Source organism: Eubalaena glacialis, chromosome 17 (genome assembly GCF_028564815.1).
Source record: "Eubalaena glacialis isolate mEubGla1 chromosome 17, mEubGla1.1.hap2.+ XY, whole genome shotgun sequence".
NCBI lineage: Eukaryota > Metazoa > Chordata > Mammalia > Artiodactyla > Balaenidae > Eubalaena > Eubalaena glacialis.
In genome coordinates, this window is record NC_083732.1 from 86,858,443 (window position 1) to 87,000,293 (window position 141,851).

The 141,851-nt window shown below is 56.4% G+C and overlaps 2 protein-coding genes and 1 pseudogene across 5 annotated transcripts; 1 reads left to right on the forward strand and 2 right to left on the reverse strand.

Annotated features, from left to right (window-relative positions):
• Nucleotides 1-11,404: 11,404 nt before the first annotated feature.
• SLC45A4 (solute carrier family 45 member 4) lies at nucleotides 11,405-86,967 on the reverse strand. 4 transcript variants are annotated; one of them, XM_061171774.1, is made up of 9 exons: nucleotides 86,906-86,967; nucleotides 44,319-44,433; nucleotides 43,790-44,015; nucleotides 19,989-20,177; nucleotides 18,461-18,640; nucleotides 15,942-16,975; nucleotides 15,050-15,149; nucleotides 13,720-13,931; nucleotides 11,405-12,346 (listed from the first exon to the last, which is right to left on the reverse strand). In XM_061171774.1, exons 2-9 carry the CDS (start codon nucleotides 44,415-44,417, stop codon nucleotides 11,984-11,986), a joined length of 2,403 nt encoding a protein of 800 aa, XP_061027757.1. In that variant the 5' UTR covers nucleotides 44,418-44,433; nucleotides 86,906-86,967; the 3' UTR covers nucleotides 11,405-11,983. The 4 variants fall into 4 exon arrangements, with proteins under 4 accessions (XP_061027757.1, XP_061027756.1, XP_061027758.1 ...); XM_061171773.1 differs by lacking the exon at nucleotides 86,906-86,967 and adding an exon at nucleotides 86,046-86,109; XM_061171775.1 differs by lacking the exon at nucleotides 86,906-86,967 and adding an exon at nucleotides 63,006-63,056.
• LOC133077120 (small ribosomal subunit protein eS1-like) lies at nucleotides 57,287-58,089 on the forward strand (annotated as a pseudogene).
• A 37,770-nt stretch (nucleotides 86,968-124,737) lies between the features above and the next one.
• On the reverse strand, nucleotides 124,738-125,820 carry GPR20 (G protein-coupled receptor 20). Its single transcript, XM_061171909.1, has one exon. The coding sequence runs from the start codon at nucleotides 125,818-125,820 to the stop codon at nucleotides 124,738-124,740; it is 1,083 nt and encodes a 360-aa protein (XP_061027892.1).
• Nucleotides 125,821-141,851: the final 16,031 nt, after the last annotated feature.

A 141,851-nucleotide genomic window follows, 5' to 3' on the forward strand; every position in this document is an offset into this window, starting at 1 on the left:
ATATCTTATAGCCATCAAAAGGATATCATGAAAAACTTTATGGCAATATACTTGACAGCTTAGATGAAATGTATAAATTTCTTAAAAAACAACTTTATGAAACCAGTGCAAGAAGTAGTTGAAAATCTGAATATTCCTGTATCTATTAAGAAGTTGACTTTAGTCAAAAACCTTCTCACAAAGAAAATTCTAGGCCCAGTTGATTTCATTAGTGAATTCTAACAAACTCTTAAGGATGGAATACTAAAATTCCATAGAAACTTTCAGAAGAATAGAGGAGGGGAGGACACTTTCCAACTCACTTCAGGAGACCAGCATGACCCTGTTCTAAAATCTGACAGTGATCTTACAAGAAAATAAAAGTACAGATCAGTTCTCCTCATGAACATAGATACAAAATTCCTGAACAAAATATTAGCAAATTGAATCCAGTAATATTTTAAAAGGATAATATAGCATGACCAAGTGGTGTTTGTTCCAGGAATACAAGGTTAATTTAACATTTGAAAACCAATCTATATAATTCAACATATTAGCAAAATAAAGGACAAAAGCCATAATGATCATCTCAATAGATGCAGGAAAAAAACTGACAAAATAAAACATTCATGATAAAATACCTTGGCAAACTAAGAATAGAAGGGAACCTCCTCAAACTGATAAAGGGCATCTACAAGAAACCTACAGCAAAAAACATCCTTAATAGTGAAAGTCTAATTGCTTTCCCTCTAAGATTGGAAACAAGGCAAGGATGTTCACTTTCATCCCTCCTATTCAGCATGGCCCTGGAGGTTCCAGTCATGGCAGTAAGGCAAGAAAAATAAAAGAAGGGGAAAAGTACATTTATTCACAGGCAATTATGATTGTTTACATAAATCCTGAAAAGAATCTATTTTTTTAAAATTAGGAAAGTAAGCAAATTTAGCAAGGTCACAGCTCAAGATCAATAGAAAACAAATTCTAACAGCAAACAATTGGAAAATGTAAAAATACTACTTACAATAGCATTAAGAACACATCAAATAGGAATACATTTAAGATGTGTCAGACCTGTACACTGAAAATTCAAAAACATTGCTGAGAGAAATTTTAAAAGACCTAAATAAATGAAAAGATATACCATGTTAATGGACTGGAAGGTTAAATATTGTAAAGATGTTAGTTCTCTCCAAGTCGACCCGACAGATTCCATTTAATCCCAATCCAAGTCCCAACACAACTTTAAAAGAGATATAGTTGTAAATATATATTTATTAAAGTTGTGTTGGGACTTGGATTGGGATTAAATGGAATCTACTGGGTCAACTTGGAGAGAACTAACATCTTGTACAATATCGATATAGATATATGGATATATTTGGAAAGGCAAAGTAGAACAGTCACGATAACCCTTAAAAAGAAGATCAAAGCCAGAGGACTCACACTATGTGATTTAAAGCTTTACTAAAAGATACAGTAATTAAGACTCAGGATAAACACATCAGCGGAACAAAATGTAGGGCCTAGACACATAAGTGTACAGTCAGGTGATATTCAACAAAAATTTCAAGACAATTCACTAAGGAAAGTCTTTTAAAAAAAACAGTGCTGCAATTAGTGGATAAATGTATGGAAAAGAGAAAAAAACTCAACCCTCATCTCACTGTACAACCCTTATCTCACTACACAAAATTTAATTCAAGGTGGTTCACCTAAATGTAAAGCTATAAAGCTCTAGAAGCAAGCATAGGAGAATATCTCTGGAACCTTGGTATAGACAAAGATTTCTTAGAAATGATACGAAAAGTGCTAAATACAAAAGAAAAAATTAATATATTGGATTCATCAAAATACACCATTAATGTGGTGAAAAGAGCAACCACAGATTGGGAGAAAATATTGACAGTGCTACATCCGACAAAGACTTGTATCCAAAATATATAAAGAGTTCCTACAAATCAATAAGAAGACAAACACTCAATTAAAAAATAGGCAGAAGATACTTCACTAATGAAGCTATATGGTTGGCCAGTTTGAAAAGATGCTTAAAGTCATTAGTCATCAGGGGAATACATATTAAACCACAATGAAATACCACTTGGTGCTCGTTAGAATGGCTAATATTAAAGATTCACAATAGCAAATAAAGATGAGGCTATTGAGCAAATGGAACTCTCATACACTGCTGGATAAAAATAGCATAACCACTTTGGGAGCGCTATTTGTCAGTTTCTTTTAGACACATACCTACCCTACAACTCCACAATACCACACTTAGTTTTTTTAACCCAAGAGAAGTGAAAACATATGTCTACAGAGACTCTTATGAGAATGTCCATAGCATCTTCATTTGTAACAGCCCTAAACTGGAAACACCCATCAACTGGAAAATGGATATGATATATCCTCACAATGGAATTCTATACAGCAGTAAAAAGGAACTAACAGCAATGTGTATGACTCTCAAAAGCATGTTGAGCAAAAGTAGACAGACACAAAGGCTACGAACTGTTTCCATTTATAGAAGTTCAAAACAGACAAAAGCAGTCCATGGTGATTGAATTCATAATCAGTGGTTGCCTGTGGTACGGGGTGTGTGGGGGATTGAGCTGGAAGGCATCAAGAGAGAATTCTCTGGAATGAAGGAATTATTCCATGCAGATCGAGTGTTAGTTACTCAGGTGTAGGTACTTGTCAAAACGCTCATGGAATTGCACACTTGCACCTGTGCATGTCACTGTATGTAAATTCACCTCACTTAAAAAACAAACAAGGGGCTTCCCTGGTGGCGCAGTGGTTGAGAATCTGCCTGCCAATGCAGGGGACACGGGTTCGGGCCCTGGTCTGGGAAGATCCCACATGCCGCGGAGCGGCTGGGCCCCTGAGCCACAATTACTGAGACTGCGCGTCTGGAGCCTGTGCTCCGCAACAAGAGAGGCCGCGGCAGTAAGAGGCCCGCGCACCGCGATGAAGAGTGGCCCCCGCTTGCCGCAACTAGAGAAAGCCCTCGCACAGAAACAAAGACCCAACACAGCCAAAAATAAATAAATTAATTAATTAAAAAAAAAAATTCACCAATGAATTCTTCCAAATATATAAGGAATAAATAATACAAATTCTACAATAATTTTTTTCATAAAAACAGAGGAGGAGTTGAATGCTTACTATCTCATTTATGAGACTAACATTACCTGGCTACCAAAACCAGACAAGACATTACAAAGAAAAAAAATACGGACTAATTTCCCTCATAAACATTAAAATCTTTACAAACAGTTTAGAACACCAAATCTAGCAATACATAAAGAGGACATTACCTTATGATCAAGTGGAATTCATCGCAGGAATGCAAAGTTGGTTTAATATTCAAGACCAATTGATGTAATTCACCATCTTAACACGCAAAAAGAGAAAACACAAGTTCATCTCAACAGATTCAGAAAGAGTATTTGACATAATTCAACATCCATTCATGTTAAGAACTCTCAGCGAACTAGGAATAGAAAGAAACTTCTTCAACTGGGTAAAGAGCGGCTACCAAAAAACCCACAGCAAACACTGTACTTACTGGTGAAGACTGAATGTTTTCACTGTGCAATCAGGAACAAGGCAGACTGCTTTCTCTCACAGATTGGGAGAAAATATTTACAAAATATATATCTGATAAAAGACATGTATCCGTAAAACTCAACAAGGAAAACAAACCAACTAAAAAACAGGACAAAAAAACTAGGTTAGACATTTCACTAAAGATATACAAATTGCAAACACAGGAAAAGATGCTTAACATCTAACGAAATGCAGATTAAAATCACAATGGGACACCATTACACCACCCATAGAATGGCTAAAATTTTTTAAACTACGCTGACTAGGATGCTGACAAGGATATGAAGAGACCAGAGCCCTCATTCGTGTGACTGTGGGAACGCAAAATGGTAGAGCCCATTCTCAAACCCATCAGAAAAGACTTTGGCAGTTTTTATAAAGTTAAAAATATACATACTCACCAGCTGGTCGTTTGACTCACCAATCCCTCTCAGGTATTTATCGAAGAGAAATGAAAATGTACATTTCATTACTATACACACAAGTCTCCTACTCAAATGTTCCCAGCAGTTTTATTCATAATAACCAAAAACTAGAAACAATCCAAACGTCCATCAACTGTTGAATGGATAAACAAATTGCAGTACATTCATTTCATGGAATACTACTTAGCAATAAGAGGGAACAAGCTCATGGTGCCTGCAATAATATGGATGCATCTCAAATATTTATGCTAGGGACTTCCCTGGTGGCGCAGTGGTTAAGAATCTGCCTGCCAATGCAGGGGACACGGGTTCGAGCCCTGGTCCGGGAAGATCCCACATGCCGCGGAGCAACTAAGCCTGTGCGCCACAACTACTGAGCCCGAGTGCCACAACTACTGAAGCCCGCGCGCCTAGAGCCCGAGCTCCACAAGAAGAAAAGCCACCACGATGAGAAGCCCCCGCACTGCAACGAAGAGTAGCGCCCGCTCGCCGCAACTAGAGAAAGCCCGTGCACAGCTACGAAGACCCAACACAGCCAAAAATTAAAAATTAAAAAAAAAATTATGCTAAATAAGGGAAACCAATCACAAAATACTGCATACTATTATATTCCATTTATATGAGACTCAAGAAAAGGAAAAAACTATAGTGACCAAAAGCAAACGAGTGATTGTCATGTATAGGAGGTGGGAGAAGGGAACGCCTACAGAGGGGCACAAGGGAACTTCTTGGGGGGACAAAATATGCTGCCGTGAACATGTGTACAGAAGTTTTTATGTGAACATGTGTCTTCTTTCGCCTGGGTATATCCCTCGGAGTGGAATTGCCGGGTTGCATCTTAACCCGACGTGTGTTCGACTTTTTGAAGCACTATATCGTGCTTGCGGTGCTGCTTACACTCTCTACACATTTATCAGAACTTATCATATGGCACACTTAAAATTAGTCAGTTTTGGGCTTCCCTGGTGGCGCAGTGGTTGAGAATCTGCCTGCCAATGCAGGGGACACGGGTTCGAGCCCTGGTCTGGGAAGATCCCACATGCCGCGGAGCAACTGCGCCCGTGAGCCACAATTACTGAGCCTGCGCGTCTGGAGCCTGTGCTCCGCAACAAGAGAGGCCGCGGCAGTAAGAGGCCCGCGCACCGCGATGAAGAGTGGCCCCCGCTTGCCACAACTAGAGAAAGCCCTCACACAGAAACGAAGACCCAACACAGCCATAAATAAATAAATATAAAAATTTTTAAAAAAAAGAGAAAAAGGAGGCAAATCATGCTTAATCCTGAATTATACCCTTTCCTGATGCACAGTGCTCAGATTAACGCGATGACGCCGAAGGTCTACTCACTTTGTGCCGTGCAGACCCAGCCGAGCCCAAAGCCTCCTACGTGCATTGCAGCAGCTGTGCCGGGAACGGTGTCACTCTGGATCTGTCAGCTACCGCCAGGAGGGCATGTGGTGGGTATGCTTGCTAGTTGCCGCCACCCCGCTTGGCAAAAGTCCTCCGCGGTCCTTCAGGCTGGGTCTCCTTCTTCAGGACCCTGCTGCTCTCCACCCTTCCAGGACCTACTCTTGTCTTTGAGAGTGCGCATGTGTGTTGTCTATCATTTCTAAAGGCCTGGAAAAGACACTGTGTGTCCACCTTCTGGTATCTCAGAGCTCAGTTTCCTGATCTAAAAATTATAAGTCTCTCCATTTTGTTGGCAGAATCAAGCACGTAACAGAATGAGGTAATAGAACTGTGCAAATGGGAAGCATATAAAAGCTTTATAATTAAAGCCAATGTGTCCTCTAGACTGAGTTTGAAGCCAAATGTGAGATTTCTAAGAATTCAACTCTCTTCACTAATAAATTTTTCTTCTCCCACTCCCAGGAAAATCCTAAAGCATACTTCCCAGAAACACAAATTAGTGAGTTTTTAGAATGATAGATGAGGTATAGACAGACAGGTTAGATAGACAGAAAATAGATAAGGTAAATACACATAAATACAACTTTTTTTCTGATTTTCCGATAAAAATGAAACAAACACCCCAAACAAAAACCTCTGTTCATACTGTTAAAACAATGTAGTAGACCAATATGTGCTAATAAGGAAAGATGATCAACTATTTTGCGAAACAAAAAAACGTACATTGCAAACTCTACATAGTGTGGTCCAATTTTTGTAAAAAAAAAAAAAAAAAAAAAAGCTTGTTTTTGCTTTAGCACATGTGGGACAGATGTGGAGGCGTGCGGGTTGGACCGGGTCTGGGGCACTGCTTTTCCGTTATCTACCGCCCGTGTGTGTGCGTCCTCCAGCCGGCGGCCTGGAGCGGCCTCCCCTGGCGGGTGACTGCACCTGCGCCAGGTGAGGCGTGGCGGCCCCGCACCTCCGCCCCGGCGCCAGGTCTCGCGGGCTTTGCGCATCCTGGGCAGGGGCTGGACGGACACCAGGGGGCGCTGCGCGCTCGCTTAGCCGGGAAGAGGATGAGGGCGGGGCCCCTGGCTCCAAGGCCCTCCCCACGGGGAGGGCCCGCCTCTCGCTGCCCGCACAGCGGCAGGAGGGGCAACGCGCGGACCCTTCAGTCCCCAAGACAGGGAGGCACGACCCCCTTGGTCCCCACGGCAGGGAGGTGTGGCCAGGTCTGCCCGCAGGGGCGCTCAGGGCACAAGCGCAGGGCCAGGGCCTCCCAGTTTCCATCCTCCTGATGCCCAGGCGCAACCCCGGGACCCCGTGGTGATCTCGCCCCCAACCCCACCCCGCCAAGGGTCCGAGCCGGCCCCTTCGCCCCTCCGCCATCCCCAGGCAGGCCTCCCCAGTGCCCCAACTCAGAGCCAGCCTGCGCCCCACTGCAGGTCAGCAGCCTCGGAACAAATCAACCCATCCTGCGTTCATCTCTCACCGGCTGCGTGACCTTGGGCGAGCCCCTCCCCCTTCCTTTCTTCTGTTGCCAAGTGCAACAGATCACCAGCATGCTGGGTGGTTATCATACCCAGCTGGCTCAGCCTGAAGCCCACCTGAGCCAGGTGAGGTGGGCCGAGCTGAGACCCCCCCACCCACCCACCCAACCCCCCCACCCACCCACCCAACCCCCTCGCCTCTGGCAGGTGCCCTGGTGGGCCTGAGAGTTCTGACACGGGCCCCCAGGTTTGGGGCTGGGAGAGCCTCTGGGGACACTTCAGGAGCCCTTACCTAGTCCACACCCACTGGCAGCCCTTGGTCAGAGCGGGGCGTCTCTGCCCTCCCCACAATGGACACCCACCCAGGTTCCAGGAGGGCAGGGGGCGGGCCTGGGTCCACAGCCCAGCCACAAGAGGGCAGAGGGAGGGGCTCTGGAGAAGTGACACAGACACACCCACGCTGTCACCTGGCAGGGAAAGGTTTATTAAGTTTCAACCACAGAGTGACAGAGCGAAACAGACATAGGGAGAGCCTGGTCTACACCGGAAAGTGAGCGTGTTATACAGACAGGACCTTGCGCACAGGGATGGGGCAGAGCGCGCCAAGCAGCCACATCAACCGGAAAGAAGCCCCAAGACCTAGGGCTCTGCATCAAGACACACAAACACCAGGCCGCTTGTGCCCACCTAATAAGAAAATTAAGTGATGTGCGTTATTACTTTTCTTTATAATCCCTTTTCCTCATAAAACGTTATGTGTTTAACACACACTTATATCACTGCTAAAATCAGCAAGAGCTATTATAGTGCTCCAACTTAATTAAGTTGATAAAAAAAAAAGTTGTCCTGTGGCCAGTTCACAATGGAACTAAATAAGTTTTGTTCCGAGATGCCTGGGGAGTTTCTCTGGCAGCAAGAGGCATTTCCAACAATTGGCTCACTCCACCACCCAGAGAGACCGTCTCGGTCCACAGCACGTGGAGCTGTGCCCCTGGCAGCCCGGGGTAGGGCAAGAGGGCAGGGTGGGCACTCAGCTCGGTGGAGGGCCCAGTGGAGGCGGCCACTCCCGAGGATGGGCTGGCCAAGGGGCCAGGACGGCGATGGGCGGCTCCCCACGAGGAGGTAATGACAACAGCCCCCAAACGTACTGGGTGTCCAAGGGCCGTGCTGAATCGACACCACTCCGCTGACAGCTGTGCCCCAGGAACGCTCAGGGGGTGGACCCTCACGTTAACCCTGTCAGGCAGGCCTGAGGCCCCAGGCCCGGAAGCGGGCAGAAGATGGATGGTGTGTCCTAGAAGCAGCCGCCTGCAGATGGAACACGGAGAGTCGGGCACGTCCGTTTCTGGCAGCAACCTTCCCAGGAGGCCCCTCACAGGGGTGCCTGCGCTCCCAGCTGGGGCGGCCAAAGGTGGACAGAAGCCCGGGTGGAAGCCCAACAGCTCGAAGGTGGCTCACGTCCAGAGAATCTGGTGTCTGACAGCCTTGCTCCGCGCAGCTGTCCCCGTCACTGGCTGCTGCACGCCCTCAGCCGCAGGAGGGATCGGCTGGCACCTCCCGGAGCGTTTTTCAGCCCAGGCTACAGAGGCCTGTGGTGCCCGGAAGGCGAAGGCTGGAGAGAGAGAGGACGGCCCTTCCCCACAAGCTCTACCAGCCACTCCTGCCTCTGCAGCCTCTCAGAGGCTCCACCTTGGGGTTCTGGGGGGGCCAGTGGTCTACGTCTCCACACACTCGTGCCTTTAAGAAAACACACGCGAGGACTATTTGGAGCCAATGACCCAGCCGTCCTGCCTCCCTCTGGGGGACACTGCTGGTCCCCCCTACCTCAGGGGCCCTCCAGCCACCCGGGGAACATCGCAGTGCTGACCCTGCCGACAGAACGGGGACAAGGTCCCGCCTGGCCGACCCCGATGGCCCCTCGAGCCTCCCCACGGGGGCACTCCCGCACGGGGCAGACCCCTGCCGTGTGTTTGGGGCATCGCTTTGAAAGATTCTTCACTCAGCGGACTTTTATAGGGAACCAGGGGTGCAAACCAGACCTATGTTACCCTATTTTGGTAGTAAGTCCATTTATACGACATGGCGACCAACCAAATCCCTGCCAAGCGCTCTGCTCAGGGGCACCGGGCCCTGAGCGGTGCCCGCAGACCCCCGGGGCCCACAAGGCCAACTCCAGGGTCATCTCCAGCATCAGCCACCCGGCCAGCCTACCCAGGGGTTGTCACGGCCTGACCAGTCCCCTTGGCCGGAGCACCAGACAGAGGACCTTTTGAGTTAGCAGGCCACAGAGGACCGCTCTGGGGCAGTCGCCCCACATCGCCCTGAGGCACAGCGATAGGAAGCACACACTCCTGAGCCATGGTCGGCAACTGCCGCGTGCAGGCAGCCCGCCGCCCTGCCTCTCAGCTTTTCTTAAGACACGAGGTGACGACAGAGCTTCAAGTCAGTGCAACCTGGGAATGACCTCACTGCAAGGATGGAGCTGAGGTGAAAGCGCTCACGCCCTGCCTGCTCGCCCCCAGGCGAGGGACCGGGAGGGCAGTGCTGCAGGCCGGCTCCATGACGGCTCCCGATCCAGACCGCAAGGCACCTGCCCTCCCAGACCGACACAGTAAGACGCACTTTGGTCACAAACATCCAAAGGGCTTTGAAATCTGTAACACTCGACGGCAGCACACTCACTTCTGCACGGCCAATCGTGGCCACGCCCTTCCCTTCGCCGGCCTTTATCACAAGCACTTCCCAGCGTGGCTCTTGTCCTAACAGTGACTTCAACAAATGTCCTTTGATGTCTTCGCTGGTTCAGATCACGGTCAAGTTTAAGGCTGAGATCTCCAGGGTCAACACGCTTTTCAGGTGGTGGTCTTGCCACAAGCCCCTCTTGCTCTTATAAATCAAGCCCCAGCTGGGCCCTGGGGGCCCTGGGTCTGGAAGGGAGCGCTGGCTGTGGATAGGGGCGGGCCCACAAGGGGTGGCCCTCTCCCCACCATCCCCACCACCCCCCATATTCTCTGCTCTCCGGCCTCCCCGTTTTCTAGCTGCCAGGAGACCCCTCGAGGAGCAGCTAAACGCAGGCTGTGATCGAATCACAGCAGGAGGACCTATCATCCGAAAGCTATGAAGGCCACTGAATTGCATGTAAGTGACCTGCTGGGGGCACCCGCTTGGTTAGGGGGGGGCGAAGGGGAGGGTGTTGAGAAGCACACACCGGATGGCCGGTGGGTCAGTGGGGGCCTCGGGAACACCGAGAGGGCCTTCAGTGGTGGGAAGGACTTTCCCGTCCAAGCACGCGATTCCCAAGGCCGTGCTCCAGCTATGATGCCATGGAAAACACTCCCGTCTTCCGGTCGGTTCTCTGTGATCCTGGGCTTCTGAGGGAGGACACATGGCCTGTGGACACATCCGACATGGACAGGCACCGCTGCTCCTTGGGCACAAATCACAACCTACAAAGTGCCACCAGCAACGGAGAGACAGGGCAAGACCAGAGGCTGGTCAAATACATTAAACACGGCTATTCCTTTCAACACACAGAAAATTCAAGTAGTTTATTTAAAAACTGCTTCATTTCATCTTGAAATATATGTTTGCTTTAGAATGATCATATTGCAGCATGATTCTCATGCATTTTAAAGTACTTTATTTAAAAAAACATCAACTTGAGGCAGCGAGGTATTACAATCCTCTCACTTTATCCGGGTAATGGGCGGGAGGCCTCCCTCTTTCTCCTGAGATCAGTAAACCTAGACTGACCGTTCCAAAGAAGAAAAGCAGAAACTGCTTAGTTATAAAGAGAGTGTGGTTTGAAAAGCATTTCCAAACAGCTGCAGCATGTGACGACCGTGCTTCCCCGGAGCCCGAGTTTGGTTCTCCGCTGAAACCAGAAACACCGCGCCGAGTTGACCCGTGGACCGGACCGACCATCTTTCTATCCCAAGACCCACTTCTTCACTGCGAGGTGGCTCTGATTCCAGTGGCCAGCGGGGAGAGCAGGCGCAGAGGTCAGAAGGGTGCAGTGTCCGGCGTGTGGGCCTGGTGGCGGGGCGCCAGAGGCAGAGCCACACCGGGAGCTCTGCCCTCGTGATTTCCCCCACAAATGGTTTAAAGACAAAGTGCAACGCGAGAATCACAGCCTCTCCAGGGAACTTCGGACAGGACGACGGGCAGGAGGGCTGAGCACGGGCAGCAAGCAACACACAGGTAGGCCGGCAGGCAGGGGCAGGTCTGCTAGTTCAAGGGCTACCCCGGCGCTGGCGGCCCATCCCAGCCCGCTGGGCGAGGTGTCTGGAATTGGCCCTTGTGAATTGCCCTGGTCACCCCACGAGAACCCGGGGGCCTTGCCTCCTCCTGGCTTTGGTGTCACTACTACTGCTGCCTGCCGCCCACGAACAGGGCTGCCCGGGCACAATGCGGCAGACTCTGAGGAAAACAAGAGATAGATGCTGTTCTTCCAAAAAAACCACAGTTTCGGGAAAAAAAAAAAAAAAGAAGAAGAAGAAGAAGAAGAAAAATTGTTTTGTTTTTTTTTTCTAAAGTAATCATAGAGAAAAATACTCTCCAATAGCTGCAGCACCAACAAAATGTGATGTGATCTGACAGAACGTCCAAATACCTGTAGGCGTCCACAGGGAAAAAAATTTGATAATAATGTTTTAGTCACTGACTACATGACTGCTATCTGAAGAATTCAGATAAGATATAGCAAAATACATCAGATATTTTTTGTTTTCAATTATAACTTTACAAATGCAAAAATCTTATTTTTTTCTAAATCACTTATGGTCTATGTTGTAAATCTGGTTTATACTTTTAAAACATGCAGAATAATATACCTGCAGAGTAAAAGACAAAGTTGAAATTAAAAGATCTTTTTCGATTAAAAAAAAAGATTTCAAATGATTCTTTTTAATTGTGGGAAAAGTAATTAATGTGGTATTTTTGCCTAGTGGCGCAAAGCTACCCTACAACTACCGACCCTCCACTCTGGTTTGCGCTGCCGCTAAGGCCACAGCAGCCAGCCTGCAGGGGCGGTGTCCCCCGCCTCTCCCCGCCTCCCTGCCCGCCCTGGAATGTGTGTGCACGGGCGCGGCTCAGACCATCGACTCGGTCTCCACGAGCCCCTGCGGGCCCTCCTTCCGGGACAGCTTCAGGACCGTGGGCTTCTCGATGCTGCCGCTCCCGCCTTCGCCCAGAGCCTGGGAGGACAGGCCCTTCTGCTCTTCCTTGGCCTCTTCAGACCCCTCTGGGTAGATGACCAGGAAGGTGGCCGTCAGGAAGCCCAGGAAAGAGCCCACAGAGGCCACCATAGGGATGACGCGCACAGTCCCGACCGCATCGACCACGCTGCCCAGGGCGGAGGCCACCAGGATCTGGGAGATATAGACCTGGCAGGAGAGGATGGCACAGTCTATGCCAAAGCCACGCTTGGAGTTCCCGGGGCTGTGGTGAACGTACTGCAAGAGAGGAGGACACAGGCGTGAGGGCCGGGGGTCAAGCCTTCGATCATCCTTCCTGGGGTTTGAACATTAGCTCAGAAGCGTGGACACAAAACCTGCCTTCCCCCTCAGCCTGCTTGTCCCCGTCCCCACCCGACTTCTATCGAACATATAGTATTGGAGGTTCTGGCCATTGCGATAAGGCAAGGAAAATAAATTAAACCTATTAAGAATTGGAGTATACGTATAGCTGACTCACTTTGTTATACAGCAGAAACTAACACACCATTGTAAAGCAATTATACTCCAATAAAGATGTTTTTAAAAAAAAGAATTGGAGGGGCTTCCCTGGTGGCGCAGTGGTTAAGAATCCGCCTGCCAATGCAGAGGACACGGGTTCGAGCCCTGGTCCGGGAAGATCCCACATGCCGCGGAGCAACTAAGCCCATGCGCCACAACTACTGAGCCTGCGCTCTAGAGCCCGTGAGCCGCAACTACTGAGCCTGCGTGCCGCAACTACTGAAGCCCGCGCACCAAAACCCGTGCTCCGCAACAAGAGAAGCCACAGCAATGAGAAGCCCGAGGACTGCAACAAAGAGTAACCCCCTCTCGCCGCAGCTAGAAAAAGCCTGCGTGCAGCAATGAAGACCCAACGCAGCCCAAAATAAATAAATTCATTCATTCATTAAAAAAAAAAATACAAATGAGAAACAGAAGTATTGTCTTTAAAAAGAATTGGAAAGCAAGAAATAAAGCTCATTATCCATGGATGATGTGATTGTGTATGCAGAAAGCCCAGAAGAATCTATAAATATACTATAACAATTAATAGAATATACCATATTTAGGGAATATCATAAAGGCTCAATACTATAAACTTTGAACTCTCTCCAAATTGATATAATCAGTGTGTTTCCAATAAAAAAAAATCCCAGAAGCTGATTCTAACATTTAAATGGTCAAGAATACCCAAGACAATCTTGAAGAACCAAGTTGAAGAACTTATACTACCAGGTTTCAGGTCCTATTATAAAACTACTTAAGACAGTGTAGCATCATCTGTCTAAAGACAGACAGACCCATGGAAGAGAATACAGAGATCCCCCCAGACAGACACCTGACTTATGACGATCACAGCACGGCAGTGCGGGTGGGGACACTGGGTCACATGGCCATCCCCATCCTTTGTGAGGAAGCCATAAAGTTCTGATCTACCTTAGACCACACACACGAAGTCTACCCCAGGTAGGCCACAGGCCGAGGGTAGAAGTGCAAGGGAAGACGTGAGCAGGAATGTCCCATGCAGCAGGGCCGGTGAGAACCCCAGAGCCGCCCACAGCTGGTGACCCTGCCCCAGGACCTCACCCACCAGCCACCCACCGGCCACACACCTCCTTGATGTCGTGGTACTGCCCGAGCAGGGCGTAGGGGCAGTAGGAGATGCTCATGGAGACAATGCCCATGGTGCTGATCATGATCATGGCCACGTAGACGTTGGCGAACATGGCCATCACGGCTGTGCCGACGGAGAAGCCCAGCGTCCCCAGCACGTAGATGACCCTGATGCTCAGGTCGTAGTTGTCCAAGTACTTCTGTAGCAGGGCTGCAGAGAGAGAGGCCACCACAGTGACTGACAGGCGCCGCCCACTCGCTCCCCTCCCTCTACCGCTGCGCCCAGCCTGGCTCAGGAACAGGTGAACGCGCCTCCTCTTTCCCCGCCAGGCCGCCACGTGCTGCTCCCGAACAGCCCACAGCTCACCGTGCCCCACTCGTGCCCCACTCGTGCCCCACTTGGCTGCCAGGGGCTCCGCACCTCAGAAGGACGTCGGCGCTCTTGGTCCCAGACCCCGTGACCTGGTGCTATCCTGCAGCCCGCTGGGGCCTCCCTACCCTGCAAGGTCAGGCCTTCCTGATCCTTCCACCAATCCAGGCCCACTCGGCACCCTCTGGGGCCCTGTGCCTGGTCCTGCCTCGAGGACTGAGTTGTTGCTGGTTTTCCTCGCAAGCACCCACCCCCTCTGGGTCTGGAAGGACAGGCTCCTGCTCACCCTTCCTGACCCAGCCCTCCTGAGAAGTCCTCTGTTAAAGCACCGGCAGCACCGTGACCGTCATGAAGGCTGCCCGCTGCCCCTGGCCGTTATCTTGGTCATCCTCAGGTAAGAGCACAGGCAGGGCGCCCAGCCCAGCCTCAGCCAGGAGACCCCTAACTGCGGCTCTGCCCCGTTTCCAGAAGGTGTGCCAGCATGTCGCTCCCGGGACTGAAGCCTGTCACTCCCACCCCCTATCCTCCAGGACGCAGCTGAGCCCAGGGAAAGGCTGCTTGTCTCCTCCAGACACCCTGACCTCTGGCAGGGCCCGAACACACCGTATGCGCTCAGGCAGGACCCAGGATGCCTGCTTCAACCTCCCCCGGCGTCCTGGCTGAGGGCACAGCTCCTGCAGTGCCGCCACCCCCCCAGCCGTGGTCAGACCCCTCCCCGAGGAGCCTGGGCAGGCGACTGCCCAGAGGACAGCCCGCGGCGGGTCTCAGGACACCGGTTCCCGGTATCAGGCTAAGGTGGCTTATTCCCAAGATGAGGATGAGTGGATTTCAACGCTGCTGTCCCTGAGGGGTGGCCCTGTCTGGTCAAGGCCCGCCGTCCACAGAGCAAGACGCCCGCCGGTCTTTCCAGTCATGAAGCACGTTCAGGCAAATGGCTCACCTGACTGGGGGCCGCTTACCTGAGCAAGTCGCACCGGTGGCCGCGTAGATGACCAGGCCCCAGCAGCCCATCTTCACGCCTGCGTTGTAGGCCTGCCATGCGGTCGAGTTGGATGGAGCCTGTTCCAGAAACGAGACTGGGGTTCAGGGGGTGGGGACAGCGTGCTGTACCTCCAGGCAAAGGAGGTCATTTACGTTGAAATTTACGTCTCGACAGCAGGCAAGCCGTGTACCACAGTGGTAGCACCACACGGAGGGGGAGCAGCCACGGCCCAGGCCGGGACCTGTGGCAGATCGCTTGCAATCCCCCCCGGCCTCGCTCCTGCCCCGAGTCTGGCGGATGCGACTTGCAGCTCCTGCCTCTGCCCTCTTGGAGCCCAGAGGCCGCACGAAGCAGCTCAGACAGTCCAGGATGGTGAGGACCACGTGGGGCGGGAAGGCCTGAGCCTGCGTTGGGACCATCCCGGACCTCCCGACCCGACTCTGGGCGACACGGGCACAGGTGCGAGTCAGCTGATGCCACGGGGACCAGGAGCCACGCCCAGCTGGCCTGGCCACAAGCCAACAACATCGCTGTTTTAACCCTCTGTACACGGCGTCTGTACACGTCTGTACACGGCGTCTGTACACGTCTGTATGCGGCAGGAGCGGGCCTTCCTGCCTCTGGCTCCTCGGCGCTCCGGCACTTGCCAAAGCCTGCCGTTTGCTCGCCGCGGACCCCAGTGCGAATGCCCTCTCGGGCGCACATGACGACTCCCGACCGTGTTAACAGGGGCGCATGCTGGCTGGCTGCCCACCATGCACCCCTGCAGCTTTGGGGGCGGCCTGCTGGGCGCCGGGGCAGCAGGCTGTCACCACAGCCAGGCTCCGCCGCACCCCCCAGTGCCCCGAGTGGGGGCCCCGGGCGCTCACCTTGGGGTCCCCCTCGAAGATGACCTGGCCCATGAAGTCAGTGTAGAACACGGCCTCGGCGATGACGGAGAACCAGGTGAGCAGGTGGCAGAGGCAGAGCCGCACCAGCTCCTGGGGCATCTTCAGCATGGACAGCCAGAGCAGCCGCACAGTGGTCTCGCCCTCGCCCTCCTCGCTCTCTGTGTCCCCGCTGGACGTGGTGGCCCCGCTCTGGTTGCGGCGGCGGCAGCGCTGCCGCTGCCGCTTCTGCAGGTCGTACAGGTCGCTCATGCTGCGTGAGGGCTTGATCAGGACCACGGCGTTGGCGCGCCGGTAGCGGTAGCGGTGGGACCCAGTCTTGCCGTAGTAGGAGAAGGTGCTGGAGGCCTGCCGGCGGAACATATGCCGGCGCCGCCGCCCGGAGCCCGCCGTGGCCGAGGGCTTCACATCCACCCGGCTGCAGCCGCCCAGGCCACCGCGGGGCGGGGAGCCCCCTCCGTTGGGGAGCCCGGCTGTGCTCAGGTGGTTCTCCAGCAGGGTCTCGTCCTCGCCGGCGGGCTCGCAGAGCAGCGGGGGCAGGCGGGGCGGCCGGGCCCGGGCGAGCTCCTGGCTGGTGCTGCAGGGGGTGCCGGGGTAGGAGGCGTCGTGGAAGATGGAGGGCTCGATGTCGTGCAGGAAGAGCAGCTCGGGCTCCAGGCCCAGCGTGGCGTCCGGCACGTGCAGCACCGAGTCGCTCTTGCTCCGCACGATGCCCGCGTCCAGGAAGTCCAGGGCCAGCTCGTGCTCCGACTGCACCTCGTCCGGGAACAGGGCGCCGCCGTCCAGGACGCTGGCGCGGGGGCCGGGGGCCGGTGCGTCGGCCGCGTCCACGCCGCGCTCCTGCTGGGGGCTGTAGTGCTCCTCGTCGATGCTGAACAGGTGCAGGGCCACCGACACCGAGAACACGATGGCCGCGAAGAAGAAGAGCACCTCGTTCTGCGTCCGGAACCAGGCGCCCAAGAAGGTCTGGGTCCAGTCCAGCCCCCCCAGCACGTAGCCGATGGCCCCGCCGAGGCCTGAGGGACGGGGCGGGGCGGGGCAGCAGTGAGCGGCGCAGGCGCCTCGGCCCCCAAGGAGGGAGCCGAGCCGGGGGGAACCCAGACGGGTGTTCAACACCCCCCCCCAACACAGACACACACACACACACACCCCAACACACACACACACCCCCCAACACACATACACCCCCCAACACACACACACACCCCAACACACACACACACACCCCAACACACACACACACACCCCCAACACACACACCCCAACACACACACACACACACCCCAACACACACACACACCCAACACACACACACACCCCAACACACACACACACACACCCCAACACACACCCCAACACACACCCCCCCAACACACACACACACACCCCAACACACACACACACACCCCAACACACACACACCCCCCACAACACACACACACCCCAACACACACACACACATACCCCAACACACACACACACACCCAACACACACACCCCAACACACACACACACACCCCCAACACACACACACCCCAACACACACACACACACCAACACACACCCAACACACACACACACCCCAACACACACACACACCCCAACACACACACACACCCCAACACACCCCAACACACACACACACCCCAACACACACACACACCCCAACACACACACACACCCCAACACACCCCAACACACACACACACCCCAACACACACACACCCCAACACACACACACACACCCCAACACACACACACACCCCAACACACACCCCAACACACACACACCCCAACACACACACACACACACACACACCCCAACACACCCACACACACCCCAACACACACACACACCCCCACACACCCACACACACACCCCAACACACACACACACCCCCACACACACACACACCCCCACACCCCCACACACACACCCCAACACACACACACACACACACCCCAACACACACACACACACACACACACACACACACACACACACACACACTGGGGTCCAGGGCCGCCACTCAGAGAAAACGGGACGAACGAGGCAAGGAGGAACGACACCTGAGCCCGGGTTCGGAATCCGGGCCTGACAGGTTCCTGCTTCATGAATTCGGACAGAAACAGGCGGCTGCCCGGGGAATGCTCTCTGCACTAACCGCCATCCCCTGAGCTCACATTCTCACATTCCCACATTCCCGTCGGATGGGAAAGCTGCCCGACTCAGGGAGCAGCCAGCGCAGGGCCCTGGACTGGGGCCACCCGGCTAGCACGTCCCCCACCCCAGACCACAGTCACTTGGCCCTGCCAGGACCCCAGCTCACTGCCTCGCCCACCGGCGTCTGGGACAGCAGCCTCCGCCCGCCCTGCCGATGGCAGAGGAGCCGGGCAGAGGAGCCGGGCGAGGACCGAGGACGGGGGATGGCGAAGGCGGGGCAGGGGCCTGGGGCCGGGGCCGGGGCCGGGGCGGGGGCAGGGGCGGGGTGCGCTCTCACCGGCAGAGAAGGCGTGGATGTTGAGGGCCATGTCCTGCTCCTCGCTGTCCACCACGTCCAGCAGGTAGGCACGGATGGGCCCCTCGGTGGCGTCAGCGCTGAAGTCCAGGACCACCACCCCCAGCACCGTGAGGACGATGCCAATGGGCTGCCGGGTGGGGACATCGCCGAGGGACAGACCTGACAGGGCACAAAGGAGCAGCCGATCTCAGCCCGGTGGCAGGCAGTGACCTCCCGGGGAGACGGCGGCCTCCCGCCCCAGCCAGAAGGGCACGTGCTCCTCGGCACAGCCTCTCCTGACGGAAGGAGAGTTTTGTCTTTCCTGGCTCTGGGAAGGAGGCTGTGAGCCGTAATCACGCACCTGCCTCAGGTGAGTCTGGCCCTGAACCCAGAGACCAACCTGCTCCCCTGACAGCTGAGCTAAAGCTAGTTTCACTGGATTCACCGCCGTGGGACCGAGGGGCACTCTGTGCACAAAAGTGATGGGGTGCACTGGGCTCATGGTCTGGAACCCAGGACCAGCCCCTGAGCTCTGCAGATGAGGCGGGTCTCAGACACACCCGCCCTGCGTGAGGGCAGGGAACCTGCTGGCTACCTGGACCCTGCAATGCCCGGGAGCAACACAGGCGCAGCAGGACAGAGGGCACCGGGCCGGAGCTCCGAGCCGCTGCGTTTGGGTCACAGTGGGCCGGGCCCACCTGCACACACAGGTCCTCGAGAAAGCCGCAACGTGCCCTCTAAACTGTGCCCGCAGGTGCCAGGAGGACGGCACCCCCAGACTCCTGATCCGGGGGCATCTGGATGGAGGGGAGGTGGGTGGGCGCTCAGCTCAGGGAGGCCTTCCTCGGCCGCCCCCACCAAGCCGGCACTAAGCTCGCCCCAGGCGGCCTCACGCAGCCTCTGAGCGGCTGAGCGAGGCTCTGGCCGCACAGCAAAGTTTTCTGCGCCGCCCTCCCCAGTTCCCGAGCCTCCTAGCATCAGTGACCCCCGCCTGGACTGATGCAGACTTGGGGCAGGCTCGCCTATGTCAGAACACAGATTAAGCCTTCGACTTAGAAAGTCGTTGCCAGAAAACAGAGTTTTGTTTTTCACCAGTGCTGACGGTTGCTCTCAAGCAAAAGCTATTTTCCCACGTGTAGTTGTTTCAGTTGAAAACAAAACAACAACAAAAAGAAGCAAAACAAACCGCGAGTACATGAAACAAACAACAAAAAAAGTATCACACTAGGTCTGGACATTTTCAATACCAAGCCTAAGACAAGGAGAAAAAAAAAAGAGAAAAGATAATTTCTGAAATAATGCTGGAAACAGGACGTGGTGTCAGATACGCATTAAAAACAAACGGATCACAACAGGAAACGCTCCCTGAGAACAGGTTCCCACGGCGTTCCCACGTGGGGCCCGTGGCCTGGCCACCGCCCGGGCGCCCAGGGCTCGGCACAGCTGCCCAGTCCGGGACCAGCCGGTCTGAACTCTTTAAACCTGCACATCTTATCGAGTCCCGGTCAGGGCTCTGCAGGACACTCACCGATGGCAGAGCCGTTAAGGAAAAGTGCCACTCCAAAGAGCACGCCCACGCAGAGCACGAGGATGAAAGGCCGCCGGCGGCCCCAGCTTAGGGTGCACCGGTCACTCGCGGAGCCGATGAGGGGGGTGAAGATGAGGCCAAGGATGGGGCTCAGGAACCAGGTGAGGCTGTAGTACTGCTCCGGAAGGCCTGCAACAGACACGCGGGCCGTTACACACGTGGGCGGGCGCGCTGCAGACCACCTGCCCCAGGCAGCTCGGGCCACGCGCACACACCCCTGCCAGCTAGAGCGCCCCCAGGCAGACGTCCCCACCTGCCAGGCCCGATGTCTGAAATCAGCCAAAGCCTAACGGGGAAGCATCAGGTGGCCCCAGGCCAGAACTGGGCTGTAGAGCCGTGCCCTGGGACCTGCCCAGGGTGCACTCGGCAGGCGGGCACAAAGCGTATGGCGCAGGACACAGGACCCAGCGGGCCCGGGGCCGCCGTGCACATGTGGAGAGGCTCCTGCAGGGGCGGCGGCACGAGGGCAAGACCCTCTCATTCCTCTGGCCCTGACCAGGGCCTGGGGTCTCAGGGGCTGCTCAACGCCACCCTCGGGGACCAGGCACTGAGCCCGTCAGCCAAGAACAAGGCGGGCGGGGGACTGACGCTCCGCTCCCGGGATCCTGGGCCTCACAGCTGAAATGTATCACGAGGGTCCTGCAGAGGGGCCTCGCAGCCACTGACACACTAAATGACCCCAGCAGTGGGCTTCTGAGTGGCTACTGAGGGGCAGCAAGAGGGGAAGCCTCAGTGTGTGTCCAGCTGGAACCAGGGGGTTGTGTCTGGTGCTTAATCCTCCTAACTGCCCAGGTAGGCAGGGATTACTGTATCCATTTCACAGACGGGCAATCTGAAGCTCAGAGAGGTTTAGGTAGGTAATCTGCCCTGGGTCACAGAGCGAAGAAGTAGGAGCCTAGGACTTAAACCCAGGGCTGCCTGATTTCAAAGTCTATGTACCACCCGCCCCACTCTACATGCTTCCTCCCTATAACACAAACCCAACGCCCGTCGCCACTGGAACAATGAGAAATGAGTCTGGCTCATTCATATGCAGGACAACACGGCGGAATCCCGCACATGCTGGGTGCACAAGGGCACACACTGTGGGTTCCATTTACATGATGTCCAACGGGGCTAAAGGAGTGTCTGCTGGCAGAAGCCAGGGTGTTGGTCGCCCCTGGGAGGGGCAGGGGCTTCGGGCTGGTATGTTCTGATCTTGATCTGGATGGGGGTCCCTGGTGACAACTCACCCAGCTGGAGACTCGGATCATGCACCTCTCTGTATGTCATACTTCAATGAAGAGTTTACATAAAAAAAATAAAAGCGTGCCTTGGCACGCCAGCGATTGTTAGCTAATGTTTTACACCACCAAAGGCGCTGAGAAATGGAATATTGTGCTGAACTACTAAGAAAAATAAACTGTGTAGGAGGAGGAAATCGTTTTCAAAGGAGGAGGGAAGCACCTTTCAAAATCGTTGCTAACATGCCCATTAAAATATTTATGCATTCAGCCTAGAATTCAAGGTGTCAGCCTCGACCTTTACACCACACAGAACCTTAGGAAGGGCGAATTCTGCTCCTGATTCAAGTCAGCAGAACGTACTGGTGTTTCAGGAAACGAGAAGCCTGCCGAATGTGCTCCGCTACAAGCGGTGGTCTACGTGGCAGGCCCGGGTCCTCGGCGTTCACTGTCAAAGTCAGGCACCGGGGAAAACGACAGCGGTACCGCCACATCGGCCGCGCTGACACTTCCTACGCTCAAGAACGCACAGTGTCGAAGCATCAGGCTTCTCAGAAACAGCTCCCGCACAAAACCATTTAGCAGGTGCGGTGTAGTCGGTTTCAGAGAGAAAGGAAAGCATTCTTACCCCAATGGACAGACTCTTAACTAGTGCTGGGCTTTTCAAATGTCACAACTTTACTAATGAATTGTGACTAGCTTGGTGACGGGGCTCCGTGCAGAGCTGCAGCACGCACGCACTAGCGCACACGCAGGCATGTGTGCACACACATGTCGACTCCCTGCCGTGCCTGCCGTCTCCCCTGGGGGCCTGGCCCTCCTGCTTCAGGCACAAGGAAGTATTCTGGACTTCTGCACCTGCTGACTCTCACCTCCCTACCTGGTGCCTCTTAGAACTCTGAGGGGGTCACCCACCCAGGAGGCTCCCACTCACCGGGGCTCACCACCGCTGCTGTAATTCCACACCTGCTGAACCACCTGTATGCGTGCCCAAGAGACGGGCATCCCTGAGGGCGGAGACCCACAGAGGTACCAACAACTGTTGAACTGAACCAAACCCGAGGTGCACCTGCAGCGGGGTCAGCCTGAAGACCCCAACCACCGACCTCTGACCCTGCACACTGCTGCTGGCCGGCCCCCAACCCGGGTCTGATCTTCAGCTGTGGTTGGCCACCCCATCCCCCGGTGCCCTCACCTGCCAGGCCTGCCATCTGCCCCAGGCCGCCTTCCCCATCCCCAGCCAGCCCACCACACACATGCCTCCTGGCATCAGTCATCTTGGCTCCCGGTCTTGAACGCACTCAACACTGGTCCAGGAGCAGGGGGACCGGGCACACGACACGCCTGGGACCGGCTGTGCTTGCTATGCAGTGGGGGAGCGGTGGTTCCTGGCCTCGGCAGCTTCCACTCCCAGGGAGACGGGCATTATTAGCAAACTCACCAGGCGACAAGCATCACAGGGTGACCCGTGGCGCTTCAGGGACTGAGCGGGTCGGAATGGCAGCACCCTTGAGTCTGAGGGAGAGAAGCGGATGGGCTACCGGGTAGTGGGGGCAGAGGGGGTGGGTGTTTCTCTGGCCATGGCAGGTGGAGCTCTTTACAGAGCAGAAGACCCTGCGACCCCGGCCGGTCTCACAGGGGACAAGGGACGGGAGGTGCGGGACCCACAGCATCATCCCACGCACCTGCCTGGATGTCGGGGACACGGGAGGCGTCAGCACTGGATCCCTCCTGGCACCTCCGCTGGGCGTGGCCGGAGGGAGGCTGCTGGGCAGGGCGGCCAGCAGGGCCCCACTGTCATCCTGTCGCTGCTCGGAGGAAAGGTGTTCGTTCCAACCCCTCTCCTTCTCAAGGTCAAGGCTCTGGAACACGACTGAGCAACTCTGCGGCCCCTTTTTGTTAAGAACGTTGCTACGTTTTTTAATGGTCGAAAAAGATCAAAGTAAGAACATTTCCTGGGCTTCCCTGGTGGCGCAGTGGTTAAGAATCCGCCTGCCAATGCAGGGGACATGGGTTCGAGCCCTGGTCTGGGAAGATCCCACATGCCGCAGAGCAACTTAAGCCTGTGCGCCACAACTACTGAGTCTGTGCTCTAGAGCCCATGAGCCACAACTACTGAAGCCCACGTGCCACAACTACTGAAGCCTGCGCGCCTAGAGCCCGTGCTCTGCAACAGGAGAAACCACCGCAATGAGAAGCCTGCACACCGCAATACCCCTGCTCGCCGCACCCAGAGAAAGCCTACACACAGCAACAAAGACCCAACGCAGCCAAAAATTAAAAAAAAAAAATTAATTAAAAAAAAAAAAAGAAAGAACATTTCCTGACATGTAAAAAGTGTCTGTAAATAAAGTTTTATCGGAACGAGGCCACACTTGCCCACTGATGAACGGCTGCTTTGAGCTCCATGGCAGAGCTTGGAGCTGCTACAGACACGCGGGCAGAGCGCCAGGAACATTCACTCTGGCCCCAACAGGAACTGCCTGCCAGCCCCTGCTCTAGATGCAGCGCGGTTGTGTGTTGTCCAGGGTTTGTCTGTCTTCTGAGTTGTGCTCAGTCGGCCCTATTACTGCGGAAACAGGGGTGTGAAATTTCCCAACAATGACTGCAAATGACTGTTGGAGTCTGCCTGTCTTTGCTTCACCCGTGTCTCAGGCTCTGTTCATCAGGAGCACACGCGCCTCACTCCTGAGCCCACCCTTCCATCCTGTGAGCTGCCCTCTGTACCCCCGGCAATGCTTCGTCTTTATCTGGGGTTAATACTCCCACCAGCCGACTCAGGCTGCCTGTTCCCACCTTTTCACCGCAACCCCTCTGCGTCAGTCACGGTGTTTTACGAGAAGATGGGTGGGTCTCGCTGTTTCATCCACTCTGGTGTGTCTCCTCGCTGGCGTGTTTCGCCACTTACATTTAGAGTAACTGCTCACGTGGGTGACGTCAGGGCTGCCGTTTTCCGATTTGCTTCCTGTCTGCCCCCTCCTGGGGTCTCCGTTCCTCTTGTTCCTGCCTTCTTTTGGTTAACTGAGTATTTCTCCACATTCCATTTTAATTTACACATTGGCTTTTTAGCATTATTTTGTAGTGGCTGCTCTAGAGACTGTATTACATGTCAACTTTCAGTCTATTAGTGGATATCGTTCACGTCACATAAGAAATTAGTGACTGTCTGTGCCCGTTTACCCCAAGCCCCTTTATGTTGAAGCTGGCACATACGTTTCATCTGCAGCCACGATAAACCCCACGCTGTGCTGTGAGTTTTACTTTAAACAGTCATTCATTTTTAAAGAATTAATAGGAAACTGGTTTTTTATTTTTACCCACCCATCTTACCATTTCCATACCCTTCCTTCCTTCTTCCTCGAGATCCCAGTGTTCGTGTGGTATCACTTCTCTTCAGCCTGAAGAACTGTCTTTAGCTTCTTCAGCATTTCTTACAGAGGTCTGCTGATGACAAATGCTCTTAGAATTTACCTAAATTCTCTTTATTTCACTTTTTGTTCCTAACGGATATTTTTGCTGGATACAGAACTCTGGGTCAACTCCTCTCCCCGCCAGAACTTCAAGACACAATTCCACTGTCTTCCGAGAAGGCTGTGACAGCCCACATGACTACATACATGTCTTTTCTTCCTCTGGTGCCTTGGAGATTTCCCCTTTGTTGCTGCTTTTCAGCAGTTTGACTATGGTGAGCCTAAGCGAGGCTTTCTTTACATTCATCCTGCTTCACGAAGCTGTAGATTTAAGCTTCCACCAAACTTAGGAGGTTTTCAGTTATTTCTTACTTCACATTTTGATGCCCCATTCTCTTTCCTCTCTTCCGGGACTCCAATTACACGTATATTAGACACTGTCCCACTGCTTCCTGAAGCTCTGCTCATTTCTTTTTTCAACGTTTGTTCTCTCTGTTCTTCATATTAAGTCATTTCTACAGACCAATTTCTTAGTGCACTGAATCTTCTCTCATCATAAAGGTTAATTTTTATTTCAGATACTGCATTTTTCAGTTCCAGAATTTCCATTTGGTTCTTTTTTTAAATAGCTTCTATTTCTCTGTTGAGAGTTTCTACTCTCCACCTAGAGCCTGCTTTCCTTTATGTCCCTGAGCAGAGTCAGAACGTGTCTGATGATTCCAACACAAGTCATCACCTTGGGGTCAGGTGCCTTGTGGCCTTTTCTCTGGAGTGAAGGTCATGTTTTCCATTTTCTTTTCTCCCCAAAGGTCTAACAGTATTGAGTTGTAGCACAGACATTGTAAAATGATGTGTTGCAGAGACTATATTCTGTTACATTCCTTCGATGAACAATGATATATTCCCCCCCCCCCAAAGGTCAATAACTGGACTTTGATGAATAATTCTGGTAAAAGCAGTTTTGCACAGATATGCAGGTATAAAACACATATTAAAAAATGAACATAAAGACTCCTTCTCTCCTTAAGTACATCTTAGAACAGCCATGACTAAGTTTAACTTGATATGTATTTCAGAGCTTAAAAACCCAAGATATTAATAACAAATTTTTGCACAGTTTAACTTGAGGCACATGCGTTTATTGTCCTAACACTGGAAATACTTTCTTGACATTTGATTTGATACTCTTATTGGTTAAGCTTTTGCCTTTTAAAAGTTTTTCTAGGAGAAAATACAAGAAAAAAGTATCTATCCAGATTACCCATCACTCTTTGAACATTACTTAGGAATAACATGATCTTAAAATAGGTCAATTTTGAAAAACACTGACAAAATGCTGGACTGTTATTCTTATATTCAGGATCTCTTTTTGAAAAAGAAATGAGTATAAAAAAGTCATTTTGTCCTGACATTGGTGGGATGAGATACATTCGTACTGTTCACAAATCCAACACACAAGAGTGTCTGTTTTAAATGAGATCAACACTAACAGGTAACAAGAAGTAGAGAAGCCAACTTCAGGAGATGCACTCATCCTACCCAGTCCCTCTCGGGTTTTACCAGCGTTGATATTTTTGTTTTAACAAACAATTAACTTGGCTGGACTCGAACTCAAAACTGTCTCCCCTGTTTTTTTAGCTTTAGCTAAAATCTGTCCCATTTCAGGAATTGCCAAGAAATACGAGCAGAGATGACAAATGGGATTTGGGGCTCCCCGGCTCTAACTCTGCCCTTGGGTTTGGATACCCAGCTGTGTTTTAGCCCCTCTGGGCGGCATCATGTGAGGCCAATCTTCAGGGGAAAAGCTATAAAACAATGAGAAGCTCACCGGGTGCCTGGCCCTTCTCCTATTTTGGATGCTCTCTAGTGCTCACAGGCACTAGAGGGGAAACTGCACAGATAAAACTGTTCCTTGAAGATTCGGCCTCTTAGCTGGAGGGGCACAGACAGTGGCCAAGCGCTTGCTTCTGGCCATGGGCTCATTACCACAGTGGTGACCATGCGCTGAGAGGGGCTACAGGGCCTGGTCACAAGAGAACTGCTTGTCCACACTCTCTCTCTCTGGCCTACACAAACATTCTGTGAACGTCTGTGAGCTGCAAGGCTCTGCGTCGGACGGGAGTGACTGAAGACTGACTGCAGAGGACACAGGGAGTGCCTGAGAGACATGCCCCGGCCCCGGCTCGCCCTCGGCTGCTCAGTGCCCACCGCCCACCCCCGACCGACCGGGCCGGCAGATGTGGGACACACAGGGTCTGGCCGATGCAAAGCCTGTGCTCCTCCCAAGTACGTGCTACGACATGGACACGCGTGGAGAGGCTGGCCATGCAAGGCGACAGAGAAAGCCATCTTCACCGAAGGCGCCCCCTGGAAACCCGGGCTTCTCGCCCCTCCCTGGGAGGGAGCACGGCGTGAGCAGTCCGCACTGCCCCGGGACCGCCCCGCGCCCGACAGGAGCCCGAAGGAGCCCTCACGTGGCAGCTCACGCTTCAGCACCCGACAGGCGGACCCAGCGCCAGTTCCCCTCGGGCAGCGGCGTTGACATTGCTGGCGCCCCTGTGCCTGCTGGCCGTCGTGTGTGTACTTTGCCCAAGGAGCTGCTGCGCTGAGGACGCTGCCCTGCCCGGGGGAGAGCGCGGCTCACCCCGCACGCAGCGCTTCTGAGGTTCAAGTGCGCGTCACCAGACTCAGACTCCGTTCCGTATGGCCCTGCTCGGGCTGGAGTGCCCGCTCGCCCCCCGAAAGGCTCCTCTGCATCGAGCTGTGCCCTGTGCTAAGTTTGCTGAAGGTGGCCTTTCGGGGCCGGGCTGTCGGGGGAGCCTGTGCTCTGTGGGCGCATCCCCTTAGACGCAGAGGCGACCTCTGACCTGTGTGACAGTACCAGGGTGAGGTACGAGCTTCACAGACGTGAACTGGCAAGTTCTGTCAACCTTCTCTGAAAACACGCGTGTAACTGAAATTAAAACGGGCATGCAATTTAAAGTGACTCTTAGGAACTCATTAGGAAAGTCATCAAGCTGGGTGCTCGTTAGCAATTCACCCCAAACCCGTGTCCTGCTCGCCCAGAAACACCACCATCACCAGGCTTCGTGCCACCCAGAGCGCTGGCCACCCCAGGAGGGAGCTGGAGGGGCTGCAGGTACGCATGGATTACCTGCTGTGGAGGCTCCCCGGAGCCTGGGCCTCCTTCACCAGCGCACCGACCCTGAGAGACCAATGGCTCGGGGCTGGCAGGGAGTCAGACCCTCAGCCCAGCCGCCCCCTCAGCTTTGCCCTCCGCCCCCGCCAGCTCCAGCCTGTCCGTCCGACAGCTGCCGAGGCGGCCGGGCTGCACCTTCCTCTGGTTACGATGCCATCGTCGCCCCCCAACCCGACCCTGTTCAAGCGACTCCTTCCTCATCTCCCGTTCCCTCCCCCTACTGCAGCCTGGTTTCCCCCAGAGCCCCCCCCAACCCCGAAACTGCCCTCGGAGGTCACCAGGCCACCTACCTGCCAAGCCAGCTGGCCCTTGTTTATTAGACTTGGCCGAAGGCCCCAGGAGGGCAGAGGGCGTTGGCACAAGAGCCAGCTCCTGGCACAGAGCCCAGCGAGCGTGGGCGCCAGAACCACGTGCTTGCTGCATGAAGACGCTGCCGGGCCCTTCCACCCGCACCCCTCCTCCTCCCTGCTCGGCACGGGACCCCCCACACCCAGGGAAGGCCTCCGCGGAGGGGGACCCGGGCAGAGGCCGCAGGACCAGGGGGAGCTGGTCAGGCCGAGGAAGCAGGAGCGCCCAGGAGGGGCCGACTGGACCGTGTCCCCAGTTCTCCTGAAAGTCACCCTGGGCTGCAGAGGGAGTGCGAGCCCACCAGGAGCTGAGCGCTTGCGGTGTGGGGACAGCCGGGGTCACCCCGCGCTGGGCAAGAAAGACAAACACTTCCCCATCACGTCCCCAAAGCAGCCCCGGAGGAGCGAGCCCTGAGAACACAGCCCCGTCCCCGTCCGTCCCTGGCGTGGCTGCCGCTGGGACGCCCCGGACACGGCATTTCCCAGCAAGGCTCTAAACACACGCAGCACCGGTGTGTAGTAAATAATTTTTGTTTTCTTCCCGGCAAAAATGAACAACAATGGTGGGACCAGAAAGGCTCCCCGTTCACAGGAAACGCCGAGGGTGTCACCGCTCGCCGAGGGCTGTGTGAGGTCACGGGCGACAGCGGCCACGCTCAGTCACGCGCGGCCTCCCATTCAGCACAGCGGCTTTTTTGATAAACTGGTCCTTCTGGGGGGAGGGGGCCAGGGGACTGGGAAAGCTGCCTATAAATCTTTAACAAAAGATCTGAAATGGGAATAGGAACTACATTCTTTCTCTCAATAGACAAAGCCTTCCCCATCAAGATATGCTTGTATTCTCAGACAAAACCTTCATGATAACATTAAAGCCATGAGAACTCGCTCTCTGTGGGAACGCTTGGCAGCCTGCAGTAACCCCGGATGAACGTAACCAACCCAGTGGGGAACGTGGCACTAAGCAGCCCCCTTGAGGGCCACAGCCGTGAAAAAGCACAGGTCCGGCAGAGGCGCCGGGGCCCGGATGCAGGCATGGTCCCGAGGAAAGGGCCCCCCCTGAGCAGAGAGGGTCTGCACTGGGCAGGGGGCAACCCCTCGTCCAGTCGGATGGAGGGCCACAGAGCTGAAGAAGCCTTCCAGAATCCCAGGAAGGTAGGAAGAAGGATTAAAAAAAAGAAGCTCAGATGCCTGTTCTGGGGCCTCCCCCTTGGAACAGCAATGAGGGGCCGGGCCCTGTGGGTGTCCGCGGGGGATCCTGTGCGGCCCAAGCCCCTTCCCAGAGTCTAGGCACTTGCCCCGGGCCAGGCCTGGGAGCCCAGAACTGAACACAGATGTCCCTCATCACAGCATTAGAGCAGGGACGGGTGCCTGAAGGTACAGGCCCCAGAACCTGGGCCATGCGGGGGCCAGTCCCAGTGACTCCCAGTGACGTCGGGGACAGCGGCGACATCAGTGCCGTGGGGAGAGCCATGTGACAGAGTTTGTTCGGTTTATGCATTAGGTGCTCCCTGCGGGTGGACTTTGGTGCCGAATGAGCTGTTTCGGATGGAGAGGCAGTAGTCTGGAAATAGCACGATTCACACTTAACCAAAGGCACCATCAGTCAAATTCCGGAAGGTTCCGAACGGCCTTTCTTCCGGTAAAATAAACATGCTCCAGCCCCTCATGTTGGCCCTGAGGCTGGGCTTAGTTTCCAGGGAGTAAACCGCCAGCCCCACTCGGGGGCTGCCCAGCACCTCGGTGGGAGCAGTGGTCCTATGCTGAAATGAGGAGGAGCCTCCAGGGCCCAGCAGGATGCCCTCGGCCAGATGCACGCAGGCACTGAGCCTCTGGAAAACCCGTGGGCGCCCCTCCTGCTCTGCTGGGGCCTGGCTGCGGGGGTCTTTCTTCCCCCAGCTCCCAGGAGCACAGCCCACTGCAGACCTGGAGCACCGGCCCCTCCCCACCACCCATCCCACGCTCTTCAGAACAGATGCCGCACTAAGCAAGCGTGCCCAGGGCACGGGTGGGGGGAACAAGCCCGCCCCGAGCCCCGCGACGGCCACTCGGCACCCCGGCCCAGGCTGGCCCCCGTGCAAGGCCTGGACGCAGTGGCAGCCAAGGTCTCTCCCAACCCTGAGAGTCTGCGACCTGAATTAGGGTCGAGGGGAAAGAACCCAGCCACCACCCTATCTGCTGCGATTCACAGCTCTGGTTTTAATAACAAGTGGGCAGCAACACCCCCAAAGCTCCGGGGGAGCAAGGTTAAGGAGCACGCGCTAGGGCGGGGGGACCCCTCCTGCGGACGCCGGCCAACTTCCCCGGTGTGAGTCAGTGCTCCCTCCGGCCGACCTCACAATACCGAAGCGAGGTCAGTGAACCGGGGGTTCAGAGACCCTTTGCACGGCATCTCCACACGCAGACACGACACACAGAGGTCACCTCCAAGGGCCGGGGACAGTGAAGTGTAGGCGGATAGGTAGTTAGGCACGCGAGTGTGTTACCTTCCTTGTCAACGCAATTCATCTGTAAGCGCGTAATTAATGTTTAAATAATGGGTGTGCTCAGCCAAGGACGGACCCAGAGGATTCCTGGAATTTAGGAGCTGGCTCCAGCACGCCCCTGGGCTGCAGACAGCGGGGCCTTCAGGGTCTGGTCATTATATCCTGCCTCCTGAAAACGCTATTACATGAAAACTAGCAAGTGTTTGGAAACTTAAAAAATTAAATTCTTACTAAACGTTGCTATTACCTTTATCAATAAAGATCTCGAGTATTTTTTAAAAACCTCTAACCCCATATCCCTTTATCACATCTCCGCCAAGCGCAGCTGGCGCAGCTCCTGAGGGGCAGGGGCGCTGAGAGCCGAGTTCAAATCCCAGCTCCACCACTGACCTAACTCTGTGGGCGCCTCCTTCCTCACCTGCAAAAATCTGTAAGATAATGTCATCTGCAGATTTGTATAGGGATTAGGTCACTGGAACAGCTGCTGCTGGCATCGTTACCACGGGGTCCGCACACCTCACTTCTAAGAGCGGGAAGCGGGAACCAACACCGTTAGCCCCGCTCTCCTCTCCTAGTTCGCTGCAGACTCAGGCCTGGCCTGCTCTCAAGAAGAGAAGAGGCTCGAATTCTGATTCTACACTTTCTGGCCATGGACCCCTGGGCAAGCCACCTCCCTTCCTGAGCCGCAGCTCCCTCGATACAGACGGCCTTGTCCAGGACCCTGGGGAGGACTGACAGGCGACAGGCCACATCCCTGGGCCAGCGTGGGAGGCTTATTCACGAGCCCGTTTCGACACTGCCCTTCTGTTAGCACTTCCAGCATCCCTCCACCCCGCCCACCAGAAAAGGGTTCCAGGGGTGGTCAGGGAGTGTGCCAGCTCCACCCCACCCCTGGTCCTAGACAGCTTGCCTCCAGAACTTTCTCCTCTGCACGGCCACGGCCAGGGCCTCGCCATACTGCAGCGCGGCAGGGCCCCAGAGCTGTGACACGGGAAAGCCAGCGGTCGCGGTCTGGCTCCCCGTCCAGGCTCGCCTCTGAGCCTTCCTCCCGGCAGCCCGGCTCTCGGGGCTTCCGTGCCCTGGCCTGCGGTGCTGTCCTGCGTGGTGCCCTCGGAACCCGCTGTGAAAGTGGGTGTCCTCCCCTTAAAGCTGGCCTGCCCTCCCCGAGGACAGGGGCTGTGTTGCCCCCGCACGTGTGGCCTCACCGCCAGGGAAGGTGGAACGCTCGGGCCCAGAAACGCAGACGACCTGCAAGGGCTGGGCCTGGCCCACCCTGCCCCAGGCCACACCACTGATGACCACCCCACGCAGCGCGAGACACCTACCCTGCTCTTCAATTAGGTGATGACTAAAATTCATGAGGCACGTCAGGCCCCATTTATAAGTCATGAGTGTCGGATTACAGGGGGCCGGCTGGTGCCTGGAAAAGCGCTTCAAACCCAGGTGGTGGCTGCGTCTACACAGACTGCATTTCCGGTCTGGCTGTGGTTAAACCCTGCTTTGCTGCCACAGTCTAGCCCGGAGAACGGTGAAGAACGTGAGGACGTATTCGTAGTCTGGAGACTGTGGGGAGGACCCGGGGACCAAAGGCGTTCGGCCAGGCCTGCAATGCAGGGTGGCAGTGAGAGGGGGCAGAGTCAGGCTCCCGGCTGAGGAAGAAGAAGAGGAAGAGGAAGAGCGAGTGGGCCTGCGCGGAGCAGCTGCAGGGCCCAGAAACCTGCCATCAAAGCAGGCAGAGACACCCCCTAATCGTGCTGTGGAATGACAGCAAAATGCAAGGGTGTGTAAGTCTAGAGGGACTTAAAGGACACATAAATAATTTGGTTGAAACTGATGAAGCCTCACACCCTCTCACTAGGCTCGGGGCCCCCGCCCCTCCTGAGCGGAGCCTGTGGCGACCCTTGGCTGTGCTGACCTTCTGCGGGCCCAGGGGCAGGGCTCTTCCAGCCGCGGTCAACAGCCCAGCGCACAGGTGTCCGGCCCTGACCGCCTCAAACTGAGATTCACGCTTTCAGTTTCTGCCCATTTTGCATTGCGTGCTACATACACCTCCACTGCGATTTGCAGATAAAGTACTTCTAACAGTCACTCCCAATTCAACATGATGGGTGGCAGTCCTTCAAGTTTCTTTCTGTGATGTTTCCATCAGTTTACAAGCTGTAAGATACACCCCACTTCCTCTCACCACTTAAACGGGGGACAAACAACCTATACTCACCCAAGACAAACCCCATCCATACACGATTTACACAATTTATTGATATATGTGTATGCGTTTCGTGTAAGATTTAAATAGCTGGTTTTTTAATGACAAAATTACCATCATCTGGGAAATATTTTGCTGGTGGACACATTCTATACGGATTGCTTTTAAGAACAAAAGAGTAGGACTTCCCTGGTGGCGCAGTGGTTAAGAACCCACCTGCCAATGCAGGGGACAGGGGTTCGAGCCCTGGTCCAGGAAGATCCTACATGCCGCGGAGCAACTGAGCCCGTGCGCCACAACTACTGAGCCTGCGCTCTAGAGCCCGCGAGCCACAACTGCTGAACCCCGTGCGCCTAGAGCCCGTGCTCCGCAACAAGAGAAGCCACCGCAATGAGAAGCACGCGCACCGCAACCAAGAGTAGCCCCCGCTCGCTGCAACTAGAGAAAGCGCATGCGCAGGAACGAAGACCCAACGCAGCCAAAAAATAAATAAATAAATAAATAAATGTAAAAAAAGGAAGACTTATAAAAACCATTCTTGCTTTACCACTGCTCGTGTGTGCAATACTGGCAAAGGGCAGAATCGCTTAGGTTTCTCTGTAAATCACCCCCTTGGAGTGGCATAGAAGGCCTCCTAGGATCTGGCCACCAGGGACCAGAGCTCCCTCAAACGACTCTGCACCAAGCTCGTGCCAAGCAGACTTAGTCACAGCTTCCCTAACGTGCCACACTTCCCTCTACGTCTCTCCCTGCCACGCCGCGGCCTGGAATGTGCCAACTCACCTTCGCTCACTGACCCCTACGTACTCTTTGCAACCAGGAGGCCCAGGGCCACGTCCTCCACACACGCTACCCCATCTCCCGCCCCCTCTCTGTGCCCAGGGATTGCCTCCTGTCCTGCTCCTGCTGTCCGCATGCTCCCCTTGGACAGAGCAGGCAGTGACCTGTATTCTGACCGCCCTTCCTACTCTTCCTCCTCCAGACCATGAATCACAGCCTTGACCCCAGGCCCCGTGAGCACCGGGCACAGGGCACAGCCTCGGCGCCAGCGTGCTAGATGACCTCCCTTCAGGTCTTCCCTGACCTGGAGCCCTTCGATCGCTGGCACGAGGGCGCCGGCATCCCCACATGGACCCCCAGGTGCACGCGGCTCCACCTGAAGCAGAAGCCTCAGGCCGCTCCCGCGCGCCCCCCGCACCTGGCACCACGCCCGGCACCTGGCAGGTAGGTGCTCAATAAGCGTTTGATGGAAGAACAACAGGCACAGAGCTCCTTGGGAAAAACGACTGCAGCTGACATTTCATTGTTTCTAAAATACAATGATCTGAAACACAAGGAAATCCAGACTTCCCAACGCAAACAAAACAGCCCTGCACAACAGTTTTTCAATTATCTCAGTCAAAATTCAGGAGACTTTGACAAACTCCTGCCTATTTATGGGCCTGTCCTCCCGGCATGCTGCCTGTGCTTTGGGGGGCACTGCGAGGGTCCCCCGGCCTGGGTGGGTGGTCACGTCAGGGCTCCCAGGCACGGACACACATGTGTGTCTGGAACTCTCGTCCACTGGAGAGAGCGGGCAGTCTGCCACCTCCCAGCCTGGGCCATGTGTCACCCTTCAGGCTTCCTTAGTCTCTCGTCAGCAGGAAATCCAGTTTTCAGTCAGATATTCTGTAAGGCCCATCCAGTTTTTTTTCACATTTAAAAAACGGGGGGTAAAATATACATCATGTAAAAGTTACCACTCTCACCACTTGTAGGTGCTGGGTTCAGTGACATCAGGGACATTCCCACTGCTGCTCAGCCATCCCCACCGTCCCCCCGGGACTGAAACTGTCCCCACTCACTCACTCCGCGTGCCCCTCCCCCAGGGCCCACCTTCTACTCCCGGGGCCCTCGTGGAAGTGGAATCACACAGTCTTTGTCCTTTTGCGTCTGTATTGTTTCACTTAGACTGAAAGTCTTTCAAGGCCCATCCTCCAGCCCCGTGGGCGCACCTGCCCCCTCGCTCGATGGCACTCGGGGGCAGGGGAACGACGAGGACACTGAGCCCAGCGCTCTCTACACAGCGAAGGACCGACTGCCGGACAATCGTCCCCCAAGTCCCAACGGGAGTAGCCTGAGCACCCTCCCCCAACACCAGGGGACCCTGGGGAGCAGAGCACACCTGCCCCTGCCCTCGGGCCTGCAGACGGGCAACCCAATATAAGCCTCAGGCTGAGCCAAGTGCCACGCAGGGCGGGCAGGTCCAGGGGACACCCATCCCCAGAGGGCCTTCTGATAACATTCTCCAGGACTGCACAGCATCAGTTTCCAGCGATGCGAAAAGAGCTGTTGGATAAGAAACACAACGAGAAACCCTCCACCACCTGAAGGAGGATGGCCAAGCCTGGTCCGGTTTTCGCTGAAAATGACAAATGGAAGCATCAATGCAGAATTCAAACTCAAACACTCTGAGCTGTTCTCAGCCCAGGGACCGAATCCCCACACAGGGGAGGTTCCCACGCACTGAACAGCGGTGGCACGGAGGACGGGCCCAGAACCAGACGTCTCAGGACCCCCTGCCCACTGTGACAGCAAGGGTCCTCACACGTCCCAGGCATGGGCCGGCGGCCTGAAAGCCTCTGGCCCCGGGGACTGCAGGGCCTGTGGGCATCACCTCGGCTTGGGCAACGAAAGCAAACACAGTTACAAGCTGGGCGCTGTGTCCTTCCCCTGGGCTCTTGTCCCCAGAGCCACCACTCGCACCTCGACCACTTGCCCATTTCCCGGCCCTTCTGGTACGAGGCCTCCAGACTCCTTGAGCTGTCCCTCTTTCAGGCGACATGGTGGCCTGATTCTCTGAAAATAGCCTGTAAGTGACGCAGCTTCGTGAAATCAAGGAGTGCCAGGTGTGTATATATATAGCTGATTCACTTGGTTATAAAGCAGAAACTAACACACCACTGTAAAGCAATTATACTCCAATAAAGATGTTTAAAAAAAAAAAAAAAAGGAGTGCCAGGTGACCGCATGAACCAGAAAGGTATGCCTCAGGAATTCTTGTGGCACAAAGGAAACTGTTTGAGGGCAGTGAGGTGCTAGATCTGCTTTTACAAAACAGAAAGACCAACCAAGAAGGCCACCTGCAGAAGGCCCCTGGGGCGTCATTAGACACAAAGGGGATTCCTAGGAAGGCGGAGGGCACATCTGAGCTGCAGAAGTGCTGCAGAGTGCAAAGCACACCTGTTGGAAGGTCCACGTTAGATGCGTCATGCAAAAGGCAACTCGCAACAGGTCACCTGTGGGCAACATCGTGCTCACTCAAGGAGGCCACAGGGGACCTGCGTTTTCACTTGGGATACAGCATGAACCTGCATCGCCCAATTCTCACCAGAGACTTGAGTTCCCGGCGCTGCCCTGTGGATTTTGAACACTAGCCTGAGTCAACAGCACAAGAAGGCACTGGGCGGGCGGGGCTGTAACCTCTAACTCAGGGTGGGGCGAGGGGGCCGGGGCCTGGATTACAGAAGGGTGTTGCTGCGGCGGGTGATTCAGTGGGGCTGCCCCCGGGTCACGTTCCCACTCTGCTGCAGCAGCCCTGGCCTCACTGTCAGTTTCCCTCAGCAATCCCGGGAGTGGAGGAAAATGACTAGCACTTAAGGCACTTAAACGTCGAATGTTTTCTTTAAGGCAGGCTTTTAAAGGGTAGGTTTTTCCCACAGGAAGAAAAGGTGAGGTTCAAGTTGGGACAAATCATATCCTAGGAATCCTGATTCACGTTAAGCTAGGACAGAAAGTGGAAAAGTGTTTTAAGAAGAAAAATAGACATATACAAAATGAACAAAGTTTCACCCCTCCTGAATGAGACAGACAAGACTAAAGCTAACCTTCCGCATAAATAACCCTACAAACCATTTGGTCATTCCCAGGTCATCACGGCACCCCCGACCATCATCAAGCAGGAGAGAAATCGGCGTCTCACTGTCAACTGAGAGACCACAGGACATTCCTCTATGACTCTCCTTTTCCCTCCAGGACACTTCCTGAACCAAGAAGGAAACAGCGGGCGGGGGTCTGCTTCCCAAGGGAAAAGGCTGTCTGGGAACAGACTGGGTCAGCCCAGGAGGGCGCCTGCCCCTCAGGGAGGTCTGCTCAGGGCTCTGGGCAGGCTGTTCCCAGACTCTCAGAGGGGACCCCACGTTCCCACTTGATCCCAACTCTGAGGCCAGATTCATCAGCTGCACCTGAGGGCACACACACACATTATACACACGCACACACATGCACACATTACACACATGCGCGTGCACACACACAACACATGCACACATTATACCCATGCACACACGCGCACATATTATACACATGCACACACATGGCGTGCAAATGACGGGCACCTACCTCCAGTGCCAGGCACGCAGCAGGAGTTGGTCTGCAGAAGCTCCTGGGCAGCCCCTCCCTTGCCCTCAGACCACCGGCCCTGCAGGAAGCAGGCACGGATGCTGCTATGCCTGCTGGGGCCTCTGGGCCCACAGCCCCCAGCATGTCACACCTTCACCCTCTTCTTCGCCTCAAGTTTGTGGGTCTTACCAGAACCCCCTCGACACTAACCAGCAGTTTTTATATGTGCCCCTCTGATCTCCTTTATCCGACGCTTTGAGCCTGAAGCCTAAGAACATATTTTTACAGGCCCCTCCAAAAGCTGCAATGTTTGACGAATGGTGGGAATCCAGTGTGTAACAGACGTGGCCTGTCAGGAAGCGGGAGAGATGACGGTGATGCTGAAGGCACCTGTGGCCAGCCCCGAGGTCAGCGGGACGCCTCCTGCGAGGGCGGAGCCAAGGCAGGCCCACCCCCCCCCCCCCCCCCCCCAGGGAGGACACACAGCTTCGGCCTGGAGAGAAAGCCACAGGCTTTCTGCTCTGACCTGGACCTGGGTTCTCTACCTGCCCTGGATGCTCTGCTGCTGCTGGGGTTTGTCGCGTGTGTCACACGTGCGGGAACCTCCTGACGAAGGCGCACGAAACCGGCTGCCTGCAGGGGCAGCACCAGGTGCTGCAGGGCGGGACGGGCAGCAGTCTCACTGCCGTGACCGCTGAACTTGGTGAAAATGCTGTATATTCGAGAAAGCAGAACTGAAGTTTTTAAAGGCACCCTCCCCTGCGAGGGAGGATTTAGAACTACGGTGGCTGCACCGGGCGTGCTCCGTGTTCTTCCTGAGCTCTCAGGGCGGCAGTCATGGGACTGCTGGCCCGCAGTGTCTTCCACGAGAGGTGGGCGTTCCTCCCATGCGGTCTTCTGTCCCCTCTGCGGCCGACCAGAGGTCTCGGCCAATAGGACCAGGGAGGGAGGGCTGTCCTGGTGTCACACCCACCTCCTCCTCTGCTCTTGCATGGGCCTTCCGTCCTCCACAGCCCAGCAACGCGGCATCGCCTTCTAGCACTGAGGGATGGCACTGCTGCCAGTCCAGAGGTTCCGGCACAAGAGGTGCTCACTTGGAATCAGGGGCCCTCAATTCAGGTCCCAAACTGGCCGGACAAAAGCCTTCCTGTGGACGAGGCAAAGAGTGCTGCGGTGTCCTTGGTGGCGGGGCACACACTTCACGCCAGGGGCCAGCAAACACAAACGGTTTACAGTGTTCCGATTTAAACTGCACTTACGGGCCTCCCTGGTGGCGCAGTGGTTAGAATCTGCCTGCCAATGCAGGGGACACGGGTTCAAGCCCTGGTCCGGGAAGCTCCCACATGCCACGGAGCAACTAAGCCCGTGCACCACAACTACTGAGCCTGCGCTCTAGAGCCCGCGTGCCACAACTACTGAAGCCTGCACGCCTAGAGCCTGTGCTCTGCAACAAGAGAAGCCACCGCACTGCACCGTGTCAGGAACCAGGAATAGATATTGGTTCGGCAAAAGAACCATCTCATGAGAATGAAGTTACCTGGTTTGTCACCTGCGGAGCTCCCTGGGTGGCGGGTGCCCCAGGTAATGAGCTGCTCAGCCCAGTTTAGGTTTTCTGACCTGTCATCAGTGGGGTTGCTCCTGCCCTGGCCCCCGGGACTGCTGGAAAGAGGAAAGATCCGGCCTCCTCCGAGGGCGTGTGCAGAGCCCAGGCACGTGGCTGAGGCTGGCTCCCTGGTACCCACCCCACCACCGCGGCCTGAGCTCACAGACGGACCACGGAAATTAACTCTAACCTAAATACAGATCCCAGCTGTCATCCTCAACGCCAGGCGATGCGAACCTGGGAAGAGATGGTGGGGTTTCAAAGCGGCCGCCGTGAGACGGGCTCCTGAAGAACCCACGCCCGCCCGGCAAGGCCGCCGACCTTCGGAAGGAGCTGTTTCGATTCCAGCGACACCCTCAATTATGAAAAGAATTATTCCAACCAAATAGAAAATACAGATTCTAACAAAGCCACTACCCTTCAGTATGCCACAAAACTACCACGTGAATCCCAGATGACTTGAGATGGGCGGCCGCGGGCTGGGACGCCTGCCACTGGGGCGAACCACGCAGGGGGGATGTGGCAGGACCTTCCCAGAGCAGGTGAAGCGCACCCTGGCGCCCCCCTGATGGGGCCCAGCACCCAAAGCTGTCAGGATCTCCGTGGTCTCAGAACCAAGACCACGTGGGGCTCCGTTCCCTCCCGATTAGGGTGTGTGCTTCACCTCCCGGAGGAGGACTCAGAATTCAGTGTCTCCCCCGGGAAATGGAGCCAGCAGGGAGGGGACGAGCTCCCCACCTCGGTGCCCACTGGGGACAACAGAAGCACGTGGAAACCGGTCATGATTCCACCTCCCAGCCTGTGACCCCCCTGGTCCTCAACGCAGCGGACTTGAAATGCAGATGGAGAGAGGGGCCAGGCTGAGGGCTGGGGATTTAAGCTGAAACCACTGGCTTCCCTCAGCTCTGCTCACCGTGCAGCCCACCTGCCACAGCAAGCAGAGAAACGGGCCCTGTTCGCGGATGGCCGTAAGACCACAAACCAGAAAGGTCTGTAACAAACAGTGAAACCTACAGCTTCCACTGCCAGGATGCTGAAGCTGAAACACGGGCCAGACACTTCAAGGTTTAAACACACCCGACTTCCCCCCGTGGGCTCCCCCGAGGCAGGTGGACCAGCCCTCCCAGCCTCTGCTTCCTCACGTGGGATGGTGACTAATGCTGTCTCTATAGTATTTATGTGTGTCCTCATCTGAATGGTTGGGCATCTCTAACGGAGACTGGCCACATCCGCTTAAAGGGCAAGCACACGCAATTGGAACGAGAGGCAATGCATATGGCTTCTTTTGGGGTGGGCACTGACTAGTTCCCTAGTTCCCCACAGGCCTTCTGTGTCCTACACGCCAGCAGGTCCAGAGGCCTCGTGTGCCCGGGTCGGGGCAGGCCGTCCGGGACCGAGGAAACCAGGAGTCCGGGCTTTGACGAGGCCATGTGGACACGTCTGGCATCTAAGGCGCGTCACTCGTTCTTTCCTTCCACACACACACAGTGAGCCTCCCCTGGGCACCAGCCACTAGGTGAGCCGGTCTGAACCTGCCCTGAAAGGGGGCGGGGCAGGGCGGGGACCTGCAGGAACAGGGACAGGACAGCGCTGCGGGCGCTGCTCGGAGCCTCCCCAGGGGCGGAGGACACGCACACGCTGACCACGAGAGCCTGGCCGGGGGACGGGCTGCGCGTCACCACATCTAAACCGCCACTCACCGTAGAAGCAGCGAGCAAGACAGGATCGTCCCTCGGACAGAACTAGACGCCCAAGGGCGTCTCTCTGATAAAGAACTTTTTAATGAAGAACTCTCGCAACTCATTAAGAAGACAAACAACCTGACTGAAATATCGGCAAAAAACGTGAACACACACTTCATCTAAGATACACGAATGCCCACTAAGCACAGGGAAAGCTGCTGAGCGTCAATATTCATTAGGGAAACACAAATGCTGCCAAGGATGTGGAGGCTGGAGGGAACGGTCTTCTCTTATCAAGTAACCCTGGCACTTAGTGTATGGCCAGCCGCCCACTCCGAGGTCTCTACTCATGAGAGATGAAACACAGGTCCGCACAGAGCCTTGCAGGTGATGCTCAGAGCAGCTTTATTTAAAACAGCCCCCAAATGGAAACAACCCAAATGTCCATCAGCTGGTGAATGAATAGAGAAAAGGGGGGGCGGGTCCATTGTGTACTACTAGTCAGTGCGGCAGGGTGGACGGCTCAACCACAACAGCACTGCAGAAACCAGGCCACAGACTGTGTGGTTCTGTTCACACGAGTTTCAGAAAAAGGGCAAAACTATGACAGAGGCAGGCGGGTGGCGACTGGGGGTCAAGGCGGACTGACGTGAGGGGCCACTAGGGAGCCTCCTGGGACGACGAAAATATTCCTGGTCTGAACTGTGGTGTTGGTTCCAACTACAGACATCTGTCTATCAAGGGGATCAAACTGTCCACGCTGAGTGGGAGAATACTGTCTCAGCTTTAATAATTATTAATATACAAAATCCAATAGCAAACACCACACCTCTGGGCGTGACAGACAACTTTAAGAAGCTCTGACTCAAATCAGAAAATTCTGATTACTATGTTGCCCCTAAGAGGATAATGAAAGTACAACCCTGAGAAATACAATGGCCATCTGTCGTCTGTTCGCAATCTAAGCCCATCTAGAAACAACTCTCATTAAGCATCATTCCTTTAACCTACGCAAACAGCCTCCGTCCACAGTCCTGCTCTGCCCATGACCATGACCTATGCAGTGTTTAGGGTCAATGACAAGGGTCACCTTCATCCCCTTTGGGTCAGTTTGTCACGGCCATCTGTGATGACAATCCTCCCTCTTTCCATCATCATTTCTGGATGTTTATATGGAACAGACGTACCTGCGACTTTCAAAAGCTACATTTAATGTCTAGCCTACGTATCATATAGTAAAATACATAATACGTATTACCCTGGAATATCTAAAATAGATACAAGTCTCAGGTAATACACAAAATACTCAAAACCAAACAATGAAATGTAAGTTGTGTGGAAATTGAGACTCACAACCTGTAAAGTGTGAAAGTTCCAAGGAGCTGTGTTGGTTCCAGGGTTTTGAGCCATAATACACATAACTTATCACCAAGGAAATGTGGAAATAAGAGCTCCCAAATCTCTACCTATTGTATCAACTTATTTCTCAGTAATCAGAGGTTCTGAATTCTGTATTTGTCACCATAACCATGGTGAGATGATCTAGAAGTTAAATAACGGTGCCCGACGCTGACCACCTGAGCTTAGCCACATTGCTTTCGTTAAGGCCTCAACCCACGAACCCACGTCCCTGCACATCAAAGGGACAAAATAAATGCTTGGTAAGATTAAGTGGCACCGGATGTGCCCCATCCTGAGGTCTGGCCACAAAGGTGGTCTCCAAGCCTCTCACCACACTGCCGCCCTGGAGCCACCCACCCTGAGAGGCCTCCCCAGCCCGCCCGGGAGGGGGTGCCCCAGACTCTGGGGGCCAGCATCTCACCCCAGCTCTTCTCCTCCCAGCAAAGGCGGGTCACTCCCCCACCTCCAGCACGAGGACTAAGCCGCACGGGGACAGACGTGGCGTCCTGTCCGCCCCCAGTGGCCTGGCACATGTGGGCACCCGAGGAAGGTGAGCAGGGTAAATGAGAGATGATCAACACGCGGATGAAAGAACAAAGAGTGACCCACGTGGTGCACGCTCCACCACCCCCAACTCTCCAGAAAAGGTTCTTCACTCAGCCAGGCCACGGGAAGCCTTCTCAGGCCTCATATTTTTAAAGATGAAAAATAAAACACCCGGGATGCCAAAGGGAAAACATGTTGAAACACAGCAACCTAAACCCTGAGAGTGGCGAGCCTGCTCCTTTATTAACGTGCCTGACAAGACAGGTACGGCACCTGCTGTGCTGTGAAATGCCCAAGTGCACCTGCCTGCAGCACGCCCTGACACCAGCACGGGGGCCCGTTCATAACTGAAGGAGCCGCATGCTTCTCTAACTGATCTGCACCACACTGGGCCTTAGCTTGTGCTCTCTGCACAAGAAACATTTTACCATGTTCAGAGAAACTTGCCTGTAACAGCCAAAATAAATAGATTTTTAAAATATTTTACTAGGCACATGTGGAATTCTAGAATGAAACACGCTTCTAAATAGTTTGGCCCCTTATCCAGTTGGAAAATTACAGATTTTAAAACTTTCTTAGTCAACGGGGAAAATTAAATACCCTGGCCACATTTTTAGGGCCTAAGGCACCCCCGGTGGTAATCTGGAAGGGATGCCAGCGTTTTCATATACCAGGCTTAGTAATGCTAATCTGAGTGTTACCTCTGAGAATCCGAGTATTTCTGGAAATACCCATCATTCAGCCACCTAAAGTCCACAGTAAACACAGATTTAAGTCGATAATAACGACCATATGACAATAGTAAAACAAAACAAACAAACAAACAGCATTCTTTGGTGTTTTCTACAGCCAGGCCTTGTTCTGAGCGCGTGCCTGTCTCCTGCCCAACAACCCAGGCTGGTCTGCGACTGACCTCACTTTACGGAGAAGGAGCAAGGGGCAGCGGGGTTCAAGGGCTTGCCCAGCTGGTGGCCGCGTCTGGAGGCACCTCGGGGGAGGTGGGCACGCGCTGGGTCAGAGCTTAGGGACGCCACACACGCCCAAACGCCCAGCCACCACCTGGCTGGAACCTGACTCCACGTGAACATCCGAGGACCTCCCCCCACCCCGCCAGGGAACACGGGGAAAACCCATCAGAGGAGGCTGAAGGGAGAGGAGACCAGGGACAGCCGTCAGCCAGTGTGCGGTGCTCCGCGTGCCGACACTCACAGGCGTGTGAGGCCCGGTGCTAGGACCCCATGGAAGCCCAGGCGGCACTTACCGATCTGCAGCAGGATCGGCGTGACCAGCGCTGTCTCCAAGGCGTAACAGAACTCCCTGCCGAACATCACAGCCCCGTGCATCACCCACAGGCTCACGGGGATGCGGTCTATGGACCCCTCGCTGACCGTCTCGTCGTGCGTCTCCGCCTCCGCGCTCCCCGGCTTCTGCAGGTCCGGCGGGGGCACCGGCAACTCCTGAACTTGCAGAGACTCTGAGTCGGCATTCTGCGGAGCCATTTTCATTACCACCAAAAATATATATATATATATATTTACTCTACCTATATAAATAATTCTACCATATATCTTTAAGGATAAATTAAGACGTCTTCTCTTTCTGCTTCAGTGTGTTCCTCCAGCAAGTAATAATACTTATATTCCTCTTTGTACAAACAGGTATCTGGAAACTTCTCACAATCGGATGAGACACGCAGCAGAACAGAACGATTTTTGGTTGGATTAAACATATGGCTTGCTGGTTTACTGTGAATTAGAGTTAAAAATCCATAAATGCCATTCAGTTAATACCAGTTTCATCATCATTACTGAAGAAGTGCTGAAGCTCCTTTCCTTGCTACAGAGAGGTGGGCAGGTGACACACACAGGTAGGCCGCCGTCGCTCCCCATCGAGGGGCTGGCTGATCTGCAAGAGAGGAAAAGCCCTGCCCCGTCAGACGGGGCCTCACGGCCTCCCACCCCCGGAGCCGCGTGCCCCGCCCGTGGGGCTGGTCCTCTGCCTCTCGGAGGCCGGAGGCCGTGGGCCTCCGTTCCCTGGTGCTTACCCTAGGTCATCTGCGGAGAAAACAAAACCCAATTTTTAGAAGAACAACATTTTCCTGCATGGAATCAATCGTGGGGGGAGGATAGAGATGGGACCACAAAGGGAGAAAGGGAGACAGAAAGAGAGCTCAGCGTTTCTGCTCCTCGGCAGTGACAGCCCGCTGGGTGCGGGCACCCCGCCCAGGGAAGGGGCAGACGGGAGGCTCAGATCCACCCTGAGACGCTGGCTTCCTGTTGAGGGCTGTCTACAGCCGTGGTCCTTGACCTGTTTGTTATGAAGCCTTTTGCTAATGAAATGAAAGAGTGCCTCTCCGGGAAAAAACATACACGCGTGCCAAACACTGAACACCACGTTGAGGGGCTTGAAGACCCCCACCCGCACAGGACATTCCATGGGGCCCTGGCACCCGTCCCTCAATCCTACGTTTCCACCATCCCGGTACCTATGACCCAGCTTTGTGACGCTGTCTCTACCTGGATGAACACACCACTACCAAGTGTCGACTGCCGAGAACCTAACTAGAAATGTCCCCTTAGAAAGGTTTTAGGAAAGCAACCATCTGCCCTGTGCAAGGCCAGAACAAGGATGCAGTAACACCCTTGTTCTTCTGCACACGGCCTTCCGACACGGCTTCCGTTCAACCTGAGGTGAAATCACACAAAATGTGATTTTACATTAAGGTAGATCGGTAGCTGAGGTCTTACCGAAAATTTTCAACAATTGTTTTAAATAAAAATATTTCTGGTTAATAGTCACTTAACCCAAGATGATCTTAACTCCTTCTCCCCTTCTCCCCAGAAAGGACCAGAAATCAAGGGGTGGCCTTCGCCAAGTGCCCTCCTCAGGGAGCCCTGGAAGTGATGGCGGGTCCCTGGCCTGACTGCCGGCACCGCTGAGCTGCTACCCCGGGGGTCCGGAACCCCCATCTCACTATCCCACCAAGCTGGGGCCTCCTCATGCTCTCTTTCCTTCAGCCCAAACTTCCCGGGGAATCACAGGTCCAAGTGATCCTACCTACATATTTGCTTCTTAGGCCCCGAGTTTAACGACAATTCCAAACTGCAGCCTTTACCTGAGATTTCTATCACGTTTATAAATGTCCTCTACTGTATAATCAGTATCTGGATTAAAACCAGTGTTTCCGGGCTTCCCCGGTGGCGCAGTGGTTAAGAATCCACCTGCCGATGCAGGGGACACGGGTTCGAGCCCTGGTCCGGGAAGATCCCACATGCCGCGGAGCAACTAAGCCCGTGCGCCACAACTACTGAGCCTGCGCTCTAGAGCCCGTGAGGCACAACTACTGAGCCCACATGCCACAACTGCTGAAGCCCGCATGCCTAGAGCCCGTGCTCTGCAACAAGAGAAGCCACTGCAATGAGAAGCCCGCACACCGCAATGAGGAGTAGCTCCCGCTTGCCGCAACTAGAGAAAAGCCCGCGCGCAGCAACAAAGACCCAAAGCAGCCAAAAATAAATAAATGAATGAATGAATGAATGAATGAATTTATTTGAGGGGAAAAAAAGTGTTTCCAAACTGGCACCCTGCTACAATCTTTTTACAAAACATTATCATGAAACTCTCTCACATATACAATGTAAACAAAACAGTATTAAAACAAAACACCCAGCATGAACACCTGCCAACACCCTACGGTTCTCATTCCACCCCTGCCCTTAGAGTGATTACCATCCTGAGACAAAAATCTCGGGACCTTCCCTTGAGTCAACCTGTCACTCTTACACCAAAACAGGGTCAATGATTTTAAATGCCTTTTTCCACTAGACAAGATGGGTCATTTTTATGTGAAGACAGAATATCCAGATGTGTCTTTAAAACCTACATTGATTGATCAGCCGAACGACAGTAACTAGTTTTCTCAGAAATCCTAAGGACTTAATTATAATCATCAAACCCTTCAGTTCTGCCCCATCACCCCTTGTACCACTGTGTATCTATCCTGAGACTCAGGCCCGAAATACAGCAAACTCCGCTAAGAGTCATTTCAGCAACGGCTAAAAATTAGGCAATAAAGCTCTGTAATAGTGCACTCAAATTATTTTAAGGCCATGGGTCTCACCCGGGGCCAACCTGCGCCCTTGGGGACCCTACCCTGGGTGAGGCCTGGAGATGTGTTTGGTCATCTCCACCTCCCCTCACGGGTGGAGGTCAGGGATGGGCTCAGCGCCCTGCAGCAGCCAGGATGCCTCCACTGCAGAGCATGATTGTTCCCTAAGGTTATTATTAAACAGGAAAAAGGTTCTCCTAAAAATGCTGAAACCCTTATCACACTCTGAATCAATCAACTAGCCCAGAAGCTGCAAACTCAACTTCACTTTGAGTTGAAGTGAACTCACTTCCCTTTGTTTTCCTAAACCAGCCTCTGCTCAAAGCAGAACAGGAAACGCAGGTGAGCTCAAGGCACTGGCTCCCCGAGGAGGGGTGGCATCTAGGGTCAGGTTTATAAGCAGGAAGAGGTGCAACCTGTTCCCTCCCAGTCGATCACCTAGGCCACAGGTGGTGGCATTTCCTGGTATTATTTGCAAAGAGAAGGTGGGTAAGAGCCAGCGAGGGGCTGCGAAGGAAGCTCAGCCGGCCGCCCGGCCTCCATCGCGTCAGGCTCTGGGCTCCAGCCCCAGGCCGATGGCTGCACTTGCTGAAGAGCCCTGCGGAGTCGGCTAAAGATGGCTAAGCAAGAAGTCTTGATTTCACTGGGAAAGCCAAGGAGGTAGAGACCAAACCCTTGGGGAGCAAAGGGCCCTGCGTCCTTAGGAAAGCCGCATGCCGACAGACCACCAGGTCAGTGCAAGCATGTCCCCTCTACAGTGCAAAGCAAGTCACCACACCCGAGTCCCTCCTCATGTTTGGGGTTCCCACCAAGTTTCTAAGAATGGTCCAACAGTGGCCTCTGGAAAGAACGTGAGGGAGAGGGAGGGAGCCCCTGGGTGGACGCTTCCACTCGCAGGACTTCTCCAGGGCAGGGTGACCGTCTCCCTCACAGACAGGGGCGGGCACAGCTGCCTAACCTGTCAGCGGAGTCTGCTTCACACTCGGCGTCCTGCTGGCCAGTCTGGCGGCCCAGGGGCTGTGCACTTCCAGATGCACCCACGGGTCCCACTTTAACCCCGGCCACGAGCACCGTCTTCTCAAAAGGGGAGCCTGCCCGGGGCTGGGGCGGGGCTGTGACCTGTTGGGGGGGGCTCGTTCACCATCCAGATCCTGCCCTGACACTGTTTCTGGGGGGCTGGGGGGCGGGCAGAGGGAAGAACTCAGCCTTCAGGGCAGGAAGGCCCTCCACCCTCGCTGTGTCCCGTTTTCCCAATGGCCGTGCAGTTGTCTCGACATGATTTATTTACAAGTCCACTCCCAGCACTTGGAGATTTCTCCCTTATCATCTCACACTGACTCCGTCTGCACTGGGTCTATATGTCTCGGTTCGTTCCCTGTTCTCTCCGTCCCGCGAGCGTCTGCCCACACCCAGCAAGGCACTAATGCAAGGACAGAGCCGCCAGTAGGTCCTGAGGTCTGGGGAGCCACTTCCCTCTCGTAGCTTCTCTTCCCAGAGCTCTCCTTTTCACTCCTGCCTGTTTATTTGCAAGAGCTTTATGAGTGTGTGACCTTTAAGAGCTTGACTAGCTCTGGGGGCGGGGGCGGGGAAATGTTGGTATTTTCGGTGAGATTCCACTGATTTTATAAATTAGCCGAGGGAGAACTGCCATCCTTAGGGCCGTCTGTCCATGTATCCAAGTCCACCCCAGTGCCTTTCGGGAGGATGTCAAAATATTCCTTCTACAGTTTTGCACATTTCTTGTTAAGTTTCTTCCTAATTATTTTATCTTTTTTGTGGCCACTGTAGATGGGATTCTCTCTTCCTTCGTATTTTCCAGCTGGTTGGTTTGCATATGTGAAGGAGAGGAGTGCTTGTTCATTTCCTCAGGTATAATTTACACACGGTGAAAAGGTACCATTCAATCAGTTTTGACTAATTTATGTGGAGACACAGAACATTTCCAATGCCCTGGGAAGTCCACGTGAGCCCCTTCCCATCCAATGAATGCTAGCGATTTTTATACTTTAATTTGATAACTTAGTTCTTTAACTGAGTGAAAATGGGGGAAAGGGAGACTACAACCAAATTAACGGCAAATCTAACCATTACCAAGATGCATCTAGTCCCCCGCTCACCTGAGTGGAGAATTGGACTCGGCCCCCCCACCCCAGCCCGCCCAGTCTGAACTAAGCACAGCACCTGCACGGGGCATGGGACAGGGACCCAGGGGGCATGCGTGCACCTTTCCTGGGCTCGGAAAGCCTTCCCCTTTATAGCCTCCCCCCCGACTCTGTCTTGAGGGCCCCTCCCCACCAGTGCTCTGCTCTGCCCAAAAAGGGAAGGAGGGCAGCTTTGAGAAGAAGAGAAGGAAGGCATGAGTGGGGTAGGGACGCCTGCGCTCAGGGTGTCACCACGTCCAGGGGACCGATCAGACACCACAAAACCAGATTCACTGCTTATGACGTGGTGCCGTGAAGCAATTTTACAGCAGGCAAACTGTTTTCTTTAAGGAAGCTATGTCATACAAAGGCTGGTGTTGTTAACTAAAATATCTAAAGCCATGAAAATGCTCTCTTCTGAAGCACCTAATGTAAAATGCCCACGCTAAATGACAACACACTGAAGCAATTTAAGGAGGATTAGCCTGCTCCTTCCCGAAAGCACTGGCAGTTGTGTATTCCTAGGGGCCTCCTCTTGAGCTGTTGAAAAGCGTGCAGAAGTTGACGCTGTGACCTATTCCGGTGTCTGCTCTTCAAAGAAACCAGACAACCTCTGAAGACAGGTTTCGCTCTGGAGCCCGCTGCAGGGCCTGCCGGGCTGTCACTGACAACAATTTGGTTATGATTCGCAGGTGCACTGAGACGAGTGAAACTACAACTGTTCCAATCAACAACTTCCCCTACTGTCCGGTTTCTAATTTAAGGGTAACTGATGCCAAAACACGTGACTTCCTACAATTTGCTGTGTGGAAATGCTGGCTGTGTCACGTCATCAGAAAGTTAACTGCAGAATAATTTTTGACAGGCAACCCCAGCTTCGGTTACAGTGAAGAGGCTACATGACAGTCACAATACTCCATGAGAATGCAGTAACGAAGGTCAGTGACCCACACGTGCTGGAAAATGGACGGAGAGGGGTTAATGCACGTTTGTTCCCTTCACGGGCCCCCACGTGCAGGCGTGCGCGCAGCGTTCCAGGCACGGGAGACGGGCGGCGCGTGCTGCGCGGTGCCTGGTGGTTTTGTGCACGCACCATTTAAAACAGGCATCTCTACCCTCGAAAAATCCACTACAACTGCTAGTATCTTCCTAAGACATCGCCAACTATTAGCCTCAGCTGAGCCCATGTAACTTTCCTAACTTTCCGCAGCACAGAACACTAATCTAGGATGACACAGAAGCCAGGGAAACCGGACAAACAGCTGCATACCACACAGAAGACCAGCTTTTGGACCAAGAGTTAAAAAGGTACAAAATCAAATCAAGCAAGGTCAAAGTATCCTTGATAAGAATGGAAAAAACATTCTGGTAAATTTGTTTATAAAGTTATTTCCTCTCGGGACTTCCTTGGTGGTCCGGTGGTTAAGAATCTGCCTACCAAGGCAGGGGAGGCGGGTTCGATCCCTGGTCAGGGAACTAAGATCCCACATGCCGCGGGGCAACTAAGCCAGTGTGCCACAGCTACTGAGCCTGGGCTCTAGAGCCCACGAGCCACAACTACTGAGCCCACGTGCTACAACTACTGAAGCCCGCGTGCCTAGAGCCTGTGCTCCGCAACAAGAGAAGCCACCACAATGAGAAGCCCACGCACCACAACGAAGAGTAGCCTCCGCTCGCCGCAACTAGAGAAAGCCCGCACGCAGCAACAAAGACCCAACGCAGCCAAAAATAAATAAATAAATTTATATTTAAAAAAAAAAAAAAAAAGATGGGCCAAAGACCTGAACAGACACCTCACCAAAGAGGACACGGAGATGGCAGATAAGCACCTGAAAAGATGCTGCATATCATCTGACATCAGGGAAATGCAAATTAAAACAATGAGATACCACTCTACTCCCATTAAAATGGCCAAAATCCAGAACACTGACATCACCAAATGCAGGTGAGGATGTGGAGCAACAGGAACTCTCGTTCATTGCTGGTGGGAATGCAAAATGGTGCAGCTACTTTGGAAGATAGTTTGGTAGCTTCTTACAAAACTAAACACACTCTTACCATGCGATCCAGCCATCGTGCTCCTTGGTATTTGCCCAAAGGAGCTGAAAACTTAGGTCCACACAAAAACCTGCACATGGATGTTTATAGCAGCTTTATTCATAATGCCCAAAACTTGGAAACAACCAAGATGTCCTGCAGTAGGTGAATCAATAAATACATCAATGAAATAGTATCCAGCACTAAAAAGAAATGAGCCATCAAACCATGAAAAGCCATGGAGAAGCCTTAAGTGCACCTTACTAAGTGAAAGAAGCCAATCTGAGAAAGCTACATGCTATAGGATTCCGACTACATGACATTCTGGAAAAGGCAAAACTATGGAAACAGTAAAAGGATCAGTGGTTGCCACCCCCAGTGTGTGTGGGGTGAGGATGGAAAGAATGAATAAGCAGAGCACAGATTTTTAGGGCAGTGAAACTACCACTATCTAATGGTAGATACACGGCATTACACACGTGCCCACACCCAAGAATGTACACCACCAAGAGCGACCTTAACGTCAACTCTGGTCTCTCGAGGATTAGGACGTGTCAATGTAGGATCAACCATTTACCAAACACACCACGCTGGCGGGGGAAGCTGAGAATCGGGGAGGCTGTGTGTGTCTGAGGATGGGGGTTTACAGGAGGAACTCTGTGCTTTACGCTAAATTTTGCTGTGGACCTAAAACTGTTCTAAAAAATAAAGTTTATTTTTTTTAAATGTTGTGTCCTTACATTAGAAAAACAGAAAACACAGTCAAAAACATCTGACCAGAAAGGCATTAAGAGGTGGCCATGCCATGACTTGGGGACCCTTTCTCACACCTGAAATTATCCAGCTGTGAACTGACCTGCCTCAGGTGTTATGTGTGTCACTTGCAGAAACCCAGGATGGTTTCCTGTGATCACTCACTCAAATGTGCCTCCAGTCTAGTGTATTTGGGCTAAAGAATTATAAAATTAACATAGGCTTAAACTAGCCATGGTTAACACACAGCTCAGCATCCACGTGGGTCAGTGTGTGCTCTGGTCTGAGCGTCTGTGTCCCCCTCAAATACACACGTTGAAACCCTAACCTCCAAGGTGATGGATTAGGAGGTGGGGCCTCCAGGAGGTGATCAGGTTATGAGGGTGGAGCCCTACGAATGAGATCAGTGCTCTTAGGAGACCCCAGAGACATCTATGAACCAGGAAGCAGGCCCCCTAAGACAGACTTCCCCCGCCTATGGTATTCTGTTATGGGAGCCAAGTGGACTGAGGCACTGAATCTGTCTGAAGCAAGTAGATTCCTGGGTTCCACCTGGGCCCACCGAAACAGAACTCTGGGGAAGGGCCCAAGAACCTGCAGGCCAACTCGCTCCAAGTGGAAGCCACTGGCTGCAGGCGCACGGCCGGCCGTGCCCCCTTCACTCTCAAGGGTCCCGGCTGGACAGCGCCCTGCCCCTCTAGACAGAAATGACCAAAAGCTGACCTATGACTTAACTCTTCATAACGCAGCCTTTGAGCGTTCTGTGTCACAAGACCTAGTCAAGGACACTTCAGAAACCAAACAGGACCCACGTCAGACCTGACGCCCCTTTTGATCTGTGCTCCTTTCCATCAGTCCGCTGTGAAGTCGGGGGGAGGGGGGGACGAGGAGGGATGTGACGGGCGTGTGTGTGTGTGTGTGTGTGTGTGTGTGTCAAACATTCGGAGTATTAAGAGACTGAATGGAAGGAAATCTGGAAAGGGGCCCCAGGCGGGAGGGGATGAAACTTGCTACACTGTAACAAGTCAGTCTAATTAAAGCACTTCTCAAGGGATGGGTATCCCGGCAATGAGCAGGAACAGCCCAGACCCAGGCACTCCAGTGTGCTTCTCCCGGGCTTCTCTTCTGTGACTACACAGCCCAGCCCTGCACCCTGGTCCCTCCCCAGACAGTGCCCGGTCTCTTCAACCAGAGGGCACCCCGCAAGGCGGGTGACAGCTCTCGGCACACGCCACACCCACTGTGAGCTCTCAGAGGGGGGGACTCAGCCCCTCTTGTGTGTCTGCAGGACAGACAGTCCCGCTTGTCAAGGTCCTGGCAGCGTGGCATCCTTGGAGGTGGCCTGGGCCCTCGCTTTTCCTTCCGGTGCCGTCAGACCCAGGGGGCACCCAACACCAGAATCCCCACCTGTCTCCCACCCTGGCACCCCGGGGAAGGGAGAAGGCGCTCCCTGCAGGAGTTAAGTGGGCCTGGGCCGCCCATCCACTCGCTGACAACAGGGGCCAACCGAGGAGCAGCTCGGGTCACAATGGGTAGGCACAGGTACCCGGATGCCTTCATAATAATGAATTCGCAAGCACGGAAGGCAGAACACCAGGCTAAGCATGGTTACGCCGTTCAAAAAAGAAAACCAATTTTTAGAAATCCCTCCCCCTTTAGAGAGAAGAACAGGATAATCACAGAGCTCAAGGAAAATCCATTTCTCTTCTGAATAGGAAGCAGAAACCAGCGCGTCAACGCCAATGAATAGTAGAGATCATTTTTTATGCGCCTTTAAACTGGCATACTGCAATTTAAGTAAACTTTCAAAATACACACTCTACTTCAGAACTATTTGTTAAAAGTCACCCCCCAGCCCCCCCACCACGGATAGATCACAGCATCTCACAACGTCATGCCTATGTGGGATTCTTCAGGAATCACTGTCTTTAATGAGACAGGACACAAGAGCAGTGCCTTTCACAGTTGGGGTTTACATGCGGCGCACCCCAAACCATCGCCGTCCTGCCTGTCAGGGGTCCCGGTGCCCTGTGTACAGCCAACACATCTAACACATCTAAGCAGACTCGTGCCCGAGCAGCTGGGAGGCCTGCGCTGGCCCTGCCTCCTCAGGGGTAATTTGTAGGCATCAAAAGGCCTTCCGCCAGCCCTGGGCTTCCTGGTCCCCAGGACGGCAGGAGGACCACCTCTGATTCCCCCACCCCGGCCAACATCTGTGACCCCGAGGGCGGGCAGAGAGCAGGATGGGATGCAGGGGCTCAGATGGACCTAAAGGACAACTGAGGTCACATCTAAACCAGAGGGGAAGAGCCTCGGCCACGGTGCTCCCTGCAGAGGGTCTGGCAGGCACGCCCGAGCCCATCCGTGTGCGCCCAGCACGCTGGGTGAACCTGGGCCAGCTACGCACCCACAGCGGTGAAGCGCATCAGGGGCAGAGCCCTCCTAGAAGGGTACCAAGAGGCTCCCGAGAACAATGACCCTCCAGTTGTGAAGCAACAGGCCAAGGGCAGGGCGCTGATGGAAAGGATGCCAGGCAGCTTGACTCTCTCCACTCCCAGGGCCTTGGGTTTTCTCTGACAGCACACCCAACTCCAGAAGCCCCTTTTTCATCCAAAAAGGGAACATCAGAATTGCCAACAGAGCCACGAACTCCTACCAAGAATTCCTAGGACCTCCAGAGACAGGGCACGGCTGCAGGTCCCTCATGGTCGCAGCCCTGCCCAGACATGGAGGACTGCATCATCTCCTAGACAAGGAACCTACAGCAGGATGAGGGGGTGAGTGGCGTGGAGCTCATGACAAGCACCAGGGAGCCAGCCCCCTTCCTGACTCCAGTCCAGAAGGAGCGAGGAAAGCTCGGCTCCCCTCCACCAGACAACCTCGGGGGAGCCCCAGTCAGCTCTGATGCCAGGTGTGTGGGAGCCCCCTGCCCCCCCACCGCACAGAGAGCGCCATACAGGACTCCGTGCTGCCCCTGCCCTTGTGCCCCGGAGGCAGGGCAGCTGCCGCTCCGGACCATCTAAAAGCACAGTGTCAGGTTAAAATAAGCAGAAAGGCACGTGGAAGCAAACTCAGCAAATTCTACTGACAGCTTACATGACAGAAAACGTGTTTAATATTGGATCCTATCAAAGCACATACTATCCTACTTCCTAAAATTGAGAGGGCACGGCATGAGGACGGAAATCAAGCACGCTCCCAAACAGAATATCCGTCTTCACCTTCTACTAAAGCAAACTGTTACAGACACATGAAGGAAAGCAAGGCCTAGCATCCAACACTCAGAAAGCTCATCTAGGAGGAAATTACACTGAAACAAGGACAAACTGCTTTGTCCCCAAAGAAAATATTCTCTGCAACAGTTACCTTCTTTGAAAAATACAGAAAGACCTGCTCACCTAACTTTTCACCTCTGACCTTTACACGGTTTTCCTTCATTTGCACAATCAGGTGAGTAGGAGGTTTTTTGTTTTCTAATTAAAAAGCTGTGAAAGGTTTTTTTTCTTCCCCTTCTTCTGAATGTTTCTAGCATCAATTTGCTAGTTTAAGCCGCTCGGGTCAGAATGAAGCTTTGGCTACCATGGAAACAGCAGCAAGCTTTTAAACTGGGCGGCTCCTGGAACCCCAGCTAGCCTAGGAAAACTGAGCTTCAGGATCCACCTAAAATGCCAAGTGGGCAGCCACTTCCAACAGTTCTAGGAGAGACTAGTATTTCTCCAAACTTCTCATTACTTCATCTAAGGCGCAGGGCCAGGTACCAATAAACGCGGGCTCTGTCATCCACGATATGGAAGAGACAGGCAAGCTGCCTAAGGAGACTCGTAACAACCAAATGGTACTTTTAAAAAATGAAAAGAAAGATTCCTCACATTACATACATATAATCAAGAACAAGGAATTCCCTGGCGGTCCAGTGGTTAGCACTTAGCACTTTCACGGCCGTGGGCCCGGGTTCAATCCCTGCTCGGGGAACTAAGATCCCGCAAGCCTCAAGGCACGGCCAAAACAAAAAGGAAAAAGAACAGACCTCAAAGACAGGGGTATAATTAAGGGATACCACTAAAGACTGCCGAGATGTAATGAACCCTTCTGATGGTACTTACATGTGATATCAAATCAAAGCACTTTCCAGACTCTCCGTGTACCCTAAGGCAAAAAAGGATGCAGTGCTACAAAAGGAGAACTGGAGACAACTCAACTGTCTAACAATATGGGATTATGTGAATTACGGTCCATGTGTCAGGTAAACACAAAATGTCAATGTTTTTAAAGAGAGGAAGTACGAAATATATTTGAGGAATGTTAAAATCAAAACTAGTTTTTTTTTTAAAAGGTAATATTTTGGTGAATGAAGGGAACATACACAGCTTTAGTCTGGGGTTAAATTCATTCTTACTCTCTGAGACCATAAAAACAAACAACAGGGGCTTCCTTGGTGGTGCAGTGGTTAAGAATCTGCCTGCCAATGCAGGGGACACGGGTTCGAGCCCTGGTCCGGGAAGATCCCACGTGCCGCGGAGCAACTAAGCCCATGCGCCACAACTACCGAGCCTGCGCTCTAGAGCCCGCGTGCCACAACTACTGAAGCCCATGCGCCTAGAGCCCATGCTCCGCAACGAGAAGCCACTGCAGTGAGAAGCCCGCACACCGCAATGAAGAATAGCCCCACCTCGTCGCAACTAGAGAAAGCCCGCACGCAGCAACAAAGACCCAACACAGCCAAAGATAAATAAAAATAAAGTAAATTAAAACACCACCACCACCACCACCCAGCATTCTGCAGTCACCGCCCCGACCCTTGCACACCTGAACGTGGCTGAAGGTCAGGGCTCCACACAGGGGGGATGAGTCATGCCTGCACCATTCACAGGACAGCCTGGCACTGCTGAGCTACCAAGAACGTGGTCTAAAGCCACACTGCAGACCTTGTGAAGTCTCTACACCCTTCAAAAACCCTCCCACCGACTCATGGTCACCTACAGTCGGTTTTACCCGGAGGGAGGCGCGGTCCAAGGACAGTCCCCATCGGGGAGCCCCCGTGCTGGGCCTCAGGCCCACTGCAGGCAGGGGACAGGGGAAGGCAAGGCAGCGGCTTCCTTGGCCCAGCTCAGGGAACCGGCTGGAGCGCACAGGACAGCTCCCACGAAGGGGGAGGGGGCAGGAGGGAGCTTACCGAATGGCGCCAATCGGACTGCAAGCTCATGGAATCTGTCCTCCCCTCTACAGAGAGGGGTAACCCCTTCACCCGGAGGGCCCCCGATGTTCTGTGAGGAAGAAACCCAGTTTGGTACCTGAATCCCCCTGCTGCCTGGAAAGGTCAGCTATTCAGAACCAGAGCTTTCCTGGGATCCCGGAAGCTGAAGTGCTCAAAGTAAGCAGTACTATCACCTGTGCAATTAATCATGACAGTCCTGGCTCCATCAAAAATGACTTCTTAAAAACTGCAGTGCTTTTAGTATGTATAAAAAGCCTTAAGATGTAAACACCCTTTGATCTTGCAATTCTGCTCTTTGGAACTCTTTGGAAAGCAAAGCCCTGTACAGGGATGCTGATTACACCACTGAGAAACCTGCAAGTGTCCAAAAAAGACCTGGTCACATAAAGTAAGGCAGATCCTGACACAAAATCCACATTGTGGGATTACCTGTTGACATGGAAACATGCCTAAAATTAGGTACAAAAAGCAGATTACAGCCCTTTTGGCTCTCTGAGCAGCACCATGGCGGTCGGAAAGAACAAGCGCCTTACGAAAGGCGGTAAAAAGGGAGCCAAGAAGAAAGTGGTTGGCCCATTTTCTAAGAAAGATTAGTATGATGTGAAAGCACCAGCTATGTTCAATGTAAGAAATACTGGGAAAACACGAGTCATGAGAACTTAAGGAACCAAAATCGCATCTGATGGCCTCCAGGGTCATGTGTTTGAAGTGAGCCTTGCTGATCTGCAGAATGATGAAACTGCATTTGGAAAACTCAAGCTAATTACCGAGGATGTTCAGGGCAAAAACTGCCTAATTTCCGTGGCATGGATCTTACCCGTGACAAAACGTGCTCCACGGTCAGAAAATGGCAGACCATGATTGAAGCTCACGTTGATGTCAAGACTACCGATGGTTATTTGCTTCGTCTATTCTGTGTGGGTTTTACTAAAAAACGCAACAATCAGATTCAGAAGACCGCTTATGCCCGGCACCAGCAGGTCCGCCAGATCCGCAAGAAGATGATGGAAATCGTGACCCGAGAGGTGCAGACAAATGACTTGAAAGAGGTGGTCAATAAATTGATTCCAGATAGCACTGGAAAAGACATAGAAAAGGGCTGCCAATCTATTTATCCACTCCATGATGTCTTTGTTAGAAAAGTAAAAATGCTAAAGAAGCCCAAGTTTGAATTGGGAAAACTCATGAAGCTACATGGTGAAGGTAGTAGTTCTGGAAAAGCTACTGGGGATGAGACAGGTGCTAAAGTTGAACAAGCCGATGGATATGAGCCACCAGTCCAAGAATCTGTTTAAAAATCAGACTTTTAATGGTAACAAATAAAAGACCTTATTTGTGTGGGGGGGGGGAGCAGATTATAAATCAAGTACACATTATGGTCCAATTAAGTTTTGTTTTGTTTTTAAAAACAATGATCAGACATTGAGGATTCTTTTTTTAAATAATTAATTAATTAATTAATTTTTGGCTGTGTTGGGTCTTCGTTTCTGTGCGAGGGCTTTCTCTAGTTGTGGCAAGCAGGGGCCACTCTTCATCGCGGTGCGCGGGCCTCTCACTATTGCGGCCTCTCTTGTTGCGGAGCACAGGCTCCAGACGCGCAGGCTCAGTAGTTGTGGCTCACGGGCCTAGTTGCTCCGCAGCCATGTGGGATCTTCCCAGACCAGGGCTCGAACCTGTGTCCCCTGCATTAGCAGGCAGATTCTCAACCACTGCGCCACCAGGGAAGCCCCCCATTAAGTTTTTTTTAAAGGCATGGATGCAGAGAAAAAGGTATTCTGAGTGATTCATCATTTTATCCATCTATCTATCTATCTATACTTATTGCTTCTGTAGAACCCCAAATTATTTTTTAATTTAAAAAAAAGTAATAGATTTTTCTGGTTGCCCTATCCAAACATCACATAAGATCTTGATATGTGGAATGATATTCAGGAGTGTTCTACAACGAAGATGAATCTCAGATGGCCTAGACAGTGCAGAGAGAGGTTTGTAATGCCACGCAGCCTGAGAGGGTTGGATGGGGAGAGGAGGGGCAGGGGTGGCAGGTTTGAAAAGCCACTTGTGGACTCACTGAGCTGCTGGCAGGTCCACGGAAAGCTGGTACAGACTCGAAACTGATCACCAAGAAGCATCTCAGAAGCTTTCCCCAATCTGACATCAGCAATAAAGTGACTCAAGATTGTTCTATAACCGCACCCAGGAACACAGCAGATCCCTCCCAAACATTCTGGTACATGGAGGCTATTCCTCCCTCCTGTGTCCCCGGCGAGGCCCTTCACTCAGTGGCTACTCCAGCTTCCAATCACAACCACGGGGCTTTTCATTCGATAGCACCTATGGCCCCTCTTGGAGCTCAGATTTAGCTCTGCTTTATTTAGCCTTCTCCCCACTGGACTGACGTCAGACACCCACCCCTAGCTGCACCACCGCCTACTTTGTTCATCACAGATTCACCCACAATGCACTGCACTCAGGGGTACTCATGGTCAGCCTTGACTACCAGCAAGGAGTCAGGGTCAACTCTTTTCTCTCCAGGCCAAGAGTGGCTGGCAAGACAGAAAAGCCCTGCAGCAAGGTCTGAAACAGGTCCACTTTGGATTGAGGAGCTCTACTTCTTGTCCAGGGGTTACAAAGCATCTTCCCCTGCCTGCAGCCCAGAGGGCACCAGACTCCCCAGACCCAAGGCTGCAAACACCAACAAGCCCCTTTCTTTCCCATTCATTAGCCGTGGGTGCTGACACCCCAGGACTAAGCACCGTCCTCCGTCTGGGGGCTCCCTCCTGCCAGAGCTGAGAACGCAGCCAACACACAGCAGCGGGGGCTTCCCCGGTGGCGCCGTGGTTAGGAACCCGCCTGCCAATGCAGGGGACACGGGTTCGAGCCCTGGTCCGGAAAGATCCCACATGCTGTGGAGTAACCAAGCCCACGCACCACAGGACTGAGCCTGCGCTCTAGAGCCCTCACGCCACAACTCCTGAGCCCGTGCGCCACAACTACTTTAGCCCGCATGCCTAGAGCCCGTGCTCCACAACAAGAGAAGCCACCCGCAGTGAGAAGCCCGTGCACCGCAACAGAGTAGCCCCCGCTTGCCGCAACTAGAGAAAGCCCGCGCGCAGCAACGAAGACCCAACACAGCCAAAAATAAATAAATGAATAAATAAATTTATTAAAAAACAAAAACAAAAAAAAACCCCACAGCAGCGGGAAATAGAGTCTGAGCCCGAAAGGAGGCCCAGAATTCCCAGGCACCTGCCAGCCAGGTGAGCGCCAGCGCCGGTGGAAGGGCTAGACGGTTCCAAGCACACCTAACACAAGGGCCAGAAGTACACATGCTGCCTTCTGCAAAACGATACCCCACACTACACAGTGCAAATCCACACAGGGGCTGCCAAATGTGGCTGCAAGTGCTTCCTTCTACCGTTCTGGGGGACGAGCAAGCTCCAGCAGGCTCCCCCACCTGGGTGCCTGACGCTGACGCAAGTCCAGTGGTGACTGGGATGGAAATATGGTCAGGAAGCCACAGCTAAGACCACAAATACAAAGAATGACCACCGATGTTGCCCAAAGAGCGATACCTTTCCACTAAGCTGGACAAAAGTTCATGAGAGGGAAACACAGGAGTATTTAAAATCTGGGGAAATAGTTAAAAACAAGCCTCCCTGGGCACAATGGAATCCTCAAATACATAAACATACTGTATCTAGTTTATGTAAACTCCACATGACAGTATGACCTGAACGTGTATTACAGTCACCGCATGTGCATGTAAGATGAGAAGGATCAAAACAGATTAGATTTTACCTCTACTGAAAACGAAAGATAATGCTCTTAAAAGTCACTGCTTTTAAACACAGCACTCACTTCCCATCCACGAATCAGTTACACTGCACCCTGGACTCCCACCCACACACACACCTCCCTCAGGTCAGCCTGGCACAGCGTCCTGATACCAGGACCTGTGGTTCAACCTCTCAAAACAGGCGTTCAATTTAAGAACACACAGCACTAACCACAGGATCTTACTGCTTAGGATGACTTTCCAGATGTATTAAACATAAACGCAAGGCACGTGCTTCCTCATTGTAAATAAGCTTGTCTTCCTATCCGGATTTTTTCTGTGTATATGTGTTCTACCAATTAACTACTATTGCAGTTTTAATCCTACTTTATCTCTTCTACTTTGTTTTGTGTAAAAGGGGAAAAATGAAAAGCTGGAATCCCTCCATAAATAAATAAATAGATAGATAGGTAGATTGATTGATTTAAGGGGTACAGAGTTTCCACTGGGGGAGAAGAAAAAGTTCAGGAGATGTATAGTGGTTGAGAGACACCTAGAAAATGACCTGGAGAGTTATGTGAGCAAGAAATCAGATTCTCCCCTGTAGAAGCTCCGTGCATCCCCCAAACAATTCGGCCAACCACCAGTGTTTTAAACGTGGATGCTGAACCCACAGGGACGCTGGGGCGTGGGCAGGGATGAACCCCTGTGTGACCGCGGGGAGGCAGCAGGAAGACCCAGGACACACACTGCCTCCCAGCCCCCGCTCATGCCACGACAGCTCCGTGTGCAGCTCAGGGGGTGAGTCAGGAGGGAGGGACAGAGGCAGACAGAGAGACAGAGACAAAGGAGGAACAGCGAGTCGGCTGACCCAGGAGGAAGTGCTCGGTGCTGACTGAGACCGCCGTAGGGCAGGGCACCACGGGCGCCCACGCTCGGGCAGGGCAGGGCCACTTGGGCCCATGCGATGAGTGACGGGCGCCACCTCACATGTCCCCACCTCTGGCCCCCAGGGCAGCCCACCTGAGTCCCCTCTGCCCGCACCGGCCCGGCCCCGCACCCTCACCGGGCTCCCAGCCCCCAGTAACTACGTTTTAAACTCGCTTCCGGGCCTCTGTCTCCAGTCTTTGCCCGCCCACCCTCCCACCAGTCACGCTCGAGTCCCCACGTCTGTGCCCAAGCTGCAGGACCCACTTCCGGACTCACCTCTGCCTGCCCGCGCCTGCACCCAACACTCGTTCCTGGACCACCGGGCGGGCACGTGGACATGGGGTCCCCTGACACCGTCCTGTCCCCAGGGAGCACCCCACCTCCAATCTACCCAGTCCAGAGTCGAGCGGGGCTGCCAGGTAGGGGAAACGGGCTCTGGAGAAGACCCAGAAGTGGTTCCTTTTACTGACAAATAACACCCCCAGGAAAGCTCTTTATTTAAGTTCACTCTCAGTGTGCTTTCCTTTAGACCTGAAACCTCGTGACCACTCATAAATAATACCACCTACTGCACATTCTTGTTATTTATATCACTTTTCCTTTCCTGCACGTTGTTAAGTCTTTGAAGACTGCATGGCGAGGCCAGTTTTCCCTCTGGAAGGAGGCACCTCCACTTTTAAAGGGACAATTCATAAAAAGTGAGGGCTCCGAGGACAAAAGTCCGCATTCCTAAAAAGCCTGCCAATCATAAAATGAGTAACACCCGAATGTATTACAAAACCAGCTCCCCGTGCCAGGTCTCCCCTCTCCCAGCGCACGCCAGTAACAAACAAAAAACACAAGGATAAAGACCTCTTTACAAGAAGAGCCAACACGATTCCATCTGTTAACAAAAACTAACTGTTGCGTTAAAGGTTGCAAGTTCAAACACAATCTGGCCATTGTAAGCAGTGCCTCAGTTTATCAATGTAACAATGACTCTCTTTCAAAGATTGATAAAGCTCTCAGCAAATAACTCGCCCTCCAGCATTTTTAAGATACTTCGCAGGATAAATATTAGCTTGGGACTTGCCTACATGAGAAGTGAAAGCTGCCAAAGAAGCAGTTCTACAAAGAAAAAAAGAAGGAACAGCAGCAATCGGAGGGGAGCAAGCCACCCTGCCCCGGGCCCCTGGGCCCCTGCCCACCCTTCCTGGGCCCCTGACAGGTACTCTGTCTGCAAACCACCCCGGCAGACAGAAAGGACCAGAGAATGGAGTTAATTAAAAGGAGAGATTTTAAGATGACTGTTGGGATGAAAGTGAACAAGGAGCGTTACAGCTTAAATTTGATTTAAACTTAACTTCTTGACAGACAGGTAGGTCGCCTGGGTGGCCAAATGCAGGCAGCCAGGGGAGGGTGGGCCAACACGACGCCCAGGGACCCCGGTCGGTCAGCACCCCCATGGCCAAGTCGGGTGGGCGCGCAGCACAGCTGTGCAGCCAATGCCCACGACTGGCTCCAGATGTTACTCACCCTGACTTCCCCCGGGGGGGCTGTTAGCTTAAAACTCAGCAGGAACTGGATGCAAACTCACAACAGCGGCCGCAGCACAGGGGACGAAGGGATCACCAGGGGACGCGAAAGGCTCCCCGGAAGCAGGTGGCTCAGGGAGTGGCTGCAAAAGGGGTGGGACAGAAGACTCAGCCGGGGTCCCACAGACCTGGACCCCTACATCCTGGCTCCTCAGATGCCATGCTCCCTCCGAGACAGAGCAGGGCAGGCTCAAGAGTCTCTCAGCATCCCACGAGCTAGCTCAAAACACTCCGGAAACAAGCTGAGCTTCTGAACTCGACGGCAGGAAATGGTGCAGAGACGTGGATGCCAAGCCGCTGGTAACAGCTGTGACTCGGACACTCTGCCTGCGGATCCCACACCTGGAGGTGGCCGCCACACCAACACACGGTTTGGGGGATGGAATAATGCCACGATGCATCATGCAGAATAATGCAATGATGCGGAATAACACTGCTGCTTCAGGGCCGTGAAGCAGGACAGGCACCTCTGATTACATTCGGAGAAGACTGTGCTGAGAACTCCCTGGCGAATGGAACCCTTTGTTTGCCTCCATTGCAGAAGATGCGTTGTTCAGGTACTTAGTCCTAAAGGACACAAATCACCAAAACAACCGGGAACCGGCTAACTGAGAATTTAAGTTTGAATGGCCCAGAAGAATAAAAAAGTAATCTAATAACGACGACACCGTCAGTTTTCTGAGGATTTTTACCCAGAATGCTCACTAGGTTAAGGGCCCTACTCAATTGTCAGAACCAAGTGCAGCCTCTCTCTGTCAAGGAAGGTCTGGAGCTGCTGACCCACAACCCTGCCTCCTGCACAGTACCTGCCCCACCACTAGGATGACCAGCGAGGAGGTGTGTAAACAGGTGCTGGAGAGTGGGCATGCGGAGAGCAGGGCGGGCAACTGGACGTCTAGGTGAGGGTTTCCCTCTGACCCTCCCACCCCTACTTTCAGGTGCCTTGAGGGGAGGCGCCCTGGCCTAGACCACGCGGTATCCTGTGTCCGCGCTGCCTGGCCCCCAGCAGCCACGGGGCACGGGGCTCCCAGCAAGAGCAGGACGGTTCGCTCCCTCCACCGCGACCCGCCCTACCCCTCCATGGGGACACCCACGTGTGGACGGCACAACCCAGCGGGCAGGCCTGGGAGGGGGTCAGGCGTGCTGTCCAGAGCCCCAAGGCAGACCGAGGGCGCGCAGGGCTGGGAGGGCAAGAGCTCGAATTCACCCAGGTGGGCCATGGGGCTTCAAGGAGCCTGGAGCAAACGTGAGGACGGACACGAAACTCCTCTGGAAGCAGGACAAGAACCCACAATCGTTGGGCTCCAGGTCAGAGACGGTGGTGGCTTGGAGGAGCCGGACATGGTGCTGCCCTTCCCCCACCCTCAAAGGAGAAACAGGGCCAGGAGGCCAGGGGGATCCGACGACAACGACAGAGACACCTGCCCCTCCTGCCCTCCCAGGTGCCCCCATACCGGGGCTTCCTCAAAGTTCTGAAACCTGGCCGTCTGTCCTGAAGGGACCTGGAGGAGGGCTCTGTGAACCCGCAACAGCCCGACGTGCGTGCTCACCTGTCTCGACCAGAAGAATCTACAGGTGTGCCACATCCCACGCAACCTGTGACCAGTGACACAGTTCCCCTTAGCCTGTGGCCCCTCCTCCCTCCCTAGGCTGGGGGCATCACTCACTCCCCCCTCTCCCGCTGACTTTCCAGGCCCCTTGCTCCTCTGTCCCCAGCACAAGGCGTAGCCAGACTGAGGGGCACCTCAGACATCGTCTCGGCTCAGCCCTCCTGGTACCCCGCCCTCACATCTCCCCTCTGCTGTCCCTCTGCTCTTGCCTTCCTTGCCTTCCAGAGGAGCCAACTTCACCCCTCCTCGCCCAAGGCCCGGGCTGCACGCAACAGAAGACCTCCTTCCCTGTGGAGGTGGCTATGCCTTTGAGCCTGAACAGGCGGCCACAGGTCTGGGGCCTGCGCTAGTCTCCTTCCCTCCTAAGGCTCCAGGGTTACTGTTTGGCCGCCTGGAAGTGGCACAAGCTGGATGAGGCCGGAATGAGAGGTGGCAGAACAGGGTCTGCACAAGTTCAGATGGCCTCCGCCCAATCCAGCGGGGCGGGGCCTGGTGCAGGGGGCCCGGGTCCGGCTCCGCGTGGAACCAGCGCCGGGCGGCCAGCAGGCATTTCTGGCCAGGCTGCAGGTACAGGGCATCATCGGTAAACCACCCAACCACCGGAGCTCTGCTACTTTACAGCTTGCTACATCCGAACTCTACAACCTCTCCACCAAACGACCCTGCACATCCTGAGGTGTATGCAGAGCCTTCTGGGGGCGGGGAGGGTGGCGAGCCTAGGCCCCCCAAGGACATCAAGAGCCTCTATGCTGAGAAAAGCTGGGGGCACTTGGCGCTTCTCCCCATGGGGAGCCAGCAGCAGCCCCCTCCGAGCAGGTCGGTGTCTAAGGTCACAGGAGCTGCCCCCGCCCCCAAGTTTTGGGCCTCCCCCCACCCCCCGCTTCCCGTCCAGTGCCCAGGGACACACGGGAGAGGCAGGCAGCACGGAACACAAACGAGGAAGCCTGCAAGATCTCAGCTTCTCCAGAAATCCCAGGTCAACACTGCTCCCAACTCTTCCTACACTTTTAGGGGGACCCCGGGGCCACGGGACAAAGGGCAGCAAAGGGGCTTCAGTCCCCTCAGCACACAGCTATAGGGATTCTTCCATGATGACCGCTCTGTAGCTTAAAGGCACAGAAGAGGGAGGGCAACGCAGACCCGGACTTGCCCCCCAGTCGAGACCCGAGGCAGAGCAGTTCCAACCCCGACGGCAGCACGAAGTCAGGGGGCAGGCGGATGGCGCAAAGGCGACAGTGCCTGGGGGTCCAGCACCACAGTCCGTGCCAGCCACGCGCGTGTCTACGCAAGGCAGAGCCTCCGCTGTACAAGTCACACACGTGCTGCTTGGACCCTGTGCCCGTTACCAAGGTTGAGAAAGTCAGCCGTGGGACGTCTCTGTGTGGTCTTCGCAGCACAGCCTTGCCTTAACAAGGGCTGAGGTCACACTGCCTTCCCCGGCTTTTGACAACAGCTATATAAGCACTTGCTGTACCCTGAGATTCAGTGATGACAGTGAGCTTCTGCAGTTTAATCGTGAAAATGCTGAGGTTTGTGATCTACGAAGATGCCAGGAGAGCTCGCAGTCGCAGGGGGAGCTGAGAGGCACGGAGCGCGGGCCCCAACGAGGCCGGCTGGCCACAACGACAAAAGCGGCAGGTGGTGGCTTTAGAGGCGGGCGGAGGGGCCCGGCAGGCGCCAGCCAGCTCACGGCATACCCCATCATCCCGGGATGGAAAGTTGGCCAGGGCTGGTGAGGACGTCTGGTGTCTATAAAAATATTCCTCCCGGGGGAGCCTCTGGAAACAGAGACTCCGAGATACTTTCATTCTTTTCCTTATTTGCCGCTCTGAAAAATAAGCCGTTCTTCCTATTCTGAAATGGAATACGGGTCAAAACCTTCTACAGTGAATAGTGACCCAAAGAAAAAGGTCACCAGATCCAAAATATTTCTCGTTTGGCCAGTGGCCCAAAGTAACTCTATTCTGTTTATTTGGTTTCTCTCCTGGGGGATAAAAACCTAATCCAATACACCAAATTGGCCCCTGTTCGTCTAAGTTCTGTAAAGAGGCTGAGGTGCAGGAAGCTTCTCGCTCCCTCTGGCGGGTCCTCCTGGACGCTGCCCCCTCCCCAGCCCAGGGACTCTTCTCTGTCCCCACAGGGCCTCACACGGGAGAAAGTAAGTGCCCACTGAGCCGTGTCTCTCCGGGGCGTCCACCCCACACACCGGCCCCCAGCAAGGCTAACTCCGGAGAACGCGTGACTGGAAAGGCCTGAGAAGAACCAGAAACGGAGCTCAGAGTGGGGCTCAGGGTCACCGTGGCTCCCCAGCAGGGTTCCTTCCACCACCCAGGCCGGCTCCCTCCACCACGTCCACTGGCGTCTCACCATCTCCTCACCATCTCCAGCGAGGGAGAAGGAAACTCGAGTCCCTGCCTTCATCCCGGGTCCTCAGCCCCAGGGCTTCTGCAACAGCAACCGCTGGGACCACACCCAACACCCAAAATCTCAACAGGCCTTCCTGGGTCATGACCCCACTTAACACTCCGAGCTGAGGGCCACAGCCTCACGCCACGGCCGGTCGCTGCCTGGGTTGCAATACAGGCAGTTACCCACGTCTGTTCAACCTTCACTTAAAGCATCGCTGAGTGCCCCCTCCAGGGTGACAGGCCCTGTGCTCGGCCCAGACCACAGCGTGTCCCATTTTTCTGCAGAGGGACCCAATTCAGAGGACTGGACACACACTCCCAGGGTGTAAATCCCACCCGAGCAGCTGATCTTTAAACTCCTGTGAGTCTGCATCTCCCACGGTGCACATCTGTGCCCACGTTCACTGAAGGTATTTCCCAAGGACCTGCACACCCCCAGAAACAAGGCCAGCAAGGCGAGGGGGAGAGGGAGAGGGAGGGGGAGAGGGAGAGGGAGAGGGAGGGGGAGGGGGAGAGGGAGAGGGAGAGGCAGGGGCAGGAGGCACGGCTGAAGGCCCATGACAGAGGCTGGTACAAAACGCTCAAGAGGCAGAGGAAGGAGCAACTGAACGCACAGGTTTGTACACACTTCCTGAGGCCTACCCGAGGGAGCCCAGGATGTGTGCAAATGTGAGATTTTAGTCTTCCCCAAACAGTCCCTGAAGATGCTCCATCAGGAGTTTTAGCAACGCTTCTAGAACCAGTGAGGGGGCTTTTCACCCTCTGATGTCAGTCCACAAGTAGGGGGGTCCACAAGACACTGCTTCTCAGGACACATATGAGGGCTGTCAGGCGGAAGGGGCAGTGGGGAGGGAGGGTGTGAGGGGGTCACATGGAGGGAGGGCCGTGGGGGGCACTTGGGGCCCCCCTTCTGGGCACCTCCTGAGCGAGAGCTGCCTCAAAGGCACAAGGAAGACAGGCCTGGCTCCAGCCCTTTGGCAGCCCCTGGGCTGGGGCCCCAACGCCTCCACCTGTGCCCCCTTCCCAGCCCCCGGGGAGGCAGGAGTCTCAGCTCACCGTCCCTCTGCTTCCAGCTCCCTGACAGAAGGATGGGAATTGGGAACAGACAAGGAGGAACGACGGTGGCTTACAGCAGATGCCCCTCTGCACCCCCGGGAAGCTTCCCGGCGGGGAGCCCCGTGCGCTCACTGCAAACAGACCAAGGCAGAGCGAGGTACGAGCATGCAGGGCTGCAGACATACCTTGCTGCATCTGGAAAAACGCCTTTGAAGTACATTCTCTACCTAAGCCATCTTAAATCCTCTCCAGAATAAGGCAAATATAAGCCAAATAAGTTACAGCTGAAAAGCAAGCGTTTCCCCATTGAGGCACAATGAACACAGTAAACTGCATTAACCTGCACCTGACAGGGCTCCTGCCCCCGCCCTGGACGCCTAATCCGCAGGAGCACTGCCCGTGTCTGCAGCCAGCCAGGAGGCAGCCAGCCAGGAGGCTCCCGCGGTCCCTCAGCAGCAGCCCTCCCCTCCACACCGCTGTCTTCCACCTCGTGCACACCTGCCCCCAGCAAAACAGAAGTCACTCCCCTTTGCAAACTGCTCACACCTGCGTGCAGCCAGCCCCGCTGAGGTACCTTCCCCGCCGGCTGCAGGGGGCGGGGTGCTCCTCGTGATGCTGTAGGGCTCCGCCTTCAGTATCCACCACCCTACACTAAGAACGCCAGAACAGCAAAGCGGCAAACCAGGTCCCAAGACCACTGCCGGATCTGAGGAAGCCACTGTCCTCTCCAGGCCGCAAGCACCGTCCCTCCTCTCCCACTTCCACGAGCTCGGATCCCGCTTAAAGCCACACATGGAGAGCACTGTCATCACAGGAGAAAGGCCTGCAGGGCTGGCAGGAAGCCTGCAATAGACAAGCTATAAACTCAGCACACCTCACTCTCCCTTCAAGACTAATTTTAACAGGGAGAAGACATAACCACAGCTACAAACTTTCCCTTGGGGATATAGTTTACAGCATCATGACTCAGCTGCCCTGACGGCCTGACAGGTGAGGTCACCTGGGTGTGTCACGGGCGTTTTCATGAGTGAGCCACCATCAAACAAGGTCAGGAGAGCTGGATGTGCACCTCGCCCAGGACCACCCTGCCTGGCCTCCCTCCTCCAAGGCCCTCCAAGCCCCCTGAGCCCCCCTGACCACCCCGGGGCTGGCCCCCTTGTTAACCCTGCATGGTGCATCTGGATTTCCAAATTCCTCCCAAGGAACGTGGAACATTCCCAAGGCCAGGATGGCCGAGCTGGCTGAACAGCCAATTAAAGGCAGTTAACTACAAACAGGAAAATTATGTATTTGGTTGAAGAGATTTTTTTCTTTGGGGCACCTGATAAGTCTATCAAGAAAAGACTTCAGGCCGTAAAAGGCTCACTGTGCCACCTCCCAGCACACCACCCTCCAAGGGCTGCAGCAGGCGCAGCTGGGCCAATGGCCGCTGGGCTGGGGGCTCAGACGGGCAGCAGCAGACCAGCTCCCTAAGGGTCCCATGGTGGGTGAGCCATGGCCCCAGGGCTCTTGTGCTGCCCCACCCCGTGCAGGCCCAGGCCCCTCCCAGCTCCCAGAATTCCAACTCTCCCAACCGGATCACAACTTGTGCGTACAGGCCGGCCGCTCCCTCGCCCCGACCCCAAGCTAGTCCCCCACCCCCCGGGGCACTGGGGAACCAGCTCCCACCCAAGGAACCAGAAGCTCACTTCTGTTCACAGCCCGCCCTATTCCACGGCCCCTGCCAGGACGCGGAGCCAAGCGTACCGCACAGCCCAGCTGCCGTCCCCCTGCCGTCCTCCTCCAGCACCACCTCCCTCCGCTCCCGCCCAGCTCGGCCCGATGTCCCTGCGCCCAGGAGTGTTGGCTCTGCCACTGCACGAAGGCACGCGCTCCAACACCCAACCCAGGAGTGGATGGCCCCCGGAAGGCCCGATTTCCCATGCGATCTCATCCCTTCCTCTCGGGAGCCGGCAAGTCTCTCCACAGATACTGGGTCTTCAACTGCTTCGTGCGGGTGCAAAACTGTAGCTGAAACTCTGCAAGTACTTCCTAGGCGCCAATTACTCTTGCAGATGTTTTCTATATGTGCACTCACTCCATCCTTACAACAGCTCAACGCGGTGAATACTATTCTTAGCCCCAATTTACGGACGAGAAAACTGAGGCACTAGAGGTCACTTGTCCAGAAGGATGCTAAGTGGTGGGCACACAGGAACAGCAGCCCTGCCAGCGGCGCCACCTCCCAGTGCTGTTATGAGCCAATCAACAGTGTTGCTAGTGGGCTGGGAGAGACAGCAGGAATCAGAGGGGAGAGGCGAGAGCCCCATCCTGGTCTTGCTTTTTCGTGGGAATCCTCCTCCTCCAAACGAAGAGGTCAGGCAGGCAGCTGGACACGGGTGTCTAGAACCGCGGCTCGCTCACGGGGTGGGCCAGGCGGTGAGCGCGCACACACTTTGGAAACGTGGCGTGAAACGGCGCAGAGCGGCTGCTGGGTGGGAGGTGGGGAGCGGGCGAGGGCTGTGCTTGCTCCTTTCAAGGAAGAAATTAAAACCTGGCCTGATCAAAAGTCTTAGTTTAAAACAACCTTTACTTCACCTTTCACACACAATAACAGCCATTAGCGTGAAGCATAAAGTCACAAAGATGTGATTTGACTTGTGGCTTCCCATCAAGATAGGATTCTAATCTTTAGGGCTGCAGATGGTAAGAGATTGCTGAGAATTATCAGAAACTGCTGTGCTTCCTTTTCTGAAGAGTATGCAGAGGTGATTTGATAAGCGGGTGGGACTCTGGGTTCTTCCCCACTTAGAGGAGGTGGGCTGGAAAGGATCACACATCCTGTCTCGAGAAAAACTAAGTGGCCCAGTGGTAGAGACAGGGGTGGGCGGGGTGGGAGGGGGTCCCGGGTGGGTCTGGGCTCTGCAGAGGGGGCCCGGAGGAGGCTGGTGGTGAAGGCCGGAGGAAACCCCAGGCCCTCCTGCTCTGCCAGGCAAACAGGCTCAGGGCAAAGCAGGCCCCTGAACTGGGAGCCAGCCCAGCACCTTCTCTGCGCAGCAGGCCCAGGACACAGGGGCACCAACGGGAGCCTGGCACTGCAGCTTCAGACCTAAGAAACACGCTGTCCCTCACGTTATCAATGAAAAGGAGCTGGTGGGGGACTGGAATCCTAGACATCCCCCCAAAGAACTTGAAATAAAATACACATTCCTGGTGGCACAGTGGTTAAGAATCCGCCTGCCAGTGCAGGGGACACGGGTTCGAGCCCTGGCCCGGGAAGATCCCACATGCCACGGAGCAACTAAGCCCATGCGCCACAACTACTGAGCCTGCGCTCTAGAGCCCGCGAGCCACAACTACTGAGCCCGCACGCCACAACTACTGAAGCCCGTGCACCTAGAGCCCGTGCTCCACAACAAGAGAAGCCACCGCAATGAGAAGCCCGCGCACCACAACGAAGAGTAGCCCCCGCTCGCCGCAACTAGAGAAAGCCCGCGCGCAGCAACAAAGACCCAATGCGGCCAAAAAAAAAAAAAAAAATACACATTACGATATTAGACTCTGCTATACATATTACATACATATAATGTGTATTATGTACAGTACGTTATACTATACAGTTAAATAATGTCATAATAGATAACTTGCTATAACATAATACACACACATATGAGAGAGTATACTGTACTATAACGTTACACCTTATATAAATGAATACATCCGTCTCGCGGTACCCATGAGGGACTGGTTCCAGGACTCCCCACAGGTACTCGAGTCCCTTACACTATAAAACTGCATGGTGTGGTCGGCCCTCCATATCTGTGGATGGGAAACCCGCAGGCGCGGGGCGGCCCGCTCTCCAAGCCACGGCCACATCCACCTCTGGGATTAACCACATAAGGAGCAGCGCAGACAGAGGTCTAACCCAGCACCCCTCTTGAGCACTTCCCGGCACTAACACCAAGGTCCCGCGAGTGGCAGCTGTGAGCCTGACCCTTCCACCTCGGCTTAGCTTGGGCTGGGAATTCCACCCGCCACCCAATGTGACATTGCTCAGTTCTCTTGGACAACCTTGACTCTCGGAGGCTCTTGCTGCTAATTTTAACTACGCTACATTCCCCACAAAGTGAACTGGAGCATCCCAATGTCACTGTCATGACAGCATCCTACAGCCGCTCTAACTGGCGCTCGGACCACGGCTTTCAGACTCTCCAGTGCCACTGACGGACCCCGAGTGCAGTGGGCCATCGTCCCGCATCCAAGTCACAGCAGCCGGGAAACACCTCGAGCCACCGCCCTCGGGGCTGACCTCTGGCACTGCCTCTCGGGGAGCGCCAGCCGCTCCAGGTGACAGACCAGGCAGCCCACCATGCAGGGCCCTCCACCAGGGCCCGGGGGACCATACTCGGGGGTGTCAGGAGACCCATGAATCCTCCCTAACACACACAAAAGACGGTGTCTTTTTGCATTTTTGAGAGAAAGAGGTCCATAGCTTTCAGCAGAGTCTCAAAGGAATCCATGACCCCAACCAGGTGGAGGGAAGGAGGAGGGAAGTAGTCACTCAGCTGCTCAGAGGGATTCTTGCTGCGATATGGCTGTTGCATCATCTTCTCATGATTTTTTAAAGTCAGTCCTTCCTTTTGTAATTTCCTTTAGAATTTAGTTGCGCAATTTAGGTTCAAACAAACAAACAAAAAAGGCAGATAGAAACAAAGAAAAGTAGAAAGATCAATTCTAAATTTAGGAAAACCGACAAGGGCCAGCCCAGATTACTGCGGAGCTGAGAATTTTCTGGAGCGCGCACACACACGCACACGCACACACACACACGCACGCGCACACACACACACGGTGACATCAGAAAGTAAAGATCAAACCACAATTTCTACAATTGATCCTAAAGGAAGACACAAAAATACAAACCACTGTAAGTAAAACGACTGTCATTCTGTCAAATGAAGTAAAGTCAGCCTGGCGAGCCCTGATGTCTGGACTGGAGTCCTGGATAAATGTTATTTACTTGGTTCGCCAGGGCGATAATGAGCTTGTTTTGAACCTTCTGTGTATTGTATTAGCTCATTCATTTTGAAAAGTAACCCAGGACAGGGCAAGCTGGGGAGGCACAAGTGAGAAAAAACAGGTCAGCAAAACACTGGTCTCACATTTCATAACCAAACACGAGCTGTACTCCAGATAATACCTTAATCTGATCTGCACTTAAACGTGGGGTCTGGGCATTGCCCATCTCCCTCAGACCCAGAGAACAGTCCTGCTCTTCCCTTGGTGCCCGGCTCCAGAGCCGTCCACCAGGCGCTGGGACCACGGTTCAGACCGCGATCCAGCCCAGGCTCTCCTCCCTCTTCCAGCCCCTCACTGTACCCCCAGCGCATGTGCATCACGGGGCTCAGGCTGCCCTCAAGATGCTCCAAAGCTGCCCTGCACACAATGGAGCCCATCTGCAGCCCCGGGAAAGGAGAAAGTGGCCTGTGCACAAGGGGCCTGAACCCCCCAAGCCCACTGGGGGGCCTGGGTTTCTCAGCAACACTGCCAAGACCCCAACTTACCATAAAACCCACAGCTGTCAGCTCCCATGCCAGGCAGCAGAAGGCTGGTCCCACATGCAGGCGCACTCTGCCCAGGGGCAGAACAGGAGAGCCGAGGGCACTGGGCTACCAGGCTCCCGCCCTGACAGGTCACCACTGGTTAACCAGGGCCCCCTGTGGAAGGCCACCCCGTCTCCTACAGACCCCTCCCCTCGCATGGCTCTGGTCACTCCTCCTCCTGGTGCCCCTTGGCCCAGGGGTGGCTTCCAGAGGGGCTGCTGTGGTCCCGGAGCCCTGCCCACCCCTTTGTATGGTCCTAACTCTCCTGGCTCTGCCTGTGGAGGCCACCTGCTTCCTGCCACCAGCAGGATGAGAACCATACATCCAGAGTACCCCTCCATGACCCTGACACACATGCGGTCACCCCGGGGCACGGAAGTTGGCAATGGCAAATCCCCGAGACCTCCACACAAGTATGAAGGAGGGACTCTCTGAAGTTCTTGATCAATTTGTTATCAAGACAAAACCCATCAGCCTTGAAACTGACCCTCAGCTGCAAGACAGTAAGTAGGAAGTGCAAGCAGATTCTGAGGCCTGCGTGCCCTAAGGGCCCAAGATACACGTGACTCATCAGAACTGGGTTCACACACGTACGTGCAGCCACTCGGGTCAGTGGCGAGGAAAACAGAACCTAAAGGCAACTCCACATAAACTGGACATGTAGGCCCTATTTAATGCAAATTAGCAATTCACTGTAAAGACGGCAATTTACTTATATCACACCCACAACGTGGAAAAAACGCATGGCGCTCTGCAAAGTACAGGATGGAACCACAAAGGCACCACTGCTGACGGCCACATGTGCTCCCTTCTGACTTCCAGGGGTGGGGAGGCAGTTATGCTAGGAAATGAACACTGTGCTGCAGGCATAAAACAGTCTTGCAATTTAAAAAAATACACGTAAACCTAGACAAGATCTTCCTGAAGTGAAAATCTGCAGAAGAAAAAGTGAGAATGAATGGTTTGCAAAAAGGTTGAGAAATTCTGGTTTGGGGCTTAAGACGAGATTGTGGCAAAAATAAGAACCGTCCAGGCCAGACTCTGACCAGGAAGACCCTGAGCCCGAGGGCCTGGGTCCCAGGTCTGGGGGCCCGTCCCCCGCACCCGGCCACCACCAAGGCGTTCCACCAGGCCAACAGGCACGGCCTGCTTCCACCCTCAAAAACAGGCAGTGGGCAGGTGAGTCGGGGTCGCTGGACGCACGTCTCATGCGCCCACTACAAAGGTAGGGACCTGGGTCGGCCTCTGCCCACCGTCACCTCCCTCGCCAGCCCAAGAGCTCATGGATGCGGACTGAGGAGGCGGCCGGGGAAGAGGACAGACAGCACGGGGAGCGAGGGGAGGCACCTGCCAGCGCCGGTCCCGAGACCCCATCCCAAGGGGCAGCAGAGGGAGGGCAGGACAGGCTGGGCCTGACAGGCAGGTAGGGCACAAGGTCCCTGCTGGTCCAAGGCAGGACCTGCGGAGCCCCGAGGGGCTTCTCCAGCTAAAGCGCTCATCAGCACTGGTCCTCTTAGCGACCAGCCATGACTCTAGGACTCCCACTGTGGGGACAGCCATGCTGTGATGTGACAATCCACACCCCACACAAGGGTTGGAACCCAGCAGGACCCCATGGGGGCCTTCCTGGGGCTGGCCTAGCCCCATATCCTACCCCCATATCCTCTGCTGTAGCTCCTCTCTAACTACCTAGATAACAATATCTGATGCACATTTCCTGAGTTGTTTTACAGATGTGAAAACACCCCACCAAATGGAAGATGTCAACTACTTGATGACCATGAGCACACAGCCCCCAGGCCTCCTAAGAGCCTAAGGACTGGTAATGTTAAACCCTGCGACCCCGCCCTGTTACCTCACCATCAGCCAATCAGAGAACTGTGCACAAGCTGATAACACACCCTGTGACCCCCTCCCTCACCTGGCTTTTAAAAATGCTCTGCTGGGGACTTCCCTGGTGGCGCAGTGGTTAAGAATCCATCTGCCAATGCAGGGGAAATGGGTTCAGGGGAAACGGGTTCGAGCCCTGGTCTGGGAAGATCCCACATGCTGCGGAGCAACTAAGCCCGTGTGCCACAATGACTGAGCCCGCGTTCTAGAACTACTGAAGCCCACGCACGTAGAGCCCGTGCTCTGCAACAAGAGAAGCCACTGCAGTGAGAAGGCCGCGCACCGCAACGAAGAGTAGCCCCCGCTCGCCACAACTAGAGAAAGCCCGCGCGCAGCAATGAAGACACAACACAGCCAAAAAAATAAATAAAAATAAATTTAAAAAAAGAAAAATGCTTTGCTGAATTGGGGAGCTCGGGGTTTTTAAGGCGTGAGCCACCTGTTCTCCTTCAATGGATGGCCCTGCAATAAACCTTTCTCTGCTCCAGACTCCGACGTTTCAGTTTGGTCTCACTGTGCGTAGGGCACCTGGACTTGCGCTAATGTGGGAGCTTGCTGAATGTGAGCTGGCACCAGCCATGACCTCAAGGGACACCACATGGCACACACGAGGTGAACAGGACTGCCCCCAAGGCCCTGGCTTAGAAGAGGACAGGTCAGCCTGGAGAGGAGGGCCACTCCAGGGCCCCATGTGGACCTGCTCCAAAGACTCCGAGGACACCCAGGCATCCGCACGATGCCAGCTACTCCCCGCCCAGGCTGGCCAGCTGTTTGCTGAGCACCTCCCAGGGGCCGGGCCATACCCAGGCCTCCCTGGCTTAATCCTCCAGGGCGCCCCCAGCAGCCCGGTTCACAGGTGAGGAGCATGAGCAGGGTAAGGGGTGGGTAGGGACCCGGGTCACCCCGCAGAGCAGGGCACAGGCCCGCAGGCTCCACGCTGAGGCCTCGCACATGGGCTTCAGGGGGGCCACCAAGCCTAGATGTCTGTCTTCTGCTGGCAAGGGGGCTGGCGTCCCAGGAAGCGAAGCAGGACTGGGCCACCACGCAACAGCCAGGAGAGAAGCCTCTGTCTGTGCCGGGGCCACAGGTCGGAGTGCGAGTGAGCCGCACAAGACAGCGGGGAGACAGCATGACCCAGGAGCAACCAGGGAGCGTGGACTGGCCACAGAGGGCCCTTGGGTGCTCCAGGGCTTACGGACATCCTGAGCCCCATTGGTCCATGACAATTATGCCTGTTTCTGGGCAGGGGCCCTGAGGCTCACAGAGGTTAAGTAGGGCGTCCCGAGTCCCAGAGTCCTAAGGGAGGCTGAGGGGTCCAGTCTCTGCAGGACCTGGTGCCTCACTGCCTCGGGCCTCAGCCTCCTCACTGCAATCAACTGGCAGGTACCACCCAAGGCTGGTGCTCGGCCAGAATTCCCTGAGTCCCAATTTCCAGTTAGGTGAGCTGTGGCCAGTCCCTCGATCCCATTATTAAAGATAAGAATATCTCACTTCCCTGGTGGCACAGTGGTTGAGAATCCGCCTGCCAATGCTGGGGACACGGGTTCGAGCCCCGGTCCGGGAAGATCCCACATGCCGCGGAGCAACTAAGCCTGTGCACCACAACTACTGAGCCTGCGCTCTAGAGCCCCCGAGCCACAACCACTGAGCCCATGTGCCACAACTACCGAAGCCCATGCCCCTAGAACCCGTGCTCTGCAACAAGAGAAGCCACCGCAATGAGAAGCCCGCATACCGCAACAAAGAGTAGGTCCCACTCACAACTAGAGAAAGCTCACGCAGAGCAACGAAGACCCAACACAGCAATCAATCAATCAATCAATCAGTAAATAGAAATGGGGATAACAACTCATCAAGGGCTGTTTTAAGTTTAAATGTTATCAGAAGCTGTGCGTGAAAGCTGCCCAGCACTCAGCAGGTACCAGGTCAGACGGAGCCCCTTCTCGTCCCCCACACCTGCTGCCCTGCGATAGATTCCGTGGCAGAGAAGCTGGTCTGGAGCAGCCACCTTCCCTCGGGGACCTGGGGGGTGTGCAGGCTTCACCAAGCAGCTGCAACTTCAGTCTCATCTCCTGAGCTGCCCAGGAGCCCCGGCCACAGCAAGAACACGGGGACCCTGAGGAGGGGAGACTGGAAACCAGGCCAGGAGAGCAGCTGGGTGGGTGGGGAGGGACACGCACTGACCGGGGCAGGGGGCTTGGTCGATCCATGAGCAAACGCACTTAAGCCACGTCTAATCCATGTGCTTCGATGGGCACGTGCTGATGACTCCTTTCCATCAGCCGAACCGCAGCGGGCAGGGCACAGCGGGGCCCCACAGATGCCACTCGCAGCACAGCGGGGCCCCACAGATGCCACTCGCGGCACAGAGGAAAGGATCTGAGAAGTTCAAGGACTCCGTGTCGGCCAGCAGCACATCTTGCCCCGTCCCCTGGCTCTGGTGCAGAGGCCCTGGCCCTCCCAGCAGTCCAGGCGGTCAGGCTCCGGCAAGGGCAGCACCATCCAAGCTTGGTGGTGCCTCCTCTCCGACCACATCACTGTGGCAACCCAGGCGGGGTCGTCACTTATGAAAATAGATGTAGTTGAAGGGGCATCCCATCTCCACCATCCAAAGCAGCAACTGCGTCCTCAGGCCCTGACAGTCAGGCTTTATTTCTTCCTGAGCCAGCTATAAGAGCCTCCACCTTCCAAGAAGCCCTCCCTGAATAGGCTCACCTGAGGATGATAATAATTACCTGGTGTGTTCGGCCAGCACAGTCATCACTCTTGTTTGTGTATTATTCTTCAGCTGTCACCTCTCTGCTTAGGCTAAAACTGCTTTTGCATCTCCCACTGTCCCTAGCAGATTTTCTAACAGAGGCATTCAATCCCGAGATAGAATTCCAGATGGACTCCTTAAGGCCTCTGGGCCTCAGTTTTCTCATCTATACACCGGGGATACCACCCCTCCCGTGCAGAGTGATCAGCAAATTCAGAAGTTAACTCGGAATCCAGGTGGCACCTCGCACAGAACCCGGCCCACCGTCCATACTCACAGGTGCCTGACAAAGATGCCTGGGGGGATCCTGGGGGCCGTGAGGACCCCATAAACACTCAGAGAGGATGGGTGATGCCCCAGCACACCAGTGCCACCAGGCGACCCGTTCATCAGAGCTAATAACAAGAGCCCCCCAGGCTCAGCTCACATGGTGGCCTCGCTAAGAATGCGGATTCTTCCCTGTACAATCCACGTGGCGATTTAGAAAGTATGACTGCTACAGGTGCCCCCGCCCCTACCTGGGTCAAGTGCACCCAGGACCCCCACCAAAAGCGAACGGGTCGGCAGAGGGGCAGGAACGTTCCTGCAGCCCTCACGGGAGCCCGCCTGGCAGTGGGGCAGGTGGTGCTGTGCGGGGGGCGGGCCTGGAACCCCAGGCCACGTCCGCAGGGCTCCAAGCCCAGGTCCAGCTGTGTGGACAGGAATAAATCCCCGGATGGACAGGTTCTGAGGGGGCCTCCTTAATATGGAGGAAGTCCATATTAAACTTGTTAAAACTCTCCCCAAACCATATGGTAGCCAGGCAGACGGTACGGCCTGCACTCACTGGGCTTCCAGGCTCTCCCAGCCCCTCGAGACTGAATCAAAGGCCTATCTGAACTTCACAACCACAAACTGCCACCTTCCACGGGGCTCTCAGCCACAGGGCTCTTCTTATCGGCGCACAGCCTCTGCAGAAGTTGCTCAAACGGTCAGGAACTAACCAAGGACTGATAGCTAGCCGGTGACACTGCCCGTCCCTGAGCCCTGGCCGGCGGTGCCCCATCTACCTGCACCTCCAGGACGCCGCACAAGCCTTCTGTCTCTTCTCACCGTCTGCTGTGTTAGTGTGACTGCCACCGGCTTGTTCACTTGTTGAAAAAATGGTCCCAATTTTATTTCGCATTTGGTGAGTGTTAAATATTTCACTCTGTGGAAATGTACTGATATTTTCCACACGTAGTCACAGCACTGAAGAGAAAACCATGATCCCCAAACTTCAGAAACACGTACAATCATCTGGGTGGATGCGTCCCGCGCCCCCAGGGCTCACGGTGCCATGGAGGAGACCCAAGACCTCGGGCCCAGCACCCCCATGGGTGAGCTGCAAGCCTCAGCTGCTTACTGTGTGGCTTCAGGCGAGTCGCTTAACCTCTCTGTGCCTCCTTTTCCTCTCTAAAATGCAGCACAGACCTGGCCGGGTTGTTAGAGAAAGAGCCGAGTGCTCTGCACAGGACCCAGCCCTCCATATGTTACTTCTCCGGGCCTGCTAAGTGCCAGGAACAAATATGCATTATGCTCCCCAGGTTCTAACACAGAGGCTGAAGCTCCGAGCCGTGGGCGGCTTCTGGGCCAAGGTCACCAAGCCAGGGATGGCATGGGCTCTACGGGCTCTACGACGTTTCTGCTGCAGAATAAGGCACAGGGCCCCTCCGGATCATCTTAAGAATTAAGAACACTTTCAACATCTGAATAATTCAAGGATGAGCTAGCTAGACATGTTTTAGACAGCCCTGAGCTTTGTCTCAGCTGCCCTGTCCCACTAGGCTCGCTGAGAACCTGGCCCACCGTCTGGCAAATCCAAGAAAAGGGCAGCCTCAACCCCACAATCCTCCCCAGCACCAAATCGCAGCTGCCCTCGGTGGGCACCCGGAATGACGGAGAAGCAGTGCTGGAGGCCCCCGGAAGGTCCAGCTCCAACCAGCAGAGGGCCTGATGGGGAGGCTTTTTGTCCACCAAGCTTTTAATGCGACAGTTTTACGTAAGTGACATGAAAAAGCCACTAACGGTGACTCTAGTATCCCAGTTCCCCCAGCACGACATGCACACTGAACCCCACTGTGCAGGGTCACCTGGGCACCCTGATCTCCCGTGAGCAGCCCAGGCCTGTCTCTAAGCCCTTGTTGTAAGGGCCTTAATCCTTGATTTTAGCATCAAGGCCCAAAATGCCAAGGAAGTGTAAACTGGGATTTATGCGCAGAGCTCAATGGAGGCTTCTCACCCCCCCCCCTCCACAGGGCGGGTGAGGCTGCGTGGCCTGGCCCATCTCCTCACTACCTGGATACACCCCAGGATCCCTGGCACGTGACCCCACCTTCACTTATCTCTAGAAACAAAGGCTCTGCCTCACAATCTGAGGACCCATGTTGTCCACATTCAACGTGAAGCATTCCTAAGTGGATTGCTAATGGCTGGATCTGAGGACAAACGATGGTAGGACTTCAAGCTGACCCCCGTGAGCAAAAGCCCACAGAGCTGGGCGAGCAGCCTTGCCTTCCTCCCCACCACGTGCATTAGCAAAGACCCCTGGTGACTCAGGATCTCTCGTAGGTCACAGGCTATCCCCCAACACCACGTTCTACAGCCTTCGAGCCAAAGCACTTCCTGTTTCAGGGCGTGAAGGCAGAGCAGTCTGTTGTCGTTTAATTACTAAACTTGCTTTCATATCCAATTTCAATTGGCTTTTAGGCTAAACACAGTAAGGGTCCATGCTTTGAGAGCATCTCCAGCTTAGCTAAGAGAACACCAGCCCAGGACTTTCAAGCATCTCTGAGGAAGGTTTGGGAACTAACACCAACCTCACTCGCTTCTCAGGGAGAGAGGCCCCACTTCCACAAACCCCGACCTGTCAGGCGCCCCTGTACCCCCAGGGGCCCTCCCCCAGCCCAGGGGCCCTCGCCCTGGAGACCAGCAAAGAGCCCGCTCTCCTCCCTGCAGACACACTCACTGCGGCCGGAGCCGGGAGCCGGGAGCCGGGAGCCGGAGCCAGGAGCCGGGAGCGGGGAGCCGGGGGCCGGGGGCCGGGGGCCGGGGGCCGGGGGCCGAGGGCCAGGAGCCGGGCAGAGCAGGCCGACAGGATCCCCGCAGGGCCAACGAAAACCTCTTTAACTCAAAGCACTATTCCAGAGGCTTAAATTTTAACCCAAGCAAATAAAAATGCATTGCCACTAACCAAAATGCGCACACTTATGAGCTGTATTGTCTTTTGCCCTTTAACTCAGTCCATCTAGGAAACATGCAATCAAATATTCAAGTACACATGGATCAGCACGGACGCCACCATTTAGTGACGTAGTGGCAGATACTCTACCCCTCCATCCACCGAGCACGGTAAGGTGACAGAGCAGCACCTTCAGGCATGTGTGCAAACGCAAAAGCGTCCTCAGGGTTCTCAGGTGTGGGTGACTTTCAGAGTCTGAGTTCACAGATCCTCAGCGCTGAACTGCCTGTGACACGGCCGGTGGTGAAGTCCCAGCCCCAGTGCCTGCCCCCTCCACCAAGGTCACCTTCACACTCTCCCTTCCTCAGTCCCTGTGGTGGGGTGTACCTGGCATCAAGGACAGGTGGGTAATTCCTTTAATTGAGGCACCTTAAAGGGACCCTCCCCCCCCACACCCAGCTAGCTCTTTAAGACACGCTCTGCCAATGTTTTTATTTTGTACGTCCAGTAATTATAAAGATCAACAATACATTTCTGCTTCTGTGACCAATTCTGCACTGACAATATTTACAGTGACAAAAAATTCTTCTGGATTAACACAGCCTCACGATCACAGAAATGTTTTAAATTGCGGTTTATGTGTACTCTGGTGACAGGGAAGTGTGAACAATCATCGATAAAAGGCTTTCAAGTATCAAAGTGCGTGGCCTTAGATAGAGTAAAATCCATGAGGGAAAGTGGAGCAAACATAGGAGCTCAGGAAAAAACGAAGATGCACATGTTAAAACTGTTCAGAACAGTTTGCTCCTTTTTTCAAAGGGTGATGGTAGGCTTTCAAGTCATTAGAGTGTTTCATTATTTTAAACAACAAGGAAAAAGTTTAGATGTCAACTTTAAAAAATTGTCCATAGTTTCTCAAAGTTATTTTACAGAACGGGGGCAAAAATGTCTGAAGATCTCTGCTTTAAGGCAATATACCTCTGAAACAGTCCCAACGTAACAGGTGCTCACAAGGATGAAAGCGCAGCCTTTCACACCCTCAGCTGGTGCTCTCCCCTCCGTCCATGCCCTCTGGATAAACAAGTTCATCCCAAACCCCTCCCCTCAAAATAACTGATGGGAAAATATTCCTTTCTCTTTGCAAACCAAAACTCATACTCTTTTGGATAAATATATTTTTTAAAAATGGTGACTAAAATGTTGGCAACGAGGAGCTTATTTATTGTTTTCTGGCCTTACAATATCCAAGTGGTCGCTTAAAATTGTGCTGTGAGATCTGTATGTAAAAGTATAGCAACCACTACATCTGGACCAGAAATGCACTCTCTTTATCTGTTTTAAAGGTTTGCTATGAATTTTGCACTCAAGATTTTCCTTTCTTTGAAATGGGAAGAATTTGGTTGCCAACCAGTTCACCTGGCTCCAGGATTTAAAGGCAAAACCCCAGGAGAGACCCTCCAGCAAACTCCAAAAGCTCAAAACCAGCTGCACCACATAATCCCAGGTTGGAAAGTACTTTTTGAAGGCGGCACAATAAAGCACCTCTCGGGCACTGGTTCAGGAATGCAGGTTTCCTCACTGCCAGCGAAATCCTTCAAAAGGCTTGGGAGGATGCAAACACCAACGACCCAGGTGGAACAAAGCTTCCCTCACCTGGGCTTGGGGTCAAGCAGAGGGAGGAGTGAGGGCAAGGCAGCCTTGCTCAGTAACTTGAAAAGACTGCAAATCCTCCAGCTGCGGGAGGATCCCACCTTGGGATAGCCAGCACCCCAACCCTACACTTGGGGGGCAAAATGTCCAGCACAGCGTGCGCCCTCGTTGGGGGCTCCCTGCGGGCCCTGCTATGGACCCTGGAGACCTCTGTCTTGCGTGAGGTTCCAAACTAGCCAAAGAGAACTCAGAGCCCTTCTCTCCAACCTTGGGAACCTGTTTCCTTTCCCACCATCTCTCTCAAAAAGCTGGCAGTGTACTTAACCCAAGATGAGCACACTCAACAAACGACCCAGACAGACCTACTGCCCGTGCATCCGGGCAGCACATCCATGTCGGCTACGGTGGGAACGACAAGTGTCCAGGCCCTGCTGCAGGACCCGGGTGTAAAAGGAACACTTAGTGCCACGGAGACAGCGGGGATCATGCTGTTGCCCCGCAAGCCTGTGGGTCTTAATCTTCTTAAAATGCCTCCTCTAAAAGTCACTTGCCAAAGGAGCAGCCACACAAAGCAATGTCACCACTGCCCAAGTGGCAGCGGGATGGAAATGACTGCCGTGTGCACTGCTGTGAACAGAGGCAGGGAAGCCTCCTTTGCACCCACAATGAAAAGGTCCACAATCTCCCTGTTCGCCGAAGTGCCTTATTTCACAAAGGCTTAGCATTCGATACCCTTAAAAGAAAAAAAGCCACTCGAAGCACATTTTGAAAGTTCCATGTTTAAAAAGATCCTTGTTCATTGATTTTGGTGGGATAATTAAGCTGATCTAAACAAGGGGACCTTGTCCAGGCACGGGTGGGGGAGGGGCGGCGGGCCTGGCCTCGGCCTGGGAGCCCCTGCTCGGGGCGGGGGCGGGGGGGGTCCTCTCCCACCCCCTCCTTTCTATGTGGCCTCTCTTCATCTGGGAGGCTTTTTCCCTCTGGTCAGATTTCCACTCAGCAGAGCTGACATGCTCTCATGTTTCCTGGCTTGGAGTCGAGGCAGCCCTGCTAATGCGGTTCTGCTGAGTACACCTTCATCAATGGAATTCTGTTGTGATCAAAAAAAAAAAAAAATCTAGGAAACCAGAGGACGCGAGTGTGGCGCAGCACGCGCGCCCGTCCTCAGGAGGGACGCGGCTTCCAGCGCATTCCGGCTCCACAAATGACAGACACGGCTCTGCCGGGGTGCTCCCGAGGAGGGCACTGCAATTCAGGGTTGTCTGCCACCTACGGCGCTCACCAGTCACCCTCGCTCCGTGCCAGGCTGTTAGTCACGAACCACCCCTGCCGGCTACACAGGGCCGGGCTTCCGGGCCCCACAAGACGAGCGGGAGAGGGCAGAGGGTGCCGATGACTGACGGACCAACCACAGGCAGAAAATGAGAGCAAAGCCCAGACCCCAGGGAGGTCCGTCCACTCTCCTCCCCACCCGTCCCTCTGACAACACGGATAAAACCAATCCAACACCAAGCAGCCTAAACGCTGGCTAAAATACCTTCCTGGGTTCCCTTCCTCCACTGGGGCTGGGGGCGCTGCCACAGCCGCAGCCCCTCCTCCCCTGCAGCCCTGCAGGGCGGGATCTCCCGGCTCCGAGAGGGCAGGGTCCCGTTCCCAGGCTCCTCCCGCCCCGTCCCACTCTCCAACAAGCAAAGTTGAAGGCAGAGAGGGCCCCAGGACGTTAAAAACTGCAAGGCGCCTCGGAGATCACCCAGTGCAATCTCTGCTCTGCTTTCACGACGCGACAAGGGCCAAGGCTGCAGCACGCATCTCTGCAAGGGAAGCTGGCAACTCTCACAGGCCCGGAGCCCCCTGGGCAGCCTCCCCCGGGGGACACCCAGTCCACACAACACCCGACACTAAATACCTCATATGCATTTCAAATGCATCTCGAACGATCCCCTTCTTCCCTTTACAGCTGCTGCCCATGAAAAACAATTAGCCTGAATGGGACTGAAAGTCCTGATTTTTAAGACAACCTACTCCCCACCCTCTCTCCAGAAGCCCTGGCGTTTTATGTCTGCCTGGGTCTTCCCACCTGGGGCCTACATAGCTCCAGGCCAGTCACTGCACCTCCCCACCTTCAAGTGGATTCTGCAAAATCTCTCAAGCACTGAATAAACTCTTACTCCTTCTTTTAATACATAATTCAGATCTAGCAGAAAAGTGAGAAGATTATTCCTTTTTCTAAAGGAGGCTGGGGTCACTGTTTCTGATGCCCAGCCATTTAGTACACTTCATCGGTAAACCAATGTTCCAGCTTTTTATATTCTTCCTTTTTCTCCTACTACAAGCACAAAATGGAAGAGATGAAAGATTCCCCCTGTGGGTAACCCTACCTGTCCGTCACTGACGGGAGAAGCAGAGACGCTGAGGTGCAGGGAAGGGCAGGGCTCACTCACGGTAATGCCGCAAAGATCGGCCTCGGTTTTCCCAGGAGAAACAGGCTTCGATTCGGACAATCATGTGAACCCACAACAACTGCTTCGATCACTCATCCCTTACACCCTCCTGCCGCCCCAGGCCTTAGGCTACGAGATGCCCCCAAAACCAGAAGCGACAAGGCCCCTTTTTGCGGGAGTCAACTAGGGTATCCGATGGGGCTGGGTGGCTCAGTCTGACCCATCAGTGCCCCCACTGGAAAGGAAAAAAATCTCACACTCCCTAGGAGATCAAGTGTGTGTCCCACCCCCCCCCCAACACACACACACACCTAGAATCACTATGAATGGTTAACCAGGAGGCTGTGCTTTTTTTTTCAAACCACCGCCCCTCCCATTTTGACATACCTCCTCTGAAAAAGCCCTTTGCTGGAATGTGTTCCCCCGGAGCCCAGTCAAGAGCAACACACCTTGGGGAGGAATGGGTTAAGCTCAAGAGCTCTAGGAGGGTGAGGCAGCACGGGAAAGGGAAAGCGGTGCAGAGATGCAGATAAACGTGCGGGGACTTCTGCAGGGCAGGGGCTCTGGACCTGGATGCACCGAGGCACTGGCCCCTCTCCTCCAGGCACAGCTTGGCTGCGGGAAATAGAGGTGTCTTCAAAGGGACAGACCAGAGGACAGTGCAGATAAGACAAAAACACAGGCACAGCCCCGGGGGTCAGCTCGGAGCCCCAAGTGTGGAAGCCCGGCTAGGCGTGCTGAGGGCGTGCGTGTGCTGAGGGCAGGAGGGGTTCAGGCAAAGGGGACAGAGGCTGAACTCTCAGAAGTTGGCGACATCAGGCCGAGGGTGCAGGGAAGGGTCGGGACCTAGGGGGCGAGGCGCCAGGCTTCCTCCGGGTAGAGTAACCCGAGAAGACGGGGGTGGGGGACGCTGAGGGATGCGACCGGGACAGGGTCCATGGGAAGGCGCACACCGCGGCGAGGGGCCTGGGATGCTCCAGGAGGCTGGGGGGACGGAGACGAGGACGGGCAGGTGCAGTCGGGGAGAAGGGAGAGGGCCAAGGACGGGGGCGGGTGTCCGGGCGGGAGGAGGCTCCCGGCCATGGCGTGGGAGCACCCTCACCGGGGAAGAGATGCCGGGGAGGGCCGGGAGCGGGACCCGGAGCTCGAGGCCGAGGCCGCGGCCGCGCGGGGGTGGGGTGGGCATGGGAAGCAGCAGGTGCCGGGTGCCCAGGTGCGGGGTCGGGGGCGGCTGGCCGGCCGCTCACCTGTCTCCTCCGGCCGGGGCCGCTGGGCGGCGGCGCGGCGGGGCGGCCGGGCCGGGCCGGGCAGGGGCGGCGGGGGCGCGGCGCTCCGGGGGCGGCGGCGGCGGGACCCGGCGGCGGCTGCTCCTCGGCCGGCCGGCCGGGCAGGCGGTCAGTCAGCGATAGACCCGGGGTCAGAGGGAGCGCTTGCGAGCTTGTGGCCGGCGCGCGGGGACAACGCCGCTTTATCAGGTCGGAAACAGCCGCCGCGCGCCGCTTCCGCTGACGCAGCGCCGGCCTGCGCTCATGACTATGCAGCAGCCGCCGCGGGGGTCGGGGCGGGGCCCGCCTCGCGCGCGCCTATTGGTCTCCGTGCACCCCGCCCACCGCTCTGCCCCGCCCCGCCTGCCGAGGCCCCGCCCCTGGACCGGCCCCGCCCCTGGCCGCATCCAGCCTCCGACCTCGGGGTAGGGGCTGCCGTGCCCACCCCCCCAGGCCCCCGCTCCTCGAGGCTTGAGCACCAGACCCTAACCTAGAGCCCTGACCCCCGACCCCGGCTGCGTGCCTCTCGGTAGCTGCGGGAGGGAGAACCTGCAACCCCCGTCTCTCCCCCGTTCACCCCGCTCCTCCCTCTCCCCAAACGCCCTCCTCGCAGAGGGCCCTGGAGAGCCCGGTGGCCCGCCACCAGCCTAGCCCTCTGCAAACACCCTCCTCCCAGCCCATCCCCCGCCCCCAGCCCTTGACGGGAAGGGTGGGCTCCGCCGCCAGGTTCGACGGCAAACACCCTCCACTCGGTTGTCCCTGCCTCGCCCTGAGCCATCTCCCCCTCCCCGCGCCACCCCCACCTCCCACGCTCAGTGCGCCCCCGCTCCCCACCCCCTGCCCCTTCCAGTCGATGAGCGCCCTGGAGAGCTGGGGAGGACCCCAGACCTGGGGCCTTCCACTCGCAGCCTGACTCACGGCACGGGCACCCATCCGGTATCAGCCAGCAAGCAGAGTGGCTGTAATCCCTAGGATGGGGCTGCTGGGAACTCCTGGGGACAAGGTCGGGGAAGGCAGCTTGATAAACAAGAGAAACAGATAATATAATGGGCTGAGGTCAGACAGCCCTGCGCCCATGCCAGGGTTTAAGTGGCTTTGGAGAAATTACTTCACCTCTCAGAGCCTGGGTGTCCTCATCTGTAATATAGAGATCGTAAAATCCATCTCATGGGGTTGCTGAAGGGATTGAGACATAAAGAGTGCACTGCACAGCCTCCGGAGCAGTAAAAATGGGGAAATCTGATAATATTAAGTGTTGGCAGGGAAGTGGAGCAACTGGAACTCTCATACCCCCCTTAGTGGAGCTGCAAAGTGATGCAGCCATCTTGGAAATCTGTTTAGAAGTACTGGATTCTATGTAAACCCTATGACCTCCTAGATGCATATCTTATATGATCCTTTTTCTGTTCATAGCAGCACTGTTTGTAATAGCCAGAAAGTGGGAATTACCCAAATGCCTATCAACCATAGAATGGGTACATAAATTGTGATATATTCACATAATGCAATGACAATGAATAATCAGTTACTACATACAACAATGTGGATGACTCTCACACATGATTTTGAGGCGGGGGGGAAGCCAGACCCTAAAGCATGCAGAATTCCATGTAGATAAATTGGTAGAAATGTATAAATGGTGGTAGAAATTAGGATAGTGATTAATCTTGGAGGAGGGAGTGCCAGAGCCAGGACACAGAGGGAGTATCTGGGGTGCTGGTGAGGTTCTGTTTCTTGATCTGGGTGCTGGTTACATGGATGTGTTCTGTTTATGAAATGTTCTCCAGCTGCGCGTTCATCATGTGTGTGCTTTTCCGTGTGTATGTGATACTTCAATGAGGGGTTACTAAGAACATCAGGAGTGTATATATAAAGAGCCCAAAGTGGCCCCTGACACGTTGTGAGTGCTCATAACTATCTATTGACCTGCCCTGTTGGGTTTTGGCTCTTACGGCCAGAGGATGGAGGCAGAAGCAACTCCACCTGTCCTGTGTGCCAACTGTATGGTCGTGGGCACCTTACTTCACCTTTCAGGGTCCTCATCTGTTCATGAGACTTCTGATAATACCTAGCTCACAAGTCATCGTGAGGATTAAATAACGCTTTTTAGGAAGACTTGATATAGTAAGGAGCACAGCATAAGGACTTAATAACTTTGTTTAATTATTCACTAAATGCTGGTATGTATTGAATCTTTTTTATTTTCCTTCATTCAGCAAATAATTACTGAGTGCCTGCTATGTGCTGTGTACCATGCCAGGTTCTAAGACAAGAGCTGGCAGCAAGATCTGCTCGCTATCCTTAAGGATCCCGTAGTGGAATGGGAAACACAGATGCCCATCCACCATAGAATAGATACATAAATTGTGAGATAGTCACACAATGGAATGATAGCAATGACAATGCAGCTTACTAGCCGCTGTAGCTGTGGAGCCTAGCATAGGATCTGACCCTCAGTAGGCTCTCCATAAATGTTTCTGAAAGTGTAAATAAATGCATGAGATACAGAAACATCAGATGAATTGCCTTCTGTAAGCCGGAGCTCCACACAGAGATTGGACAGAGAGCAAAGTTAAAGAAAAGCACAGCTCCCATGTGCACGTGCCCAACACTGAACGTGTGCATGTACGTGTGTATATGCGTGTACATGTGCACGCATGTGCACGAGGACCGGGGACAGGGCCACTCTGCCAGCGCTCCATCCCAGCCTAACCAGCCGGGTCCTCATCCAGGTGCTACCACCAAGTAAGGTGTTGTGGACTGCATGCTTGTATCCCCCCAGAATTCATCTTGAAACCCTACCCACAATGGGATGATATTTGGAGGTGGGCCCTTGGGAGGTAATAAGGTCGTGGGGATGGAGCCCTCCTGATGGGACTAGTGCCCTTGTAAGAAGAGACAGGGGAGAGCTTTCTTCCGCTCTCTCCGCGTGCGTGCACCAAGGAAGTCTGGGTGAGGTTGCAACCTGGAGGAGGACACCCCCCCAGAACCCCATGCTGGCACCCTGATCTCAGATTTCCCAGCATCCAGAACTGGGAGAAATAGGTGTTTGCTGTTTAAGCCGGCCAGTTTATAGTATTCTTGTTGTAGCAGCCTGAGCTGACCAAGGTGGAGCAGAAAATGCGTCTGTGGCCTGTGGCCCCACCATCCAACTGCCCAGCGTGGCCTGGGAATGGGGCCAACGGGGCCCCTACCCGGCTTTTCCTCACTCCCCCTGAATGGCTGGCCCCCCAGTCATGTAAGGAGAGAGCTGCACACATGGGAGACCCTCTTGCCCTGGACTCTGGCCTGGCTCCAGAGCAGGGTGTGTGTGGGCACCTACCTGTCACAGGTGTGCAACCCGGGCAGTTGCACAGGCCTTGTGCTCAGAAGAGCTTCACACCTGCTTTGCTTTACTGCTCGGCTGTCACTCTGTACATTCTGAATAATCTTAAACAAATGATGGAGCGAATCCTGTGTCCTCATTTGTAAGCACGTTGACCTGCAGGGACACTTGTGGGGAGCCTGGGGCATGACAACATCTCCATTACTGCTTGTGTGAGCTTGCCTTCTCCCCACCTCACCTGGGGACTCTTGGAGCAGGGCTATGTCCCTCTCATCCATGGATCCCCCCCCCCCAAGGCCTAAGAACTATCAGTATAAAACTGTAACCTTGACCATTTCTGGAAGTTTGCCAGGAATCACCTCCTCCAGGAAGCCCTCCAGGGTGCCCTGCCATGGAGGAGTGAGTGGCTCCCTCCCATGAGCTCTGAGGCACTCTGCCCCTTCACCAATCATTCCCAACTGTAACTGGGCATTGTCTGCCTCTCTAGTGGTCTGTGAGCCCTGTCCAAGGGACGGGTACCAGGCCAGGTTCACTGATACATCCCAGAGCCTGCCCACAGTATGGCTGAAGACATATTTGGATGGAGAGGGTGACAGATGAGAGAGAGAAGAGGAATTTCTTTTTTTTTTTTTTTTAATTTCTTTATTTTGGCTCCTCCGGGTCTTAGTTGCAGCACGGGAGATCCTCGTTGCGGCATGCGGGACCTTTAGTTGCAGCATGTGGACTTCTTCTTAGTTGCGGCATGCAGACTCTTAGTTGCGGCATGCATGTGGGATCTAGTTCCCCGACCAGGGATCAAACCCAGGCCCCCTGCATTGGGAGTGCGGAGTCTTACCCAATGGACCACCAGGGAATTTCCCCTAGGAATTTCTTAATTAGGGCCCATGCAGAGACTCTGGGGGTTCCATGGACCCCTGAAACAACATGAGCCAACCTTGACTGAGCACTTGCTGAGGACTGGACCCAGCACTCTGTGTGTTTCCCACAGTCACATGCCTACATGGGTCAGGAGCTTTCATCTTCATCTTGTGACCCTGCCTGGTTCAGGTTAAGGACACCTGCAGCAGAGGGCATGGGGCCCCTGTGACCCTTAGCATCCCTGATCCTGGTGCCAGGGGGCAGGGGGAGGATGGGAGCATGGGCCTGGGAGAGGTAGGAGGGAGGGGCAAGATTTGGGGCAGGTCAGGGTTTGGGAAGTGAAGGGGTGATCCGCACACAGGCTCAGGGGGGTCACGGGGCCTGGGTTTGAACTTTGACCTCATTGTAAATGAGCCTGAGTCTGTGAAATGGAGGGGACCTTACCTGGAGGAGGTGGCAGTCAGGAGCACACCTGGGAGCCGCCTGCCTGGGCTGAAAGCCTGGCTCTGCCCTCAGCTCCCTGGACCCGGGTATTCTTAGCTTCCAGGAGGCAAGAGTGACAGTTCCTGCCTCGAGGGCTGTTGTGAGAGGTGGATGGGTTAGCATCCATCGGCGTGAGTGAGCAGCATCTCCGTGCCTGAGAAGCACTTCCCAGGGGCTAGACGGGGAAGGGAGCTGGTGTGCCTGGAACTTGGTAGCCTGGGATGGCTCAAATTTCACTGTGATTGAGACAATAAGCCTGCTCAATAATTGAGGGCTTATTGTGCTCCTGGCTCCTTCCCTACCTTACCAGATCTCTTTAGGGAACTGAGGCAAGGAGCTCTCTCCTGAGACTTCGGTCTACACGCCAACACAGACGTGTGCCAGCTGGACACCCTTAGTGGACGCCTCCTCTGCTCCTTTGCAAACCTCTCCTTTGTTTTGTTTTGTTTTTGAATTTATTTATTTTTATTTTATTTATTTTTGGTTGCATTGGGTCTTCGTTGCTGTGTGCAGGCTTTCTCTAGTTGCAGCGAGCAGGGGCTACTCTTCATTGCGGTGCACGGGCGTCTCATGATGGTGGCTTCTCTTGTTGCAGAGGACGGGCTCTAGGCACGTGGGCTTCAGTAGTTGTGGCTCGCGGGCTCTAGAGTACAGGCTCAGTAGTTGTGGTGCACAGGCTTAGTTGCTCCGCGACATGTGGGATCTTCCCGGACCAAGACTAGAACCCGTGTCCCCTGCATCGGCAGGCAGAGGATTCTTAACCACTGCGCCACCAGGGAAGTCCCCTCTCCTTTGTTTTTTTTAAGCAACAAACACTTTTAAAAACAGACTCGTTTGCAAGGTCCCAAGATCTCAGTTAGTAAGCTCATTTATAACTATGTATTTCTGAGCACCTGCTCTGAGCCAGGCCGGGTTCTCAGGGTGCTGGTTTGCAGCTGTCTGCCTGACAGCCACTCTCCCTCCAGAACAGAGAGCATAGGGGCAGGCTCCCCTCTCTGCCACTTCCTTGTGTGACCTTGGGAGAAAGACCTCATCTCTTTGAGCCCAGAGGTGAAAGCAGAGGCTGGGAGCCCCCAGAGAGTGGAGTGTGGACTTCCAGGGATGCGGGGTAGGTGGGCCCACACCCTACAGGTCCCAGATCCTAAGCAAGGCAAAGTCCCCCAATTGCCCATGATGGAACCCGAGACCTGAGAGGACAGTGCCTGCCCAGCCCCAAGGGGGACAAATCCATGGCGGGACCTCCAGGTGCTGGAATTGGCAAGAGAGTAGCTGGCTCCCTGAGGTCACAGAGTTGCTTGGGGTCATACAGCTTCTCAGAGGTATATGGCTGCCTGGAGCCATCTAGGTGCCTAGGGTCACAGAGGTGCCTGGGGTCCTATGGCTGCCCAGGGTCATACAACCTCCCAGGGCTACTTGGGGGTCATATGGCCATCTGGGATCATACAGCTTCTTGGGGTCATATGGCTACCTGGAGTCATACAATCACCTGTGGTCAGACATTTGCCAGGAGTCATATGGCTACCCGGTCATAGGGTGACCCATGGTCATGTGGCCACTCAGAGTCATAGAGCTACCGGGGTCATATGGACTCCTGGGCTCACACGTGCATCTCCTTGGAAGTTCAGCCTCCTTCCAGACCATTCTCTTGCCTCTGCGTCCTGGGTGAGCACACACAGACACATACACACCAAAGCTGGAATGCCAGCTTCTCAATCCCCTTCCCCACCCGGGCCTAAGGAATGACTGGTGTCCTTATTAAGTGACCCTTCCTGCCCAAATCCCTATGGGGCCTGTAGTCACTGCAGGAACCCCCGGGTACACCTGGGCAGCCTGGGCTCTGGCAGAAAGGGACCCAGGAGTCCTCAAGTGGGGACAGCTGGGTGCCAGCCCATCTGGGTTCCACTCCCAGCTTTACCCCTTCCTTGCCCGTTTCACACAGTCCCTACGCTCAGAAAGACCCCGCACTTGGTTTAATGTGCTGCCACCACCTTGATTTTGCAATTCCTAATAACTTGTGAACACGGGGACCCGATTTTCATTTTACTTGGGGGCCTAAAAATTGTGTAGTCGGTCCTGGCTGTGAATGAATCTCTCTGCTTCTCCGTGCCTTAGTGTTCTCATCTGTAAATTGGGTGCATGGGCTCAGTACTAATGCTTATCTGGCTTGGACTCGAGAGGCCGGGGAATGATAAAGGGTGATCGCCAGAACAGACTGAACGCCAGCTCAGGCCCTGCCTGGTCATGGTCCCCTCACCCCCACAGCAGCCCTGTGCTCAGCGTGTCAGTGTCCCTGTCTAACCAAGGCACAGAGAGGTAAGGTGGCAGGTCTGGTGTCACACAAGGGGCAAGAGGCCGAGCTAGGATTTGAACGCAGACTGCCTGGCTCTGAGTCCTCGTGTCTTCTGCCCAAGGTCACGGAGCAAGGAGCTCCCAGACTGTCAGGGTGGGGAGGGGCTGCAGCATCCGCTTGGCATCTCGTCCACTTGTCGGGACACTGCGGGGCAGTCAGAGTGCCTTCAGCTCAGCCATGAACCAAATGACCAGGGTGACCTGGAGAAGAGGGAGGAGGCAGCCGCCCACGGCAGGTGGAGGGTGGGGCACCTGGCAGGACCTGTCAGAACGAAGGGTGAAGACAGGTGATGCGTGGGGCCACCCCACCCAGGGCCTCTGGCGCAGGCCACAGCTGCTGATGTCAACAAGGGCAGGGCAGGCCTCTGGGGTGCTCCAGCCATGTCACGGTCCTCAGCCAGGACTCCCACCCCCACCCCTGCGTGGTCGTGGTTGGCAGCTCCCTCAGTCCTGTGGGTCTCCTCTCTCCTCCTGCCTTTGTTCCTCCTGTCAGCAGTGCCCTCCCTCCTCCTCCTTGGGTCTGCCTGTCCATGCATGCCTCCTCCAGGAAGCCCTCCCAGACCACCGCAGCACACAGTCATCCCTGCCTCCCCCGACACACAGCAAAAATAAAGCTGGGCTGGGAGTTCCCTGGTGGTCCAGTGGTTAGGATTTGGCGCTTTCCCTGACAAAGGCCCGGGTTCAATCCCTGGTCAGGGAACTAAGATCCCACAAGCTGCATGGCCAAAAAAAAAAAAAAACAAAGCTGGGCTTTGATTGTGTCCTAAATCACCATTTACAGTGCAGTCCACACTTTATAAGGCACTTTTCCTGTCCATGGTCTCATTGGAGCCTCACAGGAACCCTATGGAGTGAGATTTTTTTGTCCGCATTTTGCAGATGGAGACCTAAGAGGCAAGGGAAGGGCCTGAGCTCACGTGGGGGGTAGTTGCACCAATGGCTAGCACTTACTGCTACCTCTCTGGGTGCCAAGGGCTGGCCCATGTATTTTCATTCCTTCACACAATAAACGTGGACTAGCACCCGGTCTGGGCCAGGCACTGTCCTAGAGGCCGTGGGAGCTGCAGTGAAGGAAACAGACCAGCACAATCCCTCCTTCTGGAATCTGCACCCCAACTGGGAGAAAGACAATGAACAGGCAACACACAGTAAGGAGGTGTGGCAGACACTGCGCAGAAGCAGGAGGGAGGGAGTTCCAGGGGGGTGGGGGGGGGCGGAGAGGTCAGGTGAGACCCCTTACGAAGGGGACTGTGGGAGAGGCCTGAAGGAGGGGAGGGGACAGCCCTGAGGTTGCCCACCCTGGAAGCAGCCTGGTCTCATGCTGGGGGCTGGGCATTCCCCCCAACCCCGCAAAGCACAGGGGGGCCTCTTTGGGCCCCTGGTGGTCCAGTGGGTAAAACTCCGTGCTCCCAATGCAGGGGGCCTGGGTTTGATCCCTGGTCAGGGAATTAGATTCTGCGTGCATGCCGCAAATAAGACCCGGTGCAGCCAAATTAATTAATTAATTAATTAATTAATATTTAAAGAAACTAGCTAAGTCGGGCTGCCTCCTGGTTTTGCTGCCCTCGCGTCCATTCACACATCCACGCGTTCACCAGTTCACACGGCTGCTCATCCAGCAAATAGAACAGGCTGTCTACAAGGTTTCACTGAGCCTGCGTGAAGGAAACAGACTAAGTCCTTGCTCTCAGGGGCTTATATTCTAGTGGGGAGACACAGCAACAAGTAAATAATAGGAGCCCACGGTTATAAATACTATGGAGAAAAAGAAAGCCAAGGAAGGAGGCCGGGGAGCGGGGGCTGCTCTCCACAGCGGGTGGCCAGGAAGGCCCCCTGAGCGGGAGTGGAAGTCAGGAGGGTCTGGGCAGGAGGGAGACACAGGGAACTTAACGTTTTAAAAGGTCTTTCAGGGACTTCCCTGGTGGCGCAGTGGTTGAGAATCCGCCTGCCAATGCAGGAGACACGGGCTCCAGCCCTGGCCCAGGAAGATCCCACATGCCGCGGAGCAACTAAGCCCGTGCGCCACAACTACCGAGCCCACGCGCCTAGAGCCCGTGCTCCGTAACAAGAGAAGCCCCGCTTGCTGCAACTAGAGAAAAGCCTGCGCGCAGCAACAAAGACCCAACACAGCCAAATAAATAAATAAATACACTTATTAAAAAATTTAAGGGCTTCCCAGGTGGCGCAGTGGTTGAGAATCTGCCTGCCAATGAAGGGGACACGGGTTTGAGCCCTGGTCTGGGAAGATCCCACATGCCGCGGAGCAACTAGGCCCGTGAGCCACAACTACTGAGCCTGCGCGCCTGGAGCCCGTGCTCCGCAACAAGAGAGGCCGCGACAGTGAGAGACCCGCGCACCGCGATGAAGAGTGGCCCCCGCTCGCCGCAACTAGAGAAAGCCCTCGCACAGAAACGAAGACCCAACACAGCCAAAAATTAATTAATTAATTAAAAATAAATAAATAAATAAAATAAAAGGTCTTTCAGGGCAGAGGCAGAGCAGGGAGACCATGGGGGCTTCTGTGACCGTGCAGGGGAGAGCTGCCGGTGACAGTGAGAAGAGAGGTGGCTGGACACACATTGAACCGCAGGACTGACTGGTGGACAGGCTGTGGAGTCATTACTCACAGTGAAAGTTTATCTAAGCCTCCCTAAGCCTCAGTTTTCTCACCTGGTCAATGGGGTGCTAGGACCTTACTGCCCAGGCTCTGGTGAGGAAAAGCCAGGAAAGCGTGGGAAGCCTTACTGAGGCCTGGTCAGTGCTGGGCCCTGGTCTAGCCCGGAGGGTACAGCATGCAGTAGGTGCTTTACAAACGGTGGTTTCTTATTTTTTATGTTTTGTGCGTGTGCACACACGTGTGTGTGCGCGTGTGTGTGTGCGCGCGTGTGTGTGTGTTTTGGCCGCGCCACTCGGCTTGCAGGATCTCAGTTCCCCAACCAGGGGTTGAACCTGGGCCACGGCAGTAAGCCCAGAATCCTAACCACTAGGCCCCCAGGGAACTCCCTAGTTTCTTACTTTGTAAAAGGAGGTGGGAGAGGGCAATGCTGAACCCAAAGGCAATGAGGTGCTGGTAACGAACTGGGGCCACCGTGCTTGGGTGGAGGCAGGCCTCTTGGGGGACACGGTGGTAGCCCTGTTGGGTGGCTGCCTGTGGCAGGGTCATTATTGTCTGACCTTGTGGTCGGAGAGCCCAAGAGAAGTTGCCGGGGGGCTGGAGTCCAGAGCCAAGCACGCGGGCTGCAGAGAGCACTGACCCCACTTCCCCGGGTGGCGGTGCCAGCAGGCCTCTTTTCCATGGTGTTTACTGAGCTCCTCTGGCTCCAAGGAGCTCCGTGTGTGGGCCGAGTTCCCGGGGTTGTCCGTCCTCCTGACAGCGTGCTGGGAGCCAGGGAGCGATGGGGGTGGCTGAGTGATGCCTCCCGGGGTGGGGTGGGGGGGCAGGCTCATCAGCCCCTCCTGAATCTACAGGCCCGGGAAACCACCCCAGGCCCACCCCTGACCGGGGCTCAGAGCTGGGGGCTGGGATGGAGCTGAGCTGAGACCCCTTTCTCCAGGCTGCCTGGTGAGGAGGGAGTGGAGCAGATGCAAAGGGGTCATGACTCAGGAAACAGGGACAGGCTCAGTTTGGGAGCAAAGAGGGTCAGGGTTCAGTCGGTAATAGTAGAGCCAGTGATAAGGGGAGAGTAGGATCAGGGCTTAATGTATAACCAGGGTCAGGGTTCAATGTTTGACCAAGGTTGGTCTGAGAATGTGAACAAGGGTTAGGTCTGAGAATGTGAGCAGGGATTAGGGCTCAGCATGTGGCCAGGATCAGGGCTCAGTCCATGGGCAAGGTCAGAGGTCAGCCCGTGACTGGGATCAGGGTTTAGTGTGTCATTAGGATCAGAGTTCAGTGTGCATCAGGGGTCAGTCTGTTACTAGGATTGGGAGGAGTCTATGAGTGGGGTCAGGACTCAGTGGTGACTGACGGCGGGACTCAGCACGGGGCTGCTGCCCTTGAACCTGACGTGGCAGCTACAACCCTGCGGTGGACTCAGGGCTGCCTGGTCTCTTTTCTCTGCGCAGATCAGCCCCATTCAGCTTCCTCTCTCTTTCATTTAAGAATCTTCTACTCGAATCTAAAAGAGTGTGGATATATGTATATGTATAAATGATTCACTTTGCTGTACAGCTGAAATTAACACAGCATTGTAAATCAACTATACGTCAATAAAAATTAAAAAAAAAAAAGACATGACCATTATAAAAAAAAACAAAAAAGAATCCTCTATTCTGCTAGGCATTGTTCTAGGTGCTTCAAACGCCAAGGTCACTTAGCTACAGTCACAGCCCTAAAGGACATCCCATCCCCTGGTGCCTCAGCCAGGTCCGCATCCTACAAGATACTCTGGGGCCCAGAAAGGACCAGTGACGTATTTCTCCTCGGGACTCAAGGCTTCCTGGAGAAGGCTTTGAAGGCTGGCTCACTCAAGGGAGTGGGCAGGGGGGCATTCCAGGCAGAGGGTACCGCTTGAGCAAAGGTTTGGGGGCTGGTCGGCTCAGAGCAAGGGAATCTGGTTGCCAAGGTGAGCGCTTGGCCAGTGTCAGAGCTGGGGGCTGGCCCGGCTGTGGACAAATAGGGCCCAGTGCTCAGAGAGCGACGTGCAGACTAGCCTTGTTGGGACAGAAGGCCATGCTTGCACAGGCTCAGAGGTAGCCCCAGCCAGTTCCCTCCAGGTGACAGGGTGTTCGCTTTGGTGGGCCCTCCCTGCCCCGGAGGCGGCCCACAGTGGGTGGGTCAGACGCAGCAGACAATGGGAAGGAATGAGGGTTCGAGAGGCCGATAAGCCGCTGTGGGAAGGGGCGGGAGGGCGAGGGAGGCTGGGCAGAGGCCAGGGCAGCAGAGCGGGCAAGGTGGCACACAGCCCTGGGAGGGCCACCATCAGCAAGGGACATGCGGTGGGGGTCTGGGCAGCAGGGCTCCCAGCTGGGCATCGTCTCTGAGTGCTTGGTCCGCTGGCCAAGTCCCTGCAGCCTCAAGCCACCCCACCCCCCCAGCTCGCAGGCCCAGGCCTGGGGCATCCTCCCTCTGCTCTGCCACCTGTGCAGGGGTGTGCAGGACGGCTGGGCCCCGGCCTCCAGCCTGCCCAGACCTCGGCTTTGGCATCCGGTCTGGCCCACTTCACAGCCACCTTTGCAGAGCTGGAGTCACCTTTTTCAAGCACAACGGGACCAGGCCCTACCCTGCTTAACCCCCTTCCGTTTTTCCTGCTCTTCCTCACCCCCACCCCTGGACCAGGCCACCAGCTACTCAGGAACCTTCCCACAGCCTGGCTTATGTGTCCCCACCCTACCTGAGGGCAGCCGCTGGGCCGAGGCAGGGCTCCGGGGGTGATGGTGGGGCTGTCAGAGGGCGGGGCTGCCTCCCAACGGCCCACGGTGGGGGGGGGAGAACTTGGAGGCCCAACAACGGGGTGGGCTGGGGGTGCCGGTGCTGGCTGGGGAGGTGGTGGGCTCAGAGGACGCGGCCTGAGCCTGCAGGTGGGGTGGCGGCAGCTAGGGTGAGAGCAGGTTGGGGCTCTTGGGGTACAAGGTGGTAGTTGGGGCTGTACCACTACAACAGCTCTTTCTATCCTCAAAGAGCCCATTCCCTTGGACCAGGTGTTACCATTATTCCCTTTGCTCAGATGAGGAAACTGAGGCCCAGAGCAGTTGAATGATGCACCTAAAGTCACCCAGCCATCCGGCAGGACCAGGGCTAGCTTCCAGGCTGGCTGACCCCAGAGCCCGAGCTCTGAACCCCGAGAACTGTCAGGACCATTAGGAGCAGAACGTGGGGGACTTCCCCGGCCGTCCAGTGGCTAAGACTCCGCGCTCCCAGTGCAGGGGGCCTGAGTTCGATCCCTGGTCAGGGAACTAGATCCCACGTGCCGCAACTAAGACCCGGTGCAGACAAATAAATAAATAAGCATTAAAAAAAGAAAAAAAGAGTGGAACGTGGTGCCGGGCAAAGGGCCAGACATGGGGCGGGGGCATATCTGAATTCAGAGGCGACTGGCAACGGGGGCTGGTGGGTCCTGCCCCGGCCCCTCCCAGACCCCCAGAGGGCCCTGCCTGCTGCGTCCCCTCCCTCCCGGGGCACCTCACACTGGTGTGCTGGTCACTCTCATAGACACAGCTTCATCGAGCCTAATTAACCACGGCCGGCACTTATTGACCATTTACTCTGTGCTAAGCCCTTTCCTCCCCTGCTCATATGAGTATCACCCTGCAACCTGGGGGCCAGGTCCCAAGCTCCACTGAAGGACGCAGAACAAAGGTTGAGAGCAACACAGTGGCCTGACCCCACTGCAGGTGACAGCAGAGCTCTGACCCTCTGTCCATTGCCCCAGGCTGTCCTCAAGGCCGGGAATAAGGTCACCATCATCCTGCATGGGTGGGGTGCAGGGATGGAACGAGGCCCACCTGGTTCCCACCCAACCTGCTGGGTTGGTTTGGCTCTGCCAGAGCCCCATGCCTGGGGAGCCCTCCGGTGCCACCGTCCCCACTGGCTGTCTCTAAGAGCAAGGACTTTGAGAGCCAGCTGTGCCCACAGAGGTGCAGGTCCTTGGGATACGCTCCTTAGTCTCGGGCGGGGACGAGCGAGGTTCGAGGAGCCGGGCAAAGCCTCAAGTCCGTCAGCCGGCGGGTGAGAGCAGGTGAGCCGCAGTGATGGCCCAGGGCCCACGCAGTCCCTGCGGCAGCTGTGCCTTCCGAGCCCTGCTCAGGACGCAGACAGCCCAGTCTCCATGCTGGCAGCTCACTTGCTGGCTGGGACCTCCGTTTCCACATCTGCAACTCGAGGCAGTGAACACCCCACAGAAGCCCGGGGAAGGGTCCGTGGAGTGATGGCTCTTAGTGCAGGCCCAGCGCCCGGCCCCCAAGAGACTCAGCCCCTAGTTCTGGGGTTGGGGTCAGAGGGCGCGGGCTGAAACCAGATGCAGATTTTCAAGTCTCCACCACCCTCTGCTAGCTGTGAAGCCAGACAGCCTGCTTCCCCTCTCCGTGCCTTGGTGTCCCCATGTGTAACGGCCCATGGCACTAGCACAGGTGTTTGGGGTCATTCGATTCTCTGACACCTCCCAGAGAGACATGGGGGGACCTCCAGGGCACCTGATGGGGACCCACGGCCACGCACACACACTCTGCTCTCAGACTCTCAGGCGAACACGCCCATACACGTGTGCCCACACAAACGTGGGCACACTCACCTACGCGTGCCCATAGAGCCAGCCCAGATGCCACGCCCACCTCCCACCGTACACGGGCTCACACGCACGGTCTCTCTGTCTCCTACGCCCGGGCCCAGGCACACCTGGAACCTGGCACAGGTGTCTGCTCTGCTTCCCTCCTGGTCCCTGGCGCCATCTCTGGACGCCGGCTTCTAGAGAGAGTCAGCCCGGCGCCTGGCAAAGGCCCTCCTTCCTGCTGTCCCCGCCTGGGCCCCAGTGGGGGTCCCCACAGGCTGAGGTCACTCCCTATCCATTCTCCACCCTTGAACCCCACGGAGTTCCATTCGCCTGTGTCTAGTGCCCTGTGGACCCCCGGGCCCAGCAGCAGCCGCCAGAGTCTGCAGGGGCCCCTCCTTTTTGGGTGCCAGACTGTCTCTCTACAGGGGGTACCCCGCCACACACTCCTTATGCCACCTGCAATCCTGGTTCCAGCACACACCACTGTGTGACGCTGGGCTCCCTCCACCTCAGTCTCCTCACCTGTGAAATGGGGGCGCTTGGCAGGCCCCACCTGTGTGCCAGTGGAGAGCTAAGGAGTGAAGGGCACACAGCGAGCGTAGGGGGTCCCCCTGACCCTGGCAAGATCATGCCAGCTCTGGAGCCAGATGTGTCCTGGGTCACCTGAAGGAGGCCTCTGCTTGTCCCTCAAGGCCCCATCAAGGACACTGGGCCTGGACTCTGCCAACGGTGTGTGGGAGGAACTTTGGTCCTTACCTGGCTGAACCTCAGTTTCCTCATCCATAAGATGGGATAGCATTGCGTCACAGGACTTGCGGGGAGGATACAAGAGGTAGTTTACGTGAAGTGTGCTCGATAAAGGAAAGCAAAGATGGAGACAGCAAGGATGAGACACAAAATCTTATCCTCGAGGCCATAGCCCCCCTTAGACATGAGGTCCTTCTGGACGCTTCTCAGACTCCTTGAGGCTGATGGGGAACTTTAAGCATCCTGCCCAGTCTCTGCAGGGTGATGCCCTTGATAACCACAGTACACGGTCCATCTCTCACTCTGAGCTCTTGGGGTTTCAGCGGGCCCTCACTGTGGCCTCAGAAGAGTGGAGGAGGGCTTCCCTGGTGACGCAGTGGTTAAGAATCCGCCTGCCAGTGCAGGGGACACGGGTTCCATCCCTGGTCCGGGAAGATCCCACATGCCGCGGAGCAACTAAGCCCGCGTGCCACAACTACTGAGCCTGCACGCCTGGAGCCCATGCTCCGCAACAAGAGAAGCCACCGCAGTGAGAAGCCCACACACCGCAACGGAGTAGCCTCCGCTTGCCACGACTAGAAAAAGCCCGCGCGCAGCAACGAAGACCCAACGCAGCCAAAAATAAATAAATAAATAAATGAAAATTTTTTACAAAAAGAAGAGTGGAGGAAACCAACCCGCAACACCAAGCACCCTGGTTCCAGCTCCCCCCACCCCCGTCCCCACCCGCTCACACACCAGGGGTCCTCTGTGTGATTCCCTGCTCCCCAGAGGAGCCACAGCCATAGGGTCTGAGGACCCGGGCCCCTGCTGCCGGCCGCGGCCTGGCTCTGAGCGTCCTGTGGCACAGTGTGGGACCTGCCATTGGTGAGGATTCCACACCCACAGCCCCCCCCGCCCCCACCCCGGGCCCTACAACCCTCCCGGGGCGAGGGGGGGGCAGGAGAATGAAGAAACTGAGCTCCGGGAGGTGAGACTCACAGAGGAAGTCATGGGGCTCTGCCTTAGTTCACGTGAGCTCTTGGCTACCGCGTGAGAGTGACTGGGTCTCCGTGCCTCAGTTTCTTCACCTGGGAAATGGGGCAGGGTTGTAGCGTGGGCAAGGGCACAGCCAGACCTTGCTGCTGCTTGTGTTACTGCGACCAGGGCTCAAGGAGGCCTCCTGGCATGGGTGGTGTTTGAGCCAGGTGGTGAGGAGGGGCTGGTCTCTATTAACAGACAGGATAGGGAAAAGCATTCCAGCCGAAGGAACAGCATGTGCGAAAATGTTGAGGCCTGGAGATCTGCTCAAGGCCAGACAGGCCCCTGGGAGGCCTGGAGCCAGGGTGGGTGGGGGCGGGGCAGGGTGCAGGGGGCTGCAGGAGGCTCCCCACCTGCACTATGAGGGTGCCCTGAGCGGTGGTCAGTGGTCAGCCGCACTCCCAATCACACACGCTGTTCCTTCTGCCATGGTGCCACCCGGCCCTGCCCACACTCTCCACTGCGTCCAAACTAAACAAGGATGCCGCCTTGCTCTCACAGACTTTCCTCTCCACCATCAAGTTGCAAGAGCAGGAGCGATGCCATGCTTGGACCAGCTCCAAATCCACAGAGAGGAGGCTGGTTGGAGAGGCTTCCCTGGGGGAGCGACTCCACAGCTGGGACCTGGGGCAAGGAAGAGCCCGGGGGACAAAGAGGGACAGAGGGTGAGAAGGTTTTAGGTTAGGCTCAGCCTAACCTAAAGGTCCAGCCCTGCTCTGCCCTCCCCTGCTCCTCTCTGAGCCTGATCACCACTAACCGAGCTGGTCAGGTCCCTGCAGAGTTTCTCTGAGGATTAGAGAGACTGCCCGAGCTCAGCAGAGTGGAGACCGCTGTCTGCAGTGGGGTTTCCAGCGACCCACTCCCCACAAAGCTCCTTGGGGCACCTACTGCGGGCTTTCCTGTTCCTTAACCCTCATCACAGCCCATTTTACAGATGGGCACAGTGAGGGGAGAAGAAGCCTGCCTGGGTTGTGGCTGGGAGGAAAACAGCATCCCGGCCCCGTGGTCGGGTGGCCAGGAGGGAAGGTGCCAGGCTGCTCCGCGGGCAGGGCGGGACCCACACTGTCTGTGGGCACCGTCACCTGCGACCTGGAGGAGAAACATCAATATCCCCTGGGCACCCACGGCCAATTAGTTGAGGAGGAGGAGGAGGAGGAAGCTGATGCAAGGGCCCAGATTTTGAAATCTGACAACCGCCCTGGTGAACTTGATTCACCCACAGGCTGGGAGCCACCTTCTCCGGAGCCTCCCTACCTCCAAGTCAAGCAGCTGCCCCTCTGCGTGTGCCCCGCTGTGGTCCCGGCCCACTTCCTAACCGCCTGGGCCTCCCTCCTCTGGGAAACGGGGGTGTTATGGGTTGAATTGTGCCCCCCAAATTCATACATCCAAGTCCTAACCCCCAGGACCTCAGGGTGGGACCTAGTTTGGAGATGGGACCTTTACAGAGGCCATCAAGTTAAAGTGAGGTAGGGTAACCCTAATGCAATCTGACCGGTGTCCTTCTAAGAAAGGGAAATTTGCACAGAGCTACGCAGGGAGAACGCCGTGTTGACCACCGTCTACAAGCCTAGGAGGAGGGCCTGGAACAGAATCTCCCTCACGGCCTCAGAAGGAGCCTTGATCTCAGACTTCCGCCTCCAGAGCCCTGAGACAATAAAAGTCGGCCGTTTCAGCGGCCCCGCCCCCTCGGTGGCATGGGTTAGGTAGCCCAGCAAACTATAGATAATACAGGCAGGTAGTTGAGATCATTTACATCAATGTCTGGCAGATGCCGGCCTCCAATAAGTGTGGGCGACCACCATTAACATTAAAAAGCCCATCACACCCTTGACAAAACAAAAAACAACTGTTAAGACCTGTATTCAGCCCTGGGGGAAAGCAGGGCTCAGGGTTTACCTCCGAGCCACTGCGGGGGAGGGCGGCTGGGAGGCAAGGGTGGGATCTGCTCCACCACCGGGGAGCCCAGCATGGGACTCAGGAAGTTTGTGAAATTCCTGGCTGCATTTGGGAGGGTGGCTGCCTCAGTGATCTCCCCATTTTAACACCTCCAACCAAAGGTTCCCAAGCACCTACCGTGTGCCGGTCCCATGCGGGGCCTTAGCACACTCTCTGAGCTGTGCCACGGCCCTGTGAAGTGGGACCTGTTCGTGTGCTCCCATTTTACAGATGAGCAAACTGAGGCTCAGAGGTGCATTATTCAGCCCGACGTTGCCTGACCCTGACACCGCGTACCCTGCCTTGACCTAGGCTTCAAGCCCAAGCCATCAGGGGCTGCTGGAGTGGACAAGGGAGGTGGTCAGGGGAGCGTCCAGGAAAGGCTGACACTCCAAAGGGGGAAGGGCATTCCCAGGAGAGGGAATGGCTCCTGCGGCCCCAAGGTGGGTGGGGCTATGGCACAGTGGGGCAGATGGAAGGTGGGGTTAGCAGCTAGAAATGACACTGAGTCTTAAGAAGTCCACATGGGGCGTGAAGGACTTTCTCTGAGTCCTTTTCAGTCAGAGACTGATTTAGATTTGGAAAGTTCCCTCTGTTGGTGGTGTGGACAGTGGTCTCCGAGAGAAATCAAATGCCAGACACATAAGCAACTTTAAAAAAGGAAAAGGAAATCTTATAAAAAGGAAAAGGAAATCATGCAATTTTTTTTTTTTAGAATCCCATGGTGTGTTTATTTGGAAATCATGCAATTTATTTTAATAATATATTTTATTTAACCTAATATAATAAAAATTACTGAGAGAGTTTACATTATTTTTCTCACACTCGGTCTTCGAAATCCCAGTTTCAGCACGTCCCAGTTCAGACTAGCTGCACTTCAAGCGCTCAGCAGCCACCTGAGGCTGGTGGCCACAGCCTTGGACAGCGCAGGCGTGGGCGAGGGGCTGTGGGGGCTGGAGTGGAGACAGGGAGGCTGATGGGAGGCCACCGTCTGGGGGAAAGTTGCCACCGGCTCTGGATTCCACCCTCAGACACCAGCCTAGGCAGGGCACACAAGGAGGGACTTGTAACGACTGGTCCAAGATTGCACAGAAGGCAGCACCAGGTCTGGGCTCTGTTGAGTGTCCAGTGGGCAGGTCACAGAGTAGCAAAAGTTGGTTTCAGCCCAGACAGCTGGTGTCCCCAGCGGGTCAGGTCACCCCCCACTCCAGACTAATGTGAGGCTTCCTGTCGCAGCTGGAGGGTGACCCGAGGCCTGACCCTGGCGGCCCTGGCGGATGAGCCCGGAAGGAAGGCCTCCTCCTTGATGCACTCCGAAGTGGGGAGTGCTGGGCTGGCGGGGGCTTCCCTCGGGACTCCCTCGGGAAGCACTTCACACGCTGGTGGGCACTCGGCCAGGGCGGCCCCCAGCAGCTGCAGGAGGCAAGGGCCTCGGGGGCAGGGAGGGAGGGCTAGCACCAGCTCCCGGGGCTCCTGAGGAACTGCCACAGCACCTGGGTCTGGGGGTACGCCAGGGTTAACCCCACAAGACAGCTGGGGCTCTCAGGGAACATGCAAGCTGGCCAGCTGCCCCAGGACTTGGGGCACCAGAGAATGGGGTCAGGAGCACATCCTCGCTGTGGGGCCTGGATGAGGCCCTTCACCTCTCTGGCCTCTGCTTGCTCCTCTGTGAAATGGGGGCATTGGGACGCCTCTCTCATGGGCCAGGGTGAGAATTCAGTGAGCTCATGTGTGAGCATGTGGGTCCCCACAAGAGAGCTATCTGTGGCCACATCATGGACGTTTCAGGCCCCTCCTCACTTCTGGTGTGAGGCCTCCTCTCACCTGAGCTGAACTGTGCTCCCAGGACCTAAGCCCTACCCTGCTCTGGGAGTTCACTCTCTCACGCTTTGTCCATCCTCCTTCAGAATAAGTACTCGGGGTCCTCCAAAGATCCCACAATGCCTAGCCTTGGGGTGCCTCCCTCTCTCCTTCCTTTCCCCTTCCTCCCCACCCCCCAAACATATATTGAGCACCTACTACGTCCCAGACGCTATGCCAGGCACTGGGGATTTCCCTGGGAACAAAATAGACAAACCCCCGCCTCCTGGAGCTGACAGCCTGGGGGCAGACACTAGTCACTTAAAGAGTAAGCGCAAAATTGTGACTGCCTTTAGTCCTTTGGAGAGATGCCTGGCCGGCAGTAGGAGGGCAAAGAGCCGAGGGTTGGAACAGGGAAGTGACTATTGAGAGCTAAAAGAAGCGTGGAGAAGGAGGTGGGATCGGGAGGTATGGGGGAAGAGCAGCGAGTGCAAAGGTCCTGTGGCCGGATCTCCACTGCTGGGTGTGGGGAGGAGCTGAAGGCAAGGGCAGGGCAGAGCTGGCAGGCCTCCGAGGGTAGGCTGGAGCCGTGGAAGGACTGAGCAGGGTTGGTGTGTTCTGATCTAAAAGATCAGCCTGGCTCCTGGGACAGTGCTTGGAGGGAGCAAGCGCGGGGCCGAGTTGGACACGACAGCAGGGGCACAAAAGGCGAGAAGCGGGTAGCTGCGGCACGCAGGAGGCTCAACCCGGGAGCCCCGCCCACAGGCGGTGCACCCTCTGCGCATGCCCAACCCCGGAGCCCGGCCGGCAGGTGGCCCGCCCTCTACGCATGCCCAGCCCAGGAGCCCCTTCTACCGGCGGCGTGCCCACTGCGCATGCCCAGCCAAGGGAGCCTTGACCGCAGGCGGCGAACCTTCAGCGCTGTTCCTAAGGCCGCTGAGTCCCTCGACCCCCGCGGTCCGGCCTTTGCCCCGTTCTGGGGTGGATCGAGAGGGAGCCCACTGTGGCCGTACGCCTGAGCACCCTCTCCGGTATCCGCTCACTCAGGAACAAAGACGGCATTGGCCTCTCTGCGTTACTCTTTTATCTGCTCACTGAGAGTTAAGTTGGGGCAGCTGGGGGCGCATCATCTGCTCTCCGCACAGGTGGGTGGTGGTGGGGAGGAGCCGAAGTCTAGGTCCAGACCTGGGCGGCAGGTGGGCTGGAGGGGGAGCATGGTGGCGGGATGGGGGTTACTCTCCAGGACTTTGTCTCCCTCCTGAAGTTCCAGAGTTCATTCTACAGGTTGAGACTAGAAGCTGGTAGACCCCTGATGCATCCTTCAGGCCCTGCCTCCCCCCACCCCCCGTTCTCACCCCTCCCTCCCCCTGGGATATTTGCTTCCAGTTTCAAATATATCAGGCTCTATTTCATCTCCATTCCCCTATCCTGAGCTGTCTGTTGCCAGGCTGGCCCTTTTGGGAAAAGTGGAGGAGAATGGATCCACCACCCAATGGAGAGCTGTCGTTTGATGGGGGACAGGGCTTGGCTGCAGCTGGGCTGTGGGCATGGGTAGAAAGGGCTGGACGTTTAGGGAAGGGGAGGGGCCCCATAGGCCTGTCCTCCTGTGCCTGTGAGGCCAGGGGCACCCGCTTCAGCCTCATTTTCCCCAGCTGCCTGCCTGGTGGGGACTCTGCGGAGCCAGACCAGCTTAGCCTTCAAGTTGTGGGTCCTGGTGTTACCAGTTCGTGTGCACACACACAGTGAGGCCAGGCAAACCCAAACATTGGAGTTTGGAGCAGAGAAAGGTTTATTGCAGAGTCCAGCAAGGAGAACTGGCGGCTCGTGCTCAAAATCCCCGAACTCCCCAATGGTTTTCCGGGAGAAGTTTTTACAGATAGGATTTGGAGTGAGGGCTGCAGGGTGTGTGGCTTTCTTCTGATTGGTTGGTGGTGAGGTCACAGCGCGGTGCTCCAGGAATGTTGATCTCCGCCTGAAGTTACGGTCCTCTACCTGGGTGGGTGGGGCCTTAGTTCCCCAGGAAGAACTCAAAGATATTGATATGTATATTCCCTGAGGAGGAACCAGGACCCTGCCCCGGGGCTTGCACTATTGTTTCTTGACTGCTCCTGCCTGCATTCTCTGATTAGCAACTCTTTGAATCTGCCCTTTGGAACTCAGGGAAGGTCAAGGAGGCTGAATGAAGCCTATTTCCTACAAACAAGAAATGGGGGGACACAGAAAGGCTTCTGTGTCCAGCAGGGCCCCACAGGTTCCTGCTCAGTTTCACTGGGGCCTGTGGCCAAGGACCCGGGCGGGCAGATGGGCGAGAGGATGAAGCCAGGGGACTGGGACGGAATGAGCGGCAAGTGGGGCTCTGAGCCGGCACCTATTTCTGTTCACAGTATCAGGACTTTGAAGGAAGAGGGAGTCGCTGGGCTGCGACGGTGCTCAGACCCAAAGTTCTGGGGGGATGGCAGGGTGTCACGCAGCGCTGGGAGATAGGCCATGCTGAGCAGAAATGAGAACTCATTCTAAATTCTCTTGAGTGGAGGGCAGCACTTGATCCGATAAGATCCATCCTGAGCGCCCCGTAATCCCCTTAGCTAGCTTTCTGGTGACTGAGCGGATGGTGAGGGGCCTTGACTGGGCCTTTACAGGCTTTCCCTTCCCCCGACTACTGTCACAGCCTTGAAACGCCACCCTTGGGGTCACATCCCTTTGATCCTATAACGTTCCTGGATTTTCCAGCGTTAAGCAAACACTAATGAGACGCTGCCAGCAGCTGACACTTATTAAAGGTGTCCTGTGTAGCAGGCTTTGTTCGTTCTTTTTTTTTTTTTTTTGCATTATCTCTTATTTATACAGGAAATAAATCCTCTTAACAGCCCATTTACAGACTAGGAAACAGCAGCTCAGAGAGGTTAGGTAACTTGCCCAAGGTCATCCTGCTGGGGGGGTGGCAGAAGCAGGATGGAACCCTGCCTATATGCTGATGGGGCTGGGAGCACCCTGATTCACCTTTAGAACCTCCACCCTAACCCTGATGGGAGCAGCAGACCCCTGAAAACAGGCTGAATGAAGTTGATTAACTAGGCAGCTGAGACGGAGGGGAAGGGAGTCTGCTCTTGGGGGGGGGGGGTCCCACAGTCCTGGATTCAAACTCTGCCATGAAAGAGCTGTGTGCCCTTGGGCAAGTTACTTCACCTCTCTGAGTCGCGGTGTCCTCTATCAAATAGGTTACTAAGCTATGATTTAAAAATATGTTGTGAGAATTCAGTGTAACGTGGGGTGGAGATCAGGAGGAGGTGCCTCAGGCAGGACCACTCCCGGTCCCCCACCACCCCGGCTGACCCCAGCCAGCTGAGGAAGGGCCTGCGTCCCTGCTGCAGGGGGGGCCCATTCTCTCATTCTGCAGAGAGCAAGTTGAGCCCAGAGAGGGCACAGGCTCACCCTGCATGGCACAGCAGAGGAAGCCTAGAGAGATGGGAAAAAGCGGCTCACCACTATGGCTGCAGCCGGATCAAGGCAATCCTTTCGACTGGGGGCTCCAGCCTCACACCACACTCGAATCTCCCTAGACTTGGTCCTCTTGGATATCACGGTGATATCGCTAGGGTGTTGGTGGTCTTCTGTGATCCTTCTGTTTTTTAAGTGGAGGGCAATGCTTAGCCCAAGAGTAGGTACTCTCAGGCCAAACATCCCATCCTGTCCTTGGCGGGATTTCCTGAGGCCCATGTGTGCTAGTGCCTGTTTACTCTCTGTGACCTAGGAAACAGCCCCCCCCCCACCCGCCCTCTCCTGGTGAGGCTTGCCTGGGAAGAGCAGATGTGAGAAGGCTTGCAGATAAGGAGCACCGTCCGATCTGTGAGCAGCGCGGAGGTCTGTAATTAACGTTTCAGCAACCCTGATAGCACCGGCTTCCTATCTCCGGGACTCTCCCTGTCCCGGTTAATCCACTGTTCTGTTTGTAAGTGATGTCCTGACCTTAGCCACACCTTGATTAGGAGGGAGACACCTCTCCCTGCCCTCTCCTTTCCCTGTCCCACCTTCTCTGCCGCTGCTGAACGTTCAGGAGCTTTTCATTCAAGAGGTGATCATACAAAACGTTTGCTAAAAATAACTGAGTCAAACATTCCTAGACGTCCTGTGCTATTGTAGATCTTAAATACTTATTAAAAATGAGAGCATACCCCAAATAGATTTTCATAGAATATGATTTTTTTTTTTTTTAATCCAGTTTTCAGTCTGCAAAATGTGCTGAAAGACCCAGGTCCCCAGGCCCTGGTCCCGGTGGCCTGGGCAGCAATCCTTTTCTCCCACGTCCATCTCGGGGTGGGCTCTGCGCTCAGCCAAAGCTGGGTTCCGATCCCTGAGCCGCACCTTCGGAGCCGACCAGCTGAGTGAGGGCTCCTGCTGGTGGTGGTCAAGCCCCAGGCATCCCACGCCTCCCCCAACCCTCTGAACCCTGAGTGCCAGCTCCACTTTCGCCCATTTTATGGAGGGGGAAATGGAGGCCCACTGTGGTCCCCGCCGAGACCCAGAGCCGTGTCCGAGCAGCAGGCTGGTCAACCCCAGGTGGCCCCACGCTCGCTCTCGTCCTGCTTCCTCTCAGAACAGACGTGGCCCTGCCACCGCCGAGCACGCCTCCGTGCCTGGGCCCGCTCTGGGCTCTCAGCTAGCACAGCTCGCCCTCCCAGCTCAGGGAGGGCTGCAGCCAGGCCCGCCCAGCTGCCCGGCCCCTAGGGGAGGGGGCCGTCCAGAGCTCTGCTGCTGTCTGGAATTCTTTGTGTGGTCTCAGTCTTCCGGACCACAGGGTCTCTGAGGTCCCCGTGGCTTGGGGGGCGGTCTCCTGGAACATGGGGTCCCCGAGGTCCCCTGGGCTGTGCTGAGATGAGGAGCCACGACTGGCCCTCCAGGTCCTCCCAGGCCCGGAAGGCTGAGCTGAAGCTTCCCTCGCTAGGGGGACTGGGACGGGGGTGGAGGGCCAGGAAGCCGCCTCCAGGTCAGCAGCCGGTGCCAGCTCACTACAGTGTCAGAGCCAGCAGGGAACTTGGCCCCCAGGCTCGTCCCCTCCTCAGCCTCGGTGTCCTCATCCACCGGATGAGGTGGGGGACCTGCCCTCCTCGAAGGTCTGGAACAAGATCGCCAAGACCCTGAACTCTAATAGGAAGGAGGCCAAGGTGCCCCTGATGCGGATGGCTCGTGGCTTCTCGGGCTCATGGCACCGTCCCCACCGGGGGAAGGGCTGCTCCCAGGCGGGCCGGAGGTGGGTGGCCACGGGCAGGGGCCTCGGTGTTCTCATCCGTGAGTCAGTGGTGATGGGAACGTTTATTGACATGAGTGGCTGGCGCAGCCGAGGCCTTGGAAGACAGGAGCGCTTTGCCAAGGCTGGGCAGAGGGTGCTGGGGTGAGGGCAGGGACGGCGCCTGGGATGTCCCTTCTCGGGCACCTGGTCGCCGTCCCCAGGGTCTGCTGGGCAGCAGGCCTTGTGGCCAGCGCTGGGACGAGGGGGCACTGCCCCGCGGACCCGCCCACAGGGAGCACCAGTCTGTGGGGGGAGGCGAGGGGAGGAGCGTGCCTGGAGATGATGGGCCCCGGGCCGGGGTGGGGGGCCCCTGCAGGGGCCCTGAGGGGAGCGGTCCTGGCTGGAAGGGGCAAGAGGGGCACGGCAAGGGATTCTCCCCTGGAGCCTCCGGAGGGAACCAGCCCTGCTGGCACCTGGATCGCAGGACTCCTGACCTCCAGAACTGTGAGAGGTTAAATGTGAGTTGCTTTAAGCCACTAAATGTGTGGTGCAGCAGCCCTAGGAGACTAAGGCTGGCTTTCTAGGCCTAGAGGCCAGCCAAGGCCCCAGGCCCTGCCCAGCTGCCATCATGGAGCAGGGGTGGGTCAGGCCAATCCCCGGACCCCCAGTGGCGGTCACCAGGAGCCCTTAGCAGACCCCCGCCCGCAGGCCCATCGAGAGGGGTGGGCTTGGGCTCAGACTGGTGCAGGGCTGTGATCCCCTCGGGCCACATGCAGGCCCTTCTGGAGGCACCCCCCGCCCCCTGTGTGGTGTTGGGGTCCCTATGGGAATGGCAGGGGTGGCGGGTGATACGGAAGTGGGTGGAGTCTCCTGGCCACTCTCGGGGGTACACTGGGGTCTCCCTGGAGACTCGAGCTGGTGGTGAGGGCTGCCCTTCCCCATGCTGACTCACCTCAGCCGGCCTTGTCTGGGCACCAGGCTGGCTGCGGGCAGTGCTAGGCGGGTCACAAGCAGTACAGCTGGTACTTCTGCTGAATCCTGTCAGCGGTCTGTGGGGTGCTGTTACCCCTGTTTTTCAGATAAGGATTTGTTTTTTTCAGATAAGGATTTTTTAATAGTTTTTTTTTTCTTTGTTTTTTATTGACGTGAAATTCACATAACATAAAATCATCGCATTAAAGTGCACAATTTGCTGGCATTTGGTACATTCACATGTTGTGCAACCACCCCCTCTATCTAGGTCCAGAATATATATAGTTTTTATTAATTAATTTATTTTTGGCTGCGTTGGGTCTTCGTTGCTGCGCACGGGCTTTCTATAGTTGTGGCGAGCGGGGGCTACTCTTTTTTTTTTTTTTTTTTTTTTTATAATTTTTTTTTTTTTTTTTAATAGCTACGTTATTTATTTATTTATTTATTTTATTTTTTTAGCTGTGTTGGGTCTTCGTTTCGTGCGAGGGCTTTCTCTAGTTGTGGCAAGCGGGGGCCACTCTTCATCGTGGTGCAGGGACCACTCTTCATCGCGGTGCGCGGGCCTCTCACTAGCGGGCCTCTCACTATCGCGGCCTCTCTTGTTGCGGAGCACAGGCTCTAGACGCGCAGGCTCAGCAGTTGTGGCTCACGGGCCCAGTTGCTCCGCGGCATGTGGGATCTTCCCAGACCAGGGCTCGAACCCGTGTCCCCTGCATTAGCAGGCAGATTCTCAACCACTGCACCACCAGGGAAGCCCGGGGGGCTACTCTTCGTTGCAATGCGCGGGCTTCTCACTGCGGTGGCTTCTCTTGTTGCGGAGCACGGGCTCTAGGCGCACGGGGTTCAGTAGTTGTGGCTCGCGGGCTTAGTTGCTCCGCGGCATGTGGGATTTTCGTGGACCAGGGATCGAACCCGGGCCCCTGCATTGGGAGCGTGGAGTCTTACCCACTGGACCACCAGTGAAGTCCCTAATCTCCTTTCTGTCTCCGTGGATTTTCCTGTTCTGGACGTTTCCTATAAATGGAATCATGCACTATGATTTTTGTGTGTGTGTCTGGCCTCTTTCATGTAGCATAATGTTTTCACGTTTCATCCGTGTTGCGGCGTGTGTCAGTGCTTCCTTCTTTTTGACGGTTGAATAATATTCCGCTGCATGGCTGTTTAACTGTGCTGAAGTCGGGGTTTGAACTCCTCTTTGCGGAGTCCTGGCTGTGCTCTCTCCCGTAGGCTTCACCACCCCAGGCCTGCCCTCCCCTAGCGACTGGGGGCTTCTGCCCCCTCCAGGGTGAGTGTCAGGCTGGGCTGGGGAGGGGGTGGGTGGGGAGTGTGAGGTCCCTCCAGACTGAGATTGAGCACAGGAGATATTCTGCAGATAACCTTTCGGCCTGAGGTTCCAGAATTGGCAAATCCTACAATTCCACGGTCTCAGAGCTCTTGGATCTGAAGATTCTTAAACACTCAGCTTCCGAGGTTCCAGGAGCTGGAGAGTTCAGAGCAGATACCTGTCTCCACCCCCAGCCCCACAGCAGACATCACTAATCAAGCTAGCTGGGCCTTAGGGTCCCTGCAAGGGCCTGGGGTGGGGACCTCCACCCAACTGGGGTGAGGCCTGTTGGTCCCTGCTTCCAGCAAACTGTTCATCTCCAGCTGACCGTTCCCTCCGCCCTGGCCTCCCACCCCCCCTTCTCATGCCCCCAGGCTCCTCCCTGCCCCCTCCTACCCCGGGGGACCCTGGTCTTTCCTGCCCCCGTCCGTCCTGTGCCTGAGGCCGGGCCTGTGGACAGCCGGGGTGGACCCTGAGGGAGGGTCCTGCAGGCTCTCCTGTGGGGAGAGGTGGTGGGGACCGGGGGCTTTCCAGAGGCTGGGGGAGGCTGCCCAGGGTGCCCGGGCTCCTTGGCCAGCAGCAGAGAACCTGGCTGGAGGGCAGGGGAAGACCCCAGGAGGTGACGTGGCACCCTCCTTGCCCACCTGTCCTCCAGGTGTCAGCCCCTGGGTCTGTCCTTTGGGTGGGGGATGGGCTGATGGGGGGGGTCCCGGGGCGGGGGGTCATGAGGTCACACATGGTGTTGGTAACTTCTCTCGTCCCCTCCTCGTGACATCTTGTGGACATCAGTTCCACCGCATCTGTTAAAGGGGTGCTTGGAATTGGACCTGTGTGCTGGGGGCTCTCAAACTGGGCTCTTGGCACCCTGGGCTCCTGCGCATTAGGGGGTCTGTGCTGCCCTTGTGGGAAGAGAGATTCCATTTCTGTTCCTCCTCGTGCCTCCGGCCCTGTCCTCCTGCCGCAGCCTGGGAGTGGGGATCCTTTGTGGGAAAGGGCGAGCTCTGGCCTGGAAATAGCCAAGTGTGCACAGAAATAACCCTGGCCTCAAAAAAGAACATGGAAAATTAAATAGGGAACATTAGCATTCGCCTGGCCCTTTCCATGGCCATTATCTCATGGGGGAGACAGCATTTTTATCCTCATTTTATAGACGAGGGAACTGAGGCTGGGGAGGGAAGTGACCTGCCTGAGGGCCTTCTGCTGGGCAGCTGGCCTCTGACCCCGTGCTTCCCACGACGTGGCTGCACCCCACCCCCCGGCCCCCAGGGCTCTGCCACCCCTGGAGATGCCCTAGCCTTCTTCTCTGAAGGCCAGATTCCTATGCATCCCTCAAAACTCAGCAAAATGTCCCTTCCTCTGGAAAGCCTCCCCAGCCCCCTGGCTGGCACTGGAGCCCTCCGTGGTCTCCATCAGGACCTCGCCACCCTGGAGCAGACGGTGGGCTCCGCAAGGCAGGGACTGTGGCTGTGTCCTTCACTCTGCGCCAGGCAGCACGGTGGTAGGTGCTCGGTAAGTGCTTGCTGAGTGGCTCATCGATGGATTGTTCCTATTAACATGTGGGTGGAGGTCAGTTGAACCCCTCATCCCCTCCCCTGCATTTTCATCACAACAACCTGAGAAGTTCAAATTAGCATGAGCGTAGCCACTTTACTGATGAGGCTCAGAGAGGTCAACTCACCTACCCAAAGGTCACACAGCGACTAAGGGCAGGATCTGGGATTTGATCCCGGCCCCACAAGCACGGATCTTTCTGGAGAGCCCACTGTGTGCCTGGCACTGGGCTCAGGTGGGCCTCTGACTGCCCCGCCTGTCAACTCCCTTCCCTTCTTGCACCCTGTGGCCCACTGTCCCTTGGGATGGCTCTCACGTGTGGCATCTGAACGCCCTTCCTCACAGCCAGCACCCCCTCTGTGGGGTCTGGCTTGTCGCTTGAGGGCCCCTCCCAGGCATGGGGGGACATGCTGCCCCAAGAGCATTGCACCTCACCCTGTGAGGTGCCACCTGCAGCCACCAGGGGGACCAGGAAAGGTGGATTTTCACAGGAAGACAAGTGCTTGGTGCACCGACCAGAAGTCTGCGTTTCAGGGACCTCCAGGAACACCTGCGAACCACACACCTCCCTCTCTCACCTCCCTCAGCCTGGCCCCCCACTTCTCATCTCCTTGGCAAGCACCGAGGCCTGAGGCTACCCCTGTGAGAGGCTGGGGTGGGCAGAGGCCACAGGCAGGGGACACGGGAGCAGCCGGGAGGTTCTAGAGTCATCGCAGTGAAGGAAGATGGATGCAGGGAGGATGTCAAGGTCCTGGTGTACAGAATTAAGGTTCAGGGTCCTAGGGTTGTGTCCATCTCTCCAGCCCAGCAAACACCTGATATTTGGGGGAATGCGAGGAGCTCCGGGAAGGGGACACAGGCCGAGGGTAGATGGGAGGATGGGAGGGAATATCTGGAAGGGGAAGCACGTCTGAGGGAGGGGTGGGTCAGCCCTTGTTCCGGGAGGCCCACCGGGGGTCTTGGGCCCCAGGGCCCTCGAGTTGAGCTTCCTGGGGCTCCCGGTGGGGAACGTCGGGAGAGGCCGGTCCCACTTGACGTCTCCAGGAATCCAGGCCCTGCGCCAGCCCCGGGGACCAGACTGCCCTCCTGTGAGCCGGGCTGGGGGCTGCAGCCTGCCCCGACGGGGACCGCTGCGTGGAAGTTTGGTGGGCAGGTGAGGCATGGGCAGCGCCACGCCTCAGCTGTCGGGCCAGTGCCTACTGGTCACTCCCCTCTGTGTCCAGTGCAGGACCTGTCCCTTCTGCCTAAGCAGAGGGTCCAGGGACCACCAAGCGACTCATGCCCAGGGCAGTCTCTCCCTGGCGTCCACCTGTCCATCTGTCTGTCTCCTGCTTCCTTGACGCCTGGAGCTGGTGCCAGCGCTGCGGTTGGAAACGCAGAGCACCGCTTGTCCAGACATCCCAGTCCTTGGGCGCCTTTCTCTCTCCTGCCACACAGCAGTCTCAGCTGCCAGGCTGTGTAACTCAGGGCAGCTGTCCGACCCTCTCTGGGCTCATGAGATGGTGAATGAGGTTCTTCACCTGGGGCCCCAGTATGGCCTTGGGGGGGCTCTCAGCTCCCCTAGATCATGCGCCAGAAGAGGAGGCACATCTCAGGGGAGCCCCAGCTGCCCACAGAGCCCACCGTCCCCGCGTGTCATGGAGTCAGTCGTCGGCCTCGTTCCACAGCCCACAGGGAGGGGCTGGCCCACTGTCTGCTCCTCCCCCTCTGTGACCACCTCGCCCAGCCTCCCCTCTGGCGGGTGGGGAGACAGACCTGGAGTGAGGGGCTGCCTTGAAGGTGGCCGAGTTGAAGGGGTCAGGGGCTTCCTGACTCAGTGTCACTCTTCTCTCCAGGAGGGTAAGGAAGCTGCAGCTCCTCTGAGCAGCCTTCCAGGATTGCCAGCTCTGGGGCCACCCCCCGAGGGTCAGGTGGCAGAGGTGATCAGGAGGGTCCCTGCCCTCCTTGGTCCTGGCTGGCGGCAGACACCTCGGGCGCCTCTCCCGGGCCAGCAGCGCCACCTGGTGGCCGCAGGCCCCCAGACGCCTCCATCCAACCGGCGTTGCCAGGGGATCAGCCAGAGGGGCTGGGCCAGCCGGGGAGGCGCTGGCCCGAGATCACTGGCAGCTCCGAGACAGAACGCAGGCATCCTGCCCGCCTGAGACCAGAATGTGCCCCCCCCCCCACCATGGGTGCAGGCATCAGGGGGAAGCTCAAAGACAGGGCTTCACCCAGAGGGGTGAGTGAGGGTGGAGGGGTCTCAGTCACTGTGACCAGTGTGCACGTGTGTGCCCGGGAGGGGAGGGCAGGTGTCCTGTTGGGAGGGAGACCCTCAGGTCATACCGGGCACAGGAAGATAAAGGACGCTGTTGAAGGAATGAAGGAAAATGAATGAACGTGCTGGGACCTTCCTCGGGGAAGCCCTGTTGCCCTCATTAGCTCACTTTAATCACTACTTATTGACAGTTGAGCACCGTGGGAAGACACACACATGTATTACATACACACATACACACACACACACACAATGCACATACACACATACACATGTATACAAAACGTATGCACACACAACACACATGTACACAAATACACACATAGAACACAATGCACATACACATGTACACACAAAACATGCATACACATATGTGCACAACACACAACAAATGCATATACAACATACATATACACTTACACACATGCACACAACATATGCACTTATACAACACATACACAAATATGCACATTGTATATGTGCATGTACCTACATACATACACGTGCACTCACACACGTGCACACAACACATGCAATGCATGTATGTACAATATATGCATGTGCACACATACCCACATACAAATATATGCATACACTTCAATACACAATCACATACATACATGCACACAACAAATACACACACGTCCCAATACATGCACACATAACATACACACATACGCACACACACACAATTGTTTACTTCTCACAATTGCACCTGAAGGCAGAGGGTGTAATTATCCTCCATGACAGAGAGGAAGGAAACTGAGTCTCAGGGACAGCGTGTGACTTGCTCAAGGCTGGAGAAGCTGGTGTGGCCAAGGGGCCTGGCATGGGCCGGATGCCCTGTTACCCCCGCCATGGGCTGGACTGCGGCACCCACTCCATGAGCCTCTGGCAGTTGGGGTCCCAGGAGCTGCCTCCCGTGGCTTTGCTCTGGAGAGGAAGGGTGGAGTGGAGTTAGGAGTCCTGGACCTCACCCCTGTGGACTAGAACTTGACCTTCAATCCCCGGCTGGACACTCGCAGGGGTACCCATGGGGGTGGGTGGGGCAGGAAGACCCTCAGAGGTCCCAGGACTCCTCCATGAAGCGGTTCCCCAGCCACTGGTACAGCCTGGACCCCTGGGGTACACACCTCATCCCTACTTCCATCTGAAACCCCCGTCAGGAGCCCCCACTCTGCCAGGGGTGCCCCGGGAAGGCCTCCCTGTGGTGTGACTGGGGACCCCACGCCTTGTGAGGACACCTCCCTGCCCAGGACCGGGGCCCGAGAAGCCAAGGGTCTGCAGGGCAGGGGGAACAGAGCCCCAGGTTGGTTCATAAACACACACAGAGCATCCCCCATTGCAGTCATTGCTGACCTGCGTACTGAGGGTCTAACACTGCAGTGAGCCGTTCTGAGCTCCGGATTACGGATGAGGAAACTGGAGCCCAGAGAGAGGCAGGGGTGTGGCGGGGGTCTCATGGGGATTTGGAGGGACTCCTAGGCTGCGCCTCTAGCCGGATGGGGGCTGTCTCAGTTTGGGGGGCACCTGCGGTCTGGGCAGCAGGCTCCTACTTACAGGTGGCAGAGCCAATGCTCGGAAGGGTCCCAGAGTCAGCAGATCAGCAGATGAGCTGGTCTGGGACCTGTGTGCATGGTCCCAGTGCGTGGGCTTGTGTCCACGCACCCACTGGATCTCAGTTTCTTCATCTGTAAAACGGGGGTGAAATGCCCTGGCCCTGCCATCCCATCGGGCACTGGATGCTTGATAAGCTCCCAGCACCACAACCTCAGGAGAGGCCCAGCCCGAGGGGTCTGGAAGCCAGGTGGACAAGGTGAGGACCAGGAGGGAAGAGCCTTGAGCGCCTCCTCCTCCGTGAAGTCCTCCCGGATGCCCCTACGTGGCTGGTCCCACATGGTGTGGTGGGGGCTCTGAGCTCCCACCTGCCCAGCTGTGCCCCCAGGCTGCAGACTCCCTGGGGTCTGCAGAGAAGATGCTTCAGTGCAAAGCACAGAGCGTCAACATCATCTGAAGAACCAGGCTGATGGGGGCGGGTAGGTGGGTGGGTGGGGAGTCCCTGAGGGATCAGCGAGGGGCCAAGGGCACCGGTGGGGCAGGCATCCAGTCCGGAGGGCACAGCTGGGCCATGTGGTCTGTCCTACAGTGGGGTAGGTGCTGGCCCCGGGGGAGCCGGGCAGAGAGGGAGGGACCCGCAAGGAGGACAGTCAGGGCTGGTCCTGGGCAGACTGGCCGGGCAGTGGACCTGCTGAGACCAAGACACAGAAGAGACAGGACACCCCCGGGGAGGCTGTCGGGGAGCCCTGTGCCTTCCTCCTGCCGGTGGAGGCTGGGGAGGCTCCAAGGGGCAGGCGGTCAAGTGGAAACGGCGGGGCTGGGGTGGTGGGCAAGCCAGGGAGACAGCAGGGGCCCAGGCCTGGTAGCAGGGGAAGGCGGGGGCCATTTCCCCAGTCCCCCCAGCGTGCCCCCTTCCTGCACCTGGGGGCGCCCTCCTGTTTGCTGACACTCAGCTGACTGGTCCCTGACCTCCCTGGCCCACAGCTTTCCTGGCTGCTGTCCAGGGGTCAGGGGTTGGGGGTGGCCTTGGCCCTGGGGTCAGGCAGGTCCGGGTTGGGCATTCTAGCTCTGTTTTTAAGGTGGCATGGGGTAGCCTTGGATTGGTCCCATTGCATCGCCCAGCCTCAGTTTTCTCCTCTGTGAATTGGGAACAGAGACCCCTCGGGCATGGGGTCGGCCCCAGTGGGTGGGAGGATGCGAGGGGTGACTGGTCCCACGGGGGTCTTCACCTCATTCAAGGTTCCCCCTCACACCTGCCTCCCGGGCTCCACTGTCCGGGGCTCGGGGAAGTTCGCGTCCGGGGGTAGGGGCACTGAGAGCCTCCCGAGGGGCTGAGGAATGGGGGGCGGTGAGGGCAGAGGGAGGCGTGTGAAGAGGCAGGGGGTGGGCAAAAGTGTGGGGTGTAAACCAGGACATGAGGGTGGGACAGCCATCTCACAGGGCCGCCACCTCTGCTCGGGCATCAGAGGCCTCCAGGAAGCCGGGGCGGGCGCCCAGGGACATTTCCTGCTATTAATGGAGCTTAATCTAAACAGGCCCTAATATTTACCTCTAGACGCCTCCGGCCTCCGAGGGTGCCGTACAGCGAGAGTGATGAGCCCCACCCCGGCAATGCCCTTCTCACCCCATGCTTCCCGGGCCGTGTGTGAGGCAGGAACCGGGGGCCTGGGGGCTCAGGTTTGAGGCCCCTGTCGGATGCCCAGAGCCTCAGTTTCCCTATCTGGGAGATGGGGGTGACAACCCAGGCTTACGGGGAAGTTCAGAAGACGGACAGCCCGGCAGCACTTGCCTTGTAAGCCCGCTCTGTAGAGGTGCCATAGTCCCTCCCTCGGTGTCTACCAGCTGACACATCTCCTCCCTCTCCCTCCAGATCATACCTTTGGGTGATCTGACTGGATGCTGTGGACAGTCTGGCTGCCCTGCCCACGCCTATGTTCTCTCCCTGGGCAGGTGGAGTTGGGACCAGGCTGGGGCGAGGACCCGTCACTCTGCTGGTCTGTGCCCCTAACCAGCTACTGTGCCCACCCACGGCCCACACCTTACCACCTGCATCCCCTCCAACCCTCGCCCTTCAGAGGCCCCTGCGCCTGCCCCCAACAGTGATGGCAAAACCACGACCCCACCACCACAGACTTTCCCGTGGAGCCCACTGTCCCCAACCACAGGACAGTGAGCGAAGTTGGGGGGACGAGGGGGCCCCCACCTGGCTCAGTGCCCCACGGCGACCCCTGCCCGCCAACCAGGGCGCTGAGTCAAGGGCACGAACGGAATAAACAGTTTTAATTCAGGACAAGGATTCCTCGTTAAGGAGAATGTTTACATCAGATATAAATACACAAGCCACCTCACGTCACTTGGGCTTTTCAAAAATCTGGGAAGGGAGGCCATGTGGAGGGGACTGCAGAGACTTCACACTCTGGCCCCTGTGGGAACAAGGACAGTCCCAGTCTGGCCTCTGGAGGCTCCTGGGCCCGCGTCCCCATGGAGGGAATGGGGAGGAGCCAGCCGTCAGGAGGAGGAAGCAAGTGTCTGAGGAAGTTGTGGGGTCACGTGCGGTGAATCCCTTGCCCCCAGCCCCCTGCCCACCAGCTGCAAGGCCACGGAGAGGAGGGAGAGGAGTGGAGAGTGGGGGAAACTGAGGCCCACTTAGAGAGGGCTCTGCATGGGGGCCATCAGACAGCTCTGGGGGGTGATGGAAGGCTCCCTTGGGCCCTGGCATCCTTTATTCCCACGGCTCTTCCACTCCCTGAGGAACCCAGGCTGGATGGTGGGATTTCACACGTGGGACAAGGGGAGGGGGCTTGGCCACCCTGGATCTGGATCCCAGTTCTGCCCTGGGCTCTTACTTCCATGAATGGTGGGGATTAACGAGACACTGGGTGTGAAGCAGGGCCAGACAGACCTGGGACCCAGCAGGTGCCCAGTCAATGTCTGCTGAGACCCACGCTGGCTCACCTACTTTAGAGACCGCCCTCCTCCTTGAGGAAGGGATTGTTCCAGAAGAATTGCAACCCCTCCACCCCCAAGCACAGCAGTCAGCTCGAGTCAGCCACTCACTCTTTAGTATAAATTAGAGTGAGAACCTGGGATAGAATCAGGGCTGCTGACCCTGGAGGAAAGCCCACAGGTGGTGCTGCGCTGGGACAAACACCTCACACTGGCTTCCCCTCCTCTGCTGTGCGACTGCCCAGGCGCCGGCTTGCAGGCCGGGGAGAGACAAAGCTCTGTCAGAGCCTCCCTGCCTGAAAACCGACCATAAGTGCCACTCTCTGGGGTCAGCATCGCCGTCACCGTGGGCTTCTTGGCACAGACAACCCACTCCCGCACCCTCCTTTCCCAAGAGCCAGGCCCCTCCTCTGTTCCATGGAGCTCTGGGCCCCTCTCTGAGCTGGGAGGTGGGGGGAGGCTCCATAGTGTGCCCGGCACCCAGTCAAGGCCAAGGATGGTGGTCCTGATGCTGACAACCACACCCCTTGCTTCTTGAGCACCCGGGCCCAGGAAGCAACTCTGGGTCCAGCTCCCCCACCGCCCCACTGAGCAGGCCTCGGACTCCCCCGGGCTCCAGCATCTCCCACCTTGGCCACCCCACAGGGTCCTAGGGCCAAAGGAGCCAACCCCACGGGGCTCCAGCAGATAGTACTGGTCTTGCAGTACCTGGGTACTCTATGACCCTGGCAAGGTCCTTTCCCTCTTTGAGCATCAGTTTCCTTGTCTGTAATATGGGGATATAAATGGCCTTTCTGCCTCCCATCCAGGCCTTGCACCAGGGCCCTGAACTCGGGGCCAGGATACTCTGCCTGGAGCCACTGAGCATGTAGGACTTTTTTTTTTTTTTTTTTTTGCTGCACCGTGTGGCATGTGGGATCTTAGTTCCCTGACCAGGGATCGAACTCATGTCCCCTGCGGAGTCTTAACCACTGGACCACCAGGGAAGTCCCATGTAGGACATTTCTCTGCAGACAAAGGGCAAACCTGGGGCCCAGATTCCATCTCACCAGTTTCAGTGGTGGTGGCCATGTGAGAGGGTGGAGCCTGGTGGCTAGAGGTGCCTGGGATGCCCAGAGCTCCTCTCTCACAACAGGCGCCCTCCCCCCATACAGCAGTCTGGAGAGGGCTCATAGGAGCTTGAACATTCGACTAGAAGGCACGCAGGGGCTATCCTGGAGTCCAGCTCAGAGGAGGCGACCAGAGGCCCAAGCCAGAGAAATGCTCCCTCCCCGGGAAAGGCAAGGAGGCATGATGAGCCAGGTGAGAGGGAGAATGAAGCGTTCTGAGTGTGGGGAGACGGTGGCCTTAGGCAGCAGACCTGGGTTCCAGTCTCTGTGTCTTTGCCCTTGGTTTCTCATCCATAGGATGGGCTGTGAGCCTACTGCCCTCCTGGGCCAGCGGGCAGGGTCTTCCAAGATGGTTCCTAAAGTGGGGGGCTTTGGGAAGATTTGAGTGGTCTCCATGGGGCAGGCAAGGGCATGTTGGAGGAAGTGGGGCTGAGTTTTGATTGGCCATCTCCCACTCATGGCACCTGTACGTGCCACTCAGCCTCCCCCTCATGGCTGGTGGGTGGAAAATAGTCTCCCCTTTGTAGGGTAGTTTCTGGTTCGAGTGTCAGCCCAGATATCACAGTACTCACAGCAAAGCACCCCACGGTGTCAGGCTGTCTTTCTGTGTGATTTATGGATGCCTCAAATGGAGGTCCTGCAGACGTGAACCCTTCACGTCCGCTCACATAACATTTGTGTCCTCTAACACTTCCTTTCTGTTCTTGTTCGTCTCTCTTTGTGGGGGAGGGAGAAAAAGGGGGAGGGAACCTCTTCAGGTTATCTTTTTAACCCTCTTTGAAATTCCCAGTATCTAAAACATCTTTGTCCATGTTTCTCAGGAACCCCTTCTAGAGGTTGAATGGTCCAAGTGAGAAGCAGCTCCTGGCTACCCCTCTGAGTTTTCAATGGACACAATATATCCCTTAGGGATGGCAAATTGTCAGCATTCAGACCACCACATCCTATCTAGAGCCCATGGCAGACATTGCTAATCAATCATGGCACAGTGGCCTTAGACACTTCCTCCACGCAGTGCACTGGGCAGCCATCACCAATTGATCAGGTGAACCCGATTTGCCACCCGGGTAGAGCAGATATCCGTGCTGTCCCTGACCTGGCATGCCCAGTCCAGCCCTGACCTTCGGCCCCCTTGCAAAGTCCTACCAGCTAAGCCTCAGGCCCATTAGCCAGGGCCTGCGTGAGGGCTCGAGGTCTGGCGCCGAGGATGTGATGGTGAGCTGGGTCCTTGGAGCTCTTGCGCATGCTGACCACGTCGCAGCTGTTGGGCTCGCGCTCCGCTCCGTGCCGGCGGAAGAGGCCACGGACAGTGGTCTGGAAGCTGCTGGTGACGAAGCAGTAGACGATGGGGTCCATGCAGCTGTTGAGGCTGCTGAGGGTCACGGCCACATGATAGACCACGAGGCTCGTGTGGCGGGGCACGTCGGGCCACAGCGCCACAGCCACCTGGCGGGCGTGGAAGGGCGTGAAGCAGACGAGGAAGATGACGAGCACGGTGAGCAGCAGCTGCACGGCCCGCACGCGGCGCTGGCGGCCCTGGCGCGGCAGGCCCGGCCGCGACAGCGCGCACACGATGCGGCCGGTGAACACGCTGATGACCAGCAGCGGCAGCAGGAACTCCAGGACGGTCAGCGCAAAGACGCGGCAGCAGGGACCGCCGGTGGCCGTCACGCCCAGCACGGACAGGGTCACGGCGCCGGCGGCCAGCCACACAAAGGCGCACACGGCCCTGGCGCAGGCAGGCTGGCGCCAGCGGCGGCAACCATCGGGCTGCACGATGGCCAGGTAGCGGTCCACGCAGATGCAGGTGAGGAAGAGGATGGAGCAGTGCATGTTGAGGAAGTAGCCAAAGACGTGCGGGAGGGCGCAGCGCAGGCAGCCGCGGGTGCCGTAGAAGACAGCAAAGCGCGCGGGCAGGGACAGGCCCACCAGCAGGTCGGTCACCACCAGGTTGATGGTGTAGATGATCGACGGCGTCTTGGCCTGGGTGCGGCAGCCGAAGACGTACAGCGCCAGCCCGTTGAGCACCAGCCCCACCAGGAAGATGACGCCGTGCACCGCCATCAGCGCCAGCCACAGGCCTGGGAAGGCGGCGTGCAGCTCCTCGTCCAGCAGAGCGAACAGGTGGAACAGGGGCGTCTCCGGCATGCTGACGTTAGTCCACGCTGCCGCCGCCGCTGTGGCATTGGGGGCAGCCATGGCCGAGGGCCCCGCGGAAGACGCGGAGGGCATGACAGGGGCCAGCGCACGCCCGGGGCCTGGAAGGAAGGAGACCGGGTTACCCTGGGGTTATTGGGGCCCTGCCCCGAGGCTGGACCCCACCTGGCTGGTCTGCCCACCCAGCACCCCAACATTCCCGCCTTTGTGACTTTGCCTGGCCTGGCCCTGGCACTGGCCAGTGTGGAGCCTTAACAGAATGCTAGTGCTCTGAGGCTGCTCCTCGCTGTAACGGGAGGTGAAAAGCCTTGCAAGACTGTCACTGGGACTGAAAGATGACAAAGGCGACTGGTGTGGCACAGGTAAGATGACGGGCCAAGTGTGTGGTGTTTGAGCCTGGGCTCCAATCCCAGTTTCTTCCTCACTCGCTGTGCAACCTCAGGCAAGTCGCTTAACCTCCCTGTGCCTCACGTCCTAATCTATATCACTGGGACTACAGAGCTGCTGGGAGGATTAACCGAGCACAGCAGTGCTCAGCACAGCATTAGCTGGTGCCAAATAAGCCACAGTTCTGCTAGGACGGAGCCGTGCCCACGGTCACCCCAGGCCACAGCTCCCGCACCCATGCGCCACAGCCCCTGTCCTCCAGGCCACCCATCTGCTCTCACCTCCTGCAAGGCTGGCACCAGGTCAACGCCCTGGGTGAAGGTCCTCATAAGGGTCCAAGGGGCTGGGATTGGGGAGCTGGGAGCCAGCCCCCCGGCCACCCCAGTTTCTCCCCAGCCCTGAGAAGTGGCCACCTTTGCTGTCTTGGAGGCCCACGTGGGGTGGCTCACTGGGGCTCGAGCCTGGAGCCAGGTCCCGGCGGCGGCCACATAGCAGGTGTGAGTTAAACAAGCACTGTGCTCCCTGCCTGGTCCCGGCCTGGTGGCCCAGACACTGCGGTGGGGGCAGGTTGGGGCTGGGGCCGCCCACCCTGTTTCTGTTCCTGCAGAGCTGTTTAACTTGCTGAGATTTATCCCTTTGTTTATAAAGGAAGGGTTAACAGGCTCCCACCCCCGCCCTGGGCCAGGCTGATCCTCCAAATAAGGACATTTCTGGCTTTTTCAGGAGAAAGGAGAAGGCTTTGGGGAGAAGCAGGGAGGAGGGGAGGGCACATGGGACATCCCAGGCATAGTGCGCCCACCCCCACCTGCAAGGGGAGGGAAGACCCCTCCCCCTTCCTGGCGACCAAGGGCAGTGAGGCGTCCGCTGTGAACAGGCCTCACACTGCCCACTCCCCCCGGACGGCTACTGCCCATCCTTGAGCAACAGGCTCCTTCTGGCAGCTTCCACCCAGTGGAAGTCGTGCCCGCTGGGGGACTGGGGACCGAATGCCAGCCTGGAGGGGGTGGGCACAGCAGGGGACCTCTTGCTAGCTGAGGCTGAGGTCCCAACCCGGCCGGGAGGGAGCCCCTGGCAGGGCAGGCGGCTGCCTCTATCCTCCAGCTCAGAGAGGGTGGCCTCGGCTGAGCCTCTGTCTCTGGGACGCTGGCCCTGGGTGTCTGCTAACTCTCAAGGCTGCCGGGAGGAGTCGGATGCTGCCCAAGACTGTGTCCGGCCCCTCTGGCCACCTCCAGCGCAAGTGGGCCCGGGCCTCAGCTCACGGGGTCCTCTGGGAGGGCTGTCCTCTGCCCGGTGTCCCCAAGCCCTTAACACACAGGATCCTTGGATGTGTTTGTCCAACGGCAGCTCAGGGAGACAGGGAGCGAGAGGGACGTCCGGGGCAGGGAGAGACCTTCTGTGGGCGCGAGGGGTTGGGGAGCAGCGAGGGGAGGTGATGAGGCTAGGCTGTGGGGCTGGCATCCCGGTGCTTCAGGGCTGTGGGCTTCGTCCTCAGGCAGCGTGGGCCCCCGCAGTCCCCCAGGAAGGAGACGGATGCCTCCCAATGCGTCCGTGCTCTACTGTGAAAAACACGATGCCTCGGCCAAACCCCAGGAGGAAGGGCCCAGGGAGAGAGGAAGGGCCCAGGGAGAGAGGAGCTGGCCCCAGACACATGCAAATAGGTTTTTGAATTTCCTTCCGCGTGCTTTTCGGTTTTCCAATGTGTCTGCATGAGGTCTGCATCCATGTGACAATCAGAGACAAATAATAAACACCACAGAAGGTTTCCTCTGGCAGTCAGTCCCAGGATGACGCGGGCCCCGGGGAGCCTGCCCTCCCAGGAAACCCCACAGGGACAGCCTCGCATGCTGGCCAGCACCTCGCTGAAGGTGCCGGCGGCGGTGTGGGCCAGGGCTGCGCGCCTGGGGCTCCAGAGCGGGGGGATGCGCGGGACACCCCAGAGGCCGGGCAGGTGAGGACAGAGGACGTCAGCCAAGCACACTGTGATTCTCAGCTCCGAGAGTCTGAGCCTGATCCGCTCACACACTGAGGTCAGTCCCGGAACATGACGAACCTTGGCATCTGTCACGCCGGCCGAGCTCAGATCACGGCCACAGCCCGGGCCCTCCCCACTGGCTTTCTACACCACCATCTCTTCCCATTTGCTCTCTGCTGAGTCTGACTGTCTCTGTCTGTATGATAAGACCCCCGCCACCCCACCCTGCTTACGCCACCCCCAGCACACCCCTCACCTCTCACGGTGATAACACACTGATTACTCACTGACCGCTCTCTGGGGGCATCTACTCACGAACCCTTTTGTTTCGCAAGATGAGGAACTCAAACCGTGAGACCCTGGCCCCTGTGGAGGTGGGCCTGCTGATGGCCTCGGAGATCCACAGTCCAGGGCGCTCGGCTCTCTGGGGCCGGGAAGGCACTGGGCTGGGAGTGTCTGGGCTGAGCTGCCTCCACCCCACATGGCCTCAGGGCGGACACTCCTTCTCTGGGCCTCGGTTTCCCCCGTGGTCTCCACTGCCTCAGCTCCTGGTCCTCCTTTAGGCTCCACGGGATGGACCGCTCCACCCCCCTGAATCTGCTTTGGTCAAGCGCGAGGCCTCCCGCAGGCCCCCCGACCCCTGAGCAGAGCGTCCCCCTTCCATGCTCTCAGCACTAGCCCTGCCCTCCGTGGTCCTGCCGGTCCTGCAGTCTGGGGCTGACTCGCTCTCGCCTGCACCATGTCCGCTCCTCCCTCTGTCCACACCCAGCGCCCCATACCCCCGCCTGCCAGCCCGGGCTGGGCCTGTCCGCACTCCCATGGGAAGCTGGGGCTCAGTGTGGTGTGGGATGTCACAGCTGGTGATGGCTGGGGGCGGTGGGCATTGCGGGGAGCACTTGAACAGTAAGAGTAACCAGTGGAGGTGCGGGCTGGGGGCTGGCCCCCACTCACGAGGGGTCACCCCGGGTGTTGATTAACCTCTCTGAGCCTCAGCCTCCCTGCCCGCAAAGTGACGTAACAACAGCACCTTCTTTCTGCAGCTTCCGAGCAGGTTCATGGCATCGGTTCCCTTGCAGACCCAGGCACTGGTGATGGTACCTGCTCACCCACCTGGCTCCTGGCCTCCTCCACTCACTCAGAGGAAACCGAGGCTCTGGAAGGGACAGGCCAGGACTCGAACCTGGGTCTGCCTAGTGCGAGCCCACAGCTGGGTCCTTGGGCCTGAGGGAGGGCGGGCACCCAGGCAACGGTCCCCTCGTCCGGCAGGTGCACGGCGGGCACCCACTCCCCACCTGCCTTCCGCCCTGCTCCACTCTAAATGCAGTGAGGGGAATGAGGGGAAAGGAGAGAAGCCTCTGCTCTTCTGTGGGGACAGCCTGACGCTGGCCCTCACACCCAGTCTGAGTGGGGGGCACAGACCTGGCCTTAGATGGGCCCCAGGTGGTGAGCAAGCAGAAGAGTCCCAGATACCTGGGTTCGAGCCCAGCTCTGCCACTCCCTCGACCCTGGACCTTGGCCAGTCAGTGAGCCTTTTTCTCCTCATCTGCTAAATGGGGTCACTAGTGCTTTCCACAGCCTGAGGAAGCCAGTCTGAGGGTGGAGGCATGGCCCTGTCCCCTCCCCGTTCCTGGCCGGTGCCCTAGTCCTGGCTGAGGTGCAGCGAACCCTGCAGCTGGGGTCAGCTGGCTGGATCCCAGTGGGCAGGGGCCACGTCCTTGTAGTGCCTAGCACCGTGCCAGGCTCAAGGTCTGGAAACTGCCCCAGGGCAACTGCCCCAGGCTGGGAGCCTTCGCACATCTACCAGCCACTGCCCTGGCCTGCTCCGCCCACCCACGCTCAGGCCCTTCCCTGGGCAGAGCGGAGGGCACGCGGACCTGCTCTCCGGGGGCTCAGGGTCAGAGGGGGAGACACACAGTGGGTTGGGGGGACCGGAGCATAGCCACTGAGAGTCTCGACTCTGGCCTGGATGCCCCACCCAAAGCCTGGCTCCATCTCAGAACCAGCTTGTGACCTTAAAGTCTCTGAGCCTCAGTTTCCTCATCTGTAAAGTGGGCAGAATTGGAATCCATTTCTGAGGCTGTACCGACACATTGTCAAGAGGTGGCCCTGGAAGGGTCCTGAGAGGATTTTGGCTGGTGGTGGGATGGGAGATGGGCCAAGTATAAACAAAGGTGAGGGTTAGGGAAAGGGGGTGCCCTGTGGAGAACAGCAGCAGGAGGACGGCAGGGTGGGCAGGCAGGCCTTGCACAGTGGACTCTGCACAGCCCCAGGCCCCAAGGGCGAGTGCTGGTCCTGGGTGGACTGAACAGCTGGAGTGCAGCTGTGCGGGAGGGGAGGAGGTGGGGCCCAGGGCTTCGGGTCCCTGGGGGCCTCCCTCCTCCTGCACCTCTCTTCCATCCTCTTTCCCCTCCCGCCCATCTCAGAGGAAACTGGGGTCTTGGGAGGAAGGGTCAGGAATTCCTCCACTGCCCAGGCTGCCCAGGTCTCAGTCTCCCCATCTACGCAATGGGCAGGTGGCTCTGAGGGTACTTCCAGCTCTGAAGCACTTCAAGGCTTGAACATGCCTGCACCTTTGGGAATGTCTTGGCCGCAAGACTGCTCTAGAGGGCTCTTCCAGGGAGCAGGGCAGAGGGATGGTGGTGGAATCCCGGCGGCTTGGGGACTGGGGCGAGACGCAGGCCCAGTGCTTCCCAGGCTAGGAGGAGCCCTTGGGACCTCTGGGCAGGAAGTCCCAGCCTCCCTCCACCATGTGTGGGATAAAGTCCTTCAGTGGCTTGGCGCTGCTCAGCTCCTAGCCTCAGACATGGGCTCCTGTAACACAGAACCCCAGGCTACAGTGCTTGGTCACAGGTGGCCTCATGATCCCGGCCCAGCCAATCACTACCAGCCCTGGGACTTTTGTTGGCAGCTCTCTTCCCTGGGGTTGCCACACTAGTTGGTTATGAGACTCAAGCTGCTGATGGCCGTATTCCTCTAGAAGAAACCCACCAGGAGGAGAGACTAAGTCCTGACAGGGTGGTTCAAGCACCTGGATCCAGCCCTTCCTGAAGCCAGTAGTCTGGGACTTGGTTATCTCCCTCTTTGGCTTAAGTTACTTTGGAGTTTCTGTCACTTGTGACTAAAATAATTCTGACTATACCCTCTTATTCACCTGTCAGCTTTCTTCAGTTCGGATGCCTCTTCCTTCAGAGAGCCCTCCCTGATTGCTTCAAGTAGATTTGCTGTCACTACTGGGCCCTCACTGCACCTGTGGCTCTGTCATTGCCTGGCCACTTGTCCAGTTTCCCCACTAGCCTGTGAATCTTTGGAGGAGAGGCCTGCACATTCACATTCAGTATATGTCAAGTGGGTGAGTGAATGAATGTGTAAAAGCTCAGCTTGTGGGGTTTCCCTGGTGGCACAGTGGTTAAGAATCTGCCTGCCAATGCAGGGAACACGGGTTCGAGCCCTGGTCCGGGAAGATCCCACATGCCGTGGAGCAAATAAACCCGTGCACCACAACTACTGAGCCTGCGAGCCACAACTACTGAGTCCACGTGCCACAACTACTGAAACCTGCGTGCCTAGAGCCTGTGCTCTGCAACAAGAGAAGCCACCCCAGTGAGAAGCCCGCGCACTGCAACGAAGAGTAGCCCCCGCTCGCCACAACTAGAGAAAGCCCGTGCACAGCAACAAAGACCCAACACAGCCAAAAAAAAAAAAAAAGCTCAGCTTGCACTCCTCCGAGGACGGGGAACTCACTACCTACTAGGTTAGCCCACTGTAATGCAAAACTCTCTGAAAATAAGAAAGGTCTTTCTATATTGTAGCATAAATTAGCTTTCTCTGACCCAAGCCTATAGCCCCTGGCCTCCCTAGAAATATGTCTGCTTTCTCTGCCCCCTACCCATGGGGCCCTGGGGAGAGACATCTGGATTCCTCCTATCATTGTGGAGGGGGCACAATCCATATTTTATCAATGAGGATGCAGGATGCAGAGCCAGGGAGCTTCAGCAACCAGCCTGGGGTCCCCCAGCTGGGCCCTGGGGCTTCTGGCCGCAGGTAACCTTGTGGGCCTCCCTCCCATTGTGGGCCTCCCATTCTGACCCCGCAGGGGTTCTCGCTGAGCCTCAGTCTCCACTTGTGTGGAGTGGGGACTGGCACAGCTGTATTATGCCGCTGCTCAGGGCTGCTGTGGGCCTTAGCTGAGACGCAGCCCCTGGTGCAGGTGTGGAGAGGTGCGGGAGGGTGCGGGGAGTACACTGGTGCCTGGTGAGGGTGGCACGTCTCCCCTTACCCCCCAGATGTGCAGACCTGGAGCTCCAAGACCCTCTAGGGGAGGCATGGGGCGTGAAGGATGTCTTCCCCTCCCTAATATGCTCTCCTCACAGGCATCTGGTCACAACCAGGTTTCAGAGGTGGGATTGCTGGGGCAGGGGTCCTCCCTGGGAAAAGCCTCAGGTTCTGAGCAGGGCTAGGGGAGCCCCCTCCCCAGTCTCCTCGCACCCCAACTGAATGACGACGCCCCAGGCACCCTCCAACCTCCGTGCCTTTGCCCAAGCTGCTCCTCCTCCCCCACTGCCGTATTCCTGCCCGCTTTTAGGGCTTCCTCTTGACCTCAGCCCCTCAGGAAGCCTTCTCTTTCCACCGCGGCTGGCCCAGTACCTCTCCCGGGTGCTCCTCCCCCAGCGCCGTCCAGCCCAGGACCGACCCACCGTGCCTCCCGGTCAGACTGTGAGCATCTCGGGGCGGGCCTGGTGGGGTCGGGGGTGGGGCGGAGCTCCTGTCTGTTGCTCCAGCACACCCAGAAGAGCCGGGCGCAGAGCAGCATCCATCTTTCTCTTTGGCTGAGTGAACCGCTGAGCGAGCCCGGCAGGGCCTGCAGGGCGAGGCCCGTTTCTCACCCAGGCATTCGGTGCCCTCCCCGCCTGGCCCAGCCCCTTTACAGCCCACCCAGTGTCCCAGGGCCCTGGACCTGGAATTGGCTTCCGCCCTCGGCTCCCCCCTCACTACCCACCAGTCTTCCCAGGCGAGCAGAGTTAACGCCTCCTCCAGGAGACCCACCCAGTCACCCTGACCATCGTCGGGGGTCCGTCGGTCCCCATTGTCCTCCCCCTCCCCCTCCCCTTGGTGCTCATCAGAGGTGTTTGGTTCAAGTCTCAGAGCCTCAGTTCCTTCACCTGTGATGCTGGCATTGATATTTGTTGAATGGACAAGTGAGCAAACCAACAACTGAAATCGGCAGAGCAGCTGGGGGTGCTGGGTGGACAAACGGCCGCAGGTGCCCCCCCCCAAAGAAGGTGCATAATGACAACAGCAGCAGTGCTAGAGACCCCGTTTTTCCACCTGAACGGAGGCCTGCCTGGGCCCGCCTGCTCATTTTGGGGAGAGGCCCGGGTCACACCGGGTGCTCAGTGCAGGACTTCTCAGAACCTTTGTGAAGCTCTCAAACCCAGGGAATGAGCATCTTTCCCCAAGTCACCTGACCCTGTCCCCTCCTGAGGCTCCCTCTCCGTCCAGCCTGAGGGCCGCACCAGCTCCCCACTGAACACTGATGGGGGGTCATGCCCCGCTGCCTCCACCTACAGCTTTCGGGTCCTTGTGTGCCCAGAGACACAGGCCAAGACCCAGAGGCTCAGGGTGCCAGCACCTGCCCACAAACTGCGAGGGGGACTCGGGCCATAGTGACCTCCCCTCCTCGTCAGGTGGGGGGTGCATCCTGACCTCTCCTTGGCTTCTCCTGAAACCACCTCGCCGTCCCTGTGTGTTCTCTGTGGCCGCCCAGCTGCCTAGCAGACCCCAAGCCCGCAGCCTGGCTGCCTCCTGTCCTGCCGTGCACAGGACCAGGGCAGCCAGGGGGCCTGGCCTCAGCCCTGGGCAACAGGTACCTGCCTGGAAGTGTGGCCCAAGATCCCATGCTCTGCTTGCATCAGGAGCCGGGAGGGACAGGCATGGAGGACAGGCCCAGCCTTTTTCCTGACCAAGGTGCCTGGAGCATCTCTTGTGAACCAGCCGCCATGCCAGACACTCTGCATCCACACAGCAGTCGTGGGTTTTATAGACCAGGAAGTGGAGGTCCAGAAAGGTGAGTGTCAGGCCCTAGGACACACAGAGTGAAATTGATGGAGCTGGGACTCAAACCTAGGTCCACTGGCTCCTGGCCCAGGCAGGGGTGGGACCAGGGAGGGGTGAGCATCTCTGGACCTGGGGTTTGTGGGCAATTAGATTCTGGGTACACAGAGTACCTGCATATGCCTGTGCCCCTGTAGGGGTGACCCTCACAGCCTTCCAAGGCCAAAATAGCCATTATTGGGGGAACCATCTGCCTGTTTATGTTTCTGATTATTCTTGGTTTCATGGCATCTGCTTTAGAACATTGCCTGCTGTTTTTGGCTAGTCTGAGTCTCTGCTTGTTCCATCCAGGGACAGCTGGGCCCTTACTGAGGCCCCCAAGGGGGCCAGTCTGGCTCGTGGTCACCCAGCAGGTCTCAGGTGGCACCAGCTGGAGTCAAGCTCCCCATCCTGGCCAGGGCTCCCTCCACCCAGCTCAGCGAGAGGGGTCACTCGTGGGTGTGGGTGGAGTGCCGGGCACCTGGGCTCCCCCATGGCTGACTCGGCCTCACCTTCCACCATCTGAGAGCCCTTGGCTGAGATCTGGGCTCTGATGGAAACGCAGGCTCCTCTGGGAGGGGCAGCCTCAGGCGTCGCCGCACATGGGGGTCCTGCCGGGGGTCAGACAGCCCTCCCTGCCACCCTGGCTCATCCCTCACCTCGTCCTGATGGTTGCAGCTGCTGCAGCACCTGACCGTTTCCCCCGACCCAGCTTCCCCAGGGGCACAGGTCATGGGTCTGCGGCTGCCCCTGCCCGGCCTCTGCCCGTTCCCTCGGCCCGGCATGCCGCTTCTGCCTGCGTCACCTGCTGAAGGCCCCCGGCACCAACAGGGCCCACGCCCACAGTCCTCCCTGGGCCCCTGGACACCCCTCCACTGGGTCAGAGCCCTAATCCCACACTTCATAGGTTGCATCTGAGATGACCCCTCCCAGGGTCTCATGACTCCTCCCAAGATGCCCCACATTGGTGCTGCTGGCCTCATTTTGCCTGTGAGGAAACTGAGGTACAGAGAGGTTAAGTGGCCTGTCTGGGGTCACCCAGCTGGGGGCGGAGGAGCTGGGATTTGAACTCTGCTCTGTGGACCCTCCTGCCTGCACCACGCCAGTGAAAGTTTACCACGTCCCACTGTACAGAGGAGGACTCAGAGGTCCAGGGCACACAGGCATCTTGCCCCAGGCCACACAGCCCCGTGGCAAGGTCAGAGGAACAATGAGGACCACATGCTTTGGAGGCATCAGACCTGGCCTTGAACCCGGTGCTGGGGGCACAGAGGGTCTCAGGCAGATCTGGCTCTAGCTTATGGAGCTCGCAGTCAGGGGCAGGGTGGGGGGAGTGGGCTAGAAAGTGGCTGGGGGGACCACTTTGGCTGCTCAGGAGCAGGAGGGGCCTCAGGAGGACCTGGGGGAACAGTGCTCCAGGCAGTAGGACGAGCACAGCAAGTGCAAAGGTCCTGAGGTGGGAACAGGCTTCTGTGTTCAGAGTACCGTGAGGGGTCTGAGGGGCAGCCTGGGTGTGGTGATAGCCAGCGGGGCAGAGCAGGGTTGGGGTCCACCAGTGTTCTTCAGGTCCCAGGGCCGCCTCCTCAGGGAGGCCCTCCCGGATCACCCAGCTCCCCGCACACCTTCACCTCCACCTGCTTTTCTTGCCTTGCAGCCCTCCCACCACCTGACAGCTTCATATTTATTTGTTTCTTGTTTTTCCCCTACTGGACTGGCAGTGCCGTGAGGGCCAAGGCCTGGGCTGTGGCTAAGTGAACAAACGAATGATTTTGAGAGCCCCCTCTGGCCTCTTCAAGCCTTAGTTTCCTCACCTATACAGTGGGTGTGCTGAGACCCACCTCATCACATCAGGTTACTGCAGGACAAAAGGAGACCAGCCCGCAGGCTCCCAGGAGGTGCTCAGGAAACGTCCAATCCCCTCCCCTACACACCGGGGCTGTAGAAGCAGCAGACTTTGCTTTTTCTGAGGCTCAGAGACGGGCAGCAACTTGTCCATGGCCACACAGCCATGAGGGGAGGTGGTGCCCTGGTAACCCTCTGGCTGGGAGTGGCCACAGGTTGGCAGAAGAATATGGGGGCCACTGGTGGGGCCAGACGCCTGTCCGAGGGCTGCGAGCTGCTGCCACCACGTCTCCAGCCCCTTCCGTTCCCAGTCCTGCCCCAGGACTCACAGCTGCTCCTCGTCTGCCCTGCCCAGCACCCTGGCCACAGGCCAGTTCCCAACTGGCCCTCCCCCCTCGGGACCCTGTTCCTGCTGCCTTCTCAGGGCCGGCACTACCAGCGAGCCAGGCGGGGGCAGTGCCAGCTGCGAGGTCCACGTAGGGGGCTGGGTGGGCCCTGGGCCTCAGTTTCTCCGGCCCTACAAGGGTGGGGAAGGGCCGGGTTGGGGCCTAGGACCTGAGCTGTGGGATGTCAGGAGGTGTGCCCTGGCCGGAGCCTGTCCCCACACATCCCTCACCCCACGGCCCTGCCCCAGCCTGGGGGATGGTGGTGGCCAAGGTCCCAGAGCTCATCAAGTGCCTCTGGGGTACCGCAACCCCTTCCCTGACCTCTGGGCCCGCCCAGACAGGGAAATTGAGGCACCCAGCAGAGGACCAGTGAGAGTGCTGAATGAAGGAAGGAAGGAAGGAAGTCCAGAGGAGGGGGCTTGGGAGCCCTGCAGCACAGGTGGGGCTGGGCACAGCAGGGATGCCCCCTCGAGCCCTGGGGAGCTCTCCCTCCCCTACCCCTCACTTGGCCTGGTCAGCTGTAGCTGCCCTCACCCTCACCCTCAGTTTTCCCATCTGTACAATGGCTCCCTGCAGGGTGGGACCGCAAAGCCACTTTTGGGCTCTGAGCTCTCTCCAGCCCGGGTCTTTCTCCGCCCCTGCCCGCTGCCTGCCTGCCTGCCTGGGGCGTGAGGACCGCGGCACCGACCATCTCATCTCAGAGAGGGGAGGCCCGGCCGGCCCGAGGGGGACTCACCGCACCTTCGCCCGCGTGGAGAGGAGACGGCCGCGGCTGCGGCTCTGTGGGCCACTTACTGCAGCTTCCCTACGGACCTCGCCTTCCTGGGGGCTGACGTCAGGCCCGAGCTCGGGGCTCCTTTTGGGCAAAGGCAGCGGGGTGGGGGCGGGGTGGGGGCGGGGCGGGCGTCTTCCCCGCCCCTGCCGGCCCCCTGAGGAGCGTGGTTCAGGGCCCTGGGGGAGGGAGCCTGGGGCAGCGGAGTCCACAGGCCCGGCCAGGCAGAGGAGGAAACTGAGGCACAGAGGGCAGAGCCGAAGCTGCACCACCCAGGAAGGGGAAGGGGTACAGCGGCTCCAGCCTGGCTCTCTGTCCCCCACAGTGTCCTCTCTGGGGAGGCTGCCTGGGCCCTGGAGAGCTCGGCTGGCACTCACGTGTGCTGTAGGAGCTGGGGGCACACGCAGATCGGTTTTCTGCCTGGGAGGGGACAAAGGCATCCCGGGCTGCCTCTGGCCTTCCTGGCTGCCCCATGCAGGTCTGGGTTGCCGTGCTGCTCTCCAGTTCCATTTGCCTGTTCTGGCCCTGGGGTGTCTGTGTGTGCCCGTGACCAAGGTCTCGAACGTGTGTTGTCTGGGTCTCTGTTTGCGTCCACTCCTGTGTGTCCCAGGGGCGGATGTGGCCTTGCAGGGGCACACGCATGCCTGATGCCGTGCACCGGCCTGGCGCCACGTGTGACCCAGCATAACCTCTGTGAGTGCTGGTGGCTCTGCGGGAACACAGAGGGTCGGGTGCGCAGGAAAGACCTGGACGTGACAAGGGCCAGGAGGGTGAGTTGGTGGGTCGTAAACCTCACTCGCCCAGGCCTGCTCTACACGTGGCGGCTGAGAGGGACATCCCTCCCCAGACAGACACCCCGACCAGGGTGGAGGCTTGTGGCCAGGCTGGGGGGTCAGGGTTTTGGGGTCGAGGTCAGGCAGGGCTCAGGGCCAAGTCTGTGACATGTGACGCTTCCCGTGCCTGAGTGCCACCTCTGGTCTCCTGTCTCTGTGCTCCTACACACTCATGCGGTTGAATCACCCTAGACCTCTCGACTAAGCACTTACTGAGCTGGCCCCGGGCTGGGCACTGAGGACACAGGCTGGAGACAGGCCGCTGGCCTCCACGCTCTGAGCCTGGTGGGGGACACGGCTGCAGTGCACCAGCGGGAGGGAGCGGGGTGCCGCAGGGCGCTGGCCAGCCTGTGGGGGGGCGTGGTCAGGAGGGCAGCACAGCCGGGCAGAGGCAGGGGTGACAGGAGGCAGGCAGCCTGGGTGGGCAGAGGGAGGGGAGGCCCTCGGGCAGCGGGAACTGCATGCCCGGGTCCTGGTGAGTGGAAGGCAGGGATGAGCCGTGAAGCTGGGAATGAGCAGGGGACTTCCACACCGGGTTATAGCTGCCCTTGTGGGGACCAGAATGGGACACTTGACCCGAGGGAAGTGGGGAGCCATTGAAGATTCTGGGGGAGGGTGGTCCTTGGAGCAGCCTCGCTGCCCACCTCAACTGGGCTCCCCACTAATGCAGGGCTGAGCCCACAGGCTACCGTTGTCTCCTTAGAACACTGTCGTATCTGTCCCAGAAGGGGAAACTGAGGCCCAGAACGGTGCAGGAGCCCCTGGCCCATCCAGGTCCCTGACCCGGGCTGGCACTGGTTCCTGTCTGGCAAGGCAGGGGCGGCCAGGGTCTTGCTGGGGGAGTGTGGATTCAGTATTGTTTGTGTGCGGGGCAGGGGTAGGGGCAGCCTGGAGGCGGCCAGGATGTGGGAGGGTGCCGGAGGGCTGAGCCATCTGAGGGTCAGATTTTATGAGCTGGAGGCAGCCCACGGCCGCTGAGTCACTGGCAGGGCTTGCCAGGCCTCGTACTCACTCTGAGGGCCGCGGGGCTCTAGCCTGGCACAGGAAGGCTGGTTCCCAAAGAAACCTCGGGGAGATTCTCTGGAACGCAACAGATGCCGTGTACTGCCGGGGAGCGCCTCTCACCCTAGGGGGCTCTTCTCTGTAGGACCGAGGGGGTCTGGGATGGGTGCTGGAGCCCACAAGGCTCGGGGTGACCCTCAGCGGAGACAGGGGCATAGGGACAATCTCACCCTTGTCACTTCCACAGGCTGGGTCAGGCCAGGCTGTCTGTGTCTGGGATCAGGGGTCAGATGTTGGCTGGGTCAGGGGTCAGACCCCTTCTGGTGGGTCTGACGCGAGCAGTTTAGGGTGGGGCTGCCCCTCCTGGAGCCCCGCCTGGCGGAGAGCCCGCCAAACCCGCAGAAGCCCCCCACGCTCACGGCTGGGTTGTGAGGCTCCACAGTAGTGTCTCAGGACGCACCTCCCCTGCGGCCTGCCACTCTGAGGGACTAAACCACAGAAGCAGCAGAGCAGCCCAGGGGGGCCGAGGGCAGGCGGGGGATGCGCGGCAACAGCTAGGCCGCTGCTGTCACCACCCTGGTGCCTGCAGCGCCAGACCTCATCCATCCTCCCTCATCCCGGTGCTGCTGGAGGATGTAAACAGCGCTGGGACCCAGGCCACACAGTCTGCCCCGGGGGAGGCGGGGCGAGGGGCACTGCGGGGGAGGGGACGCAGGCCAGCTGGGTGGTGGGGGAAGACTCGCCCCCAGAAGGGGTGATCCCGGCAAGACAGGTGGCAGCCGGGGCTGGGTGGGTGGCTCAATGGCCACGCACCCCCTCCTGTGCTCTGGACTCCCTGGCAGGGCCCGGCACCCACAGGGGAGGCCCGTGTAGGCTGTTGGGGTACCGTGTGTGTGTATGTTGTGTGTCTGGGTTGGGGGACCCGGTTGGATCCCTCGCTCGTGTGCTCTGACACTCAGAGTCTCCCCATAAAGTGGGGACAGCGTGGCCGGTGAAAGGCCCCGGGCCAAGTCCCCCTCCTCTCAGGAAGCACCGAGTCCTGCCACTGCACGTGGGACGTTTCACAGGAACGCTCATCCCCAGCAGACGTGGGGAAACAGGCCGCAGGTGGGGACTCACCCTAGGCCCACAGCCGCCAGTGGGAGAGCTGGAGAAACCCCGGGCCGGCTCTCTGGAGGGTGAATGAGGCTCCGATGGGGCACAGATGCCCACCCTTTCCCCACCCCTGTGTCCTTGAATGCACGGAGCTAGTTTGGGCGGGCCAACTAGGGCTCGAACCTGCATTGTGGGGAAATGTCCAGGGCACTGAGGATGGGCCTAGAGCATAGTTATGGTGGGAGCTTGCTCTGAAGTTCGGGGGACCACCACCCCTGGGCTTTGTCGCCTCAGTTCCCTGAGCCACTCTTCCAGGTCTCATTTGTTACCCAGAAGCCCCTCAGAGCTCATCTTGTGCCACCTTCAACTTTTACAGGTGGAGAACTTGAGGCCCAGAGACGGACAGAGACCTGCTTAAAGCCACACAGCAAATGGATCGCTGCAGATGCTGGCGGGAACCAGGCCTGGGCTTCCGTGTGGCAGCCCTAATTTTTGGGCCGCCTGAGTGACCGGGGCAGGGTTGTTTAATCATTCGTTCAACGCAGTGTCTGTCTGGGACTGTGAGAGCAACCGTCCTCATGGGTCTGCTGAGACTGTGGACCTGACCCTGGGCGAGGCTAGGGTGAGATGGAGGGGGGGCTTTTGGTGCTGCTGAAGGGGGGCCTGGGGACTTGGCAGAGGTCCCGAGGCCCCACAGAGTGAGGGGAGGGGCCCCTGTGGGAATGGCAGGGAGGTACGGGGGGCTGGCCTCATCCTTGAGGAAGCCGAGGGAAGCCCTAGGTCTTTGGAGGGTGGGTCCAACCCAGGAGGGCTTGCAGGAGGAGGAGGCCTTGTCAGCAGCCTTTGCAGGCCTGGAGGAGCCATGGTTCCAGGCAGCAGGTCTCAGGGAAAGAAAGTCAGAGTATCATTCACAGAGGGAACCGTGGCCCCAGCAGGGTCGCACCCTGAGCTCTTGCTCTACCCCCCGCCAGGTGCTGTTTCAGGGCTTCCATGAGCATCACCTCATTTTCACAACAGCCCTGGAAGGCAGGTGCAGTTATGATCCCACTTTACAGATGTGGGAATTGCTGCCTAGAGCTAGGCCACTGATCAAGTCCCCAGCCAGAGAGGAGCTGGCTGCTCTCAACCCCACAGCACATTTTCTCCACATCCCAGCCCTGAAATACAAGTGTCCACTTTCATCCCATCCCTACGGCACACACAGACCCTGAGGCCAGCCCTGCTCCGGCCCTTACGTGCTTTTATATGCACTTGTGTGTATGCACACGTATCACATGCATGACACACACAGATGCATGCACACAGACCAACACACACACCCCTGCACACTGCGAGGCGCACGCACACACACACTTGCATGTCTACACACGGGCACAAGATGCACACTCACACTGATGTACACTCCCGCACACACACGGACGTGCATGCACACGCATGACACACACGCCTCTCCCCAGCGTCCTGGTTAGCGTCAAGTCCCCTTGGGAGGCGTGTGTGCAACCCCCTCGCATGTGTCCCGGCTGGGCCGTGGCGGTCGGAGGAGGAAGAATTTCCAAACAGGAAGAGCTCACTTGGTGGCACCGTCTACCCTGTGTCAAACATCCCAATCTGGCCTGGCTGAGGGGCAGGAGCCTGTCACCGGTCCCACCGGCCCTCCTGGGATTCGCACCGGCTCTGCCCAGCTAGGCTGTGGAGCCCACCCGCCCAGGTGGCCCAACCTCTTACAG

Excerpts from the sequence above, each read along its gene's own strand:
- SLC45A4 (XM_061171774.1), bottom strand. The coding sequence starts at position 44,417 with ATGGGGAGCGACGGCGGCCTACCTGTGTGTGTCACCTGCCCACCTCTC. Across the intron at positions 18,641-19,988 it reads CCTTAACGGCTCTGCCATCG|GTCTGTCCCTCGGCGATGTC; the intron begins GTGAGTGTCCTG and ends GTGCCCTGTCAG. Across the intron at positions 13,932-15,049 it reads CACCGGTGCGACTTGCTCAG|CCCTGCTACAGAAGTACTTG; the intron begins GTAAGCGGCCCC and ends CTCTCTCTGCAG.
- GPR20 (XM_061171909.1), bottom strand. The coding sequence starts at position 125,820 with ATGCCCTCCGCGTCTTCCGCGGGGCCCTCGGCCATGGCTGCCCCCAAT.